General features: G+C 45.8%; 3 protein-coding genes and 1 long non-coding RNA gene across 5 annotated transcripts in view; 2 read left to right on the forward strand and 2 right to left on the reverse strand.

Annotated features, from left to right (window-relative positions):
• The first annotated feature begins 30372 nt into the window (after positions 1 to 30372).
• Positions 30373 to 76190, forward strand: LOC144159992 (luciferin 4-monooxygenase-like). The gene is made up of 11 exons (XM_077691618.1): positions 30373 to 30402; positions 33765 to 33914; positions 38236 to 38443; positions 40232 to 40338; positions 48569 to 48768; positions 51695 to 51863; positions 58066 to 58237; positions 61992 to 62092; positions 62846 to 62990; positions 67050 to 67322; positions 76005 to 76190. The coding sequence occupies exons 1-11, from the start codon at positions 30373 to 30375 to the stop codon at positions 76148 to 76150; spliced, it is 1701 nt and encodes a 566-aa protein (XP_077547744.1). The 3' UTR covers positions 76151 to 76190.
• On the reverse strand, positions 71024 to 73082 carry LOC144158991 (uncharacterized). Its single transcript, XR_013320226.1, has 2 exons — positions 72576 to 73082; positions 71024 to 71128 (listed from the first exon to the last, which is right to left on the reverse strand). It is a non-coding gene; the product is annotated as an uncharacterized LOC144158991 (long non-coding RNA).
• Positions 76191 to 92545: 16355 nt separating the features above from the next.
• LOC144158992 (luciferin 4-monooxygenase-like) lies at positions 92546 to 132711 on the forward strand. 2 transcript variants are annotated; one of them, XM_077690212.1, is made up of 11 exons: positions 92546 to 92610; positions 94104 to 94253; positions 111519 to 111726; positions 113336 to 113442; positions 116591 to 116790; positions 119053 to 119221; positions 122298 to 122469; positions 125087 to 125187; positions 127177 to 127321; positions 129305 to 129577; positions 132295 to 132711. In XM_077690212.1, exons 1-11 carry the CDS (start codon positions 92602 to 92604, stop codon positions 132426 to 132428), a joined length of 1668 nt encoding a protein of 555 aa, XP_077546338.1. In that variant the 5' UTR covers positions 92546 to 92601; the 3' UTR covers positions 132429 to 132711. The 2 variants fall into 2 exon arrangements, with proteins under 2 accessions (XP_077546338.1, XP_077546339.1); XM_077690213.1 differs by having other exon boundaries at positions 132307 to 132710.
• A 7606-nt stretch (positions 132712 to 140317) lies between these two features.
• LOC144157884 (A disintegrin and metalloproteinase with thrombospondin motifs like) overlaps positions 140318 to 144179 on the reverse strand; it is a 6197-nt gene continuing 2335 nt past the window's right edge. The window contains exons 3-5 of the mRNA XM_077688601.1: positions 141568 to 141715; positions 141131 to 141235; positions 140318 to 140471 (exon numbers count right to left, since the gene is read on the reverse strand). Of these exons, the coding sequence (XP_077544727.1) occupies positions 140400 to 140471; positions 141131 to 141235; positions 141568 to 141715 (325 nt within the window). The 3' untranslated portion in view covers positions 140318 to 140399. The remainder of the gene's footprint in view (positions 140472 to 141130; positions 141236 to 141567; positions 141716 to 144179) is intronic.

Here is a 144179-nt window from a genome sequence, read left to right on the forward strand (position 1 = left end):
ACGACGATACAGAGCTGCGTGAGGACGACGTGCTAACCACTTCACGTATTTAAAAACACAGGGGCAAAGAACTAGGTTCATCGGAAGCAAAAAATCTTTCCTCCATTTTAGTGCCTGAAATATACTGGCTAGTGTGCCGAGGGCGGGCTCCAGGCGGGCGCCGGGAGCGATGTACGCGGCCGTCTGCCGCTTGGGGCGCGGCCGTGCGGGAGTGTGCGCGTTCATCCGGCCCGAGCAGATCGCGCGGTTACCTCCGAGCTGCGTAGCAGACGGCAGCGGCAGAACTTCCCATTCCCGCTTGCGACGAAAGCGAGCGAAAGCGACGGGAATTCTGTCGCGCAACCAAAATTTGTCCCGACCATTCGACAAAAACGATCGTCGCGCGACAAAGCGACGGAATTCCTGCCGCTCTCACTCGCTTTCGTCGCAAGTGCGAACGGGCCTTTATGCGCAATCTCCGCCCCACATAAAACAAGCTCTTGCTTGTCGCCTGAGCATACGGTTGATATCTGACTACGTTACACTCTGCTTGCCAGTTTATTTAAACGATGTCACTAGGTTTGAAACGTACGCGCTCGGCGTGCAGCTTTGTAAACGCAAGCGGTTTCACATACGCACGCTATTTTGCTGCTAATAGAGTTTTAGTACAGCGTTTGTGGCCTTTGCATACGCTAAACGCTAAATTTTTGCGTCCCGCTACGTGACACCGCGATGGGAGTTTTAGTAGAGCGTCTCATCAGTTTTGCGTATCGACACACTAATGCATACGGCGCCATCTGTCAAATGTTTTCCGAAATGTCTCGCCGGCTGATCTGCTAGCGGAGTGCCGGAGTGTTTGGACATTTTACGACTATCCAAACAAGTGCAAACAAACGCTTTCCCGTCAGTGTTGAATCGTTGAATGCAACACATGGGTGCAGCTTGTCAGAACACGGGTTCTCGCTGATCGAGTGCAGCGTTGCTTTGCTCTTCGCCTTCACGTTCATCGCCGCTGATAAAGCGATCCGATCCGGCGCGTTTTGTGCACGGGTTCTGTGTCGGTTGAAAATGTCTTTTTTCACATGCCGCCGGTAGTACGAATTACAACCACCGCAAAATAACACCCGGCACCAGCGGGGCCACATCTGAGACCGCGCTTTTTGGATAAACATTGCGCGGTGCACCAAAGGGAACGAGCGCACGATTCTCCCCACGCGGCTGCGAGTTCGCCGCCGATACCAACTGCAGCCCTGCAGCTACGTACACCGCGAAAGGGCAAGGCCAGGCCGCACACATGCGGCCAGGTCATTCGTTCGCTTTTCCAGCCTGTGTCCATGGTGTCTACAGAGATGAAAAAGCCGAAAGAGCTGGCCCGTAGCAGACGGCAGTCTGTGGGAGCGCAATAGCGGAAGTACGTCACCGCTGAGGAGCGGAGCATCATGGGAGGGGAGGCCAACAGCGAAGAAACAGTTGAAAGGAGGAGGAAATACGGCGCGACGATAATTCGCGGTTTTTGATTTACGATTTCTCAGCTAATACTCATCGCTTTAACAAAATTCTTGCAGGAGGAGATTGCTAATACATTGCTTTATTTGGTTACATGTACATCCATGCATCGGCGGAAGGCATTTCAGGACCCCTTTAAGAGGCGCCACCGGAGCTTGCGTGCACTGAGCTGCCACAAAAGTGGGGACGTCCGAGGCAGCACGGCATCAAGCCAGCGAGTGTCCAAGACATTAACTAGAAAAGCCCACGAGAAAATGGCCCCTCCCTTCCTAGCCGATGCGTCTGTTCGATGCACGTCGAGTACAGGAGCAATGCGAGCAGCAACAAAGTGCCGTGCAGGAGCTTGGGAGAAAACTTGGTAGCCTTAGGAATGGGTTTTTTGCCCCAGTTGTGCTGGCCTCACCCCCCACAGTGACAGAAACAAGGACTGGCATGGCACCTGAAGGGTCACCTATGAGCTACCAGCAAGCATTCATGCCACATTTCGCCGTGGTCATCTCGCGAGCACGCAGAGGCTGGGCAACGTCGTGTTTACTAGACCGCGGCATGCAGGGGTGCGCGAATGCTTCCCTTTGTTCCATTTATATCCACAGTTTGCTATACTACACGCGCTATAAATCAACGAAGTAGTTTCATTTACTGGGATTTTCACTGTTGATGCAAAAAATGTAAAAGTACTCAAGCTGATGCGGGGGGGCCTGATGCAACTCTGGCCGTTTTCTTTCTTTTTTTTTCTGAATAAAACTTGAAAATTGTCTCAGCTACCTACATCAATGGCCACTATCATTACGTCGGAGGCATGCATGCAGCATGTGACAAACTAGAGGAGTGAGTGTGTATTTTAGTCGCAAAATATTCGACAGTAAATACATCATGGCTGAAATGACAATGGGCACCAAGTAAACTTGACGTAACAACAAACCAGTCAGCCCGGCAAATCGGGAACCAAGTGCAAAAGCTGGAATTTTCCACCGTTAGATCATCATAAAACAGTGTACGCCACTTCTGCAACGACACGCGGCTAAATGTAACGTAAAAGAAACCAACAACACACTCCCATGCCGTGCGCGCCCGCCAAAGAGGAAATTTTCAACCGCGCCGTGACGGCGTAGTGCGGCAAGAAAATTTTGTTTACAGCCCTAGACAAGATAAAGGCTCCTGAAGCGGTACCATTTAACAATTAAACGAAGCGGACGCAGAGCCACAGGGACGAGTAAAGAAACAGCCCAATTTTTGCAACATGTGGTACTGTTTTCCCGGTCGAGTGCCGCTGTCAGTCACATGAATAGGTGGCGCACGCTCAAATTCCATGTAGAATACAAAGGCTGGACCACGGAACTCCAACGCAGCTGCATTTTTCATCCGGACAGCGACTACGGAATCCCACGCTTAGCGAACCAACGACAAATATTCGCTCCCAGCGCACCGCGCCCAGCGTGTCACAAAGGTTGCTCGCGCTGGCATAGTTCACGTCAGAAAGTTCGTTCAAAAGCGTGGACCTTCTCGTACGTTTTCTCCATTTGGACCGGTATTTTCGCGGCACGAAGCAATGCTCCGGCATTGTAGTCCATCACCAAGAGCGGTCAATGCCCGCCTTCTATCTTTTGCTAATAGGTTTGGGTTTCAAACGACCGTACCAAAATGGCGGACCTAGTTACCAGAGTCGACGTGAGATGGCGGGACGCATTTTGCATAGGGTCTATTTTCTTACAGCTGGTGGATGGTTTTGAAACCGAAACTTAAGTGGTGAAGTCACTCGGTCTCCACTATACCAATTGATATTGCCTGCCATTTTTTGTTCGCGCAATCTAGCTGAAATTTTCTGGTTTGTTTTTCTTGCTTTCTTTATTTTTTGTGAATGGCGTTACCGTGCTTAGCGAAATATTATACACGTGTGTATAGTTATTCACTGTGTCATGAGAAAGGCATGTACTATTGTTGTAACAATTTGATCAGTTGTAAGCGTTTTTAAAATATTATTATTTTTTGGGGGGTATCGGCTGTATCAACTGCTTTATATTATGTTGTGAACTTGCTCGTATATATTTTGGATGTAGTTACCGTATAAACCGGATTATAGGTCGAGTGGGAATATAGGTCGACCCCCTACCCTGAGGTGGGAAAAGTTGACAAAAAAAATAATTCGGCACAGAAGCGCACATTTCGGCACATTTTCGACGCCCGTCTGTCACTGCCACTCACTATGCCTGCCGAAGTCACTCGTCCGAGCTCTCAGAGTCGTCCAAGGATGACTGCTTCGCAGTCATCTTCCATGCCATCAGGCGCGTTGCCGATGAAGCACTTCCTGAACGCTCGTGTAACCATGTCGTCGGGCAGCGACTGCCAAGAGGAGGACACCCAGCTTGACACGGTCGCAAACGGCCCGTATAGGTCTTTTTGTTGTCGCCGGCTATCCACTCATTGTACAGTTCGCGGAGCCGGTCCGCGCATGGCCTCCGAAGCGATCGTGAGCGAAGTTCCCGGACGAAGTCCGCCACAATGTTCTCCAACTCGGGGTGGACCGCTTGACGTCCACGGAACGATCAGTTTCGGGGGTTGCACGCGCACAGCTTGGCCTTTTGGCTCCGCCAGTACCGCACACTGTTCTCCGAAACGCCTAACTGGCGTTGAGCCGCCATATTCCCATTCTGCTGGGTGACTCAATCACCGTCAGCTTAAACGCCGCGGTGAACTGGCGTCAACTACCGCCACTCATCTCGGAACAGAGACGTACAGAAATGTATGCACGCACGCACAATAAACGAGTAAAAGACGAAAAACTAGAGAAAAGCGAAATCAAATAAAAGCCTGATAGTGCGAGAGAGCAGTCCGACACGAATGGCAATGGCGACGGACTGCGCTTGCAAATTGTTGCCAGACAACGATTTACATTCTGCCAATGACCGCTATATAAGACGAGGGGTGACTTTTGTGCGCATTTTTTTGGAAAAAAACTCGACCTATATTCCGGTTTATACGGTATTTTCTTGGTGTTCTTTTACTAGACAAGTTTCTTTAGTTTTTTTTCTCTTTTTTTTGTGGCAAACTTTGCTTTGTACAGATACCCAAATTGTCTATATCTTTTGCCTAAAATGTACACGCAACGTTGTTGAACTGCAGAGGGACAGAGTCCTCGTGAGGCGATTTAGCCTTGAGTCTCTGTCCCTGTAGCACACTATGTATTTTCGTTTCTTCCAATAAAGGATTGATTGATTCCAATAAAGTAATCGAAACTGATAAAGCAGAGAATATCAGCAGTGTACAATAAAACATTTTTTGTATTTTTTATTCTGATATGTAAGAGATTATTGAAAGACAATTTTTGCGTCTTCGTTTTTTCTAAACATTTCTTTAAATTTCTGTAAGGAGGATGCTTCACCCCAAAACGTCTGTGTTGTTTACTTTGTGTGATTTATACTCCTACTGTGTATGCTAGCAGACGCACCATTTTTATACGTAATATTCCTATAAAAAACTAACAAGATTGTCTGGACGTTTTGATAAAAAGGCGTAGTCAAGTCCAGAATAAGAGGCGACAAAGGGAAAGTTGTGGGACAATCGGTACACTGTGAATGCCCCAATCGAAGACCAAGTAGACGTGTATGTATCTGTCAGTACTGCAAAGCTTAGGAACTTTAAGAACAATTCTGAGGTGCCGCCCCGAGAACCTTCACTGCAATGTAATAGGATTATACCTATGCGGACCCTATCATCGGTTTTTGCGCAACTGACTTAGGTCGCCCGAGACGTCCACATGGCCTGCCCATCCTACCTTCTGGTATATATGGGGCTGTGGGAAAACAATGATGGGAAAACATGTTCAGCATATATTTTGAGTGAAGCGGGCATCGAACCTGGCCACCAAACTCTCATAGAATATTGTACCAGTGACCAGTATCGAGTGAAGAAAGGTACCCGCCAACGGGGAAGTTAGAACTCCTCCGCAAGAAAATACGCGAAGCAAAAGCCGAAAAAAGATCACCGCAGGTAAGGGGAGCCCTGGTTATGAACTTGGTGAAATTTAATGCAGCAGGACAAGATTATCTTGTTTAAACGTGGACAGAAAACTATATTTGTTTTTTCTCAAAACTTGATTTTCGACATTTTGTTCTTGCGTGAACAGTTGTAACTTTAAAATGTGTAATGATTTTTATAGAAACTGGGCTGTCTTTTCTTTTTACTGATATACTGTGCAATAAACTGGGATTTTTAAAAACCAATGGTAATTTTTATTGTAATCTCGGTTTATTTCAAGAAATGCAGACAAAAATGACAGCTTTTTGTTTTCTTTGGTATTTTAACTATAACGTGATTGGATATTATAAGATGGCAAAGATCCGAGTTACTTGCACAGCACGTTTACTGGGCTACCTCTGTACCAAACATGTTGCAGTTCCTGCAATCCATTGAATAGTTAAGAATGTTTTCGTAACGGTCAATTTATCGGTATTTTTTTGTCAGTAACAAGCATCAATCATAATATTATCACTATTTTAACTTTTAACTATCATAGAAGCGGTCCTCTCTAAGGTCCATAGAAAAAGAAGTTAGGCATCTAAATTAAATAACTTGAAAACTTTGGTGCCATAACTTAAGACGGCATTTTCCGTGGAGCAAGCGGATGCCAGCCAATATTTTGTTTAATTCGAAGTTCAATTATTTAAGAGTGGTTAGCGGTTCCCGCGGACGTCGTATTAATGGGGGTAGACCGTATCGCTGTCCGCCTGAAAAAGTAAGCACGTAACAAGCGCGTAGGAGAGACCTTCAAAACCACAGTTGTGACCGATCATGGTTCAAATCGAGGGTCAAAAACTTTATGAAGTACTGGTTTTCTTTTATGTGGTTCTGAATAATGTCAACTCGTCGGGCATCTCAAATAATTAGCAGTGGCTTAGCTCGGCTATGCCAGGACATACTTAGTGTGATCTGAGGTTCAGCTGGTTATTCTTAGCCAATACAATCCAATTTATTTCAATCCAATCCAACCAAATTCCATTCATATTCAGTTCAATGCAATCCAATCCGATTCAATCCAAACCTAAATCTCATCCAATCCACTGCTCCTCGCGATTGCGCAGCACGCCCCTGCAAGGTCCACGCGAAACGGCTCAACCACAGACAGTGTAGCTCACGCTAAAAAATTGAGTCTCCTAAACTTCTTCGCACTTGCATTGGGTGCCTCTCCCGTTATTGCATTGTGGTACTCGGAAACATAAACCAGACTATGATATTTCTCTAATATTGCAATTTGTATCTTTTCATTTTTTAACACTCCCCATTCAAAAATACACGAAGGGTGCTACAGTGTTTGGCACGTCATAGCTGCTCATCTCTCCGTGTTTGAATGCGTGCACCATTTTATATTTCGCCAAATCAATTTTGGGTAGACATTTTAAGACATCGTTTTGTTTGTACGTTGCAAATACGCGACCATAATTCAAACTGTAGCAGATAGTGCTGCGAATGTCTGTTTTCGTATTACTAAATTAGGTTGCTCCTTCAAAAAACCAACATTGCTTTACTCGTGAAATGTCTGTATCCTACGCCTTTACTACGGATCGTAAATGTTCCCCCTGATGCACATAATACCGTATTTACTCGCGGAATCATGGCATTTTTTCCGAAAAAATTCAATTCAAATTTCGGGATGGGTTCATTACGCGGGGTAAATTTTTCTCGAAACATGTTTGAACACAGAAAACGCAACCAAATTGTGGGTCAAAATTTTTGCGATTCCTCTCATGAACACAAAAAATAATAAACAAAAAAATAATAAAAACTCCCCACACCGCACCAGTCGCTTTACAACGTGACGCAGAATACAGTGTTGTCGTTAATTTCGGAACGTGCCGGAACAAGTTTGCTGTGAGGTGACAACAGTTCGACCAATAAGTGGCTGCCACTTTTGCAGTGCGGGACATCAAAACGAACATGACTGCCGACGCAGAAATATGAGTCTTGTGAGTACATTACGCGCATTTAGTGAGATTTCTTCTTCATCAATATTGAACGCATGCTTGCCGATACCGCTAATATCGGCGAGAGTCAGCCGCAACAACATAGCCATGTCCTGTTTGATAGGGAAGGAGACAGAGGTAACCATGACCATCGCCAGCTAGACTTGGCACAAGTACGACATATTGCGCGGAGAATAAAAAAAAAACGTCCTTTAACGGCAAACTGCAGGGGTGGGATCATTACGCGAGTAAATACGGTAAAATAAAACGGGGAAATCAGGTTCTTAATGAATGAAATGTGTGGAAGCACTAAAAAGTCTGTTAAAAGAAATAGGTGATTGCCAAAAATACAAGAATCCGTTTCCTAGGCTAAGATCAAAGCAAGTACACTGAAACCGAAACGGCGAGAGACTAGGTGACGTCACAATGAAGGAGGTCTACCTATGACGGTGAAGGAAACGGTAGTGGCATCGGATAGATGAAATGATAGCTGCCGCGATTCATTCCGGGGAAGTGCACCGAAAATGCGATCGCGGCGGCCGCGCAGATTCATCTGACGCGATAGGTGCCGCTAGCTTAACATAGTCCAAGCGCTTGCAACGATATCTGGCCGCCCTAGGAAGCGCCGATTCCTCCTCCTGTATTGTCACTGTAGGCGCAGGGGCCCCGCAGAAGCCTGTTTCCAGACCCGCCAATAGACGGCGCAGAGGTCTCGCAGAGCGAGTTGTTCTCCCGTCGCTCAATGGAGAATAACCCAACTCTGGGAGCCTCACGTCGCTGATGTATACGGCCGATTACTTTGCCCGAACAACATAATTTGCGTCGCGATGGCGCCTGCGCTCAAGATTAAGATTGATGATTATGATTGTGTTTAAAGGAGCCATGAAGACAAAATACAAGTTTGTTTTATTGGACAGATTTCGTGTTTTATAGTGCCCCCAGCGCTTGTCAGGATGCAAACGATGCTTTGTTCATTGCGAAATTATTCAATTCCAGTTAAAATTTTCATTCTCCCGATTGCACACGGCCGGGCTAGAGCGGCGGCGTTCGCGCGTTTGTTTACGTTACTGAACCTAGATGGCGCCACCATACCACGGCCAGCCGTTTTCTGCCTTTGGTTTGTTTTTGACGTTATTTAAACCTGGCTTGTGTTTGTTGCGAAGGGCGGGCAGAGGACCCACGCAACAAGGCTGCAGGTTTCCACGAAATCGGCGCCAATGGTGCACGTCCCTATTAGATGAAAGGGTGGCCTTCCGCGATTTACTCTCAATCTTGAGCCCTCTTGTGCGGCGGTTGGTCTTCAGACGTAGGATTCAAGTGTATCAGTGGTTTTCCGATATTCTCCTCTGCGTTTTGTTCTTGCGATGACCTCTTGGTGTCGTAGCGGGGTTGCAAAAGTTTGAATGACGAGATGCTCTAGGCCGACGGCGACGCTTTCTGCGAGATGAGCCCGGCCCGGCGGTAACAATGTCTTCATGAGCAGGCTCCACAGACGTCGCTGTTTCTGGTTCTGCACCGTCAACCATTGTTTCTTAGTGTGCCCAAAATGCTGGCGGGTAGTTGCCCGCATTCGTCCGTACAGTTTCACGACTATTCGGCACGGCTTCACTTTTGATGAAGTCTGCAACGAAGTTGTGCACCATCGCATGTGCTAGCTGCTCATTCCGTGTTTTTTCATGAGCTCGCGCTATATTCAGTTCGACAGGGGCCGGTAACGTGTCCCGAATGTCTGCTATCAACGCAAGTTTGTACTGTCCCCTGTAGCAGCCTCGTGTTGCGTTGGCTGGAACAGAAATGCGCTCGCCGTGTCGGTACAAATTACGTCCGGATCGTGGTTATCGTTGCAGTTATATCCAGAGTGGATACTAGGGGAATGCTCACAATGCCGTTCAGAGATGGTGACTGTTTAGCTAAAGTTGGCTCATGCGTGTCCGTCTTGCAAGGGGGCATCACCGGCGTCTGAGCATTGCACGGATCCAGCAAGCCACTATCTTGACCAGAGCCCTACGCCGACCACACAATACCGAACGTTGTTTTCGTGGCCCAGCGTTGACGCAGTGAAGTTGGCTGCAGCAAATATGATTGCTAACCGTTAACCTCATAGCCGATGGCCACAATAACGACGACAAATTTGTGATCACCATCACACTAGCTCACCTACCGACCTAGACGCTCCGGGAATGCCTTACAGTGCCCTACAGTTAAAAATTTAAGAGATACTCGTGACCCCAGCTTCGAACGGCAATCGCCAGCACAAAGCCAGTAGAGACGCAATGCGGTGGCTGAGTAGTAGCATATATACGGAGCGCCTTGGATAGCCATAACAGAAGTTTCCATTGTTCTATTCCTGAATACTTTCTACTGATAGTTTTATTCTGTGGTACCCGAGGAAGCGTGTGGCGTAAAACGAGTATTCAAGATAACTCAACGTTCAGTTAGTGTACGGTTCCTTTCAAGTGGGTAAAAAGGGGTGGGCGTAACGCATATTTTAAGCCTTCATTTTCCCTCGAAAAAATACGGCAGTAAGCTGTGTCCCCAAAACGTGTAAAAGCTGTTCCACGTCGCACATGCGGCTTCCATCCTGTTGAGCCCGCCGCACGTTGACCGAGCCGCAAGGGACGCAGCTGCAGCTTGACGCAAGTTGAATGCGTGTACACTGACATGGCAATAAACTGGCACATTTAGTCGTTGGCCTTCATGTTAAGTATATTTATGGCCTAAAAGGTTCTCCAAACCGTTGCTTGACGTTCGCATTCGCGGTGATCACATATTTTCTGCTCAGTCTGCAAAACTCGCCTCGTGTAGAGGATAGGGGAATGCTTGTATGGAGGATGGTTCGGGTACCAAAATTTTCACTATACTATGTTTAGGAGAGCTTCCTGCCTAGAACACCACCTTCCCAATCATGAGTTTCATTGATACGTTTTACATAAAAGTGACAAATAAATCAATTGATCAGGCACACAAAACTTACCCAGTGGCGCAAGCCACAACCTGCATGTCTCAGTAAACAATTCAGTGTAATTTAGTATATCAGAGTAGAGACACCATGTCTCCAGTAAACTTTTTTTCTCTTTCAAGTGATGCAGACAGCAGAGTGTTTAGTTTAGGTAATCAATAATGCACGTATTTCTCCACCTCTCTCTCTTCAAGCAACTAGTTATAAACTAGAAAATGTGGCTTAATATTTCGCAGAGTTTTTACTGCGGTAATTACAGCAATAACAGCACTGCAAAAATTAGCAAGAAATATCTGTTTCGAATGTGTTTGTGTCCTTAAAATTGAGAGTATATAACTCAACTGTCTTGTTCAACAAACAAAAATAGTACGAGTACTCTGAAAGAGACGTGGCTGCTGTGCGTAGAGTTCGTGCGGAAACAGGTTAGGCAGAGTGCCCTCGTTCTCTAGTGACTGCTGCGCCTTTAGGTGGGGCAGCGGGACGAGTGCGAATGACGGAGAGGCGCGTGACGAAATATCGTGTATTCTAATAATACTATAACTACAACCCCTATTCCTTTGCCTCTATTTGTGCTGGCACCGTTTTTATGACGTACAGCTGTGGTCAGTCACGCGAAGTATGCCTGTCATTAGGCCGAAGCTTAGGCGGCCAAAATGTAGCACGTAAATACTTTTAATTAATGTCAAACTCATTGCACCTCAACCTGCGTGCACTGGTTGACCATGTACGTTTGAAATCGTAACGTTAGGCCTAATATCCAACTGTTCCAGGCCCGCGTTTCCCGTCCCTTGTCGGCGCAGGTTTTTCCGCTGTTTTTAACTTAATTAAAAATTAATTCATTGAAATGAAACTATTTGTAAGCACTGTGAAATAAAACTTTGTTTGTGTTCTGCGTGTTCTTCAATGTTGACTTGCAAGAAACAGTTCGCAGTGAAAGACTGCTGCGTGAATTATGCCGTTTATTAGTGGTGGTTGTTAGCAATTCTAAAGGGGAATATACACCATCAGCGCTACTTGTAATACCTCGACCATTTCTCGCTACATGAGCGAAATATTTACTATTGCTGCTACGTTCGCTCCCTCAAGAAGTGTCAGAGGTAAAAGGTCGGTCATCATGATAGTTACCATTACAACGAAACCTGGATGTAAGTAACTAAATTGACTAAAGTTTGCAATTTTTTGTTACATCGGGGATTCGTTACGAGAAGGTTTTTAATTTAGGCTCGAGGGAATGAAGCAACAATGAAGCTGTGAAGGTGAACTCAGTGAAGGTGAACTCAGCCTTTGTTGATTTATTTCACAGCGAAAGACTACATGAGTTGCGTCTTCTGCTTTTGCACAAGCTTAGGCATACAAGGCACTCCAGAGAATGAAGGTCCCCTAACCCCGTATTAACAAACGAAACTTAAGTATCACTTTTGCCTTTTGACACCTTTCGACGACTTAATGTGGTAAAAAGCGAACCTTATGGTGCAAGGGTGCCTTTTTGCGAACATGATGCTCTTTACTGCACTCAAGTTTGTTCGGAGTGTGCTAGCTGGGATACTATACCAGGCGGCAACATTCTTCTTTCTCACCAGCGAAGGTGGCATTTAAAATTGTGCACTATTCTTGAAAAGACACAACTTTTCGTTTTCTAGCAGCAGTACTCATCGCCGACAAACTGATACCGCAGATAGAAGGGGAGACGCGAGAATTACACGCCGACAGGACGGCCTAGCAACTCATAAATAAATTCTGGAACCGAAACCGCACTAATACGTTCAAACGCACTGTAGTCTGCGGTGCGGGAAAAAAAAAACAAGTTAGTTCACACTAACGCCTAAGACTTTAATGTAGTGAAGCTGGACACAAAGTAGCGGGTTTCCTCTTTTTCGCCTCACGCCGTTGTTTAAGGGTCACCGCCGTACGAGCGACCACTGCCTGATATTCGTCCTACTCCATCGAACACGGCTCGGCGCGCACGTCACCTACCTTCGTCACGTGCACTCATCGCTGCGGCGGCGGCGTCTTCGCCTTCCTCCGCCAGGTGGCGGCACGGGTCCCGCGCGCTTCTCCGTTCCCTCTTCGCCTATCTTTCCCCGCCATCTGGCGCTGCTCCTATCAGGGCGCTTGCTGAAGGGGGTGCGGTTTGACCTCTAGCCATCAAGGTCAAAACTGGTCACCCCGCGAAGGCTGCCCGAGGTAGCGTACTGTAGCTTTCGCCACAAAAGCGGGAAGGGTAGTTACTCTTGCTAGCTGGTGTGGTTGTCACGCTACACCATAAAAAAGAGATCACTGCTACGTTAGCCCCGGGATAGTACTCGACCCTCCGTTCATCATTACCACCCTCGTCGTCATGACGAATTTCCTGTTTAGGCGGTTCCAGACGTTTTCATTGCTGATGGCTACTTACTGTAGTGCTAGTATTCGTTAAATTAGTTCATTTCTCGGGTCGAGTTTTGATTAAAAAAGCAAAAAGCTACAACTGATCAGCTCGCCAGCTTCCTTACAAAAAGGTTAACCGCAGCGACGTTTCGTTACATAGAGGTCGCAAACACATGGGCTTCAATGCGGGTGGCAATGGGAATTGTAAGACTTCGTTATATCCAGGAATTCATTATATAGAGGCTCGTTGTATCCAGGTAAAACTGTGCTACCTTTAGTCGGTGTCTTTTCTGCATATTCCAACAGAATTTTAAGAAACTTGCAATGGGAATATTAAAAAAAAAGCATGCGTCCTTGCGTTGAACGAGGACGATGGTTGAACACGAAATTTTCTCGTGACGGATAATTGGTTGGCCAATCTCACACTGCGAGTATGGGCTACTTTGGAGGCACGTACCACTTTTTGAGAATGCCCACAGCAACTCACGCGTGTGCACGCCGCAAACGCAACTTTTGGGTTTGGGGTGAACGGCGCGAATCGGTACCTGCTGCTTTGCGTTCGCTTCGACCATGTCGACACACAGCAAAGGGATACACGCCGGCTTCATAGCGCGAGGGACCTAGTTCCGATTGCGATGACGGGAAGCGTTTTGTCGGCTTTCACTTCACCCAAGGTCACTCAGGATCATCTTCAGTCAAAGTTGGCTATCCTTGAGGGCTTATTTAAGTGCAACGGCATAAGTGAGGACACTGAACTTTGGTTTTAACGACATATGTGGCAGTAATGCTTAGCGCATGACAAAATGGAAACGCTGCTGCTACACTCGTTGAGCTTTTTTTTACCACTGTGACTCAACTACATAGGAAATGAAGTTAGGATAAACGGATCCTCGTGGACAGATGTCGTCGCCCGGAAGTGCGCACATCCTTATTATATCTGCGACAAACGGTTTGACGCAGAGGAACAAGATACGAACCAGATTTATGGCAGTATTGGACGGGAACATTGCCCGCATACTTTGGGAGCCTTGCGGAAGTGTTTATTACATAGCGCATGAATGAGGGCTTTCTCTTCTGAGCAGTATTTTCAAACATGTCTACTGAAGAACTTAAATTAATTATGTTTTGCTGCAGAAGACGACAGCTTCGTAGTTATGGTTAGAAGCGGGCGAAGATGCGATGAAACCTATGGTAGTTTTAGAAATCACCCATTAAAAAAGCGTTCGAAGTTAACTGTGGCTGTCATGATGATGGTTGGAGTTTTTTGGCGCAAGGCCAGCTGGGGCAAAGAGCGCCAAACAAAAACTGTGGCTGTTACTTTTTTATGGGAAAACACTCTTGGCACTGTAAATTAAATATGACGAGTTATATCACAAAGCGTGCAGGTCGAGGCTGCTCGAGGTTGCGTTTAAGTCTAGGCAACATTTTGATGGATTTTTATTATCATGATGCACCTAGCGTGCAAGCTGTTGAAAGAAAAATAAGTGTTTTAAACCTCACAAATATGACATAAAAAGTAAAAAGCCATCTGTGCAATTTTTGCATCACTTCCTGCAGAGTTTTAATAACGTAGCCAGAGAGAAGAAATTGCGCTGATAGTCTCGTCAGAGCTTCACACCCGGAGGATCGCAAGAAGAGATGCCCGAGGTAATGGTTATGCTGCTCATTTAGGACCAACGCACGTAAATAAATTAGAATTTGCGAATTATCTCCTCTCAATAAGACAATGGGCTTTCATGCCTAGGAGTCCTAAGAAAAAGTAGCATGTGTCGTTTCCAAATTCAAGGGTATGCCTATTCAGCATCATCGTTACATCGCTGCAGAAGTCACAAGCTTAAAGGGACCCTGCAACACTTTCTTCAACGTTTTTTGAAATCCTAAATGTTTGCAGATCGTCTTCACCCAACAAACCCAGTAGTCAGATCAGGTGGTCGCAAAGTACCCCAGGCAAAAATTACTGCTCCATGCCCATCAGATAACTTGTAAACACGTTCAAAAGATTTTTTTTGCTTTCCCGGTCTTGAAGTTTTATGATGGCTCGAGTTACGTCACTACGACCATGAGGTGGCTGTTGGCTTGTTTTGTTTCAGTTGCAGCAATGAACGCTTTCGATAGCAACTTAAAAAAAGCCACAAAAACAAAGCATAAATGGAAGACGTATCTGGTGCGACGAGCAAATCGCGCAGTACAGCTCCATGCTGGCGATAACAATGGCTTTCGCAGTGGTTCAAGACGCGAAGGAAAGAGTGAAATCGCTTATCGAAAGCGTTGTAGGGTAACTTTATTTATTATAATGGGAAAAAAATGCACGTTGTAATTGTTAAAGCATGAATTTTTTATTTCGTCTGAAGAAAAATCCAAAAGCTTGCCCCTAAAACCTTCAAAAAGGTTTTTCTTGTATTGGTTTCTGGTATAATAAGTAGTATGCGCTTCAGGAATTGTACCTCAGTATTTACTCAGAAATAATATAGAATATGCCAACGCGATATCTGCAGGTGCCCGAGGAGTAGAAAATGAACAAAATGAACACAAGGAATTGTAGGAACCAGAGTAATCTTCTCTAAAGTATCATGCTGAAGATATCGCGAGATTATTGCGTATGACTTAGAAGTAAATACATAAAACCGGCCTGAATTGTCATACTTTTGAATGTGCCAACTTCAGCAATGGTGAAACCTAGGTTGCCAGGAGCGGTAGGTTGGGCCTTTAACTTTAACCCTTATGGAAGATATTACGTGAGGAGAATTTACGGTTAAAGATCAAAGTACATGCATTGGTCGAGGCTTTTCCACACAACGCGAAAGGTTTTAGGGAAGCATACGTGCCTGTTTTAGGTGATCTACTAAAGTGGGCAGTAAGAGGTCAAAGTTGGCGTGCGTAATAGTTAAACAAATTTCAATGTTTTATTAGTTTACAGGGAGTATTCGCACCAGCGCGCAGCGGCGACTATATTGTAATTCGAAATTGTATATGCGTCTGCGTGTATGCGTGGGCTCCGCGTGTATGCGTGGGTTCCGCCATATTTGCTATTTCTAATAGTGTTAAAACACTATACAGTTGGATCACGTAGACATTGTGTAAATTAATTCTCCTGAATGTAAATCAGTACGACGTAAGGAGGTTGCCTTGACCGCTCGTTGCAGGTAATATCAGTTATTATATCATTCCGGACGGAAACTAAGTCCGAGTTACGCTACTCAGCGTGGTTTACGAGCGTGTACTTATGACAATGTTCCTTGCCAATATTAAAATAAAACCGCTTTCATTGCCATTACCAGTGTCCATTTTGTTAAGCCTTTTAGTTTACAGAGAGAGAGAAAGTTTAATGAAGACCAGTGAGGTGAGCCGAGCCGTCGCTCTGGCTTGGTACAATTGATGACGAAAAAAAAGAAAAAAAAGAAAAGAAACTATAAAAATGAAATGATGTCATTTGACGCTCCCAAAATTTTCAATCACAAAACTCTGTCCAGGGGCGGTATTCTCGTAACTGTCCCTTTTGAAAACGCCCCTTTTGAGTCCCTTTCATGTTGACGTACTTCCAGTTAAGCAATGGCCGTTGGCAGTAGGTTTGTTGCGCTTGCGTTACGTCACTTACGGTTGTTTGCTTTTAGCCAATCAGGGCTCGCCAAAAGGGACACTTTTGAAAGGGACGCAAAAGGGACAAAACTCGAGAATACCGCCCCAGTTCTCTGCTATAAAGAAACTCCAAGAGAGCTTTGAGTGCATCTGCAACCTGACTGGGACCCGACCAAGGACCCAAAACAGCCTTCAGTTCAAGTCCCGCACTAAGTTGCCTGCACAAAGATAATAAGAGTTTCTGTCTGTGCACGGTGGACTTTGGGCCCACGCATATACCATGACGAATGTCTTCTCATGAGCCACATGTGAAACAAAAAAGTGAAGATACCTGAGGAGTTTCTAGAGGTAATGTCCAGTGTAGCCCACATTCAAGCGCAGCCTATGCAGAATGGCTTCCTCCCGCTTGCTAAGCCCAAGTTGCATTCTGAAGGTGAACTTAGGATAAATCGAGTGAAGAGGTGGGTATTGCTGTTAGGAATTACAGAAGAGCTATTCTTAACAAAGCACTTGCAAAAACACTGGCAGTACAATGCCACTAACATCATACTCAGAACATTCCTTTGGTGCCAATGTCACTGGATTGGGTTAACAAAAAAGTAAATACAGAATTTCCGAAAATTTTCAAACCACGAGTAAGTTCGAGTTACTACAGCAGGTAGTTGCAATGGGTAGCCGTATTTGGGTACTTACTGTTCGCCTATATGTGGGGACTCGTTTGGCTTTGTTTGCTATTTGATTTTCTTTTTTTGCGAAAATTTACTTTTGTACTGTGATAGCCAAAAAAGTATTTGTATTATTATTTCAAAGAATGGACTCGGGCAGAGCAGGACAGAAGCGGGTGGAGGTCAGTGGGGGAGGCCTTCGTCCTTCGGTGGACCTAAATAGGCTGTTGTTGTTGTTGATGATGATGATGCCACACAGGTGCGAATTCCCAAAATATTCTTATTTGTGCTGGTACAAGGCGTTACATGGTTCGTGCATTTCCCAGCTTTCTTGTGTACCACGTTTTCTGGTCTACTGAAATTTTGGACGTTTATGCGGGAGGGCATTGCGTGAGACATGGATTGTTTATTTCGCACTTTACGGTTTAATTTTTTATTTTTGTTTCTTCGTTGATGACTTCTGTCTACATTTCGGCAGATGCATGACCTTAAGCACTTGTTACTTATCGGCGGCTTTGGTAAAATGAAGATTCCTTATGCCTTTGCCGTCTTTACAATCGCTGCCGCTGCTGCTACTGCTGCTGAAGTCGGCTCAGACCTAGGCTCCTTTAAACACTGCTAGATATTAGTCATCATTACGTGTCTTGGCACCCCGCGTCGTGGTTGCAGCGTTGTAAAGGTGCTGCGCACCTGGCAGTGAGCCCTGTAATTCGTTGATGCTAGACAAAAGAGAGGCAGAGCATATTTTTGGTGCCCGTGGCGGTGACGCATGCCGTGAATCAGTCAAGAATGGGGACGTGGGCATTGCTCTGGGCACTCTTTACTCTAGGCCGGTAGCAATGCGAGCGCAGGTTAAATTTCCTCGGCCTGCTCTTACTTCAGCACACACAAAGGACTGTGATCCCTGGCAACGGCAAGAGTGATGAGAAGACGACGCAACTGTTTTTAAAGAGAAGCTTTCTTTGACTTTTCTTCCTGCTTTTACGGCACTGCTGCAACCGCTGTCGTGGTCTAAGTCCTACCATGGTATTTCAGCACAGTTGATGGCACTCACCTTTGCAGCTACCTAGAGTTCTTGTATATTGCGTAGAGCCAGAGTAGCGTGCCTGATTGACACGTTCCGCGGGTTCGCTTTACGGCAGGAAACCCTGTTTTCAGTGCCGCGCACGAGGCCCCGTTTTCAGTTAGTTCTGCTCATGTCAGCGGCGGTGGTTGCAGTGACTGCTGCAACGGCGGCCGCTTAGCTGATGAGCAGATGACTATCCCCGCAGGCCCGGTGCCAAAAATCTGCCGGCACACCCATGCGCCGACTCCTCCTCTCCGCTGCCACTTGCTGACTCCTCCTCTCCGCTGACTCCTCCTCTCTGCTGCCACGCCCAGAGGCTGGTGGAACGCCGAAATCAAGGAGGCTATAGAGAGGCGTCTAGCGAATTCAGGCAGGCCCAGAAGGCAGGGTGGTAGCAAGAAGTGGTGGACATAAAAAGGGTGAATATGGGCAAAGAAAAGCTGAAGTGCACCTGTTGGTGCGGGCCAAGATAAAGGGTGACAGCAAGCGATGGGTGGAGCAAATGCGAAGGAAGGGTAGATACTCGCCGACAAAGTTTTGAAACTATGTGCAGGCATTAGGGAAACGCACGGGACATACAGAAGGTGGTACTATAGAAAACTAAGCGGGGCAGATGCTCAAGGGAGAGCAGGCTTTGGCATACCTTGATGAAATTATCAAGGAAAAATTTCCCAGGGTTGGTAGAGCAGCCCCGCAGCGCCACACCGATGGCACGACGGGGAGGCCGAAAGGTATGGAGATAGGCTGGGGCAAGATCAAAGGGGGAAAAGCGGAGGGAAAGGTCCCTAAAAATACCGCAGTGGGCATGAATGGGTAGCGATGGCGTTGATCAACCAGTTAGGACCAAAGAGCAAGGGAAGGGTTCTACAAGCCACCAATCCAGGGAAATAAAAGAAGACAACACCGGACACGTGGCGTCGTAGCAGGATGAGCATAATCTATAAGGGCAAATAAGACAAGACTAAACCCAGCTCGTATTGGCCAGTCATCGGCACGTCCGTGGTGTTCGTGTTGGGAATGCAGCAGGGAAATTTCAACTAGAGCAGTCGTTAGAACAGAGTAGTGGGCTAGGGGACGTTCAAAATGGGTTCCTAAGGACAGAAGCCTAGATGACAACCCATTTTTAGCAAGCCAATGTATAGAGTTGGCGGAGATGCAAAATCGACCTTTTTGGTTAGATTGTCAAGACAAGAAAGCGGCGTCTGACAGCGTAGACAGGGAGCATCTATGAAAGATCCTGTAGGACAAGGAAGTGGTGGGGGCATAATTTCTTAACTTACTCTGGGAGCTATATGGGAATGCTAGCTGCAAATATTGTAAGAGCTGGTAAAATACAATAGACCGGTATACACCTACAAGGTTTTGAAACAAGGATGTCCTGTTTCTCCACTGCTGTTCATGGTTTACATGACGGGTTTACAAAGGAAGCTAGATGGCAGTAGGCAGGGATTCGATTTATCCTACTTTAAGAACGGACAGGTCAGGGAGCAGCGAATCCCAGGATTAATGTATGCAGACGACACATTGTTGAAGGCGGATGACCGGATAGGTATGCAGGCCCTGATGGATATATGCGAAGACGAAGCAACGCACCTTGGTCAATCCTTTAGCAGATAAAACTCAGGCATCGTGGATTTCAACGAAGACACGGACACAATTCGGTATCACTTCAATAAGCAGAAATACCACAGGTAAAGCAGTACAAATATTTAGGGTACGGCTTAGTGGCGGAGCAAATTACACGCAAGCGCATGAGGCCACCGTTAAAGCAAAAGGAAGATGGAACGCGGCTATCACACAACACAGAGCACTATTGGGCTACAACAAATACGAGGTGGCAAGAAGAGTCTGGAAGGGTGTCATGGTCCCAGGAGTGGCCCTCGGAAATTCCGTTATATGCATCAAGTCACATACCCCAGTGGGCTTGGGGGTAAATAAGAGGGCGGGAGGCAGGTATAACCCTAGGGGCCCATATAAAAACTGCTAATGTAACGGTACACGGGAATATGGGCTGGTTGTCCTTTGAGGCAAGGGAGGCGCAAAGCAAGATCGAATTTGAAGAGAGGCTACGTAACATGGAGGAGGAAAAATGGGCCGCGAGAGTGTTTAGGTACCTGTATAAAAGGGGCATGGACACGCAGTGGAGACAGAGGACTAGACAGCTGACCAAGTGGTACGAAAATTTGGTAGGAGAAGGTGGGGTATACACAACAGTTAAAAAGTACGTAAAAACAGCAGAGACGACGAACTGTGTAAAGAGAATGGAAGGGAAAAAACCCTGGACACTTATAGAACAGAGAAACTTGAAATCGGGAAGGAAGGTGTCTATGGTAATACGCGAGGAAGTGCATTACTCTTTAAAGCACGGGCGGGGTGTCTGAGAAACTGGGCATACACGGCTACCTACAGGCAACAGAACTAAACTGTGTATGCTGTGTCAGGGATAGCAAAACCGTACAACATATTGTCATAGGCTGCACAGAGAGACGATGGCGGCAAGACGATGGGGAAGCGACGTTGGAGGAGGCTTTGGGATTTGGTGTGAGGGAGGCCTCAACTTAAGGGCCATAGCGGTGACGGTCGAAGAGGTGGCTGGAGTGGTGGTGGAAGAAAAGTAGCGAAGAGAGTGAGATGTAGGCAGAGAAATATACCGAATTACAATTTAGAACAGAAGGTGGGGGAGGTAAACAGGTGTGCACGGGCAGGAACGGGGGAGCGATGTGACTTTCAAACCAGGGGGGAGAGGCCAACCCGCTAGGTTAGTTAAGTGTAGGCAAATAAGTAGAATAATACAGTAAGTCGGGTGGTGATAACCGACCTCCCGATACCAAGGGAGGGCCTCTAATCATCATCATTTACGCATCTCGCATTAGGTATGATTAAGTTGTTGCTTCCAGGAAAAAAATGGTCGGACTTATTTCCGCGGACGCTGATGGTTACGTAAGCTTTCTGCGAAGCAAGCATGGAGACGTGGACCTCTGTATGGCCTCCTCTTATATATGTATGGCGCCAACGCGTGCGCAAACTAGACCTACTCAGTCCACGCTTCTTTTAGTACGTGCCCTGCGTGGTCAACCTGGTTATAACACCTACGAACAGACGACATCTTTTCGTTACCCGGACTCTTAACTCCGCCTACACAAAACCAGCAAACCGGTGCTTACACGCCTTCACGGAAGATGTGTACGACGTGCGCTTTTTCAGATGTGACCATTCCCACTTTTTACGGCCCGCGATGCGGACTGTTGGTGTCATTGACCACCTCTTCACAAAGGGATTGCGACCGTGAACTTTATTAGTTACAACTTACATCTCGCATTTTTCCGCGCAATGCATTCGCTTTACATTTATACCTACCAGCGCGTGGGATCCGCCAGGTTTTTCATTTGTCTATACAGGAGTTTCTAATCTTTTTTGTGATCGAGGGAAAGTTCCGCAAAAATATTTTTGATCCGTTTGTCTGTTCTGTATTTTGATGGTTTTTTTGTATTCTTTTGTTTTAACGATTTGTTCGAGCAATCTTCTACGAGTCCACTAATATACAAAAAAGTATGTCACTTCGCCAAATTCTCATTTTCGTACAGATTCATGGTTGGAGCATTTGCACACTTTTGGCGCACTTCGGTTAGTTGAATGGGGTGATGGTATTAGTGGCTAGTCATCAGGACACGCGTTTCAGAAATGATACTGGCGCTTGAAAAGTACGTAGAAGACGAAGACCAGCACTCATGGATACGTTGTTAACAGCGCAACATAAGACGGAAGACTAAGGGCAGTAAGGATATGTCGTGTGGTAGATGCCCATAACTATGTTCAATCAACTAGCCCCACATCAAACCTTATCAATAGAGGACGAGTGGGCCGTTATCGAGGTAGGCCGTTAGATGGACAATCAGAATTCGATAATAAACTCAACCCTAAAGACGCAAAATGCCTAACAAGCACCAGTTCGGCGAGGATGAGAAAAATTGCCACAGTTTCCAGTTTAGTTTAAAGATAGGCCTGTGATAGATAAAACATGGCACGCGGTACGGCGCACTCGACGCGGATACGTTGGCCAGTCCCTGTTGCCAGCGACTTTTGGTAAATCGGCATTGGAATGCCACGTTGCACAGTCGAGGCAGACGATTCAATGCGCGGTTGACGCACGGATAGTAGGCACGACCGGCATTGCAGCCTGGCTAGTTCCCTGGGCGCCCTCACGACGGCCTCGGGAGACCACGGCTGCCATTACATCTTGCAGGCAGGCAGACTGCAACGCAGCCTTCTTGCAGGCAGCCTTCCGAACCCTGGCTCCTTGGATTCCACCCAACTTCGTCACCAGTCACGATCCCATATTCCTCTTCTTCCCCCGTCCCTTTTATGCCTCGGGCTATTTTCCGGTTCACTTGTGGCGAGATCTTGCATATATGTTATGCGAGATCTTGCAGATCTTGCATAGTTCAAGTATGCTCAGAAGAACCCGATTTAAGTACCCATAGCACCAAGCTTTCCACTCTCGCCGCTGACTCTAACCAAGCTGCAGGAGTCAACAGATACTTCGGGCCGCTCTGCTGGGTCCGGCGCCAAATACCTGTGAACCTGGGCCGAGCAGATGTCAATGCGCGTACTACGACGCCTAGCAGAGTATTACGTAACCTGAGAGAAGCACATACCCGAGTACGTTTATATTATAGCACTTCATTTGCAGATTTTTAGTTTTAGGCTTTTCTTCTAGCAATGTAATGGTGTTCTGCAGCCAAACAGCCTGTGACTTTTTTTAACAAAATAATATTGCCCGCTTGCATTGGACGGGTGATTTTGGATCTTCTATGAAGATGAGAGCAATATTACTGCCATTAATTTGCTAAAAAGATGCGTACGAGGCATATATTCTTCCGCTGCGCAAGAGAAAATAAACTTAAAGATTGTAGTTACAAAAAAGAAAAGACCCTGCATTTTCGGGGACATAGCTTCCTTCCGCTGGAGCTTAAGTCCTGTTAACGTAACCGTGAATGCCACAGGCGGGTTTATAAGCAAGCAAAATGTCATATCTTGTTATGGTGTAACCGCGTCGTATTCCTGCGCCCGCTTCTCGTCACGGCGCATTAATGATCAAAAAAACACCCGGTCATTCGCAGTCGTGCACGTCATCTTCATCTCTTATTTTTCGCGCAATCTGCACAACTGAACAAGCTTCCTTCGCGTTGTGCACTTGTGAAGCTGACAGCTCGAGCAATGCGACTCTCCCTACCTGAGGTCTAGGAGGTATACCCCCTACTACAACACTTCCTGTGTACTGGGACACTATACATGGCTTTTAGGAATAAAGCCTACAAACATTCAAACAAATACGGCGAACAGTGTTATAATTTTAGGCAATTTTATAACCCCAATTCCCGAAAGATGGAAAGTTCACAAACAATTACTTACTTCATTGCAGGACATGAAAACTGAGACCTGAGAGTCGGGAGTTGAGCATTAAGAGAGCTGAAAATAAGTTACATGTTCGGGTCCAAAATAGCGATGACGAATTTATCTGAAATCTTGATTGATTGATTGATTGATTGATTGATTGATTGATTGTGGGGTTCAACGCACCGGCGCAACGCAGGCGATGAGGCGCGCCGAAGTGGAGGGCTCCGGATTAATTTTGACCACCTAGGGATCTTTGACGTGCGCCAAAATCGCGTACACACGGGCGTTTTTGCTTTTCGCCTCCACCAGAATAGCGGCCGCCGAGACCGGGAATCGAACCCGCGACCTCGTGCTCAGCGGCGCAACGCCTTAGCCACTGAGACACCGCGGCGGGTACTTATCTGAAATCTGATGTTCGACAAAATCTCGTCTGGTCGGATAAAAGATTCATAGATGAAGAAACTGGTGACGCCCAACAACCGAGATTACAAACAGCCTCTAGATATCTGCACCTCTTTATGACACCATAATGCAGTGCAAGTGCTGTCTCCGTTCAAGGTCCTCATAACAAACTTCCAAATTTACAGCCTCCAAAAAGTTTGGCCTCTCTTTGAGAACCCGTTTTGAATTGATTTATTGAAAAAAAAATGCACATCCAACAACGATATTAACATTCCAATGGCGCTTTTGGTTGTCATTTTACAGTCAAATCTCGGTACGACGAACACCACATTAACGAACTTTTCAGATTAACGAGCACTTAAGAAATCCCACGCCGACTGCTTATAGTTTTAATGTAAAATTTATTTCACTGTTACGTACTTCAGAATAGCGAACTTTTCCAAATAACGATCGTTTTATTTCCTTCCGTGCCATGTTAACAACGCCTCAGTACTACGAACTCATATTTTCAAGGCCGGAGATTCTTAGGTTTCCGTTAAACAATCGCGGCAACCGGAGTCGTATGCTAGCAGACGACATGGCAAAGCGCAGCGCAGAAGAGGACGTCTTGCAACTTGCTCTGCGGAATGCGCGAGCCGATGCAAGAGAGAGGAAAAATAAGGTGGGGAGAAGGGAAAAAAATGAAGCATGAGTGGCCTCCTCCGTCCAGAAAGCCGCGGCCCCACCTCGAGTTTTTCTACGTTCCGCTGCTGCTCAGGTTGCTTGCTGGACATCAGCGGAGCTAACCACAGAGGGCAATCTTCAGAGCTTGAGCGTTCAGGATGAAGAAGGCAGCGAGAACGGCATGAACGACGATGCCTCTGAGGGTGCCGCGGTAGCACTCGAAGACTGCGACCAGCACGTGAAGACTGCGGATGTGCTGGACAGCGCACTAAAATCGCACATTTCCGGGGAAAACCGCGCGGCCACGGAGTCAGTCCACAGGAATATGGAAGAGTTGGAGTCCTTCGTGCTAAGACGCTTGTGCTGCACGCACCAGCAGAAAACTGCCAACTACTTTAAATAAACGTAACTTTGTTTCATGATCACTTGTGCATTTTTCTGAAACATTATTTCAAGGATGCGCAGCTCTACAGGTAGGTCGTTTTAGGCAATTAAATGTTTATTGTTGTCTTGGAATTTTGTGATTTTCGCTAAAACGACCTTTCAGAATAACGACAAATTTTCCGCGGTCCCCTGAAGTTCCTTATATGGGAATTTCACTGTACAGGTTGAAACATGAAAGTTGAGTCATATACGGGACACCTCAGTCGACAAGCACTCACAGTAGAATTTCCGCAGATCGCTTCAGAAATGAAACGACAACCCAGATTTCACAATGAAATATGGCGGAGCCTGAGTTGAGAGCTGGGGATTGCACGCCAGGTAACTTCAGATCTTTCAAGCAGACACGATACGGCCGATGTCACATAAAATGGCAGCTGCCAAAAGAGAAACATTTAGACACAATAATTACCTAAAACAGAATAAAGGCAGGCGGAGTAATTTGGAGAATTTTTTTCTATTGAGGCCTCTACCTAATATTGCGGGTGGCCCGGACACAATCTCGTTGGTCTCGTCGGAGCGTTAAAACCTCAAAGAGTGCGAGAAAGATGTCCCAGGTACAAATCTTCAGTTCTTCTTCTATATCTCGTGTTTATTATTAGGCTTGTTTTTTTTACGAAAGCAACTCCGAAAGCAACGCAGCCAATTGGACGAGTGTAGACTTTAAAAGTAGGTTGCACAAGAACGCGCAGACTTCGATCTGTGTAATGTATATACGTCTGACGGATCTCTTATGCAGTCGCAAACTGAATATAATACTTTAAACGGGTTTGAGTTTAAGGGCTTAATGAGGTGTTTTCTTTGATCATTAAGACCTTACAAATAGGTTGTCCAAAAATGTGCAGGCTTCGATAGGTGTAATGTATTTACTTCTGTCGGATCTCTTATGGATTGGCAAACTGGATGTAGTACATTTAATGGGTTTAAATTTAAATGAGAAACAGGCAATAATCACATAGCTTCCATCGACTGCAATATTAAAGTGCTGGTTATCAAAGATTAGGATTTAGTGTGTTCGTTTGGAAAAATACAAGACGTCCATCCACAAAAAAAAATATATTACTTCGGAACTAAAAATACCCGAGAAAATAGATGGGCTGTAACCCTTACGAGCGCAATGAAATGTGCAAGACATGATGAAGGAAGACTAAGCATAGAATGTTAGGGTATTGCTACGGATTTCAAAAACATCGTTTGCATACCGCCTTTCAGCGGAATAACGTACAACGGATGCACCCCAAAAAATGCTTGTTGTGGACAAGCCACACCGCCGCGCGGTGGCTTCAAGAAAGTAGAATATTCGGGTAACTGTCAATTTTCGCACGTGTCCAACACCTCTACAAATGCACAATTTTAGTATTCAACGATAGGATTTTTATATTAGGTACGCTTACGTAACTTTTGCATTATGTACCAGGCAATCTGTATAAAGAGGATAAATGTGATCGGGATGCGAGAATCGCATTCCTAATTATGGGGTTTAACTCGCCGAAGCTACACCCGGGATGTGAGGCGTGCCCTAAGGAAGGCCCGGGGCCATTTTCGGCTACCTATGAATAATTAACGCGCGCCCAAATCTTGACACACCGAGGATTTCGCTTGTCGCTTCCGTTCGAGCAGCAGCCACCGTGGCCCGGGTCAAAGTCGCGTCCTTAGGATCATCATCCCAATGCCTTAAACACTAAGCCAATACGGCCGGAAAAAACTGATGTGCGAATTATTGGAAACCTGTTAACATGTATGACCCACAACATACCACTTACCCGTCTCTCGGAATTCACGCCGAGAGCGCGATGGTCCACCGGTTGTTACTTTGCCTAACTACGTGGCAACAACAAGTCTAAATATTTGTCTTTATTTTAATTATGATATACTGTAAACAAAACCACTAATACTCTAGGCAAAAAATCAGTGTCTTTCTTAAGAGAAAGGTGTTAAAACGAGAAGCGTTCGTTTATGCAGCCCGTGTCAAAGTCCAAATTCTACTTCCAAACCGCTAAAGCGCAAAGCCAAAGCCCAGCCAAAGCTCAAAGCCCACGCCCAACCCTACACCACCGAAGGCCAAGGGGAAAATGAGACCTGCTTAGAGAATGCATTTTATCAGGGCCCGTGCATACTGACAAGTTATATTTTCGCGTTACGAGAGGTTCGTTAGGTGTGCAAAGACATTGTTACGTTATGTGATATATGTTTCATGTACCCTTTCTGAAACCCCTGTTGTAAAGTTGCCTTTCCTGCAGTGTGCTTCAGTCGGTCGTCAACGCCATCAACGAGGCGTACAGAACATTGTTTTAAAAAGGCCGAGTGTACTGGACCAGCTTCTATGCGTTGTGAATGCGAAAGCATGAATTTCCAGCTAAACGTCTGAGACGTCTTTTTTGTCTCGTGCTGTCGAAGGGCTTTGCAATTTTGCCGCTGAAGAGGCTTTTGTTACCCAAACGCTCCAACACTTCTGCGTGGTTTAGATCTGCCTCCTGTGCGTCCCACCGCGGCGGCTCGTTCTCGCTGCCCTGTAATGCCAAAGTGAACGGCGGTGACGAATATTGTTGCTTGGTCTTTCACTCCTTTCGTCTTTGGTATACTGGCCGGGACAGCCACTGTCGCTGCTGTGAAAAGTGTCGTAATGGTACTGTTTTTCGATTAGGGACGCCGATGCCGGAGGCCATCTTTTTATCTGAAGCTCGGTGCACGGAATGCCTCGTCATATGTGCTCGCATGTGATGATACCACCGCCCTTTCTGGGGCATCATTCGCACCTTCCTCACCGCTGTTCGAGATTCGAAATGCAGATAAGTTCACTTCCTTCAAGCCGTGGACGAACGCGGCAGCTACACAGTCACCAGCGCTTCACAGCTTTTTTTTTTTTTTGTCAGTGATTCAGGGGGCTGGTTTTCCCGTTCAACAGGCTCTGTCGGGTTCTGGCCTTAAAAATAGCCCGACGAAAACATTCATTCTGCAATAGGACAAATTTTTACTCGTAAAAAAAAGAAGGTTGAAGGTATTCCGCTTTCTCCCTTCATTTCTTTTTTTTTTCGGCACATTGCTCGTCTCTTCTGAAATATGCGTCCCACGTAATTCAGACCACAGCGTCAAATCCTCCCGGGTAGTGCTGGCCGTTCGGGAAAACGCTGAATTTATCTTCATGGCAGCGACTAGAAAATGAAGCGAGGTCATTCGTGAGGTCATTTAATTTTTTTGGTTTATCGAAGCGGCGTCGCAGTGTCGGACTCGCAGCTGCCGCTCGCCCAACTTTCACGCCGCGAGTGGCGATAAACCCGGTTAAACGGCGCATCGCTTAGTGGCACATTCGAATCGCCTCTTCCTGGAGCTTCAGTTTGGAGCTTGGTGTATTTTAAATGCAGAGCATTTCTTTAACTCACGATGTCACCCGGCGTTGGCATGCCTCGGCGTCCACAACAGCCGTTCCAGGTGCGCCCTCTCCCCCACTCCTCCTCTCCCGCATCACGCCACCCTCCTCGCTCTCAACAACAGGTCCGCACCCCTCCCCCTACACTATATAAAAAAATAATACTTACCGGCGCCTGGTTTCGATCCCACGACACTGCGGGCGGGACGCAAGGTACATGGTGCTCTACCCACTGCGCCACAAAGCCGACACAGAATGGAAGGCTACGAAAGCACCTTATATCCTTGTCTCATTCAAACTACGTCAAGAAGCTGCTGATACAACGCATTCACTACCTGTGGGCGGAACGCGAGGAACATGGTGCTCTTCCCACTGCACCACAAAACCGACACAGAATTAATGGCTACGAACGCGCCTTATATCCTTGACTCATTCAAACTACGTCAAGAAGCTGCTGATACAACGCATTCACTACCACCAACTCCCCAAACACTAAACGTTAACGCAATACACCCACCCCCTAGCGACGCATTTACTCGAGTCCCCCTCGCGGGGAGATGGGCCCTTTTAGTGGGGGACTTTAACTGTGTTCTCGATCCCCAACAAGATGTGTGCGGTCCTGGACAGGGTAAACCTTATGTCGGCGCGCGGGCACTAAAGGATCTTGTAAGCCAGTTCCAACTCCGCGATGCGTGGGTGCAGCTGCATGGTGAAAGGTTTGCTGCCACGTGGGAAAGGGGACGATCGGGCAGCCGGTTGGATAAGTTCTACTTCCCGCCGGAGCTCAGCCATTATCTTGAGTGCTGTGACGTTCTCTCTTTTTTGAAATAATGAGCAGAATAAAACATGCAGGTGAACATGCTTATACAGGTTTCGAAGTGTTTATGTTGTTTATATGTTCAATACTACCCAGAGCAATGGAAAAAAAAACGATATTTGCTTCTTTTAGAACGCGAGCGTTTGGAGCTCGCTCCTGTGGTCTCGCGGCGCCGTCGTCTCTCGATGTGAGCGATCGAACGAAGAGGACACCGAAGTTAGGCGAGACAGGGCGAGCAAGAACGGAGAAGAAAAGTATGGCGAAAGTGTGAGGGGGAGGACAATATGCCGTGGCCGCGCAAGACATGTGCGGATAACTGGGAATCGGCGTCTAGTGGCGGTCGACAAAGAAGAAGAAAAAACCGGCGTCCATAAAAGTAAGCGTCCCATTCTCTGTAGTTCACAAAGGCACAAGAGAGGAGCACGCGCTGCGTGCTCCGCGCACACATATCGGTCCTTCGTCGTCCTCATTGTTATGCGGCACACCCGAACCACGTGACATACGGGCATTAGGTTCAAACACGATTTACAACAACATGCTCGGCGATGACGACGTGGGGCGAGACAACGCCAGAGTATAGCGCGCCGTAGAAGGTGATCACGCGATCGCTTCCTGAGACGCAGAAGCTATGCACCCTGAGCGAGAAGACTGCAGTTCTTCCTGCGCTCAACCTTGGTGTTAGGGGTACCGGAATCGTCATGCAATTTTTTCACTGCAAAGAAGTACATGTGTAACCTAACCGGCCTTCTTTCCGGAGAAGCCGTTTTAGTCGGTGCTTCTCCTGCGGGGCTCCTCGTCGCATCTTTCACAAGCAGCACAATATCTCTTTCACAAGTAGCGCAATTGGTTGCCAAAGGCTGTAGCGCCGTTATCTGATGATTTCGGAGAATCTATTGAAGCTGTCAGGGGCAGAAAAAGACCGAAAGCTACCGCCGTTGCCGCCTCAAATTCCACCTCACCGTGTAGCTGCGAATCCCTCCCGGTTGAAGATCAATTCGCGTGAATAGGGCTACGGCGTGATCCCGTAATTCTTATTCGGATGGAAAGACTTTGCGAGGGACATTTTGCCGGGTGTATTTCACTTCTAGGTGCGTGCACATGACCGGTTGCCAGTTCATGCGTGCACGAGTAGAAGGAGGCAGGCGTGCACGCACGGGTGGAAGGAGGAAAGAGTGCACGCACAGCTGGTCTTCATGCCGCTACTGGAGGCATGCCCGTGGTGCTGGTGGACGATTTAAGCGTGAGAGTCTCATGGTTCAATGCACCCTGTCTGCTGTCCCCTTTAATCATCTGTCGCCGTTTCCGTCATGGTTGGAGCGTTACACAGCCAGAAAGATGCCTACGACGGGGAAGGGAAACGGGCAGCCTAATTTTTGTCCGCTAGAATAAAGCACGAGGCCTTCCATGTTTTAACTCGCTATGGGGCGGACATATGTTTTTTCTCTTGGAAGAAGAAGAGGGGGAATTGAAGAAGCGTCGGCCCGAACAGAAACACGAATGGGCACGAAAGCAAAGGAAAGCCGCTGCTACCGCAAGTTCCAGCTAGCCCTCCCGCAAGGAGAGGAGCTTGGCCCACTGAGCGAGGGCCCGTGCTTCAGTAAACTCGGGAGCTGCCGCTTGCCCGAATGTTTGGCACGCCAAAGCCAATAAATTAGGACAGCCTGCAGGTTCTGCCGGGGCGCCAAGTCATGGCGCAGCACAGAGGCAAGATAAAAAAATCCTCCCGAACCACTGTTACGCAAGACGAGCTTTCCGGACGTTAAGTAAAGTGCAAAGGTGCGTACCGGTATCACCCGAGTATAATCGGCTGAAGAAGAAAGACACAAAGAAGAACAAGAAGAAGAAGGGAAAATAAGAACCAGAAGAAGAAACTTGGTCTTCACAAATCCAATCAGAACTGTGCAAGTGCAGGGTCGATTGAGTTGATTCAGCAAATTAAAACCACTTTTTGACATTTTGTGGCGGATAATAGCCCATCCCGGGGGGTGAAAAATCGTGCCACCCTCTCCTGGCTAGGCTACAAAACAACCTTACGGTGGTACGTTTGGTCTTGTCCTCTTTAGACCGGTAACTTATGGGTACCGACGTCTTCATGGTCTCGTTCTAATTCCCGCGATTTTTTTAGAGGACGTGCTGTTGTCATTTCCTTCTTCCGTTCGTTGGTCCAATTGTTGCTGGAGGCCTGAGGAGAATTTGGCACACTCCACGGCCTTGTCTGCCGTGTCTACACCTACACTGCTCTTGTCTGCAAAGAGAGCTTGAACGATGGCGAGCTGGGCCGCTGGCATCGGCCCCGTGAAGTTGAGACAGAAATGTTGCGGGGGGCAAGGGGGGGTGCGGGAAGGGGTGGCGTGGAGTGTGGAGTGATATAGACGCTCCACGACACCTCTGTTACGCTAGCTGCGCCATTCTAGAAAACGAAAGAAGCCGAAAGGCTCTGCGGCTACGCCGTTCTGCTGCTGAGCCCGATAACGCGGGTTCGATTCTGGCCTTGGGGGCTGCTTTTCTGATCAAGCGGAAGAGCGAAAACGCCCAGGTGTCTAGATTAGGCTCACGTTAAACATTCACAGGTGGTCCAAATTAATGCGGAACTCTCCACTACGGCACGCCTCATAGTTAAACTGTAGTTTCGGCGCGTTAAACCCTGATCACAATAAATCCTTTTTCTTTAAATGGTCAACCTGTGCGGTGATTACGTATTGGTTTTACTAATTCCGGCATTTTGCTTTAAATGGGCTGCCTGCACGCCAAATTATGCATTCTTTGGAAACTTGCATCAGCATGTTGCTATTTACAAATGAGGCGATGGGAAGATGAGGGTGTACGTTTTAAATTAGATCAACCACGCAGCTGTAAGCCCATAGGGTTCGTGCCCTTTCTGTGGTGCAAAGGACATTGTTTTTCGATGGAAATTTTGACAGCCTTCTTCCTGTTTTTCGCACAGACTATCTTCGATAAGCGTGTTTTCTCTTCATTTCGTGCCCCTGGCTAGAAAGTGCGTTTTATGTAGGAAATCTTTTCTTTGTAACCGGCGCTATCCGTAGTCTCAATAGGCCCTTCCTTACGTGAAAATATCCTGGAGTCACCAATTCACCGATCCCTACTGCTTCCTCTCTAGGTCTCCGCAATGCCGAGTCTGTGGCTTCTGTGGTTCACCTGGGGCTAATCATCAATAGCTCACCAGATGAGACGTGCGCTTTTGACACTGCTGGAATTTCGAACTTTGTGTAGACACTCGTTCTTGAATAAATGATTCCAGTTTCATTATCGTGATCGTTCCTTGCAGCATACAGGTGCTCATGTGCGCACTCATTGCGACAAATCAGATATACTCATTACAGGTCTTTCGTAATAAACAAAAATGTAGGGTTATTAGACCATGTCGCTAGTCGGGCACAGCCAATACGAGCCGTGCTGAAATTTCTTCACACAGCCGGTTTGCACTAATTGGCGACAGTTTTCATAATCTACAAGTTTTCAGGTAGCGACGGCATTCACATTCCAGTTTTTCATAACGTCCTCATTCCTTATTAGTGATATCGAGTTATCCCCAATCGATTACCAATTACGAATGTAGCCTAGTCTTTTCGGACTGGTGAAAGTATTACTGTACCCCAAGAATTGTTTCAAAAATCATTTACCCGGGCAGAAATGGAACCTCCAAGACAGCGACTAAGAACTACGGGATAGGTGCCGTAACGCCATTATATGTGGTCATCATGCGAGATGGCTCGACCGTCGTCGTTTGTCAATTTATTTTTGCAAACTGGAATAAAGAAAACAACAATTGATATCTATAAAGTGAAGTGGAGCCCATGTCTTACCAGCGAAATGCGTGGTTTCCCGTTAGGCATTCGTTGGAACGAGAGCTTCGGAGGATGGATGATAGAGTCATGGCGGCAGGGCCACCGCGTAGACTCTGAATGGAAGAAAGTGGGCAGGCCTAGTCGGACGGTTTCCGCAGAACAAGAATCTGGAAGAGCCGGCATGGATTTATGGTAGAAAACGGTTCAAGGAACGCTACAAGCGCGAACAGATAAAGTTGGCAGCGCCCGCCCTGGTCAGTTTCTTTTGGCCCCGCCCCTAGCGCTGTTTTCCACCGTGTTCTCAGGGTCCCATTACAACAGTGAAAATGTGTATGCGTCGAGCACATTTGTCGCTGTTACACAATTTGGCCAGCCGTTTGTTGCCCGCAGTACAGTATACTCCGTCCTTTGTAGGGTTGTAGCTACAATGTAGTTCCCCCACCGTTAGCGGCTGACGCCACTGGCATTCCAGCCCTGAAAGACGCTTATTTAACCACCACACCCTCCCAATCGTCTAGTAGAGCTTCCCAATGTCCGACAAGAACATAATATTCAGTATAGCTACTTAGAAGCTCGATCCTGCTCATTTAATCCTCCTCATCTGCCGGGTTGAAAAGGGGGCCATCCTTTGCTTTGGGCACGAACTTTCTGGAAAGAGTGTTTTCCTAGTCACACTTTGAAAATATTGTCGTTCCTTCCACTCCAGCATCATTGTGTTCCGGAGAGTTGTGGTTCGCGAACCAAGCTGATCTCTAAAGGCCTAAGTTAATAGAGAACGCATATCTCGTTTCCGCAGGAGAACGGAGTTGCCCAAGACATGGCCGAGGATGTGGTCATTGAGGACCTGGTGCTAAAGTCTACCGTGCAAGACCTGCCTATCCCGAACGTGGACTTCGCCGCTTTCGTGAGAACACGGTTAAGGGAGCGCCCAGACGCCACTGCACTAGTACGTAACTTCAAGTTGATGTTTGTGAAATGAGTATGGAAACAGTACGAATGATATGTTTGAACATGATTAAGTGAAGCAGAAAATTTGCGCTGCTGTTAAAATGATTCATAGGAGCATTTTATAATTTTTACAAGGCAAGCTTCCAAGCCGTGATACTCACAACCAACAATATTGACGCTGATGGATGTTTGACTACTTCAGAGATGGAAAGCAGAAGCGTTATCGCGATGAAGCATTTCATTTTGACATGAACGCGAGGCCGAACACTCCTCTGAAAGAGGAAGGATAAACTGCTAGACTACTCTCCAATTTCGCCACATGTGCTGTTCATGCAACCTTAAGGCAGCAAAACAATGCCTCCATTAATTAAAAATTACGCAATGATACGTTTGAAAGAGCAAACAAGCCAAAAACTGAGGCCATAACTATTATCAGTATATATACATGGTTAATTTTTTCGGAGGAAAGGCCTTTGAGTGTGTGGTTAATGGGAAAGTGTTTGTACTTTTCCGTATTTTTGGGGACGTACGTGATGGTGACAGAATGCTCTTTTTCTGCATTTTTATGTACTTTTTCATGCAACTTTTGTCCAGAATGTGTTATCTGGGGCTGCCGTCTAAAATTAATAAAAAACATGGAAAGCCTAAATGGCTTCCAAATTCAAGCGTAGAGTTGTGTACCTGGGAAGCCGCGTTCACGTGATATTGGCGTTTATTAATGTTTAGGAAGTCGCGTGTGAAAATGTGCCCCTGGGCTCGATTTCTGTCACTATTACTGACGGTAGTTGTCTCCTCCATTGGTTGATCCCGTTAGTGGGCACGTTAGCAGTCCTAAGGCCATTCAAAACTCTGTGCTCAGTACCCGTGAATACGAAACAAGGATCACCGTTTATGGACCGGAACGTGACCTCAAGAGCCTTATTTTCGCGAAGTTGTGCTGCTTCAACCGGGTTCATGCCCCTGTATTTATTGCAATGAATTAAACGGGGCCTACTTGCGTGCACCCCTCTAGTACATATACCAGTTATTCTATCTACGTACCTACGCTGAAGAAACAAAGTTTTAATGTCTGATGTTCTTGGATTCAGCTTGACACACATAAAATGTAGTATTAGTGTATCGCCAGTAGAAGCCATAGTGCCATCGTATTCAAACAGATAAGCAGACTTAGGACATATTGAAATCGGCGCAAGTAGTATACTCTTTTTCATTTGACTCCCGTAGCCTTGCCTCCGTGGGTTCGATTCCCGTTCCTGCAGTAGGTTCGTGGCGAAAGCTCTAAGTGCGACATTCTAGGAAAAATCGCCGTTTTTGTTGTCGCGCGATAAAGGAAAGGGCCGCTGCTCTAAAATGTAAATAAATGAAAAACATGCATGTGATGCGACAGGATTTAAACCAGAGTCAGTACAGTAACAGCGCAGTGTTTTACACCCTTCTGTATCATTTGTTCCTGTATTTTATAAAACGCTATCACTCAAAGCTTCAAAATCCCAGCCTATCTGCAGTGGGAATGCGTTCACTGACACACATTTTAAAAGTCAAGCAGACACACGCAGGCCTCGAGAAGATGCAACCAGTCCGGTCGTTGAGATTATGTCGCGTAGACACTATACACAAACGAACTTTTTTCGGGAAAAATTTACCTAATTTTTCGAGCTTTTTCTCCTCATTGGGCTCAATGATGCTACACTTCCACAAGCTAAACAGTTCGATGGATACAAAAAGGTCACAGGACGCGAAACAAAGTTTTGTCACTGGCAAGAATCGAATACCATAGTGGTTCATGTCTATATCCTTTTCAATAGTCTCCTTCGGAACATAAAAAAACACTCCATCCCAACACAAAAAAACAGTGAGCAGTAGTATAAGGTTGGTAACACAACTGACAGTTCAAAGAGAAAAAAACAAATACCCTATTGAGTCATGTTTTAACTGACAACGTATATGCGTGCAATATAATAACTAAGCTTATTGCAACCGCTTGGGTGCACATTCACTTGACTTGCTGCAGTACAATATTTTCTAAAACCCTTAGCTATGGTTGGCGATAAATGGCCTCTGTAAATAGACTTTCGAGTGAAACACACGTGATTTTCTTTCTAGAGCGACCGTGAAAAACGTGCAGTTAAGATCATGAATGAAATTCTCAGCAACCTTTTCAAAAGAGCCCCGAGGTGATGTACGATTTCCGGAGTCTGTAGGGACAAATAAATATGGCAAATGAGCAGCCAATTTATGCTGAATCGAAATTTTTTAGAAAATGATGATGCGCCATTTAAAAAAAACAAGAAAAGCGAGACGACCCGGTGTACAAACAAATGCACGATTCCGAGACCGCCAGACTTTAGCAGGAGGAAAGGGTTATTGCTTCGCATAGGCTCCCACTTCGGCCACCATACGAAGGTGAGGAACAATCCGTGCAATGATCGAACCTTACTTCGCCCGCACCTAAGCACCTGCATAACGTAAACAACTTGGGAAAGAAGAAATACATTTCACAGGACTGTCCCCGCAAAAATGCAAAAATAGACAGCTGCCACTGCATCAATTTCTGCGTTGTACGCTTCACAACGGTAAGCGCGGAAGACCAATGACGACCGCAAATTCGAATCTGATGTAGAAGAAGGCCTAGGTACTGTTGTGTCTGAACATTCCATGGTATACCTCCAAACTGACGCGTTTGCATACCCCCCACGAGCCCTCCCAAAATCTTTTTGATATTTCAGAGCTCACCTGAACTCCACGTACATCGCAAAACCGCTGTGCCAGCGTCATGGCCTCTAAACGACATTTCTTCTCCGAACAAGAAAGTTCCAGGTCATCTGCATAGACTAAAACTTTGACAACATAGCTTGCCAGAGAGAAACCATAAATGACACTGCTGTGGAGAGTACTAATGCACAGCGAATCAAGGTACAAACATAATAAAAAGAGTAATAATAGGCAACCTTGCTGTATGGATGATCTGTACGAAATAGGTCTACAGAGTTCATGGTTTATGATAAAGCTGGCCGTACAGCTTATATACCCTTGAGATGTACTTTTATACGAAGCTTCTCTAATTCCATCTGACTACAGAACAGTGAACAGGACAAGGTGGTTACCCCTGTCAAATGGGTCAATTTGGGCCATTTTGAGGTAATTTGAGCTGGGTCAATTCAAAAAAGCGTAGCCCGGACAGCACCGTTGAATACGCGCTATAGTATTAAGTTACAAACACGAATGTTGGTCCGAATGCTCACGATTGAATTCCATTAGCCTGCTGGTGCGAACCTATCAGAATTGTTAATCCGGTCTTTATAATGCGTGCCAGTACCTTAAAGAAACAGGTTGCGATCCACGTTACACAAGGATATCACCCTGTAACCATCCACGCTTTTAAAATTTTCGGCGTTGTCACTAAGCGGAATTAGCACCGTATAACCCGGGTAACATGTAGGGGGACAACGTCGAATTCATATGCCTAGGTAATTATTTCACGTAAGGTAGGTGCAAGTACGTTCAATAATCTTTCGTAGAACACGGAAGTGAGGTCATCAGTTCCAGGGTACTTATAAATTCAAGGTTTGCACTGGAAGCCTTAACTTCTTCGAGTGTAATTCTTCCTTCTACAACAGCCCGCTCATTCTCACCGAGCATAGGGAAGACTTAAGGGATAAGATAAAATCAAGTGTACTGCGGGTACCCACGTTGCACCGACGGGGCGAGAATAAAACAAGAGGAGAAACGAGGCTTCCTAGCGCGGCCAGATAATTTCACAAGCGCTCGTGATAGGTTAAGCTAGCGGCATCTGCCGCGGGTGAAAAGACTTCGCAGCCACCGGATGCAATCGGCATTTCATTATGCAGACAGGGGATGAATTGCGGCCGCTGTCATTTCGTGCGTTGGGTGCCGCTACCCTCTCCTTTACCGGCGCAGCGACGAAGCTTTGCAGTACGCCTTGGTTTTCATTGTGACATTATCGAGTCGCCCTCCCCCACTTACCGCAATGGGCTGTTTCGCCTCCTATATATTCTTTCTCCGTGGTTTCCCCGCAATTTGTAGATTGACGTTTTGCAATGTTCTCCCCAACAGCCATTCGGTTAGAACAAATGCGCTTGCCCCTGTAGGCGGCGAGCGCTTGTATGGGGAAAGAAAGATGTTTGCACAAGAACAACAAGGACAAATTACGGAGTTATTATTGTTTGTAAAAACTGCAACGCAGTTGTGCCCGCTATGGCTGAGCTGTAATTAGAACTGCAATGGTGTGTGATAAAAATACGTTACTAATTGAAATACTTGGTCAACTTCTTTTCCTTGCCTTCTGCATATCGCCGCAGATTGAAGCCGTTACAGGTCAGCACTACACCTATGGCGAGGTTGAAAGTATCTGCGAGTCTGTTGCGGCAGGCTTGCAGGATTTAGGCATGCAGCCGGGGGACACGGTGTGCTTCGTCTCGCCGAACACTGCAGACCTAATGATCGCTTTCATTGCAACGAGCTTCGCAGGAGCCACAATCACTTGCGTTAAGACAATCTTCAACGAAAGTAAGTTGAAGTTTATTTATTGCAGTAGTCTCGGAAAAACAGTAACGGTGGGGTCTTCCGGGTTGGGAAAAAAACGTCATAAGAAGAGCGTGTTAATTGTTTGCATTCGAATGGGGCGCCGAACGAGAAACGTTTGCGGTAGCTGAATTATGCTCTTTCATTTATCTATCACTCAGGGGCAAAGGTGAAGAAGTACATTCTTGGAATATGCGTTTCTTCCTACCATACCTGAGCAGAACGCCAATCTTAAGTACTGGCATCCTAGAACATGTGGGCCTTGACATACGCATCTTCCCTACTACGATGCCGCATTATACCTTGATAACAGACTATATAGGATGATCAAACTGCGGCACGGTTGCACTCGTCCTAGTGTCTTCTTTCTTTGTGTCATCGTTTTTGAACAATTTTCATAGCTTTTCAAACTACCATTAGAACTTTAAAAAAGTAAGGTCGAAAATGTGTCCGAAAACACAATTATTAGCGTGCCGAATTCCCATATAGTGGCCTACATTTGTCAGAATGGAGCACCTGGATGACTTTTAAAGTACCCTACAACTGATGTGTAAGTAAGAACTTTTAGCTACTTTAATCCTGCTGTGCACAAGTATGTGCATGCAATCAAGAAAATATTCAAAATTTCTGCAGTTTTAGATGCTGTGCTAAAGAAGAGTTATAAGGACTTCTTTTTTTCCTTCATCAACACTCTGAGCATCATCATCCTCCAGAACAAAAATAGCCTACATAAATTCAGTGCAGGACGAAGTCCTCTTCCCTTGACTTCAAACTGCTCCTGTCATTTGCTGCAAGGGAACATTCTTTCCACCCGAATTTTGTTATTTCCTCCCTCCATATTAAGTAGTGGCTGTCCTCATAAGCAATAAATTCTTAAAATATTGTAGCATTTGTTAAGGAACCATGCCACACTATGTGAATTCATTTGCCCCGCGATGACTGCTCTCACTGACGTCGCATCTATTCGGAAGGAAATTGCTAAAATTATCACGAAGAACCAACGGGTGACTATGTTAAACAAAATTTCTCCTTCAACTTTTCTTTAAACGGAGATAAGTTATGTACCACCTTGAGTCTCTGTAGAAGTAACGAAAGGGTGTCTATGTTAAACAAAATATTCTCTTCAACTCTTCTTTAAACACATATAACGTATGTACCGCCGTGAGTCACTGCATAGCGGATTTTATAACGTCAAGCACTTCATTCTAAAGACCAGTGGGAGCACGGAACGGAGAAAGCGAATTACATTTTAAAAAATGAAAAAAAGATTCTGTGCAAGTTTAAGAAGCCTAAGCAATAGCAGTAGTCAGGTCAAGCCGATTTCAAGGTGATTTTACACCTGGTACTGATGTGTGTTTAGTATGCCCCCAGTTCAAGGCTATTTTAAACTTTTTCTCTGCTCGCTAAAAGTTCCTATTACTCGAACAAAAGCGCAAACTGGTAACTGGAACGCTGCCCATCGTACAACTTACCGTCACAGCGGACGTGATTAATCGGCTGGGAGAGTACTGTTAGAAAAACAGTACCTATCACTGATTTTGTCGGGAAATATATACGTAATTTAGGAGAATGAACATCAAACATCCAGTATACTTTGAGTTTGTGCAAAATCTCTGAAAGAGTGTTAAGCATGTATTCACTGTGCCAACGATTGATTTTCACTCACAATTTCAATTTGAGACTCCACTACAATAGATAGCTTATTGTATAGTGGTTGAAGTTAGGAAGTGCTTTTTGTACCTGCCCTCCATAATTTCTCTACCCGTTTTTCAGGGGAAGCAGAGCGAGTGCTAAACATGACGAAGCCCACGCTTGTGTACTGTGATGCTGCAAGCGCGGCTATGGTCAAGAATGCGTGCAGCGATGTGCCGTCGGTGAAGGTAGGGGAAACAGTTGCAGTGTAGCCCGACCTTATACAACATCGTTCATGGGTGATATATATATATATATATATATATATATATATATATATATATATATATATATATATATATATATATATATATATATATATATATATATATATATATATATATATATATATATATCAATATAAGCAGTAGATGAAACTTCTCGAGGAGCCAGAAGGAAATATTTGAGAAAGTTGTTGACTCCCGATTGAAAACAAAAACTGGTTTACTGACGTTTCGACTGGAGGATAAGCCTTCATCTGAGTAACAAACAACCTAAAAGCACGCATGCTTATTTAGGCGCAGGAGGTGTGCTATAGTGCACCCTTGTTAGAACATAAGTTGGCGGGTCGAGGCGAGGAAACAGGGAAAGTGCGGGCACTGTACATGTGCGTACAATCTTTCGTGACGTTGTGCTCCTCACAATCTCTCCACAGCCAAAAAAGAAAGAAAAGAACAAACAAAAGCAACGTTTCTTAGTAACAGGGGTGCGGTACCGCGGGCTACAAACTCTTTTCTAAAAAGCTTGACAATAACCAACTCATTCCATTGTAAAATGACATGGTGGGAAGCTGGTGAAAAACAGACGCTCCACGTATGAATTCCAGGAATATACGAATGAAACAGCGAGCGTCTCAACACACGAAATGAAAAGTGAGCAGCCTCACAAGAACAACACATACCGAACGGAGGCCGCCGGTGACGCATCCATTTCTGGAAATACCAATGACTGGCGGCGTGGGGAATGTCAGGGCAGTTCACAAGTTCACAGAAGTCCTAGGGACGCACGCGCCAGCAACGCAACCAATTAAACAAATATGTACTTGTAGTAGCTAGGTACGTCCTGCGTAAGTTGCCATAAAAGCGGTAACCACTAAGGGCCAAGAAGTTTCCGTGTATACGGAAACTTCTTGCGTACCTTGTATACCTAGGGGAAATACACTAAGCCCTGGACGATAGGGAAACTGAAAGCGGAAACCTCAGGAGACACGGTTCTGAGGGCGACAGCTACCAAGCACCTCCATCGACCCAGGCGTGCGATACGACAAACTTGACATGTAAAGAAAGCGACGACGACGTGGTGACACGCGGTCCGACGACGCCGACAACCAAAGAAAGCGCCGATGTCGTCGTCAGTGCCCGACTACATCTCTTTGTTGACGGGCGCAAAGTGATCGTTTCCCTGGACACCGGTGCTGTCTTTTCTATAAGCAGTCAACTTCTCGCAGCCGGTTTAAAACATTAAAACCCCATGAACGGCATCTCACGTTCATTCCGCTGGTGGTCATCTAATGGAGCCATATTGAAGATGCTCTGCCAGAGTTCGTATCGACGCTTCGAATTTTCTTGCCTCATTTGTCATTTTGCCAAAGTGTTGCAAATACGTCCTCATAGGCATGGACTTTCTGTGTGAACACAAAACAGTAATAGACTCCGGGAGCATTCTGTCACCTTTTCTATCAGCTGTTTGCATTCAGTTCGCAAAAAATGACCGATATTCGGCGTTCCGCGTTATGGATGACGATGTTAATTGGCCCGCACGATCATATGCCCTTGTATATGTCAGGTGTGACTCTTCACGCCGTGAGGATGGCATAGCATAGCCGAACAGTGCTCTCTTCCTAATCCTTGGCGTTGGCATTGCTGGTGGTATTGTGCACCTAAATGATGGTTGCACCGAGAGCTTACTGGCAAACTTTGGAAATAAGAGTCAGTAAACCGGAAAGATACCGCCGTGGCAAGCGCTGAGAATATCACTGACGACGCAGGATGTGTCGTGTTGCACACACAGGCATCACACACTGAGCGCCCTCCGCCCCCCCCCCCCCCCCTCAAAATTTGTCCAGATCTAGCACCCGGAAAACATCAAGGGCTCCTGCAGTTCTTGCTCGAATTTCATAATTGCTTTTCTTTGACGACGACGATTCACCAGACAGCGCTAACAAAGCAGCGCATCATTACCGATGACAACAAAAACCCATTCGTCCAAATTCTTATCGTGTCTCCCGAAAAGACCGCGATGCCATACATCAGCAAGTGCGACAAATGTTCGAGGACGATGTTAACCAGATATCCCGAAGCCCGTGGTCATCACGAGTGATCGTAGTGAGGAAGAAAGATGGCACTCTAGGCTTTTGGATTGACTACTGAAAGCTAAACAATGTAACGAAAACGGATGTGTATCCGCTCCCGCGCATTGACGACTCTCTGGACAGACTGCGCAATGCGCGGTACGTTTCGCCGATGGACCTAAGAAGTGGTTATTGGCAGATAGAAGTCGATGAGCGGGATCGTGCAAAAACTGCCTTTGTGATACCGGATGGACCTTATGAGTTTTATGTTCTCCCCTCTGGATTGTGTTCTGCTCCCGCAATGTTTCAGCGGACGTCGTTTTCACCATCTTGAAATAGCAAACGTGTTTAGTCTACCTCGAAGGCGTTGTCGTGTTTTCCAAAACATCGAACACTTGAACCGACTGACATTTGTCCATCATGCCATTCATTCCGCTGGAATCTCCCTGAAGCCTGAAGAAAAGCCATTTCGGCTGTTTTGAGCTCCAATTCCAGAGCCACGTTGTTAGCCGTCAAGAAGTCTGACCTGATCCCGACAAAACTGCAGCCGTCGTTGACTTCCCTGTTCTTGCAGATAAGAAGTCCGTGCATCGCTTGTTTTGCCTGTGTACCTGCTACTGAAGTTTTATACTGGTTATACCGGTATTATCGTACACTGCTGCCCCACTGACTGAACTAAGACGAAAGGACTCGAGTTTTGTCTGGGCCGAATAGCAGGCTGCCTTCGACGAGCTCAAGCAACGCCTACAAGCTTACCTGTGCTTGCGGATTTTGATAATGATGCAAAGACGGTGGTCCACGCAGGCAAGCAAACGTCGGAATCGGAACGATTCTTGTACAACGGCAAGACTGCCCCGAAAGAATTCTTACTTTCGCGAGCAGGGCCCTTTCCCGCGCGGAGTCCAACTAGTCCGCCACTGAAAAAGAATGTGTTGCTGTTGTGTGGGCTGTAATGAAGTTCCGCCCGAACCTGTATGGCCTTCCATTTCAGGTCACAAGCGACCACCACGCACTCTGCTGGGTTACAAGCCTTAGGAATCCATCGGGACTCCTTGCATGCTTGACTTACTGCTCCAAGAGTTTGACACGATTATTGTATCCAAGTCTGGGCAATTACATTCGGAACTGTACTGTCTTTCTCTGGCACCAGTGGAAGCAGCGGACACGAGCTGTGAGGACGATGTCATGCTCGTCGGAGCCGTAGACATCGTAGCAATGTCCGAGAAGCAGCGGCAAGACCCCGAACTGCGCCCATTGATTGACTATCTGGGAGTACACACATCAGTCGTGCCAAAAGATTTCGCAATAAGCTTGCCGTCGTTTCGTTACGCCGCCGCCTTCTATACAAGAGGAACTTCGCCTCTTGCTGCAAGGAATACCTTTTGGTAATGCCCACAAGTCTCCGCGACGAATTACTTCAGTAGAACCCCGCTGTTACGCTCCTCACTGTGGCGTTTTCCTGGCTGTTACGTTGTTTGCCATCGGTCCCGGCATAGGTCCCACAGAATATAATGTATTGCAAACCCCGCTGTAACGTCGAAAGTGTGGGCCCGTTCCCGGATCATGCCTCAGAAACAGACACTCCGAAGCCGCTTGGGCAGCGCCATTTTGATTTTTGGTGAGTCTTCGCCAGGCTTTGTTACTGAACTGGCTACAAGAAGCCGCAAGCGAGTTGGAGAGGCCTGTACTAGATGGCAATCCATCAAAAGTGCCATCGCCATCGTTACTCTGTTTACAACAGAAGTTTCACTACGGAACGTCGGAAGTGCGGGATGTTAGCGCCGCCGCAATGTTGTAACGATGCCGTGCTGTGTTTTTAGATTCGGTTAGTCTGCAAAGAGCGCGGCCTTCCAGTACCCTGCCGCGGGCCGGTGCTGCCGCGGACCAGGCGTTGGCGCTGTGGGTAGCGCTGATATTTTAGGGGCCTTAGTTGAGATCGGCCTCGGTGTGTCGTCTGCTGCTCCTTCCTTGCTCCTCTCTGGGCCTTCAACCCCACCCGTACCGTCAATTGTGCGAGTCTTGTCGCAAAAAGGCCCATTATTTTGTCAGGACGCAACACCACCTTTGGGTGGTTTTCTGCATGACTTTGGCGTCTTTGTTTCGACAGGTGCTCAGGAATGTTAGGGGGAATACGGGGCACCGCGCTTTCCCTCCGGGTTCACCTGCCCCGCTGAATCCTTCGTTTCACCGTGCACAATATGTTCGCAACACTTGACTATGTCCGAAGGCTCGCTATGAATGTCACAGCCGTATGTTTGTGACGTAACATTGGATCTTCCCCGCGGAATCGCGCTTTCCCACGTCTTCAATCTGTCAGGTTCCTACGGCACCTTGAATGAATGCCGTGGCATAGACTTTGCCGCTGCCGAAGCAACCCCGAGTGGCAGCCCGGCGGGCAGCGCCTCAACAAACCACACCGACACTTAACAGATCCACCAAATTGTGAATGCATGATGACAGCGCAGAGTTAATACGTTAACACAAACGTGATGGCAACAATGCAGCTCTAGATACGGGTTGAGTTAACGAAGCCAGGTAGACACTGGCCCATTTTCGTGGCTTTCCTCACTCTTACGCTTTACCGGCGGTTACGTTTTCTTTTCCGGGTACGCTGAAAGACGTATTAACGGGGTTCCACTGTACTGGTCTTCCATGAGGATCCAAATTCTGGACACCTTCGCTGCACCCGCACATTAGCCAGCCAGATTAGGACTAAAGTATTACCAGCCAAAGCTCTGTGTACGGACGTGTCGCTACTGCCGGGGTCAAAAAAGCCCCTGGCCGCAACCCCCGCTTGCAACATCCCCTTCAGATTTCAGTCGCCCCATTCGAGCAGGTTGGCATGGAGCTGTTAGGTTCTCTTCCGCCTTCGTCATCTGGAAACCGATGGATAATTTCCGCAACTTACTACTTCAACCGCTATGCCGAGCTGAGAGCTATACCTCGAGCGATGGGTGTAGAGGTGGCGCACTTCTTCCGCGAGAATATGGTCCTGCGACATGCTGCTCCATCCATGGTTATCACTGATAAGGGAACAACATTCATGGTCAAACTTTTCCAAACAGTTTTGAAGCTCAGCGGCACTTTTCACTTTAGAACTACTGAGTACCATCCGCCAATGAATGGACTGACTGAGTGGATGTACAGAATAATCGCCGATATGCTGTGCACGTTCTAGACGTCGAGCACAAGACATGGGACACCATTTTGCCGTATGTAACGTTCGCAGACAACACGGCACGACAGTATACGACGTCAATAACTCCATTTCGTATTCTCTACGGTCGTGATGCCACAATGCTGTACGCGATGTTGCCCCACGTTGAGAATGAGGATGACTGTTGTGTTGAAGGCTTCACGCAGCGCGCTTAAGAGGCAAGGCATCTGTGCTCGCATCAGGAACCAGCAGATCTGCGACGCAAGTTCCTACAATCTGTGCCACGGGCACGTGGAATTACAGCAAGGGGAGGAAGTTTGTGTATGGACACCCCTCAGACGCTGCGGGCTCTCAGAAAAGTTGTCGAGAAGGTACTTCGGACCTTACAAAGATTTGAGAAAACTAGCGACGTTGCGTACACGGTCGTACCATCCAACCATGTTTTGCCGGCATGTCGCCACCTGCAACCAGAAGCGGTTCATGTAGTTCGTATGAAGCCTTATTATACAAAGTAACGTTCTGTAGTTACTCTCAAGGTACCTAGCACAAAGTACCTTGAGCATATCAAAGCTTCTGATGCTTTCACGCATCGGGACGATGCGCGTTCGGGAGGTTGGCTAATGTCACGGTATCGCTTATTGCACTCTCCCGGTTACGAATAACAAACCAATAAAAGGATGCCTAGCGGAGCACAGCGCCAAAGCAACCACGGCATGTGCTGAAGAAGCGGCGAACGAGATAGAACTCGGTGGCAGCGGCGCTAGGGCGTTCGTTTTTTGTGAGGCGCAAGTTCGCCTTTATTAAATCTTGTATTTGTCCTTTTACCGGCGTTATCATGTTCTTGAGTTTGTGCCTTGCTACAGTATGTAAGTTTGGGCAAAAACAATTATTCCGAGACAGTTCTGATTCGTGTCGTATGAAAGATACACAGGCTAGAATGGTTGTGCCAAATATAACGATTAGACAAGTTGAGATTAGCACGTGCTCGTGATACTTGTGATATTGACGTGACACTTGCAGTTCGATAATATATGACATAAAATCGAGCAGAGCGATTCTCAATAGATTTTATTTATGCACGAGAACCTTTGTATGACGATCCCAAATAGATTACGCATTTTCATGTTTTGGGTGCAGCAATATTTTGTTATAACTCCACGGGTAAGCATTGTACACCATTATGTCACAGGTTCTTTTTCAGGATATAGCTGCACTGCAGTATGTAAAGATAACACAATCCTTTTTTATGCAAGAAATTAGTTCAAAAAAATCTAAGTCGTATCAATGAAACTATGGTATGATGTTTGTAAGCGCTTCCTCAAAGGCGCTACAAGGTACTAAATATTTGTGTGTTACCCACCGCGCATTTAAAATCAGCATCAATAGATTGTGGGTTTTCTGTGCCGTTTTTTTTTATTTTTGTTTGTTGTTTGGGTATGGGTCCGTTGGGTTTTTCAAAGATTGAAAACACCACAGGCGGGGCAAGGGGAAAAGCAAGAAAAAAGCTGCTTGCCTTAGCAACGGCAATATATCCACACACCGAAGAGGCTGCTATGTTTACAAAAAACGTGAATGAGACATTGAAAGCAGCGGAACGGCATTTTGCGGAGGACTGCATTATGAATGTTTGCTATACGACTGACCACTGGGAACCTTTACTTCGCAACCGAAGTTCGAAAGAGGACCCATGACGGGGTATAAATGGTGTACATAGCGCGGATGAACTAGGTAAACTGTTGGAGGTAGCAAAACAACTTCCGACGTCCTGAAAATTGTACAAGACACTTTGCTTAAAAGCTAGCGAAATATTGCTAGGAAAGTTTCAGAGCAATAAAGGCTCCATAACGTTGTAAAAAGAGCAAAATTATTTTATTGTGCCAAAGAGCACAACCATTGCCTCCTTACCGGTCTTCTATCTCTTGTATATAAGGTCCGTAGAATGGTAATCATTACGTCGCTAACTGGCACCAAAGATGTACAGCTACCGAGAGCAGAGTCTACATTTAGAAAAGGCTGCTCTAAAATCAATCGTACCGATGCTGCGAACAAAGTAATAAACTCTTGTCGGAGTTTAGTAAACCACTACATTTAGAATATGTATTCTACATTATACACATCGCCTCCTCAATGACCGCGCTTACAGATCAGAAATAAATAATATACAGCATTAGCTTTGGAGACAACGAGAAATCCACCGGGCTAGTGTTCACAAGAGGGCAAGGTTTCCTAACTTGTAGGGCCCCTTTCACTTAGACACGACCTCTGTTTAATTCCTTACAGCATGCTTTGTGGGGCTACTTAGCAAGCTTGTGTCGGAAAAATTCTAACTACCAACTAATATATAACAGTTAATGCCCTTGAGATGTTGCGACAATATTTTGTTGAGAGTTAAACTAGGTGAATAGGGTCAAAGAATGCTTCACGAAGTATGCAGGTCTCTGTTGGAAAGGGACATAAATAGGCGGTTCAAAACTGGCGATGAATATAGCCCTCAGCTGCCCAGTTAAATCTCGCTGTTTTTGATTTCCCCGAAATTGAATTTATTCTCAATTTTTTTCTATACTACCGCGGAAATGAGTTGAAACGATATCTTTGTTCGTCTAAACGTCTCCATTGAGTTTTTTTTTAATATTGACGATCAAGGAATGCGAGTGTGACGTGATATTTGCGTGAATACTAAAAAAGTGGAAGTAATTACGATAAAACAAAAGCAGGCATCGCGTTACCATTCCGGCGTATATTTGTTGCATAATATAGGCTATGCGATCTGTACTGAGTGCTAATAAATTCACTATTAGGTATAAGGTGGTTGCAGATATAGGTCGTGAGGTTACACAAAGATCTTAGGTAACTCTTATATCCTGTAGAACCTATAACTGGTACAGGTTGTGTACAAGAGTACGGTATCGATCAATATAATACGTGCTGCTCTTAATATTGGTAAAGAAGCCTAGAATCGCATTTCCTGCAGGTGATGGTGACGACCGGCGATTTCGACGGCATGGTGAATTTCTACAAGCTCAAGGAGACACCACGTAGCAAGTACAAGATACCTCCCCCTGCTGGCCCCCAGGATACATTCACCGTGTTTATGTCCAGTGGTACGACCGGCCTCCCGAAAGCAGCTTTGATAACCCATCACAACTTCATCGCCGCGCTTCTTACTTTCGGGTACGGATGGTCGTATTGGTACTAGTGCCGTCGACGTTTCTAACAATACTCATTTGGTGTTCTGTGTTGCGGCCGTGCCATGTGGGGGGTGTGGGGTTCGTTTTTTCGTAATGACTTATTTAGGCACTATGATGAAAGAGTTCGACCAAATATATTCCCTTATTTACTAGCAGTGGATTTATATAGCCCAATACTGAGCTTATACTTTATTATTTGTTGGATGCGCTACTTTACTGAAATTTGTTTCAAGCATTGATCGAAACACATGGTAATCAGAGTGCCCTTATTGTGACAAGATGTTTCCACTTGCCCCTGGTAAAGCGAGTCTTTGTAGTTTCACTATCAGCTCACGGTCCCCAAAAGCGGGATATGTTCAGCCTTGTTCAAGCGCAGCATCACGGAAACGCATAGTAGTAATTCTGAGAATTTAGGCATCCAGAAAAACACTCAATTCAATTCAGTTTATTTCCACATCAAGGATGTTTGGAGATACAGACAAAACGCCATACAAAGGCTTGACAAAGGTCCGTGCCCCCTACATGGCACACAGTGGAGAGTAACAGGAGGCAGTGTACATATATTGGCAACAAAGCAAATTACATGTTTTTCGTGTACAGAAGACAAGCGACACTTTTGTAAAACAAAAAAAACGATAACAAAGAACAGGGACCGTAGTATAGTGACTAGATCAGGGAAAGGATTTTCGACGCACCAGGAAGTCAGTAAAGCAAACCATAATGCGTGACGCTAAGAATAATAGTTAATCCGGCATTACAGCAAAATATAAATGTCATTGATAACAAAGGAGAAACAGAATACAATGGAAAAAACAAAATAAACAGGAGGTCTATGAGACCACTATAAAAACGCGTTACGCATTTCTTTAAAAGAGAGTGTAAAAATATCAGTTCCATGTACACAATAAAGTCGATTGAGCATTGAAGGGAGGCAAAATTTCAGCATTTGCTTTCCATAATTTGTGCGGCACGTGTCAACTTGTCATTGCTCAGGACTGCGGGTTGGACAAGAAGTGACGTTTTTTCGTATTTTCGCAGTTTTGTAGTTTTCGTAATTCTAAAACTCCAGTACTCTTGAGATGTATTTGGAGTAAAAATATATAAGATTGTCATTTTCAGCTGTGACTTTATAAGGTACCATGATGAGTACGTAAGTCCACAATTACGGTACAGTATCGTAAGTAATCTGAAAGTGTTATTGCACGCTTTCAGCTATGTAGTACGCTACTCTACATGCGTGCGCCCGTTTAAAAAGTGCTTCAGCCGTGTACATCAAGCATAGCGACACAAAAATTAAATATTCATGGCGCCTTTTACCAGGGTGTAAAAGAATTCTCAGCTGAACAACAGCGCATTCAGAAATACTTGAAATAAGAACAGAGCCTAACTTCCGTACTTCAGACAACACTCGTTCCCGAGTAAATTACCACCGTCAACGCGTCCACGTTACCATTTCTTAAACTTTTACATTCGTATCTTGCTGCCCCTATGAAACTGCGCAAAACTTCGTCAACCAGACAAAATACTTGGTTGCCTGAATAGTATGCTTTAAACATCAATGGCGTAAAAATTATTCTCAGGCTAGTTCAAAACCGAGGCCTCAAAATATTTGGATTATTACAAGCAGGAGTCATGCGCTTGATATTACTAACTTCATGTAAGTTGTAATATTTGTACATTCATCTGACAGCAGGAAGATAACAAAGGGCTAATATATTGCTCCTAGCTCATCATTGGTTTTTCTGCTAAATAACTGCTCTTAAATGTTACGCGGGAGTATAAAAACCGCGCGAAAGGCGGATGTCGTTTGCGTAATACGGCCACATCTCTAAAAACTGCGAGATATAATCTTCCAGTGCGCTCTAGAGCAGTTTTAGGGTAGAAAACCACTGAATTCAGATTTTTGTCAGCCACCTTCGTGACAAACTATTGTGTTCTAAACACTTGAGTGTCGCACCAAAAAAGTCTCAGGATTAGCCGATAAAGGCAAAATACTAATCCACGCCATTACGACAACAATATTTTATTGAAAAGTTGTAATGGAGCATCGGCTCAGCTGCTTTGCAATATATGATTAGTGCCACCCTTACAGCAAGATAAAAAAATATATGCAGTCAAAGCGGTTGTTTTCCTACTGTTTTGTGTACACTTCTGTAGCTTTTGAAGACGTTTAACGCTATCTTTAAAAATATAAATCTGAAATCGAGATTTCGGAACGTGGATGTACCAAATAAGAGTCGGTTACTTATAATTACGAGGTACGCATTTTTTTTCTAAGTTTATACTCACACTTCCGCATTCCCGCGCAGTTCAGCCTAATTCTTATCCCCTTAATACTGGATAGTTCGAACCTGCACTTTTTAGCGAATTGAGTACCATCGTCTGCATCCACCGGCAATCGCACATATATGGTTATAAAAACATTGTGCTAAGGCGTCGTAGAAGTACCTTTTGTTGGTACCATTTTCTATGGGAATTCTAAAACTAATCTTTGTTCCAGTCGTTGGTTTTTTGTATACTTTGATTAATTTTTTTTACATGACGCTCTTTCGTGTTCGAATCTTATGGTTTTGTATTAGACCGGAACTCTTTTAATTGAGTATTGTTCATGTCGAAAATATTAAAAAAGTAGATTGTCTACAGTGTGGAAAGGCGAGTGACAGCGCGTGTTCACATCCGCGCCCCCGTTTAGAATCGCTTTTTGTATTGTTCTTGTTATTCGTTCTCCGTTCACGCTTGTGTGAATGTAAAGAAATTTAATGTGCTGGGAGGAAAATTCAACTAACCTGGGCTGTCAGCGCTGTGGTTTTACGAAAACAAATTGGAGGTTCACTGGCCATTGCGTAGTTGCTTTTAATGTCAACATACAGTTGGGTTATCAAGCTTTGTTGGCAATCATACCTTTACAGGTATAAGAACCCAGCAATGAAGAAAGGTAACGTGTGCCTGATCTACTTGCCGGTGATGCACGCCGCTCCTTTCTGGGTCTGTTTTTCGATGTTCACTCATCACGTGAAGATCGTCATACTCGCTGCCATGGACCTCGCAGCAGTCCTACCGCCCATTGAGAAGTACAAGGTGAGGGAGAACCCAGTAATGCAGCTGGTTGAAAAATACCTTGAAACAAACATGTTATTGGAAAAAGCGGCCCATATTTTGATTCCTGAAGAGAAGTTTTTCGCGGTTACTACATTGGGACACTGGGACTGCGCTGACGTTTCCTATTTCGTTTTTGTAGTGAATGCAAAAATGAGCTAGCTTCAATTTAGACCACCAAGCACTTATTCCGTGGGATTAGGGGTTGAGAGAACACTACATCTACGGGTATCATCTTCCCTACAGAAAGAACTTTTTAGTGAGGTAAAAAAGAACCTGATAAGACACTGCCGTGTATTAGAAGTTTGAACTGCACGTGATTACGGCGCCGCAATTGTATCGATTTCCAAAAAAGATAGATACCATTGTAACATCGCAGCTAGCTTTATTTTATGCGGAGGGTTTTAATATCTGTCACAATTCTTGGCTTACAGGATTTATTCACATGCTGACGGAAAGTATTCTTCAGATGTCTATCAGGAACCTTCCACAGTGAATTAATTTTAACTTCGGCAGTCTAGACAAGATAACATCGTTCGGCGCTTTGCTATTAACAAAACGAATTTAACGCTGTGGTATGAGCTGCGAGTGGTCGACGTAGGCACACGAAGAGATTGTATGAGAAGGAGTATGTGCATGGAGGCCAATATAAAATCGGGGCCCTTTGATGAGTGATGGCTTTATGATGTGACGATGGTCGCTTGTAGGTTGCCGTCACATTTAGGTTCACAGACGCTAGATTGTTGCGTAAACTTGGCTGACTGCTGTTACAAGGTTTGTGCGGTTGTTAAAAGTTAAACCGGAGCACAAGCCACAATAACCCTGCATCTTTTACTTCCCAAATGCTTTGTAAATCACGGAAAGTCGTCTGAAGAGTCAAAGTCATTCCAAACCACCGACAGCAGCCAATGTCACGAGATACTTTAATGCAACCTTAACGAAAGAAAGAGCATGGTAAATAAATAATCGAAGAAATGATCTCACATAAAGCAAAATGATCATTACCACGGTCCAGAGTAAATACAATTGCGCAACTACACTCGTACAGGAGTGATGGTGAAAAAGTACGAACATAGTAAAGCAAGTTTTAGAAGCTAGCGAATATGATTGGTCATGCCCTTGGCTACCGGTTCAAAGAAGTAGAAGTTATCCTAGTCAGGAATAGATGGCAAAAATGGCATTGTGGGCACGCAATTGAACCACTGTACAGGTTTTTGTATATCTGTACTTTATGTACTGCGATGGGGTCTAAAGCACCATTTTGGGGGTAGTAGTGAAGAGTAGTCAAGCAACAAGTACGCCTTGGAAGAGAATGCAAGAATGCAAGGGAATGCGATGCGAGCAAAGAGAAAAGTGCTAGATGCAGCAAAAACCGTCACCAGCCTGTACCAGCCCATTCATTAGGACTCAGAGTACCAAAAACACCTGCTCTTACGACGAAGAGAGTTCCCTAAAAGAGTGGACAGGACTACGACCGACCCGCCCATTAGACGGAGAAAACTGTTTCGGTTTATACATTATGTTCATGCTTTGAGTTTTGTTTGCTAAGCAGCCTTACGTATAGTGCTGACTTTTATTAGTGGAATGTGCCTGAAATTTTTGTGTCTTCTGCTCACGATTCCGGGTTTTTCTCACGAAAGTTATGTAATAAATTCGCAGTAATATTCGTGATCAGGTATATGCCATATGAGAGTACCTAGGTTTTCATTCAGTCATAAACTGCAAGCTAATTTGCACAGTTCTCACATTGTTTGAGCGTATTTGTTGAAGGACAGGATGGCACAGGCAGCAACCCAAAGGAAGCTGAGTGGCATTTTCGCTGAGATTCTGTGGGAGATGTCACGAATGCAATCCTGCTGTCGCGTTCCTATCTTTCTGTTAGAGGAATAAAAGGAGGAATTCCCGTGTCCCATAATTTGGTGTGGAGCATAACGATACCAAGGTAATTCGTATTTGTTTAGGTTTGCAATGCGTGTCGCTCCAAAGCTACGGGCTATCTTGGTCGGCAAACTCATAAATGAAATCCAACTTACGAGGAAAAGAGTGATAGTTGTTTTCTCCCGGCCAACATGCTTGCACTTATCAGCTAGCGAATGGCTTTATGATTAAAAAATCCAATTCTTTTTTTACTAAGCCCGAATGGCTTATGAAGCCTGCGTTTTTTTCTGTTTATATTATGCCAGAGTTCAATCCTATTTGAAGCACTCGAAATTCACGTTCGTTGTCAGTTACAGGAATTGTAATTATTTCTTGAAATATTTTCTCTGGGTAGAAAAAGCGGTCTAAAAAAGTTTCGTTGTGGCATTTGTGATTATTTCTGCCAAATACAACATATTGAAAAGTGTGAAGCTAGCCACGGCCGGAACCCTAGAATCCGCTTCGTATCGTAGTTTCTAAGCAGCCTATATAGATTATATCACCTACTACGTCAGAGGTTAGAGCTATTATGCTGACTTGTTTTCTGAACAGCAGGTTTGAACATTACAAGACATAATCACTTAGCCCCCTCGAATACCGCAGTCCTCATAGACACCTCTCCAATGAAGAGAAAGAATGTTATTAGACTAGCCTACCATCGTGTTCATACTTCAGAAGAAGTGTAGCCAGACACTGTACAGATATGTCATTTTTTCCCTTGAAAACTACCTTGCACTTCCAGGTTATAAAGGGGAGCGCCTACAGAGTTAAAATGTAATTTTTGATGTGTTTAGCTTTATTGTCTATCTCAAGTGTAATGGGGTATATTTCGGTTGGAAACAGGTGATCGGATTATTCTGGCTTAGAAATTCAAACAATGGCAAGAGTTACCAACAAGCGGAAATTTTTGCCTGCACGCTTTAAGTGACCAGTGTCCAGCGTGACCATGGTCGAAGCTTCCTTTTTTTCTAGTGTATAACCCCTTTGCGTAACGATTGAGGCACAGTGGAGGGTGGGAGCAGCATGGCTGTGCGTCCGCAGGATATTGGGCTTAATGCCATGCTTTTATTTCTGTCATCATCGACGGGTGCCATCACCTCATTGGGCAATGAGTAGTACGTTGCTTAGTTCGTCGTAAGGCATATTTCGGAGGGTACCTAATGTTGTGCCTAAACTCTAGATGTTACACCAGACATTACGCAAAAGTTGTAGACGCCGGCATTCAGTACCTATTGGAATAACTCCTAGTTGTGCTCAAGGTATCTCAAGCGGCGAGGAACAGTTGACGTTGTAAGCTCTATAAAAAGCTGGCGTTTGGGATAAGCTCCGTAGCTCCCACTGCTCCCCTACGATTGCAGCTGTAAATGGTGAAAAGATACAAGTGCACGCAGTTGCACAAACACGTATAAGGTTGCTCTACAGCGTTTTGAGGATGATTGTCTTTCTCGGTCTACTTAAAAGCAAGAATTGTGGTATATGTTTCTGTATGTCTGCCTGTTTCTCTGTATGTCCCTTCATTCAGCCGCCTGTCCAGAGTTAAAAATATTCCTTTAAGGAGAAGTTTACATAAGCCAAACTTTTCCTAACTACCAAATCAGGAATCCCACTTTTTATCGACATTATTCAGGAAAAAATAACCACTACACATATTTGCGATGAAACATTAATACCCAAAAGGTATTTCCTGTGTTCTTTCAATTAAAAGACTTGGCTGATTGGCTTTTGCTGTAGCAAATAAAAAATATGCGTTATAAAAATATTTCCTCCCAGAAACGCAAAAACAGCATGAGACGTGTTTGGACCTGCTGACGGCGTTCCATGTTATACAGTAACGAAAGGTTCCACTGCATGGCACGCGAGCAGTGCAAGGCATGAATATTGAATTTACTTCAGTGATCCTCTTCTGTGTTTCAAGTTGGAAGAGCGAAGCGGGAGAGGAAAAAGCGTGAGAGGTTTGCGCGGGGCAAAAGAGAGGCATTTACGTTGCATGAGCGGCAGAGGACTATATTCTTCCTACGAGATCACCTGCGAAGTCAGCAGATAGGCGGTCATTTTATAAACACTACTGTGTGCTGCAAGAAATGTTGCCACCGACACCGGTTGGGTTGAAGAAAGGAAACAAAGCCCTCTAATCACTGAATTAGTTACAAGACACCTACGAGGAGTATTGACCACAAGAAATATGTTGCTTTGCTTTGAATCCGTTTGTCCTATTTTCTTACCTAGTAAAACTATTACGCACAAAGGGTAGGCGATACCCGCTGTGTAGAATCAAAAAATATGAAAGCGAAAATACATGGCGCTTTCGCACAATATCGCGGAATTGGTGCAGCCGAAAGTTTTTCTCATTCAGTTGAAGAAGTTATAAACCACTCGACACCGTTCAGCAGAACCTGCGTCAACACATGTTACGTCACTTTTTATTGCGTACTAAACCTACGGCGTTGTCTAATACGAATACTTCTCAGGTAAAACAATAGGATTGTTTCAGTGCCTCAGACACGGAGCCGCTAAGATAGATGCGCTCTTGTAGCTGACTCGAGGAGTGTGCGTGTATGTCTATGGTTGATAATTATAACCACAATAACCTGGTCGTAAGAGACTAAAGTGTCATTCACACGACACCACGCTGTCGAGTTAAGGACCATTACAAACCGGGCTGCCATATCTTTACAGCGGTATTTGTACTTCCTGCAGCTGCAGTAAGCCCATAGATTTAATACGTTGTGTACGTGCCATACCCTGTTATGCATGAATTACCTTCTTTCGCACTTACAACACCTTACGAATATTTAACCAATGCCTTTTGATATGCAACAGTGCGCGTACCAATGCTAACGAGTACATAGGAGGTTACCCTCCTTGTGAAGAAAAAGCGACTGCTGGATCCGTTCCAAAATTGCATTCCAGACGTTTCCGCTAAGGTCGTCGTCGCAACCAAGTTTGTAGCCTATTAAAAGATTGCGACCAAACGAGGTTGAGGATTAGTAAATACAAGCCATGCCTCTGAAGCTGCATGTTCCACTGCGTGATTATTCCAAGGTAACGAACGAGCGCCTCAAGTTTAGGGGTGAAACTGCAGGTAGCATGCGATTTTGTTCGCAGGAAGTATCAGGAATATTTGACGCATGGTTGTGACCTTACCTGAGATGTACCGAATATTTTTTCCTATAAAAAATCAGTGAAAGCCACCCTGTGATTGCTGAAGCAGACCACCTTTAATGAAAGGAAAACTAATTGTCCGTGCTCCATTGCAAGATGAACAAAATACTTCTCTACCGGTTAGAAAAAAACTCCGCTACACAAGGCCTTTCACTATCAAATTACCCAAAGTCTTGGTTAAGCAACGCATGGGCAAAAGCTGGGTTTAGTGTTTTGTAATACATGAAGCTTACATCATAGATATGAATTGTAAAAGCCAAAGCGCCTTCCAAGCGATAAATGTTCATACCTTCCCGGTAAATCGTTCGACACTTTTGCGCTGGAATGACTAAAGCATCAAGTTTGGGATGCCGCAAAGTCGTATCCGTCCGTAAGCAAAGTGAAAAGTGTGTTTCTCATCCCTAAAATCTATTTTTTGCTTTTAACTGTTTTTAAACAGAACAACAAAGTGGTTATATTTCCGGTTCCTCTGACAAACGTTTGAAGTGTTTTGTCTTGATAAGGGAAAAGAAGTGCTCGGAATTGTTCTATAAAATTAAAGTGAGGTATGTTTTATTACCAGCTGTATTCTTACTAAAAATAATATCACGTAACTGAATACAGAATAATTGCTACGGTAATAACAAGCTCATTACTACGAACGCAACAATGAAAAAAAGTTTAATAGAAAAATAAAGCGGCATTTATAAGGAAGCGTTACATAGCTCACGAGTCCTTACCCTCCCTAACCATTGTTTAAAAATGATGATTTTGCGACACACTGAACATTGTTGGCTTTGTATATATATTTTAATTAAATGTGTGCACGTGGCGCAGTGACTGTGATGAGGGGCCCCAAATGTAACTGTTTAAATTTATAGGTGACTATTTTGTAAGCAGTTTGGGCACGACCAGCAAATACGTTTCCAGTTTTATTTGTGCATGTTTGTTCAAGGCCGCAAGCCTATAGTTGGTAAGGGAACTGACCGCACATTTTATTTATCTTCACAACAGGTCTGAGGCTTAAGATCAACTAAACCGTAAAGTGCATCAGCAACCATCATAAAAGTTTGATATACTACTTTGGCTTTGCAAACTTGCCCCAAATGTTTATATCCTCTTTTAGGTGACAACTTTAATTCTGTACCCCACGCACGGTGTACACATTGTACAAAAAGGGCTGCCACCGGCTCTGGACCTCAGCAGCTTGCGAAATATCTTTATTGCCGGAAGTTCAATCCCATCCCAAATCATGAGAGGTCTTGCAAAGCTGTTTTCTGGCTGCATTATTCACCACGGTAAGAAATAGAACGCGGTTGGATGCATTAAACAGCTAACAAATTGCTCGAATATGGGTGAAAGAAACCCGCGTTTTAACCACTTGTGTGCTATCAATAGATGCTACTTCCAGATATTGTTTGTTGAAACTTTTCAAATGCGATATCTACTTGAACCTTTTACTTCTCACTGTTTCATCGAATGAGCCTTCACACAACGTCTCCTTTCAGGTTCTGTATCAAAGCACCGACAAAGGGCGTTAGTAGTGTCTTTGCACTGCAATAAATCTATTCTTCAATATCCTATATGTCCTTTGAAAAGATATCTCTTTTCATATCTCTTTTAATGCATTTTCGTTAAGAGATAAAACTGTCTTTAGGAATATCGGCGCAAGCTCGGTCTTTGTAAGCTTGATTTCCGCATTCAGATTCATGAGAAAAACCGCGCAAGAAACCCAGGGACAAAAGAAGAGGGGACGACGCACAGTGCTGAACTCATACTGAAAGTTTATTAGAAAGAAAACAAGTATTTATAGACAAGAGCATACTATCGTGTGAACAGATAACACGGGGAATGCATGTGATCAACCGCAGTTGGGGGTATGGGTGGGTATAGGGTGGGTATGTGACGGTGTTCCGCAGCCACAAAGTGACAGATTCTGTCAGCGGACAAGAAATTGAAATTCCTTGTCAAGTAATGACGCAGAAGGTGCGCTAACACACTTACCCTCGTTCCTTCTCATTTTTAAGGCCTCTATTATCTCTATGCCGTGCTGAGTTTTATGTTTGGCTGCTACTTTTGCATCCTTAAAGACAGGAAAACAACCTCTACACTTTTTGCTGTGCTGTGCAATGTGTGAACGTATAGGCTTTATCAGTCGAATGTAAACGAATCGGCCCGCTTGCCCAATATCAACTTGACCGCAGATAGAAGGAATCACATACACCGCACCAACACTACAAGGCCCAAAACTCGACACACGGTTTACTTCACAGCTTCCACATGTAGCAATATCTGCCAAACTCCTATCTACAGCGCCACATACGTTTCCTAATTTATTTGGCGCCAAGATGCCTTAACATTCGACTAATTGAGCATAGACATTCTTTAAAGGGTTTCGCCTATTCACACATTGCACAGCACCTCAAAAAGTGTAGAAGTTATTTCTACATCTTTAAGGATACAAATGTAGTAGAAAAAAAAGCCAAGTTGCCAAGCACGTCATAAATAATAGAGGCCTTCCATACCAGAAGCAAGGAGGGCAAGTGCGTTAGTGCTTCTTCTGTGTCACTAGTCGACAAGGAATTTAAATTTGGTATCCGCTACCAGAATCTGTCACTTCTTGGATGCGGAACATCGTCACATACCACACTGTTTAAGGATGTCAACTGCGGTTGATCACCTGCATTCCCCGTGTTATCTGTTCACCCGATAGTAAGGTTTGGTGTATAAATACCTGTTTTCTTTCTAATAAACTTTTGGTAGAGAGTTCAGCACTGTGCGTCGTCCCCTCTCCTTTTGGCCGTTTTTCTTGCGCTGTTTGTCATCATAAATCTAATATGTACCAAGTAGCGCATCTAGCCATTTTATTGATTTCCGAAAATGCTTTTTGTACAGTGAAGCATGGCCATCAACAGCGGAAGTATCATTTGAGAAAACTGCTCTAGGTCTCGTGTTATCAAAGTTATACGGGAAAAATTATCCGACAATTTCTCAATAGGGCGATTCAGCCATTAGCCTGGGGTTCATTTACCTGTCATACATAGTTATTTCACATTGAAGTTGTTGCAAACATTACTGCAATACTGTTTGCAGTGTATGCAAGGCCATTTACGAAGGAAGAACGGTTACAGAAAACAGCTGGAACTTTCGCTTTATCAGAACTATCCGGAAACAAATTATGTAAAAATTGGGTAATAAGACGACTCCAACCTTACGCCAAAACAAATCCGAAGCTAAACGAAATCTCTGTAAAAACAACGCCCAGCTCTGGTGTTTAAGATTTCCCACTGGGTGGAGATGTGTTTAGTTTTTGTTTAGGTAGAGTACTTTCAGAGCAGTATATATTTTGTCGGGTATTTGTAAATGTCACCATGACATATTTTGCACAAAATTGTTCCTGTGACTGATCCTCTATAAGAGTTTAAACATCATACTTTTTAATGACACAAATGGTCTTTTCTCCTTCGAGGAAATATTATACAAAAGGACACAAAATACAATTGCACAGTTTTGATAATGTAACGAGCGTGCTGTGGCAAGTTCGTTTATAGTAATAGCGAGATGCACCGATTAACTGACAAGAATAAAGGGCCTCTTGCTGTCCTCCCTTTTTTGGGGTTCAATGTGTGGTGCACTGGTATTGTGATATTGCTTTTGCAAAATGGAAGGGTGAAATCCAAATATTTCATGAGATAGAAGCACAAGCGCCGCTTTGAAAGTGGTGTTTGCGGTAGCGCAATTCATAAAAAAATCAATGGTACATCATGCCGCAGTAGGCGTCGACCTCATACATGCAGTTGCAAGAGCCAGTGGAAGATGCCACTGGCCTCCTAAACGTTTGGTATAAATTAACCGCAAATTGACGCTAACAATTGCCTTCGAATAAGCAACGCGACTTACCATCTTCCGGATTCAGCCTTTGCATTTGACTGAAAACACCTGTGATATCGATTTCAATAAAAATCTTACGCGCAGTATCAAACTGTCCCTAAATGGGTGTTGCAGACAAAACACAATTTTGGTTCATTCCAAATATTGCCTTGTTGGAATCAGCTTACGCCAATTTTTGACGTAAACTTCGCTTATACAAGCTACATTATTAGGACAAAAAGGAATGGCTATGCGACTCACTAGCTCATTTCCCGTACTACAACCTATGACGTAATATGCAGAGCTGTGCGATTGGCTGCGGCCGGCAAATGCAAACGAAAGTTAGGCGAGGCCTATGAGCCTGCAGAACGAGGTATTTTCGCTTAAATAAATTTTATATCTTTTATAGCAGTAAGAATGGTGGGGTAACCAATGGAAGTTCCGAAAGCACATGAAAACATAAAAGTACCAGTGCGCATTGATGTTGGTACCGCCCGCACTATGCTTGTTATAGCTGCACAGCAGTCCGGCGCTTTGGGGTTGTCTCCCACGACACTGGCGCTGATTAGCGTAAGCGACAATGTCTTATCTGATACTGTTTCTCGAGCATACGCAACATTTCACGAAACGATTACTTCCAGCCATAACAAAACAATTCTGGTCAAATAGATTCAGAAACAAGGCGAGAGCGTACAACGGTCATGCGCTTCATGGTGGCGCCACCTTGGGGAATTGACGGTAAACAAGACGTTCCCATTCTGCTGTCGATGGAATGGCGTACTAACACTCGCGTGAAGACCTGTCCTTGTTGCGTCATCGCAAAAGTCACGAAGCACACAATTTGGCGTAAGATCAAAATATTAACCTTAAATGTCTAACTTCTTAGTGAGTAACGCATTGTTTGCTCCCGGACAAGCGCTTGGGGCACTTCAAAACACCAAATCTTTCGAATAAAACAAACTTGCATTTTGTGTTCATGGCATCTTATTTAGAGTAGACGTTTTATCGCTGTCGTTAACACGGTTGTTTTACCGCATCCGTCGTTTTCGCCATCAAAAATACCTATATGTCTTTCTTTTCAAATTCAATCCAATTCGTGCTTGTAGACATTATGCATGAACCGGCATTATTGTTTTCCACATACTGTAAGTGGTCACCTAAGTTTTTTTTACCAAATTGCAGGTTACGGCCTGAGCGAGGTTTCCTGCGCTTGCGCTTACACCAGAGGGATGTGCCACGACTTTAAAACCGCAGGAACGCCCGAGCCTTACGTCAGCATTAAGGTAAAGTACCATTTCATTTGTTAACACAGCTGTGGTGACTCGAATCAAATTCGTGGATTCTGCTAAATGAATTTATTTTTGTTTCACAACATACAAAACACTCCTGTTTTCATCCAGAAGAGCACCTACCCTCTATCGTTATTGTCAGAGCTTGAATCTCAAGTGTATTGTGCACATACAGTTTTACGAGCGAGCGGCGATAAATCCTGCTGGTGCATACCTAAACCCAAATCATTGCTACAGCATCAAGGTACAATACTTGGTGCGCTCCATGATACAACTATACCTATGCTCTACGTTAACATGGAATTTTCTGGTGCCCCCAAAAACGCCTCACGGTGTTTTAATCCTGCTACCATGACGAAATATTCAAAGTACATGAGATCAGTTTAGCCAGAAACGTCACCGCGCTTACTCGGCGGGAAAGTTCTACTGCTGTATTTTGTTCACTCTTCCTGCAGAAGCACTTTCTCTGCTGCTGATATAAAACCGCGAATTCTTGCAATGCAACCTTAAAACTTCTCAGTTCCTAAAGCGAAAGTTGTCAGAACAGCCGCAAGACATTTTGTAATGAACATAAAGTAATTTTAAGCTTTGTGGAATGCTCATATGCAATGGCTAAATGACTATTAATGGAGTAAAGTAGCGAAATTCTGATTCCGCAAAGCCAACTTGTGGAAAATAATAAAGCGAAATATAAAATTTCAAACAGGTATTCTCATTGGGTGTGTTGATTTTTCCTTGGTTTGACAGGTAGTAGATCTAGACACGAGAAAGAAGCTTGGACCAGGGCAGTGTGGAGAGCTCTGTATCAAAGGTCCAGTTTGTTTCAAAGGCTACCTTGACAACCCCGAGGCAACGGCAGAAATATACGACGAAGAAGGTTACATCAAGTCGGGTCAGTACATTTTTTCATTAGCGGTGTTTTGTTGTTTGCCATTTTAATATAAACCAGATGAGTTGTGATTGGCGGCATCGTCTTGACTTTGTAATTACAACGACAATTTTCTGAGATGTGTATTCATAATCCTTTCGCAAAAATCTAGTAAGGGTGTTTCTTTGCCAAATGAGCCCACATCCCTCTAAAATGAAATCAGACGTGGTAAACTACACTGCGAAATAGTACTCCTTCTTCGGAGTAAATCATGTACCCAAAGTTAATCTAGGTCTTCAGTGTGCTGGAAAAGATACTATAATTTTGCATGGTGGAAACGGTCGCAGTTATAGGGCCCCACGGCCCGCCTGAAGGACTTCTGCTAGATTGGAAAAAGCCGACTTTATTCAGCAGTTATTCGAATAAATTAGCATGCTGCTTCTCTTTAAAAAAAGCAACCAAATTTACACGTTTAAATTATCTATGTGTCACACACGAAAATAAAATGATGTTTGTCTTGTAAATCCTATACAATGCACCAGTGCAATTATTTGTTTTAAAAAACAAAGTAAATGTTTTAGTACAAAAATACTAACCTCTGCGAATCTTTCACTGTAACCATCAGTCACCATGGTTTATTGTGCCTATAAAACGTATCTTGAACAAAGAAAGCCACTCTTCCGGCAAGCTTGGAAATGCTACACGAGTCAGAGTTGAAATGGTTTAGAGGTCACTGACCAAAGTCAAAATATACAAATGACGTTTGGGGAGCACTACGGCTCCCTTGTTCACACTCCCTTGTACGGGTCCCTTGTTCGCTAGAGTGTGAACAAGGGAGCCGTAGTGCTCCCGAAACGTCATTTGTATATTTTGACTTTGGTCAGTGACCTCTAAACCATTAAAAGCATGTTTCCTAACCATACGGTATGCCGTCAAACCCTCGACTACATCGAGTCATAGTTGGTGCGCTTACCACGAGATTGCCGCACTGTTTAAAAATTCTATCACAGAAGATAAACGCGTTTTCTTCTACAACACTGTGCCGTCTCTTTTGTGTATGAATATTAAAATGTTTGAAAAACCATCAAGGGCTCTGAATGTAACACTGTATCATTAACTGATGTAGATGGTACTTTTGTTCCGCGTGAAGAATGGTGTTATGTACTGAATGATGTGTTTTCTAAATCGTTTTCGAATAACCTGTTACCTTGCACTTTACCTGAACTTGTTAAGATGAACTTCTCGAAATGGATCCCGTGATTATTGATTATGAAGGTGTCATGAAGCTGATGCGTAATTTGAAAATGTTTTCTTCGGGAATAGATGGTATTAATTTAGTTCTTGGAAAATGCTGAAGTGTACTCATCTATATTTATGAGCAATATTTTTCCCAGTCTCTTTTGTCGCGTTCTTTTCCAAAGGATTTTAAAAACGAAACGTGGTTCCATTGTTTAAATCTGACGACATGCATTCCCCTTTAAATTTCAGCCCTATTTATATTAGTGTGCCATGCAAGATTCGGGAGAATATACTCCACGCTTTATAAATTTCTTGAACCGAATTCGCTCTTTTCACCCAGTCAGCACGGCTTTCGTCAATCATTTTCTTGTGATACTTAGCTTATTTCTTTTACACATGACATTTGTACCGCGTTAGCTAATGGATTCCACATTGACACCATCTTCTAAGACTTTTCCAAAGCATTTGATCTTGTTGCCCGCCAATTACTTTGTCATAAAGTAAGTTCCCTCAACGTTGACTGTGATATTATCTTGTGCATTGGAAACACTTTATCCAATCGAACCCAATTTTTCTCTGCTAACAATTTCGGCTCAGCACTTAGTCCTGCCACCTCCGGGGTTCCGCAAGGTTCCGTTCTCGGAGCTTTGCTTTTTTTTATTTATATTAAGGACTTGCCTAACTCCGTAACATCCTCAATAAGGTGACTCCCAGATGATTGAGTCGTTTACCGTTTAATATCATCAGGATATAACACTCTAACATACCAGTCTGATCTAGATATAATTTTTACCTGGTGTGATACTTGAAAGATGCGTATCAACAGTCAAAAGTGCAAACTATTTAGAATTTCCCGCAGTACTGCTAAGCTTAACTTACACAACTATCACATTATGAACTCTGTACTCAAAGAGGTCACTTCTTATAAATACTTCGGCGTCTGCAAAACATCCAACCTTTCCTGGAAAACTCACATTAACCATATCACTCACAAAGCCAACCGCACGGTTGGCTGCCTTCGTCGCAATATTTCAATGGAGCCAGCTATCGTAAAGCTGCTTATTTGGAAAACACTAGTATGTCCTTAGTGTGAATATGCTTCTTCTGTCTGGGACGCTGGAGTAGACTATCTAACAAATGCAACAGAATCTGCACAAAATCGCAGTGCACGTTTACTGCTCCCGGACAGCGAGTGTTACATCTATAAAGGCAACTTTAAACCTCTCTCTCCTCTCGCACTTTAGGAAACTAGCACGATCAGCGCTACCGCACAAATTTTAATATTACAATCCGGAGTTGTGAAGTCAACTATTATCTGCACCTTCGCATATATCACCTCGCACGGATCACTGCCATAAATTTTCGTTCGAGAGTGCCGCTCGAATTTATTTTTTTACTCATTCATTACAATAACCACCTATGAATGCAAATACCTCTACGCCTCAATTACTAGCATAACCGAGTTGCCTGCCTTTACATGCTATACAACAACATTTCGGTTACTCCGCATTTTTCTTTTTGTTTTTTCGATTTTCCTGTTTTCGATATTCGTTCCTGTATTTGTGTTAGGTATTCACTCCACTCGCTTCTGTAACGACTTTGGGCCTTGAAGGTGCAATAAATAAAATTAAATGAGATAAAATTTCTTGCAACGAACGCGGGTATTCATGCACTAATGCATCTCGCTCACATTCTGCTGCCGGTCTAAGATCGTATAAAAAAACGCACCCATCGCTAAAGCAGACTTCAGGATACAGTGCGTAGAATTGTTCAAACTTTAAATAAATATTTATTACAATAATGCCTACACGTTTTACCATTGGAGTTTACACCTCTTCACAAGAACATCAAGAACAAAGAATGTCCCTTATAATTGTAGACAGCCATAATGAAAACATTAAAAGGCCACATGAACTGATGTCGGCTTCTCCTAAATTATTTGACCCTGCATTCACAGCAAATCCTTGATAAAACTATCCGCTATATGTGTATTCAATTACAATGCTTCCCTGACTGAAATGAACCCGCAACGTTTTTTTTTAACTTTTTATGTCTTACTACTTTCAGAACGTGTTCAACCAGCGCATTCATTATTCCAGATAGGCGGTGAGAAAGAATCTGATACCAAAAGGTTCCCCCTGCGTCCAATAGATTACACATAAATGTGGCTAAAACTTTTCTCTCTACGTTTGTCCTAGAATTATTTTCCGGCGTCAGGCTTTGTCAGTCGGTGGATATTGGGCGGTTTTATTTAACTTGTAACAATAAACGAATACGATAGTCACTTCTAAGAAAGCCAAAGCAAAATGAAAGCAGAAAATGGGTGGTGTATCGGCTCTACAACCAAATCACGCAGTTCCGCTCAGTGCTGTAGATACCTGCAACATCCTCAGTGCGTCCATGTTAGAGAAAATAGCGGAGAGCTTTTCTCGGCAGCGTTGGAGAGTGTATATAAAGGATCTTAGGTTCAACAAGAATAAGAACCTCAGAATAGTTCATTGTAATACTGTTCCACAGTGCCCCTAGTTTTAGCGTATTAGAGAAGCTCTGGGAATCTAAAACATCTTTAATCACGCTGCCTTAGTAAATAAATGATGCATCTTAAACGCTCACAGAAACAGGACAAGCAGCAGGATGGTATTGAGTGGGTGGTTTCTAAGGTCCCCAGGGACTACAGACGATGAAGCGTTGTCCGCGTCATTTTATTGCTGCCAGGATTCAGTTGTCATAGGCACCGGGGTTCTACAAAGGTGCTCAAACAGTAACCATTTTTAATGCAATCTATTCGAATACGAGGGGTGCTTTCTTGTTTTCGAGTTCATCCAAAGCCTAGTTCTTTTCTAGGTGACACGGGCTACTACTCAGCACGTGGCGAGGTGTACGTATTGGACAGAATCAAGGACTTCGTCAAGTGCATGGACCTTCAGGTGGCACCAGCGGAACTGGAGGAACTGCTTCAGGACCACGCCGACGTCGCGCAGGCTGCCGTCGTAGGCGTCCCTCATAGCGTTTGCGGAGAGGCGCCTAGGGCTTTCATTGTGCTGAAGGGTAAGGCCCGACCAAGAACGCCCCAGGAAGAGGAGGCCAAGCAGCTAGAATTTGTGAAATACATCGAAAGTAAGTGACCATTCCCAGTTGGTTCAGATTGCTGCGCGGTGAAGTGGGCACTCCGTAACCTAAACTTTTGTGGGTGTAAAGTCAAGGATTGGATCGGTGCCCTTGCGGCCGCCGGTGACATACCGAGGTCACCGAGGTCGTCAATCAAATGAGGAGTAAGTAAAGTACATTTTCAATCTATCAAAAGAATTGCGCAGATTATTATTGAGGAAGGCTGCTGGGTGATCCTCTAACCCCCTAACCATTTTTGGTATTTTATTCAGTGACGTAAGTCGGTAAGGGGTGATCACAAGCCACAGCAATGGTTGCTGCGGCTTGAGGGCGCATATTAGGCACCTAACCAGGCTGCCGGATCATCACCTTGCTAGTCTACCATCTACACGCCCCATGCGTCTTTCGCAAAGGTTGTAGCTTCCAACTTCACCAGCATACCATCCAACTACACGCCTGCGCTGAGGCCGCCACTCCCACTTTGGTGTACGACGCAGCCTCGAGCATGCCTCAGTATCCCAGGCTTAACAAAGAAGCAAGATTTTCCAACGGTGGCAGTACAGCAGTTAAGTCTCATTTATTTACACGAGAGATACAGTGACTGCACCCATATTTACACCGATGGCTCCGTAACAACATCTAGTTCTGCCGGCGCCGTCGTTATACCACGAATGTCCATGTCCACAGAATTCAAAATAGCCCACCTTACCACTTCCACGGCTGCAGAACTTACCGCCATTCGTTGTGCCCTTCATACAATTGAACAAACTTCATGCCGAAGATGGGCGCTCTTCTGCGACTCAAAACCTGCACTTCAATCGCTCCAGTCAGCCCTGTGACGTGGACCTCATGAACAGCTGCTGGCCGAGATAAGACTACTGTACGACCGTGCCACCCAAGCGGGTCATGACATTGCCTTTCAGTGGCTTCCCAGTCATTGCGGCATTGTCGGAAACGAAAGTGCGGACGCTGCCGCACGCTTGGCACACCAAAAAACGGAGACCATATCTATACCGTTATCCAGGACGGACGCCGCTAGGACTCTCCAAAAACTTGCTCGGGAGACCACGCTATCGAAATGGAGTACCCAAGAGTTCACGAGCGCTCGTATCCATACCCTGGACCCCCATCTTCAGCGCCCCCTCCCATTAGGCCTCCCATGATCTGATGCAACCATTATTTGTCGCCTCTGGCTTGGAGTCGCATTCACAAATGCTTACGCCTATTTGATTGGAATGGCAGCCAGTGAGGCGTGCGAAGTCTGTGACACACCAGAGACCATACGACATGTCCTCTGCGATTGCCCACGGTTTTCATCCGAACGCAGCCAGCTCTCTGCGACTCTACGAAGTTAGACTCTCGGCGCCCGTTCTCTGAGGAGACAATCCTGGGCCACTGGCCTTCTCCGTCATCTGCGGACAAGGCGACAAAAGCGCTCCTGTGTTTCCTCAAAGCGACGGAATTGCCCAAAAGACTGTAGCGCAACACTACCCTCTAAGAACTGTCGTGAACTTTCTTGTCTATAGTGTCGTACCGCTGGGCACACCACTCCACGCTCTGTCCGTACCTTTCCCCTTCTTTTTCTATTTTCCTCTTTTTTCTCATTGTTCCCCTTTCCCCAGTGCAGGATAGCATACTAGGCCGTAGCCTGGTTACCATTCCTGCTTTTCCTTTACTTTTCTTTCTCTCTCTCTCTCATTCAGTGGCCCATGCTGAACGTTGCCGACTTGTGCGAATAGGGAGCGGGAACAGTTGGTCTCGTGGTAGTAAAAGGTGTGCAAAACGACGTTGTTACAGATTAAGATTGAGCGACATCTTTTCAGTCTGGTGTAGTCCCGTTACACCAGGCGTCCAGGATAATTATGAGTTTTCCAAGCGTTGTTTTTTCTCGCCCAATTTTTATTTTACTGCAATGGCTGTTTCTTCGGAAACCAAAATATTGTACTGTGCGCACACACAGCGTGGATAGGGTTTTTGTAATTAGTAAGACGAAAAATGGCACTGTGCTTTACCGAGATACTTCTTGTCGGGGCGACACACAAGCGGCCTTAAAATTGACTGGAGTCGACGTTTTTTAGGGCTCGGAGAATAGATGTTATAGAAATAGAAGCCAAACAAAACAGAAGAAATTATACGTCGGTCAAAGCACAAACAATATTTAGTGGTATGTCGCTCTGTGAAGAAGTGTACCAAAATGGTAGTTGTACCACGTGTGCCTTCAATGTAGCATATTCATTGAAATACAATATGCTGCTAAGGCAGCCGATGCAGTTATATCCCCACCAGCTCCCCATAAAGAATCACAAACGAAGATTTCCTAGCGAAACAAAGGCTACCATACTCTACTGGCTCCGTTACAGAAACGAGACATCTGTCGTACACTCTAAGAACTCGAGGAGTGCTGGGCACTCTGTCTAGGAGTAAAAACTTTTGTCCCATATTTCACTCCCTTTGGAAGCATTGGGCGACTCTTCCGAGGAGTAGCGCGTGGCGGCCGAACGAGAGGCGAAACACTCCCCGTGGGATTTACTTGCTGCTTTCGAAGCGGAGTACTTGAACCTTGTGAGGGAATTGCAATGCCATCTCCAAGGCAGCGTTCCGTCACTCCCTTTAGGCGTAAATAAGCTCTATTGGCGGCGGCGTTCCCGGATACTGCAGACGGGTACTACTACTCTCTCTTGGAAAGCATCTCGTTACGCCTCAAGAGCGTTCTGCTATTCCCCGCGAGGCAGCGTGCTTTCGCTCCGCCTGCTACTAGACCCCCCCCCCCCTCCCCCACGATGGTACTATAGGCAGTTACAAGCAAACAAGACAGGACAAGCTATTTTGAAACATGGAAAAGAAGAAAAAACAAGCTCAGACTTTATTTTTCGAAATACCACAGTAATCGGTTCATTCTGCAATTTAACACAAAATGAAATTTATTGGGAATTAAAATATCACGGCATAAAAACGGTTCCTACTCCACATGCACACAGGAGACGTAGCGCCTATTTAGGATACATCCAAGAAAAATATACAAATAAAAATGCAGCATAGCAATTGAAAACACTGAAATACAAACATTAAATTATGACGATAAAAATGACATTAACATCCACAAATAAAAAGGTACTGGCATTAGCACGAAAAGCGTCAGTAGAAATACAGCAGTGGTAGAATAGTTAACAGGATTAACATAAAACAAAATGGCCTTAGTACATCAGTGAGTGCTTCACATGGACTGGAAAAGCCAGCTCTTATTTAGCACACAAAAAATATTTACAAATAAATTTTGCGAAAGAAAAATCTGGGACTAAAACAATTCAGCGTGGATTACTATTAACGCATTACAAGGTGCAATCAACACAAAGATACAAAGCCATTGACACGGCAACTTTGCAACAGATATATTTTTGTGGTACAATAGGAAACTGCAGGAAACATTCCCACTGGGTTTTTTAGGCGGGTGGTTCTCAAATGAGGATGCGCTAGTAAGATTTAAAAAGGCATAACTTGGTATTAAAAACAAACACGTTCGAGCTGACTGCTTCATAATGTTGGTGGCGGCCTTCAGAACAGTACCGACCAGGGCACCGTGCTTGAGCCAAAGTAACGTCTACAGAAGCAAGAAGGTGCGCTTCGCCTTTGAAGCCTATTACACAATGAACGGCCAAAACACAGACAGCAGCAATGGGAACCCATCCACGATGTCGAAGGGTGTGAGGAGAAGTGTCTTGAATGCGACGGCCACTGCTGCTGACGCCTCGGGGATCTCTCCCTCTCTCTCTCAAAAAAAAAAAAATCTTCGGGCAAGTAGCGTCTTCCCGTGGTTCCTACATAGACAGAAAGAGGGGGACAGCAAAGATAAGTTCTACAATGAAAAAAATATTAACGAGTTTGACAACGTTAAATGAAGTTTATTGGGTGATAGATTAGTTTTTGCGCCAAGAGCACGCACTGAACCCGTATGGGAATGCCATACTGCTTGGCGCAGTAACCAGTCTAGATGCGGATGTGGTGACCTTGGATGCCACCACGCTCATTGTACCACTTGGCCAATGTCATGTCAGACAGCGCGCCCTTCAGCTGTCTGCCTACGCACTGCGCCCCAAACCCATTAGTGTTTACGTGTCCGTAGCTTCAACTGTTTACCCCGCTATCGTTCCCGGTATAAAAACATTGCACAAAATTTAAGGAAACATAACTCTTTTTGTAAGGTTATAATCCCTGAATAATTTGCATTGGATTTTGTCCTCAGCCGACTGCAACGTAGGGCCAATTATACGTTCACAAGACTAGCGTGGAAAAGTTTCTATGGGTCATATAGCTACTGTTTTCTTCATTCTCGAGTACGCTCCGTTGCATGCACGCTGCAGATCGCAACATTTGATGAGAACCAATAGGCTCGTTATTGAACGATGAGAATGCTCGAGCGATGGCGACAACCGACGCGAAAAAAGTAATGTAATGGGTACAACAAACAGTGTGGGCGACAGCGACAAACGAAAAAAAGTAATGCATTGCTGCCAATGCCCTTCGTCGTCGTTGCTGCCGCTCGCTTGTGGGCTGCTTCTGTCCGGGAATAAACCCGCGACGGCGACGGCCCGTCGCCTGCCGCTGTCGCCGCCGTCAGCGGCCTGTGTAAAAAATTTTCGCTTGTCTGTGTCGCACACAATACCTGTTTGCCGTACACACTGAGTGAGGTTTCTCGCGTCGCTCATCGCCTTAGATGCATGTAATTACCCCTTAACAGTGCGGTGAGTAAGCCCCGAAAAGTCCCATTTCCGTCCATCCTGCCCTCAAGCAAAACGTAAAAAAACTTGTCTGAACAGCATTTCAGACTGCTGCTGTACGCGCGGCGGTCACTAAAATTATTGTAATTTAGTGACTACCACGCGCTAGACGCGCTCCTATCACTCAGCCTATTGTACGCAATTCTTTGGAGCCGCGCAGGTAGCCACAGCTACTGCACGGCCGCTCTAACCCTAGCCGCCGAGCTAACAGTACAGCGTAGCGCTGCGACTACTCGCGCGACCATGCTTCCTACCTGCGAAAACATTCCGCAAGGATACCAACACTTCACGAATCAAAGGGATTGAAACGGTTCAAGAATCGACGCTGTTTGCACACGGGTACAAAAGCCGCCCTTCAAAACTAAGCAACGGTCAAAATCAGTCACGAAAACGTTAGGACTAACCGCTTCCGCGGACCGAAGTACCGAGAGTAACTCTGCTTCGTTAAATACACAAGACAAGAATACGAGGTTAACTAATGGCTTACCTCTACTTCCCGCCAGCGTTTCTTCGTCCGGTAGATAAATCCAAGGTCGTAATAACTGCGAAAGATCCCAAGCTCAAGGCGCGAAGCCTGCGACGGCCACGGATACAGTCCGGCCATAGTGCGCGCATCGCTACACAGTGCGCATAGTTCCGAAATCGGCCTCAGCGCTGTCGCCGCTGTGATGTTCGTCCGAAAGAAAAACTAGTACCACGTACGCACGCACGAATGAACGAATATACGACTTGCTCGCGTGTGCATGATGTCGCGCTGACGCACAAGCGGCCAGCAGTTAGCCAACACGCGTCGTATACTGTGTCGAAGCAAGTATGACGATAAGGGCAGGTCCAACTTCTCATGTTGCACGAAGCGTCTGCTTGAAAGCCCACTTCGTTCGTAGCACATTGACATCACGGTCTGGCGCGGCCTGTAAGTCCCGTCCGGCCTTGGCGGGTTCACCGCCTGTGTAAGTTTTTGCAGAACACGCGCACTTCGTGGCTCGCTGAAGGTGCCTTTCTCACGCTTGCTCGGGCGGTTCGCGTTACCTGATCCCCCGGATGTATGACGCGTTACGTATCGTTATCCACGCCTGCGCCGCCGCGGGGGGGGGGGGGGGGGGGGGGGGGGTCATCATTTCTCTTTGCTTAACAAAGGCGCTTGAGTTCCAGCAACCGATCGGTGTGTACGCTTTTATCGTCGCTCGTCAGCCGACGAGATAGTTTTCACCGTAGAGGGTGTATTTGAGATGCCCTCGCAGTGGTATCGCCTGTTCCTCACACTCCGATCTTGCAGATAGGCCCATATTGCTGTTAATACCAGTTATGTATTCGGATTTCCTTTATTTAATCTAATAAAAGCTATCGTATGTACATGCCTATCTCGGCGACACTAGCCACGGTTGTTGGGTCGGGTTCGTGTTGCGCTTGCAGCTTGAGCTATCAGAAGAGCGCGGACTTCACTTCTTGCAACACCATTTTTCTCAATCGATCTCAGATTTACAATCCGTTTTTTTTAGCTCGACTAGGCGCGGGACAAGCGTACGTCTATCAAACTCTTTCAAAGCGACCGTCTGCAGCGGTCCGTAGATTACTTCCTTCGGTTTGCCGCCTGCCGCCACTGAACGCTGCGAGCAATCGTTACACGAATTCATATTCTTGCACGTTTAGAATGCGCGACAGAAGTAATCGGGCGCTTTTTACACAACCGCTTTATATAATATATTCGTATGCAAATAAAATATCGCTGATGAGTTGGTGTGCGCAGATGGCAGGAGTGCATCTCCATGCTTACTCTTGCACTGGACAAGAATGAAATTGCAATTCTACTCTTCGTACTGGAGATGGGAGATGATGCGCAGGTTTACTCTTCACTGGTGCGGGAGCAGAACTGGGGCTGCACTCCGCCGCGCACGAGAAGAGTACGCGGTCAGTTTTGCTCTCCTCCTCATGGGGAGCGAGCATTGCATCCAACTCCCCGCAGCTTTCGAGGGGAGTCCACCAACGCTTGCAAGAGTACAATGACGGTTGGACTCTTCAACTGCTCCCCCGATTTCTTAGAGTGTAGAAGGCGCCTCTACCGGACAAGAACGGCAGGGATAATTATCAGAGGGCTGAGTATTTTCTGAGAATTCATATACTCTGTGTACATTCTTCGTATATGAGATACAGCCCGAAATACTTTTTCGTAGCATTTGCCAACGTTTTCTTTACATGCAGCAATAACGTAGAACAAAAACACGACTTCAATCAAGCAAAATGTTGTAATTTACTAGTATGCAGTTCACGAAAAGCTGGGGCATTTTAGTGTAGAAAGAAAAAAACGAAAGGAACAGAGTGAAACTTTTATTTTGAAGTTTCAAGTACTAGTGCTAAATTGCCTGCCCCAACGGGGAATTTGAGGCCGTGGTGTCTGGTGGGCGGTCTTGATGTAGCGGTAGCTGGTGCGTGGCTGGCATGTCCTGCGTACGGGCAACTTGGACGCCTACCTGCATTCTCGGAGGTGAAGAGGCGGAGCAACTAATTGTTCCAATGAAGGCAGAAAAAGGCGCTCTGGCAAGAAATGGAAAACGGTGGCCGTGACGTCTTTAGCAATCGCGCAGGACCACAGTGCGTGCTTACTATAGGGGTTCCCTCCGCAGATCCCGCATTTTCGTCGGCGCAGCTGACATTTATGGGTAGCGGTATCAGGTGCAAAAAGGGCTGAGGTTTGCGCTTGTGGGTACACTATGAGCGGCTAGCTAAGACATTACCCAGTATATCTTCGCGTGTGTGAGCTGCGGTGGCCAATGACCACCGCAATGTTCGGTGCACGGGCCAAGCTTGTCTACTTCCAGCACCTTTTCTTTTGATCTCACCATCAATGTTCGTTTAAGCTTGTTCTTTTAAACTATAGTTCTAAGACTTTACTAGGGAATGGAGTTCAGAGGACATTTGTAGCTGGAGATTTCAAAAACATTGCAGTGATCTAGCAACACACCTGGCAACCTGGCTTCAACAAAACCTGGATTGCTTTGCTCATCGCTTAATAATCAAGGGAATCATTGACGTCAGCGAACCACTTGTAATTGATTGATAATACTGCGAATAAGCGCACTACGGAAACCACTTCTATTCGTTTGATAAAATTGCCAATCACTACACTATTCTCAGAGGGACCTCGCTTACCGGGTTTCGTGTTTCTGGGTTCTCGCTGTTTTCAGATGCCTAATATTTTTATTTTCCCCCGTCAAGTGTTTGCCAGCTCCTTGGGCCTCTATCTGGCCCCCGCTGTTGGTGGATAGTAACCTTTCTAAAACCTCCCACTCCTCCCTTCCCTGGGTGCGGTTCGAAACGTAAAATGCGGGGGCTTTCTATGCCAAGTCAGCTCGTTTCGACTCTTCCGACTGTGCTACAAAACCACCCCTTCTAGCTTTGGATAACAATGCTTCGGAAGGAACCGAACCGGCGCCACGAACGTAAGCACAAGATGGTACCATTTCGCAGTATCATGAAGGAAATGACCTGCTGTGCTTGAACGACGAAGAGTCTTCTTCCTAACCGTTTCTCGCTCTCTCAGATGCACTTTCGCGTGTCGCACACGCGCCTTGGCTTCTGATTCATTGCGCACAATATTTATTCGCTGTTCATGACAAATGTTTTGAATGAACGTGAGTTGTGAGGTATATTTTGAGCAGCATCCTCTATTCGAACCACAATCAACGCGGGAAAAATAGTGGGCACGAAGAAATGGCGTTGGATGTATTTCATGTGACATAACTGTCTCTAGTAAGACCAGTGTTTTGTGTACACTGAAGAGAAGACGATCACTTGCCCTTTTGTGCAGAGCGTAAGTTTATGTTACGTTATAATCGATCCGTTTCGTTAACTCATCTACAAACTGTCGAACTTTGTCGCATGGTACGTTGGCTAACATGAGAAATTCATTTTTTGCCAGATCTTGTTGCAGTGCACAAGCGACTTCACGGTGGCGTGGAGTTCGTGGACGTCATACCACAAACTCCCACAGGAAAACCCAACCGCCGTCAGCTGAAGGAAGACTTTCGTCAGAAAGCAGGAGCCGAAGCTCCCAAGGAGAAATAGCTCCGCCGCAAGACATGTTAATTAACTGAAACGGAGAACAGCCGTCCTGTTCCGGGTACTGTACGAGTGGTGGGAACATAATCCATGTGTTAAAATAAATGGAAACGCTTTTCTTGGGAAAATGGACCTAAATCAGAATGTATGTTGCCTTTGTAACTTATTTATTGATTTGCAGTTGAATCTACCATCGTAGGTTTCACTAAAGACCATGTAGGACGGTATCGGCGCATAATCAAACAAATATTTTCTTGCACAACAAACTTCCTGTTTTTATGCTTTCCACCATTTTCTTTTTGTCCACACAGGTCCGGCGGGAATTGCTAAATTCGACGCTTGGACAAGCCACCGTTGCGCGCCTAAACTGAAAAGGCTCTAAGATAAATTGAAACAGCTTTACAATTTAGTCTTTTTTCAATTTAAAATAACCATGATACATTGCACAATACACACCATTTAGCAATAAAACTGAATGTGTTCGTTCTAGAAAAGAAACTATTGGCTTCGCAACGTTTTTGCCACAAAGTTCGGTCATATACCTCCTACGTTCAACAGAAGGTTTGAGTAAACGTTCTTGGCTTAGGCTGTTACTTTGGCAGTGCTGGCCAATGTTTACGCACATTCCTGAGCTAGAGCGAACTCTGGAATTAATAGGGGGCCAGTGTCGACCGACAAACTTGAAATATTGCAAATTCAATTCACTGTTCAAATGGCTTTTGTCACGATGACAAAAACCAAGAAACAAGGTCTGCGCATTTATCTTCTTAATAAATCCAAACTCTTCGCAGCTTATGCTGTCTGTTTCGAGACGGTGAACACGTCTTTGGGCTAAATTTTTAAGAAACAAACGTCTTTCATACACTAGAGCGTGACTAAAAATTGAGGGAGGCAATAGTTTTGGCCCCGCCGAGTGAGGCGTGGTTGTAAATATAGGCATCTGAAAAAATAACATCAATGACGATTAAAACTGTTTGGTCAATAAGTACAGCAAAAAGGCATGATTGACGGAGCAGAAAATTCACAGAAATATGAATGTAGTCCACCGGATAATTCGAAGTAGCATAATTGAAATTTTCAAGCTAATTCGAAACGATGTTCTGGTACCGGCAATTTTACATGCAATTAAAAAGAAGACGTTGCTCGTTATTTCGGAGTTAGGGTACATTTAATCGCGTAATTTGAAGGTACTTAAGAAATAAGCATTGAGGTGGTGGTCACTTCTTGATAAAATTCAAAATTTTCGAGCGCCAAAACACCGCCGTGCCGCGCACTATGTCGGCGCCATGGCAACTTTGGCAGCGCACAGTCGATAAAGCAGCAGGTCAGTTAAGACTCGCGCTATCGTACGCATCCTCTCCCTTTCAGGTCGCCAACCTTCTTTGTTCAGCACAGCTCCGTGTGTGCAGTTTCCGTAGTGGCGGCTTCAGGTTCCGAAGTCAGCGATAAATCTGAACTTTCATGGTAGGTCGTGTTATAGACTGCAATGGGCGACGATAGTCGAGATTCTGAACAAAATCAAGAAGCGATATGTGTTGCGATTTAATGGCTCTGCTGTTATGACGTTTTTTGTGATGGTACTGCGGTTATTGTGTTTGAAAAGTCTTTCTTAGGCTAATTATTAAACAGGAAAATTTTAGTCTGTCCGTCTGCCTGTTTGTCTGTGCCTCCATTAAGGCGCCCGGCTAGGGTTAATCTCAAGGTTGAATAAGACGGTTATATACCCAGAGCCCTTTCTAAACATCTAAGTCCGGTGGCAATGCCCATATTTGTCAAAATGTTTGAGACAAAACAAAACATTGCGGATATCTGAGGCAAAACATCAAAACATCGGTGATATTTGCAATGTTCCTTTACGGGAAAACGACATGGATGCTTCGTTGTTGCGATAGCAAATGAAGTACTATCCATTGGAGAAGTGCAAACCGTGGGGCACTGCCATTAGAGAGTTTGAGCTGACCGTTTCTGTTGCGCTGCTGAGCACGAGGTCGCGGTTTCGACTCCCGGCCACGGCGGCCGCTTTTCTGATGGAGGCGAAAAGCAAAAACGCCCGTGTGTACGAGACTTCGGCGCACGATAAAGATCCCCAGGTGGTCAAAATTAATCCGGAGCCCTCCACTACGGCGCGCCTCATCGCCTGCGTTGCGTCGGCGCGTTAAACCCCACAATCAATCAAATCAATCAATCTGACCGTTTCTGGCGGTCCTCTCTGCTCCAATAGCAAGCGGGAGCGTCATTGCGCATGCGTGGCACGCTAGCGCTCTACCTGCGATACCGGAGCGGGACCCCGCTCCGCTAATCGGGGCCTCTTCGCGGTCCGTCGCGGCAGCTTGCGCTACCGGGCGGAATTTTAACATGGCTTCCCTCGCGATGCGAGCGCGCTACGACGAACTTCGTTTCTTCAAGTTGAAACACGACCGACGAAGCCGCGAAAGCGCTTCCAAATAGACATGCACCTCAAAGATCTTTCGAACGGAAGCGAAAAATGTCGACCGAAAGCTGGGCTGCTTCTATAAGCGCCGAGAAAGACAGCCTTGGCTTGGCTATTCCAAAGTTTATCGGCTTGTTTATTGTTATTTAGAAAAATTATACCATGTCAGCGACTACATTATACAAAAAAAGGTTAAATGAGGCCAAGAAACCAGGTATTTTGCTTTGTTTTGGCGACCAAATACAAATTCTTGTTTTCTTTAGGATGAAGTTATGGTTTACAGGCGCACACGGAACGACCAGTCACGAGAATCATTCCCCGTCGAGGGAGATACGGTTATCGCTTAGCTAAAAGCCTTTCTGCCGCTGACGCTCCGGTTGTGCTTAGCGGGCCGTCGGGAGTATAGCGGATCGTCGAAAACGGTCAGCTAAAACTCTCTATTGATAGATAGTGGGCCTCCTCGATTATCAGTCCCGGATCGTCCGCGGACTGCCCAAGACACGATCCGGCGCTCGATTTTCCCATGCATTCCTATGGGGCTCCCAGTCCGAACGCAGTCCTCGGACTGCCCGCGGACCGTCCAGGACTGGTAAATCGAGGAGGCCCAGTGTTGCCTATTCTGCACTGACGTCACCATTGCGTTGCGATCACGATGAAGTGCGCATCTTTTGTTACGCCGCGGCAGCAGTTATCGCCGCTTCTCTCCCTCGTTCCCCTTCCTCTCTTACGTTGGAACTAGATATAAGCGAGGTTGCCTTTGACAATAAATCGACGTTCTGCTCTCTTGCTCTCAGCGCTCGCGTCTGTTTGCCCTCTGTCCAAGTTTTTCGCGCTGTTTCCTACGCTGTCATGTGTACCCAACTAGCCCAATGTCAAGCTTTAGCTGGCGTGAGCTCTGTTCTTCGGCGCGCCTTTCGACGCCACATGGGATCCTACAGATAGTATGGGGGTCGTTCTCTTTGTAGTGCCTGGATGGTCCAGAAAATTGTATGTGGTGGCGCCTTCAGGCAGTGGTCGTGGTTGCGCAACTCCATGAGTGTCCTAACGCCACTGCCAGGTGGCGCCACCAGACTCGCCGACCCACTCCCTGGGTGTTCGCTTCGCCGTTCCTATCTGCAACCCCGTTTGGAACGATTCTCAATCACGTCTTTTAACGCGGCCTAAAGAACGTCAAATACTCAAGTAGGCCTCGTACTTCAGCGTATACACACCCATGTTTCCATGGTTGGCAATGAGTCAGACGACGAGGAATGTGATGGGGGCACTCGCGGTGCCCGTGATGCCAGCTCGAATGTGCAGCATCATCGTTCCTTACACCTAGGCGTCACCGGAGACCTCAAGGCGTGTACTTCGGCGCATAATTCGTACATGCGCACAGCCAGTGACCCTTTCGTGCCAGACGGTACATTCATGATTCACAAAGAATTCTTCTTTGAAAACTATATTTCTATACAGTAATGCACGTGAGCCAAACGTGCAATGTCCTGGAGTTACCGACCCATGGCATGACAGCGGAGCGAAGGCCGTAAAAATGACACCTCAAACAAACCTTCGTTGCCACGTCGGAAATTTTAGGGGACGAGCATCACGGGTGGCGGGAGAAAGACGATGACTTATGTAGCAGGGGCAGCTAAATTCTTTCGACGACATTTTTAGCGAAGCAAGAAGATACGCGGCCATTTTTTGTTTATTTGGAAGTTCAATTATATGTGAGTTGTTTGCGGTTCCCGCGGACCTTGTATTAATGGGATTCCACCGTATATCTTTCCACCTGAATAAGTAAGCATAGAACAAGTGTGTGGGAGTGGCCTTCCAAACCGTAGTTGTGACCGATCATGGCACAAATCTAGAGTCAACAAGCTTTCAGAAGGATTTGCCTTCTTTTAAGTGATTCGCAATAATGTCAACTCGTGGGGCATCTCGAAAATCATTCGAGTCACCTGACCTTCTTCGCATTTGCATCGGATGCTTCACTTGTTATTGTTTTGTGGTAACTCAGAAAAATAAACTAGACTATTCTATTTTTATCATTGTGCAAGTTGTACCCTTCAGTTTTATTCACGCTTTCCATTTAAAAATAAACGAAAGGCGCTACAATATTTGGCACGTCATTGCCGTGTTTGAAAGGAAGGCGCCGTTTTGTAAACCGTCAATCGACATTAGTAGGCATTTTAGGACACCATTTTGTTCGTACATTGCAAATACGCTAGTAAAATTCAAACTTTAGTTGAATGTGGTGCGAGTGTCTCTTTTCGTACACACTAAACTAGGTTCCTCTTCCAACAAACCAAAATTGCTTCACTCGTGAAAGTTCTGGGTCCTACGCAGTTACTTCGTGCGCTAAATGCTCCCGCGCATTGCACATAATAAAAAATAGAAAATGAGGTTCTTTAATGAATGAAATGTACCGAAGCACTGGAAAGTCCGGTGAACCTGAATAAAAATTTCCCAAAAATACAAGAACCCCGTTCATTTCATTTCAATTATGAGTTCCTTAAGGACCAGAAGGCATTGCATAAGGGGAGCAAATACATATAGGGAAGACAACAAAAAAGACAGAAAAAAAAGAAAAATAGTGACTGACATGCATCAGTCAGCACAACTAACACAAACAACAAAGCAAAAAAAGGCAGATCAGAGAAAACTAATACCAAATTATCAAATACACATGTTCAGTTATAAGAAAAAAAGCACAAAAAATAAAAGACAAGCAAGAGCAATTTTGCAGGTTGCAACTCGAAAGGATCTATATTATGAATCAGCATTGATGTTCGGAGTGGTGATAATGGTCGTCCAATTTTTTTCGAAACGATGCGCGGTCAGTGCATGATACTATATTGTCGTGTAGCGAATTCCAAAGGGTTATTGCTATAGGAAAGAATGAACTTGTGAATGCCGATGTTCGACCGGGTAAGTGTGCAATTGGCTGGGTGGGATTTAGGCGCGCTGACGGGTGGTGGGATGGTTTTAATAATTCATGCCTGGATTTTGGATGATAGTAGGCCCCATGAAGGAGACATAAACTTGCGATATGACGGCGCCATACAAGTGGCGGAAGGGAAATAGTCTGATTTTAAGATGTGACGCTGGTACCGGAGGAGTATTGAGAGGTGATAAAGCGAGTTGCACGATTTTGTATGGATTCTAGGTTAGTGGTCAAATATTCTTGGGATGGATGCCAGATTGATGACGCCGACTTATTTAGGATACGACCATAGCGAGTACGCTGGAGGCCAAAAAGCAGAACCTAAGAGCATCAAACGATAACTAAGCATTACACAAAACGAATTATAGGCAGAATTGCCGCTAAATTCGAAGCAATCTTTTGTGCAAGTGAATTGCCCTCGATTACTTTGTAGGAATCCGCAGAAGAACATTTATTGAGGATTACATAGAAGAGATAGTGTAGTGCGCACCTTTATAGGCTCGCTTATAAGCGTGTGCGTGTGTAACGCTGTCTCTATTCTGGATTGTCTTTAGGAGTTCTTCGTACTCATGGGATTTAATAGCAGAAACGAGTGTTGAAAACCTTGGATACAAGGACAGCAACAGGCAGAGATTGACCCCTCTAAGCGACTGAGTCGGGTTCGTCTTCCGCGAACGAGCCAGTGGAGACCCGATATAACAATTGTTGGGCCAAAGCTCCCGGCACTAATTGGCTGGTCTTGGAGACGCGCCGACAGCTGGGCTGAAAAGACGACTCGGTGCAACGGCCCGCAACAACGTACACCTACACACCCGGAAACGGTGCCAAAGAGTCCCTCCGCTTTCCCCTCCGCGGCGGATTGGCTGACGCAACCCATTCGCGCCCACTCCACGAATACAAGCGGCAGTCAGCGAACGGTCCGTAATGTAGGCATTTGAACAGCTCGCGGCGGCAACGGACACCCCGGGGATATAAAAACAGCCCGGTAGCGGCAATCGGCGGGCGGGATTTGACGGGCGCACCACGTTGAGGAGTTCCCTCGCCTTGTGGGAGCCATGTAATGCTCGTGTTACCCTTGTGCGTATTGTATATACATGCTGCTTTAATTCATTGTCGGCTGGTCAGCTTCGTCGCTCGGCTATGTGCCGCGTTGGTAGCGGGCTGAGCAAGGCAACTTTCACGTGAAAGAGAACGAGTTTCAAGTGGTGAAACCAGACTTGAGCGAGGAGCGAGTTGTGATGCTGCCTTGGCCCTCCCATTGACTTCCGTTTTGTTCCTTCGTGAACAGCTTTTAGCTTAGCAGGTATATGGGGGCAAAATAATTCCCTTATTAGCTGCGTCCCGCTGCGTGGTTATTCTTCTGTCCTTGACCTTCGAGGAAGCACGTTCCGCTGTAGGGCGGACTAATTGGCCAGCTTATAGGAAGAGATACACAGTAGCGACTTGTGGATTTTTGTACCGAGCCTTGGCATCAAAAACAGCCAAATCCTAGCGATGTAACGTTTTTCACAAGTAACGCCGTTCCTGCCGTTCCTTCATAAACCTAAGGAGTTACCGTTACAGTTCCACCGGCCCTTAATGGAACGGTGGCGTTCCTCCGTTCCTCCAAAAAGGAACTAGTTCCAGGAACGCCGTTCCTTGGAACGCCGTTCCGTACAACACTGAAGAAGGCCTACGCGATCCAAAGTCGGGATGACATGCCTTGAGAAGCCGAGACAGAACGAAGTTGGGGGCAGTAATGACAAGCACCCCACACGTCCACCCCTATGTTCCGCGGTCAGGATAAGTCATATTGCGATGAGATGGGGTGAAGCGATCTGTTTAAAAGAAGCGCGGTCATCACAGCACTTAGCCAAGTCATCCACCACCGACACAGCTTCATCGCCTTCGTCTTTTCCTTGCCGTTACGAGTAAAATGAGGGTTTGCAAACAATGGCAGAGGAGCGTTCTGAATGGATGCTTGCATGGCTAAGGCGTGTGGCAATATGCGGTCGTGCTACGGCACTGTTTTCTTAGTTACATCAGAAATATACAGGGTGATCAAAGCTACGTCGACAGGTGTTCTGTAATTAGGCACTTAGATGTACGTAAAGACCACATGTTCAGTGAGGTTATGCGCCCTGGGGAACGCAAAATAAGGTGGTAATTATTGACGTCGGTGGCCACATTTAACTAAAATTGAATAACTAACCTTATAGTGGCTGCAGTAAGCAGGTATGTTTGTATTCAAAAGTTCGACGTAAACGTGTTTCTACGTAGTTTTACTTGGCAGAATTCTTCTAGCGCATCCGTACTCCGAGATATTGAACTGCGAAGTTTAACTGCCGTTCGCATGATTACGCATGCAAGATAGTGAGGTGCGGCGCAAAGCTCCCCCCTTTTGTGACGTGCGTGCTGTGTAGATTTGCTTAGTTTGACAATAGGGTGGAGGCATAGGCAAAATGGATATCTGGCACCCTTTCAGTCTTGGATGGCGTTATCGCAATCTTCAGTGCTCAAAACCACTGTCGGGGCACAGAACAAAGGGGAGGAGCTTTGTGACGCTGTCCACTGTTTAGAATGCGTAATCATGCAAACGACAATAAAACTTCGCAGTTCGATATCTCAGAGTATACGAATGCGCTAGAAGAATTCTGTCAAATGAAACCACGGGGAAACACAATTGCGTCAAACTTTTCAATAGAGATATGTAGCCTTAGTGCAGCCCTTAAAAAGCTTATTATACAACTTGAGTTATTTAAGCCACCGACATCAATAATTACAAGCTTATTCTATGCACCCCCCCGGGGCGTGCAATCTCACGGTAGAGGGGATATTCACATGAAGCTAAGCGCCTAATTTAAAAAAAACTGTCCTCTTAGTTTTGATCACCCTGTATAGGCGATGCATATTTCTGTCGTATTCGATAGCTCTCTTCTTCTTGTAAGTATAATATTCTGAAAAAACAGTGGATCGGTCATGCGAAGCCGAAATGACTTCCGGAAAACGTTTACTCACATTGGTACACCGATCTTTCTTTTTATGTATAAAAAATAATTTACGGAAGGCTTGCAGTGCCAACAGCCAAATATCGCGTGGAAGCAAGAGATATTGCCGGGAAGAAAGTTTGGTATCTTTTAGTGCGCGGCACTTTGGCGTCCTCTACAGTTGTTTGGCGGTGGCGACGGTGTCGTAACCGAGTGAGCAAAGGCATGAAGAAAACGGCTTAGGAAAGCGTGGCGAAAGTGTGAGGGGGAAGACGTCGAGGTCGAACAGCAATCCAGCACGTCTGCGTGCTCCACCACCTCCTTCAGCGTCCTCCTTGCTGCGTGGCCCATACGAACCCCGGGACATTTGCTCAAACGCAATTTACACAGGACATGTTCGGCGACGGGGACGCGTTGCGACAGTACGGCATTGTAGCGAGCACCACCGTGCTTTCACTTACCACGCGGTCAGTGAAAGCATGGCGTGACATGCGCCGTGACCGAAACGACTGGAATTCGCCCTAAGCACAAGTTTTGCATCAGGAAGTATAGTAATCGTCAGTAATGATTTCGTGAGCGGGATGCAGCTCCTCACCTTCTTGATCATAAAGCGTTGTGGAATATCTTACTGAAGGCATAAGCAACTTGTTGCGTACGAACCAGTTCGGTTGACTGAATGATTAATTCATTTTAATGTTTAACCTACTGAATCTACACATGTGACATGTGTCGTGCTGTAGTTGGGGGGTTCGAATTAATTTCAACCACGTGGAGATGTTTACTTGCCTCGAACCTTCGTCCTTAGGCTGAGTTGCCCAACGCTTAGCCACTGAGCCACTGCGGCAGGTATCTCTGCTATTTAATAACGGCTCTACCGCTTAAGAATTTGCTGGTACGCCGGGGCTTAGTCCTAAGGAGTCGCTTTGAGGTGCTATGACGTTCCCCTCTAGACACATATTCGAGTAGAATTAGCACAGTAAGTACTCTGCTCTTAGGTTGACGAGCTGCCATTACATTTCAATGGGTAGAGTTAGGACTAACTTCATAAGTTTACGCCTTACGTCAGCGCCACTTTTGTCAGAAGTTCGAAGCCTTGTTGGAATATCTGTGTAATCATACCCTCGCTGGTCATGCACCGTCGCAGAAAGAATGGTTTATAATGTTGGTGCCTGTCATCGTACCGCGCTGAGACAACGTCATTCCTACTGACATTTCAGCGGCAGGCAGCGGCAAGCATTGCCGCCAGATACGGGGTCAATGACAGCGCATTTTGTGCTATCTGATTAGTGGACTCGCTGCGTTTGACGCCAACGTATGGGGGTCAGAGAGGCACGAGAGTTTGCATTTATACACTTACTGGTGAGCCCTGGCTCAAAACCATAACGAGCGCTGGTAAATCGTTTTTGTAAGCCTCTCACGCTGCAACCGTTGTAGTGGTGCTTCCGAGGTTGTCGGAATAAGAGACTGCTGCATCTTGTACGACCGAATTTTTTCTACAGCATTCACTGCGGTAATTCACTGTTTTACTGCAGAGAAAACTCGGGGATTTATTCATCAAGCCCAGAAAACAGGCGCAGTTTTTCTGAAGTACGCTGTTGCGCTCTCCATTTCTTGCTTATTAACTGAAACACCCATGATGAACCGTCACTTCTTACAAGGTTTTTGAGGATCAACGTTATTCCTAATAATATATTTTTGGAGGCCAATTTCTCTTTGCATGATCCGCTTTGTTTTGAGACACCATTCTCCTGTCCAACACCATTCCCAACACAAATCCTTTCTTGCAACCCAAAGCTGATGACAACTCGTCCAACAACATATTTCCTGGCAGATGCGTATCACCATGCACTGACGTCATGAGTTGGCTTGTATGTATTGTAAGGAGACAGGACGCTTCTCTCAGGGAGGCAGCAGAGCGAACGGTTCCGTCCTTTACTTTCCAGATCGCGATTCCACAGCCAAGCGACTTGTGATGATGATTATGTACAAATTGATTATTGTAATTGTTATGGACAGGTGAGAGGTTGGCAACACCGGTGGACGGTGGACGTATACGGTGTGGGGCAGTTCACAGGTGCACACGTAAGCGCTCACAATATTCTTAATAGTGTCCCGCTAATCCTTGTTTTAGCGTGTGAGTAGTTTTGAGCGGCAAACCAAATTTTCTGGCAAATGAATGGTGATCAGTCGCACAGGAACGTAAGTCGAATAAAGGGCAATTCGGGCTCCTTTTCCTTTCCCCTTCTCGAGGCCGTGCGTGGTAGACATAGTTTTGCTTCTCTTGTCGTCTATGTATATCCGGCAATCTGCGGCAAATTTTTCTTGGTCGATGCCTCTCAGTGGACGGTTTCCTCACCTTGTTCAGAGAAATAGGAAATGTCCTGTATAACGTGTATGGCGATATTCTCAAGACGACAGCGCTGAGACGCCATAATGTCTCCAGTTCCGGCCTTTATTGTGTCATTCAAGTGGCTTGAAATGAAACACGCTCATGGCCAACTAACAACAGCAAGACTAACAGTCTTTCGTTTCAAACGAGCTTCAAGGTGTCTTCTCATGATGTCGATACCGACGGTGGCTTTTTTTCGCTCTCATTCAGCCGTGTAGGTGAACACAACGGCCCATTCAACAACGGCTGCCCGCTAGCCTTTTAACCAGTGTACTGCGTTTAATGCGGCATCGACAGATATATTACTTGCTCTATTCTGTATTAAATGCTCACCATTGACTGCAATTTCCACCCCAACAACGGTCGCTCACAATTATCCTTTTTTCCAATATACTTCGCCGGAAAGACAGCACCATTTTTTAAGTTTCTGAGTGATTCCTCATTACTTCATTATGCTTGTTTGTACGCACTTTTTTTGCCTCAGCTTGGAGTTGACAGTCAACTTTTGAATTATGCTCTGGGTATGCTGATGACGCTATTGTTCAAACTTTTATGACACGTATTAATCTTGTACAATGTCCAAACTAATTTGTATATGAAGTGTTTTTTCGTACTAACCAGGTTACTTTATTCAGTAATGTATAATTGTCGCCGCTTTCATATGTAACGATGTTTGATATCTTTTCATGGGACGTCCCCCGGACAGTTCTCTGGAACTTCGAGAACTCTTCCTGTGTTGCGTTTGAACAATAAAAAATAATCAAACAATAAACTGTTACGGTGCAAAGATGTTTTGTTATATAAATTGTCGAGAACTAGTGAGTTGAAGCAGGCGGACCACTCGAGGTTCCGAAAGTTCGAGCGTGCACCGACGTCTCGTCCTCGTCTCGGTTATATGCCCGCGGAAACACATATTACCTGTATTAGATTAATTGGCAGAACCGTGAAGCAGTCTTTGCCACTGGTTTCCAACCGTTTGCGACAATCGATGCATGGTTTGGTGCGTGACAATACCTTGTTGCCCGGCAGTAGGCGTAGACGTGACAACAGCAGCTCTGCTGTGCATGTACTGCTCAGTTCCGCCTTCTGCTCGTTTTTGTGAAGATATCTTCGTTTTCCTCGCCGACCATCTGAAAAACCAACCGAAGTGCTCCCTTATGCTCTCGAAATGCGCTGAAAACAGCTTCTCGCCATAAAATCCAGGTCCCACCGTATGTTCGTTGCAGGCGGAAGTGCTCAGTGTCAATGCCATTCCAGCGCGCTTGTTCATTTCCCAAACACAGCGGTTGTTACGTTCAAGGTCGGTGTGAGAGACCCTGCACTTCTTTGGCCGAAGATGTGCAACGGAGTAGGAGGATCGAAACAAGGAAGCTAAGCGGATATGGTATGCATGCCGTAGCAGCGGGATATCTGGTGAGTATTACTAACCACAAGTCCCACTACGGATAAACTACGCAATCGAGTGCCAAATATCAGAAAAACTTTATAACCACCTTTATGCACATTATCTACATTTTCCCATGAATAATGCCTCGGTGACTTTGCTGTATGAAATGTACGAAACACTTAGCACGCCGTGCAGAGAACCGCAAGGACTTGTTCTCCATGATTCCTTGTACCTGAGAAAAAGATGCTATTCCTCAAATGTTTTAGGGGCGAAGCTCCCAAAGCCATGGGTCTGTCCATCCCTTGTGTCTCGTGGTACGTGACCGCCGCATGCTTTCGGAGATGTCGCAAAGTGGGCCGCGTTGCACGCGCAAGAACCGGCTGCAACCAGCAGCGCAAACTCGGCACCGGGAGTGCGGGCTTGTCTGTGTTCGCCAACGGAGGCGCGAGCGCACGTGCACTGCGAGGGGGAGATCACGCAAGAGATCACGCCACGAATGCAGGCAGTCGTTCTCGGAGATCGAACGAGACGCAAGGATCTTTGCTCGTTTCCTCTCGTCTTGTTCGGGCACAAGTTCGCCCTAAATAAAAGTTCTTTCTTCACCGTTGTGTCCCATCCTACGTGACAAATTGTGGTGGAGGTGCGGAGTAGTCCTCGATGGCGCGGGGTCTTTCACCAGGTCTGGGCCTGGGAGCATTGACTCCGAAAATAAAAGTTGATTTGTACAATGTACGCACACAGTCTTACGTCTTTCTTAATGATGTAATGGGCGAACTTTCACGGGAAAGTTACGGTTACCGATGATCTCCCCCTCTCGAGCTTCGCCCCACTTATCATCATTCATTCCGTGGATATGGCGTGATTTTTTTTCTGTAACTGCCTATGTTTTGTGTTAAATCTCCCCAAGCTCACACACTCATACGCAGTACAACGAAATAGAATCGTGAGCGCAAAAAACGCATTAAATGAGTTTTGTAAGCTAAATAAATGAAAACTAAGTTAGTATTCCGAGAAAACCGAATGCTTTCTGGCAATAGCTTTTTAAAGATTTGCTGAACGTTCCTCAAGGCTATCTCACATGAAGTTCGGCAATATAACTTACACGAATGCATAGCTGTGGACTGAGTGATACAACTTAAGAATGTTTGTACTAGGCTCGACAGTGATATGAACCCTCAGCCGGTAACACAAAAGCCCGTATAGGGCAAGTATAATTACAAAAATATCATAAATTTCACCCAAATGTTTTGCATTGTGTCCGCAAGGCGAGAGAAGCCTGCTTCAGGAAAAATGTCGGAATTGGGAATTTGGAATTGCTTTGTTGAAATTGTTACCCAGTTTAGGGGAGCAGAGTAAGTAAACCAGGAAAGATAATCACGAAGTGAACCGCAATTCAACCTTTACAGCGGAATTTCTGAAATTTTCATCGCAATTTCAAGAAAATTCTAGAGTCACCTAGCATACTCGGTTCACTTTGACAAAATATAATTGTCTGGACACATTTTGTTCTCCTCAAAGTTGCAGTCTTTGCTAGAGTCCAAAATACGGGTAACCGAACCGACCACTTCAGGAATAAAATTCTTCCATACACTACCAAAATGATGAGGCGCCTTTTACCCCCTTGAATTAAGAAACAACCCTCTGCAGCTCTCCAGCAAAGGCCGACAAGTTAGATCTAGAGAATGCATTTCATCCTTCAGGGTGGAATTGTGTTTCAAACACGCACAGAGACACACATTGGTATTTTGTGCGTGGTAATTACCGAAGTCAAAATAAAAGACTGAGAATGGTCGTACGCGCAAAAGTGACGCTTTGCTGGGTCACACCGCCTGTTCGTGATCTCAAACAGTAACATAGTTACGGAGAAAGACACGAAAAAACCATGTCGATAAAAATCTGGCGGCCGTTCGGTAATTGGGGTGTAATGCTTTAGCACTCAGTACAGAACAAGTCCAGCTGAGCTGTCTTCGTATCTTTTTTTCTCACTGGCTTTCTCAATTGTGTAATGCAGACGGCAGACAGTCACTGCCATAAGAGACGTAGTCACAATAATTTGTTCCTCTATAGTGGCTATTTGGCGACCACCAAGCCCTAATTACCGTGACCGTCATTGTACATCGTACACCTTGTGTTTGCTTAGAGAAAACGCAGACAGGCACATTCGCCTCACGAACGCTTCGCTAGTGTTACTGTACCGTCAGCTGCCTTAACTTTTCTTACGAGCTCGACCTCCAGAAGTACTCTCGGTTTTTGGGCTAAGCATTCCCAGCTAAGAATAAAAGCACCTCATAATGAACTGGTTGATAGCCGCTCAAGAGAAAAAACTGGCGAAGCTTGCGCTAATTCGCGCTAGGCTTGAATCAATGAAGGTGCAGGATTTATTTCTACATGAGCGCTGAAGGACACATCGCCACGCAAATATTACAGGTTTGAAATTGTTTATTTCGGTCTTCTGTCTTCGCTTTGCACTGTTCAAGTACCAGTAATCGTCATATGCAAAGATATCATCGTGTTCCTTATGCCAAGCATTGCATGGGCGGTAGTGCTTGACGACAACTGTGGCGCAGAAGCGGCGCGTACGTGCACGATGCATGCCCGGCATTCCTAAAGTCACGTCGAGGTTCCCTGGAGAAGTTGTTGCGCAGCTGTGCCATTGTTAATTGCTAGGAAACGCGAAGTGCTCCTCTGGGTCTTCGCCAGTTTCTCTGTTAAAGCCACTGCGCGAGCCGGGCACGCTCTTCAGATGCCGCTCGGCACACGCTTACGCACGCTCGGCACTTTCTTGGTATTTTTAACGTGATATGGTCACACAGTACGGAGAGCTAAAACCGCGCCCCTCTTACAAAGACAAAACACTTTTCAGTGATAAAGGAGGAAAAGGGGCGATAAAAAGGGGGCAAACCGCAAGTAGACACTTTAAAGTCATATTACGTTCTTGTGTACTGCGCTTGAGTTCACAAAGACACTATGATGAACCCAATAACTGTAGCACAGTTTATAACAATTTTCTAAAATGGACTGAGGGCACCATAAACATTGTCCAGTTTCTGAATTCTGACTAAGCGTTCCTCAAAAGGACAAAGTGAAGAAGGGGTCACCGTTTCGGTATAAAATAATTTGGAGGAGACCATTTTATAAATCAATGTGCATACTTCCTTTGAGTAGCAATGTGTAACTGTGATCTCTTTGAAAAAGTTCTTGCAAATTATTAGGGAGAGCATGGGAACCGAGCAGCTGATGTTGACCGTTAAAAACTTAGGGCACGTCCATATTATTTGATAGAGGTTAGTTCCCCAGCGCGACTGACAAAAGGAACAGTTGGGGGAGTGTCGACATGTGGATAGACCATTTATGTATTTTAACGGATTGCACCAGCGTAGGCCTAAATGGGCTTTCTAAAGCACAGCTTCCTGTTTTAGGCATTGTGTCAAGGACCTCGCAAGGTCCGTGCCGATATCTGGCGATGTCCGTGCGCAAGGGACGTTATGTGCGCACTGCATTGTACGCCATCTATCGAGAGCGGTGCACACTGTAGTACCATCCGCGCTATCTGCGGAGAGCACCGGTAACTGCACCAGCAAAGAGCGCGAATTTCAAAGGGCAGAAAACGCAAAAATAAAGAAAAAAACTCAACTATCTAACAATGATTCGCGGAAAAAGACGCCGTGAACGATGCCGAGGGTGCGAAGTACTGGGACGCGAATTGTCTTTTGTGTGGCGCTTGTCATGTACAGTGCATTTACTGCACCTCAAAATCATTTAAAACTCAGTGTGCATCAATCAGCACGCACATACGATGACGCTCATCACACAAGCAATACACAACTTGCGTCCAAGTGCTTCGCACGCTCGGCATCGTTCACGGCATGGAGATGTCTGATTTTTTTACACCAGCTGACGGAAGGAAATCAAAATTACCCATAAAGCATCTTTCATTTTTTTATTTTTATTGGAATGTTGTTTTCGTCAGTCAGCCTGGTATTTTTCACAGCATTTCCGCGTTACTCTGTCAGGAGTATGATGCGATAAAAATTTCAACCATAACACAAGCCGCGACCGCTCTTTTGAAACCTCGTACTAGAACGAGTCAACTAGTACGAGGTTTCAAAAGAGCGGTGGCGGCTTGTGTTAAGGTTGAAATTTTTATCGCATCACACTCGTGACAGAGTATAGCGGTACTGCTGTGAAAAATACCAGGCCGACTGACCAAAACAAAATTCCAAAGGAAATGAAAAAACGAAAGATGCTCCATGGGTAATTTTGATTCCCTTGTGGCAGCTGGTATAAAAACAATGCCCAAAACAGGAAGCTGTGCTCATACCCTCATTACGGTTCTAAACTGCAAGGACTGCCAAAAAATGCCACAGGTAACCATGCTTTCTTGCGGCGTTAGCGCAAGTAGACGCTAAAAGCTTATTTCCTAAGCTATTGCAGCATTGTTAAACCCGAGTTATATTACGGGGTTAGTTCAAGTAAACCTACAAAGTTTATTTGCTCACCTTTTAAGACTATGTTATTCGGGATATACAAAAGGCGATCGGCTTTGTTGGGTTTAAAATATTGTGTTTGATACACGTTCAATTCTGTAACGTAAAGTTGTACGCAATGGGGATCACTTTCTCGGCTGTTTGTAATTTAAGAGGCTGTTTCTACTTTCCAAAAGTGCCAGTTTTCCTTCAGTACAGACCTAAAAGAACGCGCTTATTCTTGCCGGACTGAAACATAATATATTTTTTCACGTTATTTCATGCACAGAGTTTTTGTTGAAGAATATTCATGTGCGTGTAAAAATAAGTAACGGATCTCCCATAATATTTAATAAAATTTTTATAAGACTAATAAAGAAAAGCAGCCCAATTCGGGCCACGTTAGCTGTCTTTTCTAATATAAACTATGAAGACATGACTACTGCAATATGTTAAATGCACGACATTATTACCGCTTCATATTCAAGCCCACAGCCGTCTGGAGACATATTTTCTGTGGTAAAGCGTAACATTTTAAGAAAGAATTAACGAGAGTGGTATACACCAGCGATCATTTATAAAGTGCCTCCGGGATGTTTAGAGTGCTAAACGTGCTCAGTGAACCCATAGGTTGAGCTCAATGGCACCCAAATGAGATACGAATTATTGTACGAAGTTAACAACAGGCGGTTCATGAAAGATAAGAGAAAATAATAATATTCTTTTTGCAAGTGTTTCAAAGTATGATCACTGGGTTGAGTGGACGCTCTTTTATAATTTGCTACTACTTCGTCGTACGTGTACGTATTTGAGAGCAGGCATGCATGTTTTGTAGGCGTTATTTTCCCCAATTGTTTATCAAACGAAGGGCGCCATAAGCGAGATTCCGGCGAGACTAAATAAATTGTTACATCTTAAGTTAACAGATCGAAAGTAGGCATACGTGATCCAGTATTGTAGCGTTTAGCTTGCGATGGTAAAGTGTAATTCAATGTCTCAGTGTTGATCTGTTTCTTATCCAAAGAAGTGTTTTCAAAATAGTGTAGTACGTACTTCTACCTACCGTAATTGTTCCAGCGTAAACAATTTTTCTACTGTTCAGTTTGAGTAACACCATTTTTTTTTTTGGGGGGGGGGGGGGCATTTGAAGAACAACACTAATAAAATACACATACTGTCGGACATATAAACAGCGCTGTTTTCACTTCCTAACTAGACTTTAGTCAAAGTGGTCGGGAACGCAAAAATGAAAATCTGTTTGCTCCAGGAAACAGTTGTCCTGGAGGAAGAGAAGATGGTGCTTAGGATTGATAGCGGTTTCGGTTTTACATACCTGAAAATGACATCCAGGAGTGAAAAGAGAAATATTTTAGATTTAATACTTCGTCCCACAGAAGAACGAAAATTCCCAGTGCATGGCCGAGGATGTGGTGATTGAAGACATGGTGCTGAAGTCTAGCGTACAAGAGTTGCCTATCCCGAAGATGGATTTCGCTACATTTTTGAGAACAAGGTTGAGGGAACATCCTGACGCCACGGCGCTGGTAAGTACCTGAAGATTGTGTGAAATTGCGTGTGCCGTAAATATCCCGCTCATTTTGTAAAACTATATAGGAAATATGAAATTCGGGTTCACGGTCAAATAAACAAAAACCTTTATGGCACTTCCTAATACAACAATATTCCGAAACATCGAAATTACAAACCGAAAGATGAGGCTGATTGAAATGTTATTTTAGTTCAAAAGCAGAAGCTTATTATTCCAGGCGGAAATCCGGGGTCTGGGGTAGACACAATGATGATGATTGTAGGTTTTAACGCACCGACGCAACGCAAGCAACGAGGCGCGCCGTATTGGAGGGCTCCGGATTAATTTTGGCCACCTGGAGATCTTTAACGTGCGCCGAAATCTCGTAGACAAGGAGGGGGGGCGTTTCTGCTTTTCGCCTCCATCAGAAAAGCGGCCGCCGCGGCCGAGAGTCGAACCCGCGACCCCATGCTCAGCAGCGGAACGCCTTCGCCACTGAGCCACCGAGGCGGGTGGAGCAGACACAATCGCCGACACACGAACCAGGAAGTTGTCTATGGTTAAAAAAATATAATTCGCTCAATAATGCTTTAAACCACGTCGAATTCCTTAAATACGATTTTCTCAACAAAATATCTAATTCAATTTAAACAAAAATAGGGTAAATTGTACAGTGGGTGCGATTCGATCCATGGTACTCCGGAATGTGACTCCCATACGGAACGCCTGTACCCACACACCTTTTTTTGGTTCCTATTGTATTTACACTAGACAAGTCAATAGTAGTGAAATACTATCGGTTAAACTGATTAAAAAGTTTAAAATAAACATGTAACGTATGCATCATTGCGAGGACAAGTAGCCGTTTCGTATCAGTGAATTAGTACTCTGCGTGAAATATTTCCTTGCGGTGAGGACAAGAAAGGTAGTGTTGCATACCACCATCATCGACCTCGAAAATGAATTCAGGTGCAATAGACCTGGTGAGATCATACCTCGCACGGTTCTACCTACGTACACAATGGAATCCTATACTTTCCAGAAAAACGACCGGGTCTTTCTTATAGGTACCCTGCAACTCATCCCAGAACTTATTTAAAGGCCATTGTGTAAATAGTGTACATAAATTGGTCACCATTTTTAATCACGTTTCGTATTATCTTTCCCTTGCCGTCGCGTAACATCTTTGGGGGAATGTGTGGGGTCACCCCCAACCTGGTACTAGCTTCGCCACGCCTCGAACCAGGAGCAGTCATGGAGGGTATGCGGGCCGTGTCGCACAGCCTGCGCCCCACCATGGCCTAAACTCTACCACGTCCACCGGCCGAAGAACTAAGCGCGTGACCGCCCCATTAAGACCAGTCGTGAGTAGGTGAGACGAGACAGAAGGTGCCGTGCCCTTAGCCTCCTCTCCCGATGTGCTTCGAACTGCCGCAGAGAGTCAGTGTAGCGGGATCAGGCATCACCAGTGGTGTGGTGGGGTCCGGTTTCTGGGCATCACATCACTCAATCTCATCGCACTCGTCACTGTGTTGCGGCTATGGCCAGGATGCTTGCATTCGGCCAGGCATAATGTCATGAGAAGACAAAGAGGGTAGTACAACACACCGCTGTGCTCTCAATCATTGACGGCGAAGATGTGTGGGCGCACAGAAGCTACGGGCTCTATGTTGGCCGCCACCAAATATTGTAAATAGATCGCTCATCATGTCTAGTCACTGTTCGTCCCACGTTTTGCTTTCCGGCACGTAACAGCTTTTACAGAGATAAAATAAAATAGGGGGTTTAAGGCCACATCTGCGCCGAAAGGGAAGACGGTAGGCAGCGAAGCAGAAGCACTGGCAAGCAGGCAGAACATGCCTCGCTCCCCGTGCTTGCCTTCCTTCATTTCTCACTCGTAGCATCGTGCCGCATACCGGAAAGGCATTGCAAAAGAGAAACCGTCATGTGACCTGCGCTAATAGGTTTTCACTATACCAGAACTACAGCACTACCCGTCTGCATGAAAGCCATCGTCCTCACGCTTTACCGACGGGTAACAAAACGGACGACAGAAAAAACAACAGCTTTGCTTAACACCACAGTTGTCCGAGGTGGAGTTCGAAGCGTGATAAGGCTTCATTCGTGCAACAACCGACAACCTCAGCTCCGGTAGTCGCCGTGGCGACCGAACTGTTGTCGCCATGGTGAGTGCCGTACCTTGTCCGTGTGATCTCGGCGACGAACCTCGGTCTACACAAACACACGTTCTCCTAGACGGCCGTTAAGTTCTGTGTGCCGGACGTTATACTGCCACGTACGATGGGCTTGTTGGTATTGAATACGCTGACATGCTATCTGGTGTGAGACTCCTGCACGCAGAATGATTTCTTCAGCCCTAAAAGTGCCATTGGCGCACTCTTTAGGAAGGAACTTTGTTCCGAGCATTGTGATGACATCCTATGGTAGACTAAAGAGAAAGGGGAAAGTGCGTACATTCTTCTGCCGCGGTTTTGTAAGCGAACGTCACATATGGAATTATATCCTCCCCGTTATGATGGTCTACATCAACGTACATTGAAAGCATATCTGCTATTGTCCTGTTTAACCGTTCGTTTATCCATTACCCTGGGGGTGATGCACGGTATTTTTAAAGCAACTGGTGCAGCCGACTTTCTGGACTTCATCAAGCGATTGGGCAGTGAAGGCAGTTCCTCTGTCACTTAAGACTACCGTCAGGGTACCATGGCAAAGTACTATGCTTTCAACAAAGAACTTCGCCGCATCTGTAGCAGCGCCCCGGGAAATAGCTTTCGTCACCTGATTGATAGCCCATCAAGTAACCAGTATAAAAATGGTCCACTTGTTACCAGAGGAGGACAGGGTAAAAAGACCGCAAAGTCCCCTGCCTACTTGCCGAAAGGGTACTTTTGGTGAATCTACTGGCTGCAGAAATCCCGCTGGCTTTGGCGGTGGTGTCTTGCCCCTCTTGCAGCCACAACATGTTTTAACGTACCGTTTCACGCTTTGGGTCAGCTTCAGCCAGTAATACTTGAGGTGTATACGTGTCGAGGTGTGGGAGAAGCCGAGATGACAGGAGGGCGGCTCGTTCTGACAAGCGCGAAGCATCTCCTCACGGAGTGTCTTAGGAGCAACAACTAGGTGCGTCGTCCCCGTGGGACCACAATTCACAAAATTCACAATGTTCACAACACAAAAGGATGCACGGCTTCGTGACCAAATTTCACGTAACAGGGAGTTCTGGCCTTCCAATTACTCGATTTGGGGACGAACCTGAACATCATCCCGCTGTTCTTGAGCCACAGCTACTGGGCTTAGGGAACCCAAAAAGACCCCATTGTGGTCTGCATCGGTTGAGCCCCGAGCAACAGGGACGTGTGACATACAGTCAGTTTTGCAGTGCTTACCGCCTGACTTGTACATTATTGTGACGTCTAACTCCTGGAATCTGAAGCTCCAGCAGGCCAGAGGCCATGAGGTATCTTTCAGATTCACCAGCAAAGATAAGGAGTGATGATCTGTTGCCACTCTTAAAAGCTGGAATTTGGTGACCACCCACTCGACTACTGAGCTTTCTTTTTCTGCTGTTGAGCAGTTGAGTTTGGCTCGTGAGAGCATTCAGCTGGCGCATGATTTTTCACGCTCGGCACCATCTTGATACTGTAAAGCACATCTCCCAGGTTGATATTGGTTGTATACGTGTGTGTTTCCCATTCTGTGTCTTCTTTTAGTGTTTTGTGTTCTGTAAGGCGTGTTTTGTAACCGATTTTTGAGCTCGTCAAGCGCTGCGCACTCTTTCGGGCCCCCACTAAACGTATGTCATTTCTGGCCAAGCGGGTTAAAGGCTCCGCTATTTTAGAAAAAATTTCTCCAAAAAGCGTCGATATTCTGAAAAAAAAACCCTAAAGCGGCGCATAGCTTTTTTGCCATTTGGAATGACAAATGCGACTACGCCCGTTCGGGATCAGGGCGTATGCTTCCCCAGGGACAATGTGACCTAGAAATGTCGGTTATTCATATCTGAAGTGGCACTTCTATGGTTTCAGAGAAGGCTGCTCAAAGCGGGTGCCTTCCGGAGTTGCTTGATGTCCAGATAAGTGCTTTTCGAACCTTTTTGGAAAACACCACAATGTCGTCTAGGTAAACAAGGCACGCCTGACATTCTAGGCCGGATAAAACAGCGTCCACCATTCGCGGGAACGTGGCAGGAGCGGTGTACAATCCGAATAGGAGGATTTTAAACTCGTAGAGCCCATCTGGACTAATAAACGTGTTTTTTTGCGGTGCCATTCATCTGCGAGTATCCACTGCGTAAGTCAACCGATAAGGGGAACCAAGCACGGCGGCGGTGATCTAAGGGGCGGTAGATACGGGGGAGAGGATACATGTCTTTTTTGTCACCTTGTGGAGTTTTCGGTAGCTCATAAAGAAACAAAGAGCATCGTTTTTCTTTTCCACGATGACTACAGGTGGCGCCAATGGCCTGGTTGGCCGTAGTATGACAATGTCTGTGGACATGTATTTTACCTGACGACGAATAGCATCCTGTACCTTTGCCGAAGTTCTGTACGGGCGGTAGTATAAAAGCCGCTGGTGTTAGTATGTTTTGATGCCTTGCTTTGCCGTTGTTACTCTGCGGTACTTTTGATAATGTAGCAAAGCAATCGCTAAAAGTGTCCATAATCTCTAGAAACTACGGGTGTTTTGCGCTGTCAGGTTGGGGTTCTCGTCAACCTTGGTAGTTTTTCGAGATAACTTAATGTGAGTCATTCGGCTATACTGTACATTTTGGAGCCTCCGCTGATTTCTTCGAAGTAGGCGACGGCTGTATTGGGTGGCAGATGCTGATCTTCTGCGCTGAAATTTCTCAAGAAAATTTCCCATGAGGTCAACCAGGCCGTGGGCGGCACGAATGTGCCGAGCGAGCAGTAGACAAACGTTTCGTTCCAGGATGCCACACGTTGCCGGGGGTGGCTTGCATTCAATGGTCGCAAACATGCTGCCTTGAGGCGGCAGCGTCCGTTCTCTTTTTAGAGTCGGATTTCCGGTCTTCGCTGAGAATTCTTGTCCTATAATGTCTGTGGAGCGTAAAGGGGGCGACCAGCTCTCGTGCGTTTATTACTGCCCCGCACTAACGAAAGAAGTCCAGGCAGAGTATAAGTTGCTTTGAACAGTCATGCAGTACAAGGAAGCAACTGGGAAAAGTCCAACCACGAATCTCATTCCTCATGGTACGCCTGTCAATAAGCATAGCGAGGTGACCGCCCGCAGCATGGATTGAAGAGAGAGAGAGAGAGAGAGAGAGAGAGAGAGAGAGAGAGAGAGAAGTGATTGGATGGAAGAAAGGAAAGGAAAGTGCACTGGGGATATTATTGAGCTCAGTAGGGAGCTCACCTGCATACAACCCAGTGCGGTGGGGAGGGGAAGAGGGGATAAAAGACTTGGGAGGAGGCTAGGGGTGGAATAGAAAAGGTGTGAAAGAGAAAGACAGGAAGAAAGGAGAGAGAGAGAGAGAGAAAGAGAGAAGAAAAAAAAAGAAAAGAGGGGGGGGGGGGCATTACATAAGCGACAGCGGCACAGTGTTGCAACCTTCCGAAACTTCGCTGAATCGGCGCTTGTGTGTTCAAGAGTGGTTACCGGATGGTTATCGCCGAATACTGAAATATCGGCGCAAGTTATTTTGTTTTCTTCAAAGTTCACATGTGGGTCGGGTGTGCTTGCAGAGTTCGTGTCCTCGGCAAAGGCTCTTCAATTTGATACGGAGTGGCCTCACCTCCGCAGGTTGCTGTCTTCCGTCGCCAAGATGTGGGGTAGGGGAAATTTTCCCAGTCTGACCAGCATTAAGAGAATCGCTGGGCCAGGAGTACAGTCGGAGTGAGGAAGACTTGCGTTGGTTTACAACTCGCGGAGTTTAGGAAAGCTTGTTGGCAGACAGGTACTCCTCAATTTCCAGTGGTCCTTCGCAATAGCACGGTCGCGCCACATCCGGTGAAAACGATTGAGCCCTGTTCGGCAAAAAAGGCACTGGCGGAGTACATGACCTGCTTCCCCACAATGGGAGCAGAGGGGCGGTTGTCCAATATGCGCCAAAAAAGCGCTTTTACTTTCAGGCGTCTTGGTTCGTAACAGGTCGCAGGGTTCAAAACCTGCTTAAATGGCTTTGGGGAGGAGGCGGAAAGACAGGTGCCACAGGAGCAGGAGTGCGCAGCACATCATTATAAGTTGTTAATGGGCGTCCAGGTGCCGGAGTATGCAGCACATACGTGTAGGCTGAAACGGGCCGCTCGACGTCAAGTGTGGGCGGTTCCACTGCTCAGCGAACTTCATCATGGATGATATCGACGATGGTAACAACGGTTGGCCGGTGCTCCCCTCCTCGTAGTAGCTGCAGGTCTTCACGGAGAATGTTACGCACAATTTCCCCGAGAGCTTTTACGTCGCAGAAAGGCGATCCCCAAGCGGCAACATTCACATTAACAGTGCTGCGTAGGGCGTGGCTACAACAAGCGCTTTATTGTGAATGCCTCTTGTACCGATTTCGGCTACCGTCGTAGGGGCTCCGAACAAGTCCGGCGGAAAGCTGTTCCTTGACACAACGCATTAGGTAGTGCACCTTCCCTGCTTCACTTATTCTGGGGTCAGCAGGCCTAAATAAGAGCAACATGTCTTCCAAAAAATGGCCACGACCTCGTCTGGCTGCCGAACACTGGACTGAACAGCACCCTGCGCATTCTCATTGCGCTCGTCACTGCTGTGTGTCACTAGCAACTGATGCCAAAACTTTTATAGCTTGCCAACGAGTACACATGATTTTCGAACCATGTTCGAGCGCATTCTTGGAGCGAGACGTTGACGTGCGGAGCTTGCTCTTGTCGTCCCATTCGTTAAATATGTCTGCATGATCGAAATGGTCCAGCCAGTCCTCCATGTCCCCAAATTTGTCTCTGTGAAGTAACCGTGGTGTGCGTGGTACGTGAAAACACCCGCAAGGTGTAGCCGCAGCACTGGGTCGGTTGTGGTTGTCATCACGGCCATTGTTGGTGTTAAAAGCAGGGCGAACTCTGGTTCAAGGCCTTGCAGGTGGTGGCTGGTTTTGTGGACGGGGGCTGTGTCCACTCCGCTCGATTTGAAGGCGATTATTCCTTCGAGGTCAAAGTGCATGCGCTGGTACCTCTGACCTCCACAAAATGTCACCGGTAAAATGAAATGAAAACGTTTAATGCATATTTACACCGGCAGAGAACACAGTAGACAGCGATGCAGCAGCCACGGCAAGCAGGCAGAACGCGTCTCGCTCTTCGTCTTGCGTTCGTTATTGTCGTACTTGTTACCCGTGGCTAATATACGAAGGGGCATTGCAACAGGGAAGCCACCCTGTGACTTGCGCTAGTAGGTTTCCACGATACCAGAACTGCGGTAATATCATTTAGGTAGTTACATAGAGTGGAAAATTTCAATAGGAGATGAAAGAATGTACAGTGTCGGGGCCTTTAGTCGAAGTCTCCGTTAGGGTGGCCGGCGGACTTCGCCCTTCCGCAAGCAATGGCTGAGTGTCCACGAAAAAGCAGGTCAGCTCACATTCCCACTACTCCCGTGATCGGTTGGGGATGGAGAAAAGATGTTGGTTTCACTTGAATTATGAGACAACGTGACATAGTTTGGCTGGGGCTTGGCAATGAACAAAGAGAGGGGTTATAGAGCGTGTACTGAATGTCGCGTACGCCTGTTGGATGTGAGTAGCTGTTTGTTAAGAGGTATTTCAGGAATATCTCTTCTGGTTTTGTGGCCTTATCGCTGACTGCAGGGTATAGTTGTCTTGTCGGTCGAGAGAGAGAGAGAGAGAGAGAGATAGTGTTGGGTGATATTAGCGTGTGTGAGTAGTGATTGCCCTGTCCGCTCCGACTCTTTTTGCTGTGCCCGGTGGGCGAGATCTCGGACCCAGATGTGAGCAGTCTGGTTACTGCTAATACCAAATCAGCCGGAGTCAAGCTGACAGTTAGGTGCTGTTTCAGGGGTCGTTGGAGTAGAACCCTGAGCGCTTGCTTTGGAATTCTACAGACGTGGTAAGCTCGGGAGCAGGCTTGACAATAGGTAGTAATTACGTTCGCCTTTTTGCGAGAGACGGAAATGGCAAAGTCTTGAAGGTTGGAGCAAAGTATGAGCTTATTGGAACCAGTCGAACACGAGCCCGAGGTGGCACGTAGCCCCGGACAGGAGCCATTAGGGGTCCCGGCTAACACAGCGCCTTCAAGGAACGTGCAAGCCGCGTCGTGTTTTAGCCACTCCATGTGGCTACTACCTACAAAAATCAGTTCCACCATCGACAGTTTTGTTAGATACTTTATTGAAAAACAAACTGCTTGATTGAGTTCACCATCTTCTATTGCGTAGAATTTTGAGCTGCGGCAGTTTTTTTTTTTTTTTGAAGACGAGACGATAACAGAACGCAACGCTTTTGGGCAGTAGAGGTTCTAAAAAAGTTAGCAGCAAAGTGTCATTTGCCTTCCTTAAAAACAGAAGGCGGTTAGCAGGATGGTGAACATTAACTGGAGGTAAACCAAACCCAGTCTCCTTAACCGGCCAAAACAGACAGGCTCTACTTGAACACTCGCACACTAATGACCAAATGCAAATGGCAAAAGCGGTCTATTCGCTGTACGTGAATAAGGGAACGAAGAAAGACTTGCAGCATCTACCACAGCTTTGCCAAAATAAAGAATAAAACTGTTTGCCATGCTTAAATACACCGACCCTGACAGAAACACAAAGTTGTCTGTTCTTAACACCTTGCTGTATCGGATTCTCGGTGCTCGTACGAGCCCGCACAGCCGTTACTTACAGTTCGTCATACCACCAGGACTACGTTGGTCTGCATGCCATAACGACCTTCAACGCAGTACGGTAGGCCTAATGTCATATTTTGAGCTTTGACACGATGAACCGGCACCCACTTGAAACGCGAAGCAGCAGGTATTGATTCACGCCGCAGACGCCAACTACAAACGTTAGGCCTACGGAGTGCATACGAGAATGTTGCTGCGGTTATTCCACAAAAGTCTTGCATACTCGCAGCATTGAATTTCCGAGACAAGGAATGCGTCAGGGCAAAGCTTCGCTTTTAACCCATCCTTAGGCGGAGGGGTGCACACGTATTACTGCAAACGAGCACACCTCTACCGAGCCAAGTAGCTTTTCGTGTTTGCGCCTGTAGAATACTTACAGGCTACTACTGGCTACACAGGCAAACATACTGGGCTACTAGTTGCTGATGGCTACACCCCTCGCTACACAAACTACTGGCATCGCCAGGGATCGAACCTCGGCCCGCATAGAGAAGAGGAGCGACAACCTGCCGTCTTACCGACTACGCTACGGCCAGTCGTGGAGAGTGGAGATTCAAACGTGGTTTGGATTCAGCGTTTCGGAAGGGTGGAGGGCGCTCTTTGGCGGGGAGGCATTAAACAAGAATTAGGGACTGGACTGGACTGGACTGGAAAGGACTTTATTCACATCGATCCTGCAGTGGGCGGGGGTTTGTTATGACCCTCGTCCCGACGTGGCCGGTCGTCGCATCTTCTTCGCTACCCTAATAGGCGCAGGCCCCTTTACGGAGTCCGTGCTTTTCGAGTGCAGTGAAGACCTGCTGGATGGCCCACTCTTGCTTCGTCTTGTCTCTTGATTCGATGGCTTCCTGTAGTTGTGCCGGGTAATCTTCGAAGCTGGCGCCTTCTGGGTCGGTGGCGCAGTCCCACATAATGTGCCACCGGTTGGCCGGCCCCTTTTCGCATACCTCGCATAGGCTGCTTGTGTACTCCTCTGGGTACATGTGGTGTAGTGCCGCCGGCGACGTGACCGACGCCGTCTGTAGCTGTCTGAGAATCGTCGCCTCTTCGCGGCTCAGGGCCCGATGGGGCGGGGGATATTCTCTTCTGGACAGTCGCGCGTTTTTTAATACTTCACCGTAACCTCGGGCCCTATCTTTGGTCTCTGTCCACCATTCCCACTCGGGGCGGCTTTCCACTCTGGGGGCGCGGTGTGTTAGTGCGCGCGCCTCCCTGTGGGCCGTCTCGTTGTGGTTCGGTGCGTGCGACGAGCATTCACCCGCGTGCGCCGGAATCCACCTGACTTCCACTCGCCGGCCTTCTCGGGTACCCGAATTCTTGATGATCTTGATTGCTTTGCTGCTTACGCGTCCGTTCGCCAGGTTTCGGACGGCTTCTTGGGAGTCACTCAATATTGTGTCGCAGTCGGTTTCGGTCATTGCCAGAGCTATGGCGATTTCCTCGGCCTCCGTGGCGTTCTCGCACCTTGCGCTCGCTGCCGTGGCTATTCTTCCTGTTCTTGCATTGATCGTGACCGCGACGTATCTGCCTTTGCCGTAGTCCGCCGCGTCGACGTATCTCGTTCTCGGGTCGTCGCCGTGTTGTTCGACGATGTACTTGGCCCTCGCTCTTCTCCTTTCTCGGTTGTATTCTGGGTGTACATTCGTCGGTATGGGGCTCACGCGTATGTTTGCGCGCGTATCTGGGTCGAGTTCTTGCAGTTGTCTTCCCATGGCTCGGTGTCCTTGGCCCAGTGTCTCAAGAATGGTTCTGCCTGTCTTGGTTGACGATAGCCGCTCTCGCTGCGCCTCCAGTTGCGCCTCGATGAGCTCATCGACCGTGTTGTGGGTGCCTAGTTGCAGGAGTCTTCTTGTACTCGTTGACTCGCTCAAACCCAGCGCTCGCTTGTGCATCCTCCGTATCATGACGTCGATTTTGGCCTTTTCAGTCTGTGTCCACTGGTGGTACGCGACCGTGTAGGCGACGTGGCTTATTGCGAAGGACTGCACCAGTCTCGACAACGCCTCCTCACGCATGCCCGTATTCTTGGTGGACACTCGCTGTAGCAGTCGCATCGTGCTGGCCGTCTTGGTTGCCAGCTTTCTCATGAGGTTTTCCTTGTTGCCTTTGCCGTTGATGAACATGCCCAGCACCCTGATCTCCTGCACTTCTGGGATTCGTTGGCCCGTCTTTGTGATTATTTCTAGGCGGTCACATTCCCTCGGGGGCGGTGTTTGTTTGCCCGGCTTGCGGGGGGAGTACGTCAGGAGCTCTGACTTGGCCGGTGAGCACTCTAAGCCCGTCCCTTCCAAGCTGTTCTCGATGGCCGTGATCGCCTTCTGAATTCTTCTTTCGATGCCCGCGTCCGTACCACCGGCCGTCCATAGGGTAATATCGTCTGCATAGACGGTGTGTCGGACGCCCTTGACTTCCGCCACTGCTTTGGCTACGCGGATCATTACGATGTTGAAAAGTAGCGGCGAGATTACCGACCCCTGGGGGGTTCCCACGCCGCTCGCGTCCTGTTCTGGTATTACAATTTCTCCCGCCCGGAGCTCGATCTTGCGGCCCGTCAGGAAGTCTTCTATGTACTTGTAGCTGCGCTCTCCCATATTGAGCCTCGAAACTTGCGCCAGTATGGCCGAGTGTTTTACTCGGTCAAAGGCGCTTTGTATGTCCAGTCCCAGTATCACTTTAGTGTCTCTGGTTTCGTTTTCGATGATTTCCTGTTTCAGCTGCAGCATGGCATCTTGGGTGCTTAAGCCTCTTCGGAATCCAATCATTGAGTCCGGGTACAGCCCCTCTTCTTCTAAATAATCCTGCCACCTGTTCGCCAGCACGTGCTCGAAGACTTTCCCCACGCACGATGTCAACGATATGGGTCGCAGGTTTTCGATGCTCGGTGGTTTGCCCGGTTTCGGGATGAGCACCGTTCTAGCCGTTTTCCACTGCATCGGTAGTTTGCCGCTCTGCCAGCACTTGTTGTAGTATTTCATCAGTGCTTCTATCGATGAGTCGTCGAGATTCCTCAGGGCCTTGTTAGAGATCCCGTCTGGACCCGCCGCCGATCTGCTGTTCAGCTCTCGTATGGCTTGCGTTACTTCCGGCGTCGTGATCTCTCTGTCCAGTTTTTCATTCGGGGCTCCTGCGTATCCCGGGTGTTTCTCGGTCTCCGTTTGCGGCATGTACTTGGTTTTGAGCTTCTTGATCAGCTCTTCCTTGCCTAGGGACTTTTCAGCTTCGTGCATGACTTGGGCCATGCGGTTCTGCTGATACGACTTAGTTTTTGTTTCGTCTAGTAGGTGTCTGATCAGGGACCAGGCTTTGCTCTGGTGCAGGCTGCCGTCGATGCGGTTGCATACTTCGTCCCATTGCTGCCTGCATAGCAGCGCACTGTGCTTCTCGATGGACCGGTTCAGCTCGGTTACCTTCTTGCGTAGTTTGCGGTTCCACCGCTGCTTTTTCCAGCGCTCCTTGATTGATTTCCTTGCGTCGATTAGGTGCGCCAAGCGACTGTCCACGCACGGGACGCTCTCGTTCGTCGCTATCTTTTTGGTCGCCTCTTGTATCCCCTTCCTTAGCTCGGTCGTCCAAGCTTCGATGTCTTCGATGTCCGTCTGTCCCGGGCCGTTTCTTCTCTGCAGACGGAAGGCGTCCCAGTCGGTCCATTTGTGTTCGATTGTGCGTCCCCCTTCGTTCTTCAGCTCGATCTCCAGTATGTAGTGGTCGCTCCCCAGGTCTTCCCTGGTGTTGCGCCACGTGACTTCCCCTACGTTTTTGACGAAAGTCAGGTCCGGTGTGGAGTCCCGCTGGGTCGACGTCGGGGCCGTTCTCGTAGGCTGTTTGTGGTTCGTGATTAGGGTGTACCCTTGCTCCGTTGCCTCGTGCATTAGGTCTCTGCCCTTGGCCGTGTCTCTGCTGTAGCCCCACGCCTGGTGCGGTGCGTTGAAATCGCCTCCCACCACCATCGGTGCGGCTCCTCTGGCCAAGTTGTTCGTCGCTCTCAGAATGATCTTGAACTTTTGGCAGTAGTCCTTTGGGTTGCTGTAGACGTTCGTTATGTAGAGTCCCCGCTTACAACCTTTTCCCGGGGCGATTTCGATGCAGACGAGTTCGCACTTGGTTTTTTTACTCAGTTTTTTTTCTATTGCGGTCAGGCCCTTTCGTACGAAGATGCAGACGCCTCGTCGACCGGTCGTGTCGGCGTGTGCTCTGTACCCCGTTAGTTTCGGGTCCTGCACCACTGTCTCCTGCAGCATGATGATGTCCGGCTTTTTTGGCGAGCTCCGAATGTGTTGCTGCAGCGCCGCCTTCTTGTTTCCGAAGCTTTGACAATTCCATTGCCAGATGATAAACGGCTCGGTTTCCAGCTTTCCTGTGCGTTGTCTTGGCATTGTTATTATTGCATCGTGGGTTGCTGCACCTGTTCTTGGATGTAGGGATGATTGGCGAACTGCGCCGCGAATATCGGGTTGCGTATCATTATCTTCTGCGTCTGTTCGACGATCTCAAAGCGCTCGCACAGGTTCCTGTGGGACGCCGTCAGGGTGGAGAGCATCTCTTCCAGCCTTGCGAAGCGCTGTTCCGTTGCCGTCGCCAGGTTTTTGACTGTGGTCGTTAGGTTGCCCACCGTGGCCGTTAAGTCGCCCACCGTGGTCGTCAGCTTTTCGATTTGGGCGTCGTAATTCTTCTTGGTCGACGGTCTCGCTCGTTTCTTTGGCGCCTCTTCGTCTTCATCCTCATCTTTCGCAATTTCCATCGCCGTGTCGTTCTTTGGCTGCTCCTCTTGCTGATGTTGCTTTTGCTGCTGTTGTTGTCGCGGTTGTACCTGCTTCTGCTGGGCCGGTTGCTTTTGCTGCTGTAGCTGTTGCGTTTGTGGCGCGCTCGTCTGGTCCGCTTTGTTTTCTTGAAGCTCTTCTCCTTGGTGGTATCTCTGTTGTTGCTGCTGTTGTTGTATTAGCGCTTGCATGCTCCGGAGTTTCTTCTCCATATCTGCGAGCTTCCTTGACATAGTCTCGTTGGCCGCTCTCAGCTGTTCGCAGCATTGGTTGCCTCTCTTGTGCCCGTTCCCGCTGGCGGCGTCGGCCCAGCTCACGCCTTCCCACGGTTGTTGCTGCTGCTCGCTGCCGCGCAGGTGCCTCGTTTGTGAAGTCCCTCTTTGTGACGCACTCCGGGACGCGGGACGCCGGCGCGATGCACTTCGCGAGGCGCTGCGCGACGCGTGGCACGATCCGTTCACCCCACGTGACGTCACGTCGCCCAGCCGAGGGAAGGAGTCCGGCGATGGCACGCGCTGTCTCTCAGCGTTTCGGCGCTCCCATCTTCGTCTTCTCACCACGAAAGGAATTTTAAATTTTGCCTTGCAGACCTTATCTCCGGTGGGGTGACCTTCGCCGCACAGTTTACATTTGGGAACGCACTTGTGTCCATCGTTGGGGTTGCTCACTCCGCATGACAGGCACACTTTCGCGTTGGGTGTTGGGCACACGTCGCCCCGATGGCCGACCCTGCCACAGCACCTACACACCTCAATCTGTTTTCTGTACAAGCTGCACTGGTATAACGTCGATCCGTATCTCACGTATCTTGGAACCTTTTCGCTCTCGAAGGCGACGATGACCGTCATAGACGTTCCAATGCGCTTGGCTCCCACTGCCGTCGGGTTGTGCTTGGTTAGAATCTGCTCTAATATTTCGGCCTCGCTGTCTTCCGTTGGTATCCCTTTTATTACTCCCTTCACCGTGCCGTGGGCGGCAGTTCCGTATGCGTTGATTTCATACTTGTTTCCCTGCACTTCGATCTCGCGGATTCGGACGTATTTTTCTGCGCGTTCTCTGCTCGGAGTGCTGAGCACCATGATGTTTTGCTGGTAGTTGGGGCACGCCATGTCTTCGGCTCGCTCCTGCCTATCTATGCCCGCGGCCGCCATGATGGCTGCCGCGACGCATGCGGCTCCTCTTCTCGCGATGTCTAGCCCGCCGCGGGGCCTCAGTACAATCTTAAAGTCTTCCGCTGGCATATTCGGCATGCGGGCGGCCCGAATGGCCTCCTTTCTTGCACTAGTGCCTCTCGAAGCCTTGTTATTACGCTCGGTTTTATCGGCGTTGTCGATCGGCTCACCTTGGGCAACTTGCTCCTCCGGGTCCTGCTGCTGCCTCTTCTTCCTGTCGTGGCCGCCGATGTATAGCCAGCCGGCCGAGCTCTTGAAGTCATCTGGCGATATATCCTCCCCTTCGACTTGCACGCACATTCGGTTCGATGGCCCGTCTTCGGATGACGTCGCCGCCATGTCTTCCTCCATCATGCTCGGCGAGAACGCCGACTGTTGGCTTAGCGAAGCGCTAGTGCGTTAGGCTTAGCTTCGCCATGCCGGCGTCGAAAATGTCACTTTCGATAACTCGGCGAAAAACGCACCTTTTTGTTGAAATCCGGTGTCGGTCGGTAGTTCTCGACTTCGCGAAAGCACTAGTAGCAATATCTTAGTGGTTGAGACTATTGGCACTACTTAATTGGGCATAAATTACGGAGCCGATGTAAGCACGTTCGCACTCCTTGGCGACCGCAGCGCCCTCCCCACAAGAATTAGGGGAAGCCGTGAGAAAGATGACGCCAAAGACCCGCATGTCCCCCCCCCCCCCTCTCACCCTTCGAAAGACGCTAAAAGTGGCCGCCAGAAACGCCGCGTTCCAAACTGCGCAGTAAGGCGCCGACAGGTGCGACATTAAAGCAAGAAAAAAAAAAGAACAGAACTACCACCCGCGCTGTTTGGGCAGGGGGCGCGCGGGCACTGCGAAGGTGGGAAATTTGAATTGCGCGCTAAAAACCTCCGTTCAATTCATCAAGAGAGGAGTGAGACAGGGAGGCGAAGAGTGTGATGGGTGGTAGCCGTGAGCGGATGCCACCAGTGTGAATTCAAATGACGCCGCATGGGTAATTGCTGTGGGTGTCGTTTACAGCTTCGCAGTCCGACCACCTTAAAAACGTGAATTGGCGCCAATTTTTATAATGCAATAAAAATAATTTGTTATAGCTAAGTATCAGCGCACGCTCTTTTAGTATTGATGACCACGCCAGTTCTTTTCACTTTGTCGAAACCCGCTCCAAGGGACTATTACACTATTCTATGACAAGGTGTTATTACCTGGAGCAATAAAAATGCACCACAAATTCACTATCCGCTGTCGTGTTAGTGTATCCCTTAAATAGCGCTGTTTCTATTTTGTTTAGCTGCGTTGCGATACTTTTTGTGTGTGTTTCGAAACAAGAGGGTACGTTTGCAAATGTTTCCGTGATTTTAGTCATGTTCGAATGTTCATGTTTGCTTATAAGCGCAACTAGACACTAATCGCTACCGTTTCACTCTTCAAAGGTTTGAACGCGAACAAGAATTGAAATATTTTAGGGCCATGCAATGCCACGTACAGGATTTATTGAGGACGCACGTTTTGAGGTCAATACGTGCATATGTTGCTTCCTAATATGGTTTAAGACAGAATTCACTGGTGTTTAACGTCAGGGAATTTTCAACGTGTGGTCGCGCACACGCAGACACGTAGCGAGGGGAAGAAAACGAGTTCGATGTCCTTCAAGCAATATTTACCAGAACGAGACCCTTATCATTGCGTTTCCACGTTGTCGTTTGCCCTGTTCTATATACTGACCATTTCATATATAGAGTCCTCGCCAAGCGGCGCTTGAATCAAAGCAGAGTTTTAGACACTAATCACGTGGCTCACTGGCTAAGGCGTTGCGCTGATGAGCATGAAGTCGCGGGTTCGATTCCCGGCCGTGGCGGCCGCTTTTCTGATGGAGGCGAAAAGCAAAAATGCCCGTGTGTACGACACTTCGGCGCACGTTATCCCGAGGCAGTCCAAAATAATCCGGAGCCCTCCACTACGGCGCGCCTCATCGCCTGCGTTGCGTCGGCGCGTTAAACTCAATAATCAATCAATCAATCAAGACCCTAATAACAAACATGCCAGAGAGAGGAATGAAATCTCGCGGATGTGTTCCAAGACAGATCAATGTGAGAAGGAACCGGCGTACAACGCACTGACCCCACTGTAAGGCGTCTGCGTTTTTAATGTAACCACCAAGTGCCTCGCGCTGTCAAAAGTAAAAACGCGACGACATGCATTCTACCCTGTGTTGTTCACAGGCTCACGGGCTGCCAAATTTTTCCACAAAGTGCTAGTCGGCACACATGTGTTCCAACATATGTCTTCCGTATTTCGTGACCGAGGTACATAAACGAACGCTGCAATCTAACAGAGCGTTTTTTCAGTAATAACTAGTGCGATGAATCATTTAATTTTCGTTTTTCGAAACACAAAAGATAATTTGTTTTGAGATGTCTACCTGAGCTGAGCCAGAGTTTTTATATGATTGTGCATCACAAATGTACGGACAAGACGAAAATGATTTAATGCCTAATTCTTGCCTTCTGCTCACGGCCACAGATTGATGGAGCCACAGGCCAGCGGTACACATATGGTGAAGTTGAAACTATCTGCGAGTCCGTAGCCGCAGGGTTTCAGGAATTAGGCTTGGAGACAGGCGACACGGTGTGCTTCGTTTCATCAAACAGTGTAGACCTCACATTTGCCTTCATTGCAACCAGCTTCGCAGGAGGGATAATCGCTTGTGTTAAAACAATCTTCAACAAAAGTGAGTACAAGGGGCCCTGTTGTTGCCGTAGCATTTTAATGGCCAGAACTGCGGAACTTTACTTGTTGCTCGATTCACACCTCGTAACAAGCATTTCTTGCTTGCTTTGCGCTAGAATTCGCGCACTCCTGAACCACATTTCGCTTTGAAAACAGGTTTTTTTCTCAGATTATTGGCTTTGAGGCATACGCTGACATTTTTTGATGCTATGCTACACCAAAAGGTTTTTCACAATGCTTGAAAATACCATTTGTGTCATTACCTAGTGAAGAAGCGTTCGCTCCAACAAAGTTGTATATAAATAGATAGTTCCTTCAAACTGCAGTGATATTGTGTCCGCGGAATAATTAACCAAATTGGCAAATATGCAGTGCACTTCAGTTTTCCAATCTATCACCTGGGAAATTTTTTGGTGAGCATCTTTTCGTAGCCCCAAAAATACATGCTTCTTATAGTTGCGCATCGCTCCGAGTTTCAAAGTAGCTTCAAATTCAAATGCTCTAAAACGTTTCCCAAATTTATTTCTCATGTGCATCTATAACTGGGGAAAGTAAAAATTTACGTAATCCATAGACACAGTTATGTAATCTTCTCCAAGGTGCCTTTAGGATTTTTTCGTTTTTTTTTTTGCGCCTGATGTACGTGGGAGCAGCATTCATTACCTTTGCGTAATGTCCCTAGAGTTTATTATTCTAAATGTTGCAACCAATGCTTAAAAAATGTGCTGACTGAGTGCAACGCCTAAATTTTAACGGCCGTTCTCACTGTGGTACTGGCCGTTTACACGTAGACGACAACACCTCTTTACTCAGTTCGCTTGCACTCATTCCCAATAAAATTGGCCTGGTCGCAATGGAGTCACACAATGTGTACATTAGAATAAAATAACTTCAGTCCTTTCATAAATGGAGGACGGAGCTAACTTGCTCAACCTATAGTTGCGGGTACATTATGCATTTTTCTACCGAGGCCATTTTGTTTTACAGTTCTCTAGTAATATGTTGCCTGGATACACGTGTAACGTCAGAAAGTAGGGAGACATATCCTACGTATCGGACAGCTGCTCTCCAAATAACCTCAGGGACGTTCCGCCAATTTTCGATGCTGTTTTCGCTATAGGCTACCGTCTTCTCTATATGTCTGGTGTGTTCTCAATAAATCAGCGTTCAAAATTTTCAGACGTCATAAGTTGTGGAATAACAAACAGTTTGGTGTGCACGTACAGTTTTTTTTCTGTTAAATAGTCTCACGAACATGCTTGTTGCCTACCTAATAACTTTGAAGTGCGCCGTGCCACGTCGTGTTATGAATCGGCTTAGATGGTAATCAAACAAAAAAATACCTGGGACAATTTTTGGTAGAGACATTTCCGTAATCTAGCACAACAAAATTTGCACATATCCTCTAAATTGTTTTGTTTAACCTAACCACGTTTGCAGGAGGGGTTTCTAATCTCTGCTTTGTTCAGTTAGGTAGAAACGGTTGGGTTTTTTTTATTACACTCTGAATTTAGGGCTCTAAAACAATTGCTTGTTTTTTGCTGGTCCATGTTGATGTAGGAAAGTGATATTTACACATTCGCTATCCCTATTCTCTGCCACTCACTCAGGAGAAGCAGAGCGAGTCCTGGGCATGACAAAGCCCACACTTATTTTCTGTGATGTGTCAAGTGCGGCTACCATTAGGCTGGCCAGCGACGGCATAACGTCTGTAAAGGTACGTGAAAAACCTTCTGTGCTCTTTGCTAGCTTGCCCTTATTCCAAGGTGGTTTTGGAGTTTGGAGTAAAGTTATGCATCTGTATATATATATATATATATATATATATATATATATATATATATAGCAGAACAGAGAGATACGGGACGAGGGACTCGGTAAAGATACATATCAAGGTTGCAGTCGTCATTGCCATGCCAGTGCTATTCGGCTTTTTTTCGAAATATTTAATAGGGCCGAATGACGTGTGCTTGTCACGTTTCTTTTTTGATTCATTGATAAATAACCGAAAATATAAGTCGAGAAAAAATCCGCCGTTTTCCGGGAGCGGGACTCGAACCCACATCTCCGCATAACCGGTGCGGTGCGTTAGCCATTACGCTATCCCCACAGCGGCTTCTCTCTCGACTTTAAAGCGGGGGTTTATATTTACAAGAGCTCTGAGGCCGGTCAACTAGCGCCGCCCCTCGACTACCGCGGGAGACGTAGAACGTCTTCTTTCCCAGCGGCCGCCACGTAGAACGTGGTCGGAGGTCGGGGTTAGCAATTGGCATATCCGAACTGCTGGAGCCAGTGCCTCGTAATGCATGTAGCAGAACAGAGAGATACGGGACGAGGGACTCGGTAAAGATACATATCAAGGTTGCAGTCGTCATTGCCAGTGCTATTCGGCTTTTTTTCGAAATATTTAATAGGGCCGAATGACGTGTGCTTGTCACGTTTCTTTTTTGATTCATTGATAAATAACCGAAAATATAAGTCGAGAAAAAATCCGCCATTTTCCGGGAGCGGGACTCGAACCCACATCTCCGCATAACCGGTGCGGTGCGTTAGCCATTACGCTATCCCCACAGCGGCTTCTCTCTCGACTTTAAAGCGGGGGTTTATATTTACAAGAGCTCTGAGGCCGGTCAACTAGCGCCGCCCCTCGACTACCGCGGGAGACGTAGAACGTCTTCTTTCCCAGCGGCCGCCACGTAGAACGTGGTCGGAGGTCGGGGTTAGCAATTGGCATATCCGAACTGCTGGAGCCAGTGCCTCGTAATGCATGTAGCAGAACAGAGAGATACGGGACGAGGGACTCGGTAAAGATACATATCAAGGTTGCAGTCGTCATTGCCAGTGCTATTCGGCTTTTTTTCGAAATATTTAATAGGGCCGAATGACGTGTGCTTGTCACGTTTCTTTTTTGATTCATTGATAAATAACCGAAAATATAAGTCGAGAAAAAATCCGCCGTTTTCCGGGAGCGGGACTCGAACCCACATCTCCGCATAACCGGTGCGGTGCGTTAGCCATTACGCTATCCCCACAGCGGCTTCTCTCTCGACTTTAAAGCGGGGGTTTATATTTACAAGAGCTCTGAGGCCGGTCAACTAGCGCCGCCCCTCGACTACCGCGGGAGACGTAGAACGTCTTCTTTCCCAGCGGCCGCCACGTAGAACGTGGTCGGAGGTCGGGGTTAGCAATTGGCATATCCGAACTGCTGGAGCCAGTGCCCCGACCTCCGACCACGTTCTACGTGGCGGCCGCTGGGAAAGAAGACGTTCTACGTCTCCCGCGGTAGTCGAGGGGTGGCGCTAGTTGACCGGCCTCAGAGCTCTTGTAAATATAAACCCCCGCTTTAAAGTCGAGAGAGAAGCCGCTGTGGGGATAGCGTAATGGCTAACGCACCGCACCGGTTATGCGGAGATGTGGGTTCGAGTCCCGCTCCCGGAAAACGGCGGATTTTTTCTCGACTTATATTTTCGGTTATTTATCAATGAATCAAAAAAGAAACGTGACAAGCACACGTCATTCGGCCCTATTAAATATTTCGAAAAAAAGCCGAATAGCACTGGCAATGACGACTGCAACCTTGATATATATATATATATATATATATATATATATATATATATATATATATATATATATATATATATATATATATATATAGCGAACCAGAATTGGAAATAAGGGCTTCTTGAATGAAGACAGAGGTTAGGGTGGCAGTAAATAAAGCCAAGGAAAGCAAAGAAGAAAATGGGGTAAGTCATTTATTATCCTTAAAATAGGTGTAGATTTTTGATAGAAAGAAAAACAGTGGGAGACACCATGCCCGCCGGGTGGGATAAATCCAACCAATTTCTGTTTCTGTGCTCTTTCGGGCTGTTTCTGTGGTTTTAAGGAGTTGTTATAGAGATTATTTTGGCCTGGTGTTGACAAACACAGCTAATCCAAATTACCCTGTAGCTGCGCAAGGCGTTATGCGGTATCGTAACCTGTCCACGGGTAATGAATAACCGTGCCTCGGTTACGAGTTCCTAGTCCCGTGGCACGTCGTAAGTCTCAACGTTGAGGACACGTAATGTTAATCGTAGATATAGGGAAAGCAATATACACGCTTAGACATATCTACAGATAACGGAGATAGCAAGCGGCACTACTTAGCTCCCAAAGGTTACAGGTTTACATACCTAGAAAAGAAACGTTGCTCACGCTAACTCATATCATCAGAGAAAGCCACGGCGCCAACGTAGGTTTTACTCACTTGCTCCTAGCCCACTATAATAAAGACACAAGGCAATGTTTGTGATCTTAGCAATGCAGTTGTGATCTACAGGAATACCGAACTACTAATTCAGAATACTAAAAAGTGTGGCTAAATAAAAACCAGCGCTGCTATTACTGTTCAGGTATAGGTTTATGTTACTATTACAGTCCAGAAAATATGGTCGTGTAAATACCTGCAAGCCGATCAATTTTTTGTGCACGTCAGGTGTCGGTGATGTCAAGTATCGGTCATTGTGCCTCATCTAATTTCTCTGAGGAATATTTTCCCGTTAATTTGGGCAACTGATGTCCCTGAATATGACAGCGCCAAGCATCGGGACCCTCCGCCTGTGTGTCTGATCTATCAGCTTTTTTAGCGCCGCCATTCAAGCACCCAGGCGCCTTGCCTAACCCATGAAGCGGCACACCTAATACATAAGTTTACCAATGGCCTAAAGGGCGCTTCGGTGCCTATAAGAAGTCAACCATATGAATTGGGCGCATAAGAATTAAGATGACAGATTTACAATGGGCGAAAATAGGCAATGCGATTCATATCGAATAAATGTTTCTTTGATTCGTGATGAATTCGCAACCACGTATGCTTGCAGGCGCTGGTGACAACGGGTTATTACGACGGCATGGTGGATTTCGCCAAGGTCAAGGAAACACCCCGAAGCAAGTACAGACGACCAGCTTGTCCCAGCCCCCACGATGTTTTCACCGTCTTTATGTCCAGCGGTACAACAGGTCTCCCAAAAGCGGCTCTTATAACCCATTACAATTTCATAGCTTCGCTCGTGTGTGGTGGGTGAGTAAAGGTCGGTTTGTTTCTATTTGAAAGAATTATTAAAGTTTGCAATACTCAGCCGGTGATTCGTGTTGAGGGCAGAAAGCTGCGGGACGAAGAGTTCAAACTCCGTCGCTGTCAAATTTCGATGCGCGGCAAAAACTTTTGACAAAACGTATTCCCGACATTATTAGTTCTGATTGAATAGACCAGTAGGCCCAGTTTTCATTTCTAATTCATTCATTGGTTCCGCAGATTTACGAAACTCAGTGGCAAGCACTTAAAATCAGGGTAGTTCATGTGCCATTGCTCAAGCGAAAGTTATTCGCACTTTGGATAGAAATGCAAATTTAATTTTATGCCTTGCACGTGACCGCCGCCAAGAAAAGAAGTTTTAGCCGCACCGAAATTGAAAACCTGAAGTTCCCATAGTGAATGTTTCGCAGTGTTTGCGACAATGCTTCACACCTCACAATATGCTAGCTGGATTTAGAGGTAATATATATACGTTGGATATGTATCCACAGTGGGCAATTCACTCTATTTCAGCATCCCGCTGGGCATTTCAGAGTCATTTAAATATATTCGGACCTCAATTTAACTGCATTTTTTTCAGCTTCCGATTAAGGTTATTTAAGCACCAAGGTACTATAACAATAGTGTGAATAAAATTAGAATTGTTATCCCCTTGTCAAATAGATCTAAAATTATACTCGACAAGGCAGACTAAGTAGCCCTGCCGAATGGCACTACGCCACTCAATAGTGACCCCGACAAATGCCGTTGAGTGTGCTTTTCTCCTCTCAACCCCGTGCACTACAGCGCAGGACACCACAGCCACAGACAGGGTATGTCAGCTCAAGAGCAGTGAAGAGCACATATTTTTGTTTATTTGGTCTTCTTTCGGACGATATTACACGCCTGCTTAAAAAAACTAGTAGAATGTTGCTGGCTCGCGCGACCAGTATGTATGGCTGAGTTTTAGCAGAGTGGAGGCGAGGAACAGGACAAGCGGATGTCCTGGATGCTTACCAACGTCCTCTTTAGGACGACTAAAATCAGAATAATTGCCGCTCGTTAAGCGAATCGTAGGAGTATAAGAAGCGCTAAATACCGAACAGGACGACCACAGGCCCGCCGATCAGTATTGAAAAGTGGTTGAGGTGGAGCTGGTAGGATCGTCTATACCACGAAAAAAACAGGAACTCCTCGGCGCAAGGAACGAAGTAGCGTCATGCACTTAGGTCGTACAGAGGTACAAGCTACGAAAAGAAACATCTGTAAGGTAGGCTGACAAAGCCAGCCGCAGAAGAGGTTGTCCGCGAAAAGCAGCACGTAGAAGATAGCGTAATCATTGCAGCGGTCTCTGGCATGGCTGGGTGAGGCGTAGCCGTAATGAAACCGATGGGAGCTAAAGACAAGTCAACATTCTTTGGCTTTTCATGCTAGACATTCCTGGCACGCATGGTGAAAGCGGGGGGAGGGCAGCTGGCACTGGTGAGTCAAAGTAAAAACCCCGACTGTTGCCGTGTCTATTAGCGATATCTCCAGGAAAACGAGCAGGCTGGGTGAGAAGACAGTGAAAGGTGTATAGATTTGCGAGCGGCGGCCCTGAACGGTTTCATTGGAATCTCCATTTTGTCAAAGGTGACCAAAGAGTGTTCGTGCATCCAGAGGTCAGTGCTGGTTCTGAACATCGAGACTCTGACGCGCATTCGGAAACGAGGGTTTCAAAAGTTCCAGGTGGAAACTGGCCGCATTTGATAGAAGCAAATATTTCAAGGTTATGGTATTCTTTTCAACGCTATAGTAGAAAAGAATGTACGTTCTGCTTAAAGGTGAGAGGAGAGAGCGGCTTTTAAAAGGCCTTTGAAAGCTAACGAAAGCGAATTAACTGACAAATTGGAGGGCTTCTTGGACCCACTTTAAATTTTTTGTTGGAATGAACTGCATATTCAAGGTGTTATAACATGATCATATTGCCCTGGTTGAGAACGTATAAAGGAAGATAGCACAATCGAGGAGGAGGAATACATACCACCCGCCCATCGTTCGCAACATTCCTGCTATAACTTCTATAATTTTCTTTCTTCCATAGCTCACGTTTAAGCAGACAATAAATTTGCTGTGATGTAGAATAATTTTACCCGTAATTTTTAGCCTTTTTCGACGAAAGTGTTTTCGGGCTGTCTTCATGTCTTTGTACCCGCAAAAGTATCGTGTTGCTCGCTCGCGATTGCAACTTCGAATTAACCAGTTCTGTTGCTAAACACTCATTTGCAGGTACAAAAACCCAGGAATAACAAAGGGTGGTGTGTGGCTCGTCTACTTGCCTGTTATGCACGGCTCCCCATTTTGGGTTTGTTTTATGGCAATCACTCACTTTGTGGAGGCCGTAATTCTCGCACCTATAGACCTGCAATCAGTTCTACCGTTCATACCAAAGTACAAGGTAAGAGCAATCACAATTAGAGTGAAGGGTGTAACCAATGCGTTACTTTGTAAAAAAACATTGGTCGCCATTCTGCACTACGAAAGTGGATGCCCAGAGAAGCTGTTGTAAACCACGACAAATGTCGATGGAGGAGGGCATAAAATGTTTCTGGTCCTCTCGGCGGGCTTGTCGCTGGCGGTCGGTATTGCCACTAGATAAAGGAAGATAGTACCGGCACTCTTTTCTCCTAATGTCCCGTGCCGCCGCCATGATCCTTGGCCAGTTCGCATTAAGTGGCATTTTTACACTGCGACGGTTCGTGGGCGCCGCCATTTTGTTGTTTATGCGTTTGAGTCGGTCAACTCTAGCAGGCTTAGCTTTTCCTCCCGGCTCTATTGCTGCGAGCGTCTGACGTCGTTCCGAATGCCAATCAAAGATAACTCGTGGAACAGCTTTTCAGCCGAAGACGTGTGTCCAAAATGAGGCAAATGCTGGGTGCTGCGTAGCCGGACGCATGCTCTAGGCGTCTTGGGCACCCGCCGCGGTGGCTCAGTGGCTAAGGCGTTCCGCTGCTGAGCACGAGGTCGCGGGTTCGATTCCCGGCCGCGGCGGCCGCTTTTCTGATGGAGGCGAAAAGCAAAAACGCCCGTGTGTACGAGATTTCGGCGCACGTTAAAGATCCCCAGGTGGTCAAAATTAATCCGGAGCCCTCGACTACGGCGCGCCTCATCGCCTGCGTTGCGTCGGCGCGTTAAACCCTACCATGAATCAATAGGCGTCTTGGGCAAGCACTGCTCTATTTAGGGACACTAGCTCAGCCTAGCCTTCAAAGATAATCTGCGAACACAACCTTTACCAGGAACATACTGGAGGGCGGGGGTTCATTGTTCACAAGTTCTTTATCACAATGACGCGGTTTGGATGCTTGTTGTCTTGTATTCAGTAAACGAATTCTGAGCAGTATGTTGTGTTCGTGATTAGCCTGACGCATTCACACGGCGTTTTAGATTTTGGCGAATCAGCTGTATCTGCGCGCAAAGGTCTCTTTTGCCCACGGCGACGAAACCGTTGGTTGGTAAAGGTATACAACTTTGTTGTAAGAAGCCCCTCTTATATTTTGATGCTTTGGGTCAGCCCTATTGGAAAGGTAACATATACCTCTAAACAAATTGCAGAACTTTCTACTTCTAGAGAGCCTAAAAGCGTATGACGATAATAATTACTAGGTTTTGCACTCAAAATGACGGTAGATCAGAATTTGTATTTATTTGCAAAAGCATGAAGACATCGCCACACGTATGCGCAAGAAAGCCACAGTTAGTGCAAATTTCTGCTCTGTTGTGCGTTCCGGCTTTGCAACAGTGACGAACTACTACGCCGAAAATGAAACCAATGAGGCGGAGGTGACGTCTGGTGTAGGAGGTGTAATTTCAAATATTGAGAACAAAAGTTTTGCTTGGCGCCCACCAAAAGTCGGAAATGACACGATGCACCAGAACAATTAGTGTCCGTACTCCTATTCATTGCCAAAAGGAACATGATAAGGCCCCCACGCAACACACATATTATGACGCTCATCCAGAGCACCGATGCCTATGGCAAAATACCGGAACCATTCATTCAAAACAAAATTCAGGCTGGCCACACACTGAGAATATGTTGGTTGGCCAATGCCAGAAGGCCGCTCGAACTTCTTATCGGTGGCAATAATTGAAGTCGGGCTAACGTAGCTGCCTTTAGCTCTTGTGTTTTGAATACCTGTTGTCAAGTTGCCACCTTACCAAATCCTCCAGCTCATGTCTCTTTTTCTGCACAGCGTGACTGCACACCTGCTTGCAGCAAACTTGCTTGAATATTTTGGCAAAAACGATACCTCCGTGAATAAATATGCACTGCCACAGTGTGCAGAAGATTTTGCTCTTTTTGCTGAATTTAGGGGGCAAAACTTAAAACTGTATGGTTAGCGTCAGCTCATCGTCTGAAGAAGATGAAGAGTGCCATTCGGTTAACTGAATTTGTGCAAAGTGGTTGATGTATAGGCAGGACTGCTTCGTGAGCCGCCACGCGACTGAAGGCTTCAGTAAATGCATTTACATATACTGTAATCGATTCTCCTTATTATCGAATATCGATTTACTGTAATTGATAATATGAACCGATTTGCCATCGATTAATATTGCCGTTTTTCTGATAGAAACCGTACAACAGTACAGCATATTTCCCCGTGAATTGGAATTTTTGTCGGTGGTTCGCAAACGACAGCACTGGAGTCTCTGCGAGGAAGACGGCAGTCACAATCGCGCAGGCTTCCCTCATATATTTTACGTGCTGACTGTCTGTTCGCGTTTGAGCCTATCGTACGCTACCATATTACCCTAGGCAAATCTTGCAAAAAATGTACCCAGCTCTGCGAGATTCGTAGCCTATGTATCAAATTGTGCCCTGTATTATACTGTCGCGTCATATGATAAAGTGATTATGGTGAAAATACTAAGAAAATAGTGAATGAAATGTGCTACCAAAATTTAAGAGAACGCGAGCAGTTTTGTTCGCACTACTTGGGAAATATTTGAAGGTTTTATTTTATATAAATGGCACAGCAATCTTAACAAAGGCGCCCTAATGTCACAGCTTGGTTGAAAAAAAATTTTGTCTTTTATGGCACGAACGCCTACTCAATAAAGTGCTACTTTACAAGTACCAGGACTCCTCCCTTACTGAAATATAAAATTCTCCCGCTTGTCACTCAGAGCATACGAGCGGCGGCACGTTGTTTCGTAGACTTCATGGAGGTCACACAAGACACTCAGGCGCGTTAAACGTTATATTGAAAAACTTAAAGGCTCTCTCTGTGTCATAAACTTTAGCAGCCCAAGAAACATTTTCTAGTTTAAAGACAATTTAAACAATCTCAAGCTGAGTGTTGGGAGAGGGAAGGGGCTTTGTAAACCAACAATGTGCGTTGGGTAATTTTGAAGCCCTGTGTTAAAATAAGCAGTAAAGCACTGAGGAAGTATCTTAACCATCGCCTAAAGCAATGTTATTATTTGGTTTGGTTTTGGAAACTTACCGTGATTTTTTCAACCTCTTTTAGGTGACACACCTAGTGCTATACCCCACGCATGCAATACATCTGGTACAAAAAGGACTGCCACCCACTTTGGACATTAGCAGCTTGGGGAATGTGTTCATTGCAGGAAGTGCGATCCCGCCGCAAATTATGAGAGGTATTGCCGAAATATTCTCGGAATGTCTTATTCACCAAGGTAAGGGTTCCAAAGCCATTTGACACATTGTAGGGTGTATAAATCCCATACATTAAGTACTTTCTTCTGGCTTTCCCTTCAGCCGGCTTTAACGAACCACACTCTGCGTAGCACACCTTTTTGTAGTGGGCGTTAGTGGTTAGCTGTGTGTTTTTAGTGGCATGAGCGTGGGCTTGAAACCATGCCATATCCTGAAATCCTTGTCAAAGATGACAACTCTTCACGCTATGTTACCGGAAACTGTTTTTCGACTGTTACAACACTTGTAATATCCTTTCCTGAAGTTCTTAAAACTACGATGGCAGGGCTTTGCAGTATATTGGCACGCAATAAAATAAAAGTAGCCAGTTTTTAACCCAACGCAACCTCCTGAATTCGTGTGGCGACATTGCACCTGCGCTCCTCCATACACCGTAACAGATGTTTGCGGGCTAGGTCAGCTGGTTATCATTTGCACAAATGCCGTAACATTTTGTCTCGTCAGACTGTGGTCCAATTCTGTGTTGTCTTATTAAAATCTTGTTAGCATCACGACGGCCCAATACATTAAATTTTCCCAGAACAGCCGCTTTACTAGGGCTGTCTCGCTGGTATGTAATAGTAAAGCTAGAACTACAGGTCGGAACCCCAGCTCATAGCAGCAGGACTCGTAGAAGCAATAAAAATATTTGTTGCATTACGTTAAAGTGGAAATTCGTGGTATATATACCACTGTGAGAGCCAGTGGTAGGGGTCCCTAGTGGCTACAAGGTTACCCAATAAGTTATACCAAAACGAAAGTACTGATTCTACTAAAAAGCAAAATCATTTTCCACATTTTAAACTGCGAATGTCGAACCAGTCATGAAATAGTTTTCACTAGAATAAATTCAGGGGGTACCTGGCACAGCGTATTTGTCGAATTGCGGAAGCAAACCATTTCATTTAAAGCTAGGCTGTCCCTTATGTCTATTAGAGGTCTTTCGCCATTTTTTCAAATTCTGTTACGACAATGTCTTCGTCACGAGAAAAAAAGTGTGTGTTGCGTTTCCGTAGTTTCTTCGCCGAGCTGCTTTGCTGAAAAATTTTGACAAACCCTCTAGTTAACCGTAAATGTATAGTATCAGTGCAGACATCCTTTGGTACGTTTGCAATTAGAATGCTCTTTATAGACCTTAAGTCGTCCAGTCGAGCATTGTTCCCTTTTATTAGGTTTGTCCTAATCATGTTCGCTTTGCATCATTTTCATCTGTTTGTATTGTTCTTTTAAGAGCGGAACACTTTAAATGAGCCATGAAGAGAAAATACAAGTTCGTTTAATTTGAAAGAACTAGGATTCAGTATCTCACTCAGCTCCATTACAGCCACAAAAGATGTTTTTTAACGAAAAAAAAGCAAGAAGTATTCAAAAACTTTCGAATTTTGCGCCACAGTGACGTGTTATGAGCAAGAATGACGTCATACGGGCCAACAATAAAACATAATTTTTAGTGTGTTAACGGCACGTTAGCATTCGGTCAAATGGAACTACAGGCCCCCCTTTACAGACGTCCAGTCAAGTGTCGTCGCGACAGGTCAATTAGGCGGCCGCCAATCGCACAAACCAGGTTCCGTGACGTCATAGAAAAGTTGCGGAAAATTGGCTAGGGATTCGCGACTGCTTCACGCGTTTTCTTTAATATCTTTGTTATTTGTTCGACGAATGCGATGATATTGGTATCATTGTCATCGGGACTAAGCAGTCTTTCTAATAAACACAACTTATATTTTGTCTTCGTGGCTCCTTTAAAGGCCCGGATTGTCGTCGCAGCTCGTCCGTGGTCACAGAATCGTACGTAACGAGAAACATAACGCATAACGCACCCGAACCGAGGCTTCGAAAAGATCACCATTTCGCCTGGTCGGTATCTAACCTGAGTCCCCCGCGTTACAAGACGATGGGAAGTCAACTGGGCCCCACTGGCACACATTCGTCGTATGCAAAGTATTGGGGTGATCCCTGCGCTGTGCCGTAGCCACGGAGGTGGCCGTTGGTAGCCCGCAAATAAGTACACAATACCATAACATACGAAGGAAATCATTTTTACGCATTTATTACCCAAAATAATGAAAATTGAGTCAAGTTAATCGTGATAGCCATTTCCAGGGGCTGCGGCAGCATTTCTTGACCACGTCGCTACCAACGCCAGTCTGATACTGAAACAAATCAAGAGAGGGCGCCAGAGCCCTTGTGAAAGATAACTGCTCCGCGTTTGACAGATTTCGTGTTGAGTGGGACGGCTCTAATTTTGTTAGTACATTGGTGCATAACGGTGGATCGGCGGCTTCTGTAATGAAGATGCCCAAATTACTCGTGTAGGCCTCCATACACGTCTTTACACAAGTTAATCTGTTGAAGGCAACAACGCATTGCGAGTTTACCCGTTCTCTTGGCAAAATCAGGGCTTGGAGATGGTGCGAGGGTTGCGCGTTAAAACTGTATTGTGTATCATCGTGGTTCGAATCCCCAACGCAGATAAATTTGTTTTTTGTATTCTGTGCGCGTATCTTCACGTGGCGTTTATAAATCAATTCTAGGCGAAGTACTTCGAAATCATGCTCCTTCTCCCACTTTGTGTGTTCCTCAAACATATCGCAGGTTACGGACTCAGCGAGGTTTGCTCCGCCATTGCGTACACGCGAGGAATGTGCCACGACTTCAAAACTACTGGAACGCCCATACCATGCGTGAGCATCAAGGTGAGGTATCCCTCCACTTTACACAAGCTGTTTTAGAGCCTCGAAGCAAATCCTTGGATGGCATCATTCCGAATATTTCGTGCGATCTATTGTAAAACAATCTGACAGCATCCTGCTTAACCTTCGAAAGCAAACATTTCTTTTGATTTTCTCCCAGGTTTTGATGCGGCGCAATGTGTCTCTGTGGCCTGCTGTGCTCCGCTGTGTTTAACTTACAGTAGATAACTCTAGCTGGCCTCCTCGTATCGCTGCCGCGGGGTCCAGAAATCGCCTCTCGCGGGGAGGAAGTGTGGGGCGGTCACTAGGTGTAGTTGCACGCGATAATGCTGACCTCCATGCGCACGGGCGAGCCGTCGGGCAAGAGAAGCGACTCCCGAGAAGGTGCCTTAGGGAACTCCAGTTGCTGCGTGTACCGCGTTGTATGTGCTTTGAATGGGTAGCCTCTTGTCCAAGGAGATTGAAACTGGCAGTAATTCCCCCGGGAGAAAAAGAAATATTCGAAGAACGCCTACCAAAGTCGTTACATTTAAATAACATCACCCTAGAAATAAACACACTCGGAGAGTTTCGCAATCTCATATAATTATAGGCGCTTCGATTTAAGCAGCCACGAAGCATCAATTCAAAACACAGACCCAGTTTTTCATGTTTTTCAGCTAGACTAATATATAGTAATGGGTGCATTCCGACAGCCACAGCTGTGAAGTGAGTTACGTACGATTGCGTATTTCTAACCGGCGCAAAATATTACTCAAAACTTCGTATTGGATAAACAATAAATATTGCAAATGCGTCGTAATTGTCAACGCACTGGCAACTGTTCACACTTTCTTAATTGTTACTACATTTAGTGCGCAAGGTAGATTCACCAGCGTTTTTGGTACACGAAATATGTCAGCAAGTATCGGCATTCATGCGTATGCGTAACGCGAACTGAGTCTCTGCTGGAATGACACGTTTTTTCCTGGCGGCCTTATAATCCAGGTAGAGGTTTGTTAGCTTGTTGGCAACGTAAATTAATCTTGCCCCGCAACCAGCACTGCATGTTGCTTTTATTTAAGTATGTGTAAAAAATTCACTCATCGCCACGAAGTGAATCATGACGAGTTGGCGAAGCATTAGGGATCGTTCTTACCGTAAATAACCCGTGGCATTGCCCACTCGCGCATCTAAATGAGTGACAACGCCTGTGTACAGTATATACCATTCCAATCCAATCGAATTTGATAAAATTCAATTTAATCCGATTCATTTCAATCCAATCCAATCCAAATACAATTCAATCCAATCCAATCCAAAGCTCCTCGCGCATGCGCAACACCGTGTACACGGACGCCAAGCTCCGGACAAAGCGAGGTCCTAAGGTGCTTCGCCCTTAAAATAAACTACCACACACGGTAACAGAGACATACCGAGAGACGCGTCCAGAAAATAGGGACGGCAATCACTAGATGGAACGAATAAATCAGGAAAATTGCTGATCCCTGAAACAGGCCTTCCTCCTGCAGTGCACTGAAGTAGGCTGTTGACGGTAAGGATGATGTTGACATCTGTGTAGGCGATGAACACCGTGCAGCTAACTACTTTCAGTGAGGTTTTTTGTGCAATTTTAGTGCAATGTCCTCTCTCTTCTTGAACTAGAAAAGTGCGAGTTTTCCCCACGGAAGTTGTTAAATTTAATTAAGAACAAACTCATTACAAACAAGCGTGCTCAGACAGCTTCGTGTTTCATTCCCATTATAGGTGCTTCGATTTAGGCAGTCATGGAGCCTTGATCAAAAACAAAGGGCCGATTTTTAATGTAAGGGTTCAGTAGTTGAGCTAAACAAATACGTAGTAATTGTAGCTGATAGACGGCCACAGCTGCAAAGTGAATGAAGTACAATTGCGTATTGCTAATACGCGCAAAATATTAGGCAAAGTATTGTATTGCGAAAACAAGAAATGTATACTTATTTGATGTGCTAACTTCTTGATCGAATACGGCAGGTATTGGATGTTGTCACAAGAAAAAAGCTTGGACCAGGAAAGTGTGGTGAGATATGTATCAAAGGTCCCACATGCTTCAAAGGCTACCTTGACAACCCCGATGCAACAGCAGAAATATATGACGATGAGGGTTACGTAAAGTCAGGTCAGTACTCTATTTTTACGACGTATTTCTTGTTATCGTTCCCTCAAAGATTGAATCAGTTGTGTAATAGGTGGCCGCAGTATTTTGTTTGCATTTAGGTCAAACGTAGACAACTTTCTGCATTTGGTATTTTAAAATGATTAAAAATTGCTTCTGGTTCTAATGTTGAGGCGCGTGTTCACGCATTCACCTAAACTGAATTATTATATTTTAATATTTTTTTAAAGAAATGTGTTGCCCATTACGATACTCGCTAATCCAACGTTCTAGCAAAGCGCGAACTGCAGAGTCTTCTCGGCGACGGCGCGCACCTGCTGCATCGGCGGTGCACACATCTCGATTCTGACTACTGCCGCGCTGAGCCTTTGCTACCTCGGTCCGTTCGGCAGCAGCGGTAGCAAACGAATTGATCGCGTCATCGGCGAACGCACCACAGTGCTGCCAATCTGGTGGTATCTCGCACCGTGCCGCCACCGCCACGTTAGATGTCTCGCCCGGTACCCACGCATACCTTCCTATCTCACATACCTTCGCCCTACCCTTCTCCGCTTTCCTGCTTGCCTTATCTTCGGTGTCCTCTTCGTTCGCTCGGTTACAACGAGGCCGACGGCGAGAAACGACGCGAAGCTACAGGACTGGGCGCTTAAAGGAGTACTGACACGAAATTTCTCGCTTTCAGTTTTTATTCTGTAAATAATGCCTATTGGCCCAGTAATTACGAAAATCGAACCGAAAGCCGTCAACCGCCAACACAGAATTAATTACAGCACGTTTATTGCAACCAGTTTTAAATTTGGTCGCCGCGCGGGAGAATGGCCGTTCGAAGGCCAGCCTGCAAGCGGGCCTGCCTTACGTCACAGTCTCACCCGTGACGTCAGGGACGTTCGCCGCGTCGTCTGCTACGATTGCACATGGTCCGCACTCGCCCGCGCAGTCGACATGTCGTCTGAATCGTCAGACTCGGATGAGTCGCTGCCACCCGAAAGACAGAGCAACTTTTTTTGGCCAGGCGATTAGGCCGGCGTTGTCTTCGCCGTCGTCCGTTTTTTAATATCACTGCGGCTCGAACCGGTGGAGACCGTGATAGCAACAGCTTGTCGCCACTCTTATAATCAATCTGATCGCGAAAAAGAAGCTCCACATGCGAGAAAGTAGATGTTAGTGTGGTGAAAAATGGTGCTAGGGGTTGTTATCGGCGCTGAATTTTAAAGCGGCGTTCAGATATTTGCCGCGATGGTAAGCCTACGCTGACCGGCAGCGGAGGTTCGGTGCTCCGACTCAGCACTGCCGGCACCGCGGTGCGGCGAGCGGCCGAAAGATGGCGCCACCTGCCCGCTAGAATCAAAACAGCCCACGGCAGATGTCTTGGTCACCGGTCACTGAAACGGAAATTATCGCCAAAATAAAGCTCAGTATGTGAAAAAGGGGATGATAGTGTGGTGAAAAGTTGTGTAAGGGATGGTCATTCGCAGTTGTACAGACACCGGCGATCAAATATTCGCAATGATACTAAGCCTGAAATTCCCAACACCCAAGCTGACGCAAGGAACGCCGAGCCCGCTGGCTTGGGCGACAGTTGTTGCGGCCGCCGCCGCGCACGAACTCAGTCCACGATTAGCGCTGCATGTCGTCGCGTGGAAAATAATGCATCTTGGCGTCGTCGTCGATTTGCTCGGACAGGCTTCCAAGGGCAGTACTTCGCATTCCGCGAGCTTGCCATAGCACAACTTGGTCGAGGTCGGCGACGCGCTCCGCCGCGTCGCCGCGGTGCGCGTCGACATCGCGCACCGTGCGGTGCCGGCACCGCGCAGTTTTCAGCACCAGTGCAAGGGAACACCATGCGCCGGCCACGAACTAAAGAGCAAAGGCGTCGAACACGAAAAGTGCGCAAAGTTTACAAGCAGCCCTTATTGCGTACAAAATAGTACAAAGTTAAATTATATATGCTGTATTGCTGTTCAGTGTAAGCACACTTTTTTCTAGGCGACACGGGCTATTACTCAGCGTGTGGAGAGTTGTACGTCTTGGACAGAATCAAAGACTTGGTAAAGTGCATGGACCTACAAGTGGCCCCAGCGGAACTGGAGGAACTACTTCAGGACCACGCAGACGTTGCGCAGGCTGCTGTCGTAGGCGTACCTCACAGCACCCTCGGAGAGGCAGCCAGGGCATTTGTTGTCCTCAAGACTGAGGCCCGACCGAAAACCACCCAGGAAGAGGAGTCCAAGCAGCAAGAATTGGTGAAATATATTGAGAGTAAGCTTACTTTTACCAATAAGGTTCAATCACTTTGCAGAAAGGCGGGTAAATTCAAGGCGGTTTAAACTCGTTACGGTGGGAGGTTTTGTAGTCGTGGGCCTTGCGTGTGCCTCTGTGGTCGTTAGGGGCGTTACCGATGCTGGAACACCTCAAATGAAAAGAGGAGTAGCAAAAACGCCGTTGTGATTTGAAGAAAAATCTTTGTTGTTGATTGTCGCGAATGGCTTCTGGTGAGACCCGGCCGGAAACTTTACCTTTAACTTACTCAGTTGCAACTGTACCTTGTTAAACTGTACCAAGTTAAAATTTCCTTCGATAAATAAACCTCGAGCTCACATTAACGTTATAAACGACATAAGAAAGTGTGAGCGCTATTCTTTGCATAAGATTGTCTTTTCTGAATACCTGCCCGAGAAGTTATTAGATTGTTTGCCCCTTCATTCAAGCCCCAGGACAACATACGGGTGAAGGAATGTTTGAACAAGGAGTACGCAAGGCGAAACCGTGTCATAATAGTAAAACTGCTGACAGCTCATATCGTTCGTACAAATTGCTGGTAAGAAAATCTCACTGTGGACATTAAAGAGAAAATGTTAGTACAAAGCCCACTGTACCATTTTTCTCTTATTTAGAATACACGTTGGCAAAAGTGAAATACGTCGGCCAAAATTGCTCAACAAAAATAGTAAGTGCCAGCGAAGGGTGCAAGAGAAGGTTGATCGAGCGAAAATAAATCGAAACAGGCATTTCTTCAATGGCTTAATCATAGGAATACTGACCCATCAAGGTAACAAGCTGGATTAACATAGGTAATTACAAGAGGTTGTTTCGAAATAGGTGCTGAATATTTGTCTCTCCACAACAATTCGAACGAACGATGCAGGTAGACGGACAAGCTTCTTTAAGAGTTGCGTGCCAGACATATCGCGTCGTTTTTTATTGTAGGTGAGTTTTCTCTAGTGGACGTCTTTCCAGCTGAGCGGGCTTTCGTTTAACCTTAGCTCTCTTTTTTTCTGAACCTTATTGATCGTCCCACTAGTAAAATCTAGAAGTCCAGCGACATTATTTCTTGCAAAAATACCAATGGCACGATGTTCCACGCATTCAGTTGTTTTCGTGGTATCGCACTGGTGCCGAAAAATAAACGACGCCCGAATTTGTTATTTCGCAAATATAATAGAGCCGACATAATATATTTCATGACATCGGCCTAAAAAAAACCCGAACAATCTAGCAAAAACGATTGCTAAGGTTTTATGAAGGTTAAGGAAAACAAATTCTGCGACGAAATTTATTGAACTGGACTTTTCGAACAGATTTTGAACACTCAGAATGCAGGAATATAGCAAGAATATTTCTTAAGGTAAACCTCCGATTCAGGGAGAATAAGTAGCACAGATTACTTTACATAGGGACTGAAAGTAGGAAACGGGACGATTGACGTGAGAGTGGCTGACGCCAAACAACAAACTCTGGCGTTAGTTTCAAAGCACTTGATAAGACTATGCTTAAAATGAGGATTACTCGCGAGCGATGCAGCAGCTGCCGATTTGCCCTTGTTGTAATACTTTCTTGCTAATTTTGACTTTAATAACAAGATAAACCACACTCAGCCATCGAAAGCGCTATATTTTCCCAGTTTGGTTTAATTTCAACCTTAGCAAGTGTGTTCCTGAGTCTGAGTAGGATAAACCCTAGAAAGCAGCTTCTCCGGTAGCGGTCCTTGTATTATCTACCGCAAAGTTCACGTTGGAGTCACGCAAACCATCATAGAACGGGCAACTAACTGTCTCTGATTTTGTGGGTTTCGGTCTAGGGAAAATTATAATGAGGTGATTCGGATGTCCGTAGCCGGTTTAACTTAAAGTCGAAGTTCTTTATTCCAGTCAATTACAATGGCTGAGGGGGCTGGAAAAAACAGATATGTAGCAGACATTTGCTGCAAACGTGTTTCTTGGTATGTTTCCTCGACATGTTGCTGCTAAGGTGGGATTACACAGGGGTATCTTCACTGTATTGTTTGTTTTTCAATCTTGTACAGCGGAAAAACTGGACGAATATTTTTTATGAAATTTGCCACAGAGCTTACTAGTGGCTCACTTGTTATTCCACCATTTCAATGGTATCTTTTTAGCAATAAATAAATTTCCACGTTGTTAAGAAAGAAGTTTCAGTTTTTTATTTGTTCTCATTCTCACTGAAAGTACACAGTGTGGGTAAAGGGCTTTCTACTTTGCATCTGTTTTACCCCGTGCATTTTCTACAAGTCATGTCTACAACTGTTCCAGTGTCGTGTCTCTTTTTCCCTTAAATGCTACCAAGTGGTGTTTGAACCAGGACCAGTTCGATAAATTTTATATGTTTTTTTCTAAGCAAATTTGATACAATCACTTTGTTGATTTTTATTAAATATTACTTTACGAATGGTCCTGGCAGCTTCATAGGCAAGCTCTTGTCATTTTTACACAAATGTGCAGTGAAGCTTCGTATGCGTCGCAACGATTAACGGGGAGTGCAAGATACCTATATGCTGAAAAGATATTTTAGATCTTGAATGCTGCTCCAGGAATGCATGGAAATTGTTCACAACTAATGTCTGCATATCATTATATTTACGATTAGCTACTTCAGTGTCGTCAATTTTTTTTTGTTCACACCTCTCGATGCACGAACTGAGCTGCACCGCACCTTTACGGCACTTCTAATGGGTTCAGTTTTCTTTCCAGATCTGGTTACAATGCACAAGCGGCTGCATGGTGGTGTGGAGTTTGTGGACGTCATCCCGCAAACGCCAACAGGAAAACCCAACCGCCGCCATCTGAGGGAAGCCTTTCTTGAGAAAGCGTGAGCCGAAGCTTACGCGAAGAAATGCTACTGCTGCAATACGTGGATTTACGAGGCACGGAATACAGCTCACCGCTTCACAATACCGGGAATCGTGGAATGGATACACTACCTGTGGCCGTATCTTCGTAATCTGATGACTGAAGCAAAAAAACAATGTCGGGGCTTCCACCAGCAAAAGTTACGCATTGTACAGGACTTCTGTTTGTTTGTCTTCATTGGACATGAAAAACCTTTATTGTGGACAATTTCACTTTATGTACCGGTATATAATTCATAATATTTTCCTTTCAAATGAATATTTGTGTTATTACTTTTTCAGATACAGATGTTTTCTCTTTTTTGTCTGATTCGTAGTCTTGTTGCCTCTGACGCCAACAATGACCTCGGTGACTGAAGTAGCGAGTTCAAAGCCCGTGCTGCACAGATGTTTCAACAGCTGTTATGAACACTGGCAAGTCCTTCCGGTAGGGCTCCTGCACTGTGAGAGCTGCCGTACTCCTTTGAAATTCCTTCCGAAATAACTTCCTTAGGCCTGCCTGACGAGCAGCGGACCTCCAGTGCCTCGAGATGGAGCCACGCACGCCACGGCACTAGACCACAGCCGCGAATTATCTGAGCCATCAGCAACATTTTGCAGGTGGTTCTTGTCTTGCCAAAACGTCAATTTGTTTTTGACTTGGTCAGTGACCTGTGTGTCTTGGTTTGTAGGTGGTTCCGGAGAGTTTTTAAAGGTAATCAGGAACCCATGATCAGGCTAATTCACCAGTGTTCCGTTTGGTTATGAGGCCGGGCACCTGGAGGTCACACGGGCTAGTTTAATTAGACCATGATAGCATAGGAGCCTTCTTTTTCCCCCCCAATAAGAGAACCAAAGTTTCACGGTGCTTAGTGGAAGATACCTGATAATTGCCCTTCCGGCATGAGCACCTTCAAGTCGCCTGCGGCTCGTGATTAACTCTTGTGACGGCAGAAAGCAGATTGCAGGAAACTGACTTTTCGTAAGGAACCTCTCGTTAGTGGCTCCTTGAGTAATTAAAATTTATATTCTCAGTCATTTCCCTCTCGACGGTTTTTTAGTGAGCTCAGGGAAGTCAGGCGTTTGAATTTTATCTTAGAAAACCTGATCATCCACCAAGTCACCCACACACGGTTCCTTTCCTCAACTACAGACAGTATTGGCGACAGGTACTGAAAACAACTGTTTCGTTGTTTTTTATTTCCCGCGTGAATAATCTACACACAAACGCCCGATCTCAGTTTAAGAAGCACCGGTTATCTATGCGTGGGCTGAACTTTGTGCTCGTTCTGATAATGACTCTCTGTCAGCTGCTCTTCAATTTTTCTTCAGACTCACGATATGAACGCTGTGAATTGGTTGGAGCGAACGTCTCAGGGTTGGTTGTTTGTTCCGGCGTTTACGCAGGGCATGTTTAATTGGGCGGTATAGGTCGATTCAGATGTGACCATGCTGGAGTGATTTGAAGCCCGTCTAGATGGTGTAGAATGCGATGTGTTGGTAGCGGGCCGGTTTGTGACCGCCACATTTGAAGTTTCAGCGGGGTCGAATTTCGATAGCCTAGGGTAGCCTTGTTCTTTGGTATCTGATGTTTCATATGTACTGTCTTGGGGTGTGGTGCATTTTTGGCTGTTTTTTAGTACGGAAGCGTGCACAGGGTTTCGCAATGCCAGGGATCATTGAGAGAATGTGGTGTTAAGGCGTGGACTTCCTGATTCACCTCAACATCTTCGTGTCTAGTCACCTAAATCCCACACATGGCTTTACACAAACAGTTCTAATCATGAAGCTATGTTGGAAGTTAAGTAGCACAATGAAAGCAGGAGGACGTGATCAGGCTACCTCAATGCCCCTTGGGTTTCACTGCACAGCGTTACGTCATTGCTGTGCCTATATAAATAATTATGAATAAAATCATTCAAGAAAGTGTTATATATACACAGACGCTCTCAGCGTAATCACAGCAGTACACTACAAAAATGCAGCTCAACCCTTAAAGGCCAACTGCACTCAAATTTTCGACAACGTAAAAATAATGTCACCTAACAGTTCATATAAAAAGGGTGCGAAATGCAAAATACTGCGCTTCAAACATCAACGCGTGCGATGCAAACGGCTCGCGACATTCGCGTTTTCGGAACCGAAACTGAATAGAAAAGGCGGCCATAGCGGCGGCCGGACGTGACGTACGTGAGGGAACGGAAGCGACCGCGCCAGAGCCGGCGGCCGCTCAGAGCCGCCTTCAAATGCGCGTGGTAGCGCCACGTTTCGCTTTTTTATTTCCACAGAAGAACTTCCACTAACGTTTGCCCATGATAATGGAGTTGGGCGCAATTCCGGCATCCCGTTGCTATCAATCGAGATGAAGCAGACCGCCCGACAGTAATTTTTTCCATCATAATAACTGCCGGAATAACAATTTTCGGCATCGCAAGTAAAAAATGGACCCTGATTTACAAAGCTGTTTGCTCGTATACGATATCGAAAAGCAGCTTTTATTATAGCCGACCCCTCGGCTACCACGTCGCCCTCTCTGAAGGGAACAAATCGCACGCGGGCGGAGATAAATCACTACTTCTAGTATACATTACATGCAAACAGCTTCGTGAATATCGACCCAGTATTTTTTTTTTCCTGTGTGCACATCGATAATCGAATTATAAAAGGGATCTGGAACTATAAGCCCGTCTCCAGAGCTAAATGACGCACTAAAGCAAGAAAACACTTCCTATCTACCGCTGTTTTCTACTTTAACCAGAGACAGGTACTGTTGAAAACGTTTTACTTTCAAATAAACTAAATTTAACGCTCAAAGTAAATACTTCACTTGGGAATCGAACAAAAATATAATCTATTGTTTAGGAGAGGAGCAGTTTAGTTTTCGCACTTCCCAAATACGACGTCCAATATTTGTGCGGGTGTATTTGTTACTACGAGTAAGGCTGATTTTGGTTCACTTAGCTAGGGAGACAAAATTCGCACAAATGTTTATAGCCGCCTGTACAACAACTCTATTTGGGCCGTAAAACTTTTGGAAATGTCTAAAGGATAGAGGTGGCGTTGGGCTAGCCCAAATGAGGCCAATATTGGACGCGGAAGTGCAAGTGGTCAATAATTTATAATATATCGTTTTTTTTGTGGTAAATGCAATAGGAATGACAAATGTAAGGCAAGTGCTCCTTTCGCGCTATTTTTTTCTTTGAGTAAAAATATTATTTTCAAGTAAAAAGAGTTTTGCTAACTACAACACGTTCGCAAGCGCCTGAATAGGTTTAGGCTTCTAATCATATTTTTTTTTCTTGCATTGAGAAAAATGGGGGATATTACTGCCTATGCGGTTAGTTTAAACATTTGATGGCGACGCCGGTACAGCGCGCTGGTGTAACAGAGAAACCCCGGGCAAACGTATCCCTGCGCCCGACGGAGCGCCCTGCAAGTCGCCGGAGAAGCGCGAGCTTCACGGGACAGGTTCCCCAACCTCCGTCACAGGCCGCTCGGAACTTGTTACGGCGACTCTCCGCCAGGTGCAAACGTCGTCTGCTCGGATGTACTTTGAGCGGCGGTACCTAGCGCTCCGTGTGATTACGAAGCTAAGGATTTCGCCGTGGTGATTTTAAGAGCTTTATACTACTTATTTGGACAAAAAAAATTTTGAGTGCAGTTGGCCTTTAATAGGAGACATAGTACCCCACTGAGTACCCGCTAAACGCAAGGACAGGAGCTGTGTTTCTATTCATGTTGGAGAAGCTCAGTTAGAGTTAGATAAGCTTCTCAGAGTTAGAGAAGCTCAGAGTAAAATATGCTTTGAGATGAGGTTGAGGGCAATGGATCAACGAAGGTGGGCAGCTAAGGTATTTAGGTACCTATATTTGAAAAGCGTGGACACGCAGTGGTTAAGAAAGACTAGAAGGCTAACGATGAAATACGGAAAGAACAGTGGGGAATCCAAAACAGCCAAGGTAACCAAAAAAGAGGCAAGGCAGATTGAAACGAATAAATGGAGGGAAAAAATGGAAGCTAAAACGTCGTTAGAGATGTACAGGGCTGAGAAGATGAACATCAGAAAGGAAAATTTCTACGATAATTCCCAGGGCAGTGCTTTGCTTTTTGAGGCTAGAGCAGGTTGCCTACGAACTAAGAGTTTTGTGGGGAAGTATGCACAAAATGATGGGGTATGCGTGGTCTGCGGAAAAGAAACAGAAACTATGCGGCACATCGTGTTAGAATGTGAGGGTATCCATCCAAATCTACATGAAAGGAATATTGGGCTTTCAGAAGCCCTAGGATTTAAGGGTATCACAGAGGAAGTTAACTTCAAGGCTGTCGAGGGGACGAAAAGGAGATTAGAATGCTGGTGGACGAAAAGCAGAGAGGGGAATATTGCCTAGGACAGTTACCACCTGTAACAGGAAAAAAAAGTATTTTGTGCCTATTAAGCTTTTTGTGCCTGCCCTAAGCAGCGCTAGTATTGAACCAAAAGTGTAAAACATAGGTATATTAGTCCTTTTTGGTCAGATGACATGTCATCACCCCGATACAAAGGGGAAACCAATAGAAATAATAATCATCATCATCATGGAATCGATGAAACTGAGAGAGCGGATGCATGTGCCGCACAGGCCGGCTACGGAACTTTAAACAAGTAGACATTCCTCACAGCGACTATATGAATTATATAAGGAGTAAACTAACAGAATGAGGGGGCCCTCATCTGATAAAAAAACCCGCAGCAAACGTCGCATAGTTAAGCCCAGTATATCACAGTCGGAATTAAGCAGATTTAAAAACACCTCAAAAACTATTTTGTGTCTTTGGATGGGGCATACGCATACACACACGATAAACCGACATGTACAGAAGGTGACCAAAATCTAACAGTAAACCACATTTTACTCTCGTGTGCAAAATTTGAGCTCCTCAGAAAAAACATTTTCGGCGATTGTACAACAAACAAATTTCATTTATTCCCTTTACTTCTAGGATACAGCGCTCGTTTTCAAACTTCCTCCGTTTTCGTCTCTTTTAAAAACGCCATACTCCTAAACGAGCTGTAATATCTTGTTTCCCATTACCCCAATACCCCCCCCCCCAAAAAAAAAATACCCCAATAGCAGCCAAGTGGACACTGAAGTTTGTTTTGTTACATCGAATTGTGGCGGGTCAGTTTTCATAATTTCGACGGGTCGTTTTTCATTGTCTGGTAATCTTCAGCTAATATATACCTGTGCACCTAGATCAATGTGGCAACATATTATCTAAATTGAGGGGTGTTAGGATTTTTTCCTATTTACAAGAGGCCTTTCTCTTGGGAGCGCTCATCAGCCCAACAAACTTCCTGGATTATAAGGCAGACTACGCCCGGTTGAAGGGTCTCTTCTTGAGCACCAGGAAAGCCCGTGGGATACCAAAGGGTACGGACATCAGCATAGATGGTATGTTGTAGCCAGGGGATAGCCTTTATGATGAGAGAAATAAAGCCCTTGACCAAGATGCAGAGAGTATGGCTTCGGGAGGTACACCTGCGGTACGCTTGTGGTGGTTTCTGACGTGGTGTTGTACTGTTATTTAGACGAGCGTGTTAGGGATAAAATCTGCAAGGCACTCAGGGGTTTTGAAAGTTGTTTCAAATTTTTGTCGCAGGTACGGGCTTATCTTAAAGGCTTTATTTATATTACCACATGTATGGTATAGGTGTGGGCGGTGCTTTTTACTTTCGCCGTGCAGTAGTTGATGCCTAACATCGTGTCTTGAGCTGGCGCGTGTCGCCTGAGTTTATATATAAGAGAACTGGTCTTGCTTTGCACTCCATTTTTGCGGGCGTCAACTAAAATTTATAAGTACTCCTTCGCAGGAGGTAGGCAAAACAGGGCCTTAATTCTTCTTTTTGGCAGTATCATGTGCCTTGCTTGGAAACAACAATTACAAGCGCAGTTTTTAATCAATGGGAATCTGGTGCTTCGATGGGTTGGTTTAAATAATGCAGTGTTTATGAGTTTTCTGGAAGGTGTAGCTGCATTCTAAGCGTGATTCGTTAGTTCAGGGATTTGGTATTCTCTTGGATGCTTTGCAGACTATTAAATATACTGTATATCGCTTATCGATGTCCACGTCGAATTTTTGGATGACTCTTGTCTTTGAGTGCTCAATATTAGCTTTGTGCTCTTGTGTTTGTGTAGTCTAACGTTGCCCTCCCGCTATTGTAATCTACAATAGCGACCAGGTAATTATGTTTGGGATTTTTTAACTTTTTATCCAATCTAACAATCGGCTATCCCTGCCGCGTTTTCCATACAAATTCATTAGAGTCAGGGGCGTCACCGGCCTCGTGGGTTCAAACGTGCGACCATCGGTTTTTGACTGTTAGTGTTCCCTTAACAGATGTCGATCGGATGGCCGGGATGACGTTTCGGTGCAAACTTATGGTCTGTAGAGTGAAATGTTTGGCGCATGGGATGCTATAACCACTGCGAATGGCGTATCCTGCTTTGGTGTGAGAACTGTGAGGTTTCTTTGAATAGCATACTTTCAAGATCTTGCACGGCGTTATTACATTTTCAGTCGCGGCCGTTCCACTGCCGCGGTAGTAGGTTCACGGTAGGCTTTTCGTACGGGGTTAGAGTCAATGCTGCTGGTTTCAGGTGTATTGAGGTTTAGTTAAGGCCCTTCGTTGATGGTATATTTTCCGCAGACAGTCGTTTGGCTGTCAGGCTGGTAAGAAGTGTAGTGTTTAGCACCCAGAATTATAAGACAAGCAAGCTGTGATGTGCGAATCACTAACTTGACCAATCAAATCAAACGTTTTTGTTTTGCAATAAAAAACGGCAGCCATCGCCTGGTATTTCCAATACTTCTTGGTGACCTGTTCATACTTGACTGAAATATCGGTGGATTGTTTCCGCGAAAATCTACAATAGAATACCTGCTCTACCATTTTTGCGTACTTCATTACCTTTTTAGCTTATTATGAAACATGTAGACAAACAATAAAATATCCACCATTGCTCTGCACATCTTAAAAAGCCAGGCAGATGCAGACATGACGGAAACGCACATAAAAGAGTGTACCATAATTTTGGCACAGTAGCACCCACTCAAGAAACTCTGACAGTCTTTTTCGAGAAGGTGTCCCCGCATCTTACGTTTTTCCGTATTTTAAAATTCATGCCGCGACATACGTAGAGATTTTACTGAAAAGTGTTAGCCCCTGGAACAGTGTTGCAGCTGGTTGCTCCTTTTGATCGAAGCTATTTTCTATGCAAGTACCGGTTTTTCCTTCAGATGTTTATTGTTAGTACAAGGCTTTGTGTGCCTTTCTTTTTTGTGCTTACATCTTTTATTTCTTCGGAACCAAATATTACGTGCTAACGTGGCGAGCTCACCAGCAGTCGTTATTCACTTTTCTGCATAATTGCCAAGATATCTCAGACCGCTGTCAGTAGGCAGGTTTCGCACTGTGTACGCGATTTGAAGTCCTTAAAATAAGTCCATCCATTCTTATATTTTAGTGGTGACTTGTGACCAACCCGCTATCAGCCTCAGTTCAGCACTCAGGAAAGCAATGTGCATCGCCAAGTTGACCGGCCAGCGGCGGGTCATCGAACACTGTGTTTTGATGGGCATCCTAGGCAGCTTAGGCCTTGTGATATTCCCAGTTTTGTGAGAGTACCGTCTATGTTGTTTCTTACGCGACGCAAAACTTTGGAGTAATGATAATACAGCGATAGAAAGTTGCAGAATGCCATGTCAGCGCGGCCGGCGAGAAATTCTCCTAAACAGAGTATAAGTGTACAATGCTGCCCAAAACATTTTGTTTCCAGTTAATTTGTGTAGCTAGGTAAGAAGCGAAAAGATCGCTGATGTACATGAAACAAATAATTTACTACTGCGGTTAATGCATCATCCGTGCATGTGTTCGCACAATAGAATGCTTCATTGTCTGTACGAACATGCACTAGTTTAGACCTTTTCACAGTCTTTCCACATTGGCTTGTAGCTGGAGCATGGAACGCAGTGGCCGTACATACAAATCTGAAAATGAAAAAAGCAGCCACATCTGAGAAGTACTGTGGCAAACTTTTACAGCAAAGCTTTGGCTTCTAAATAATTTTATGTATAATGCAGCAGCAGAAACAAGGTGAAATTTTTGAGGAACCAATAATATTGGTTATAACAGTCTTCTTTATTGCTTGTTATACTAATTTTTATTATGGTATATACTAACTGTGGCTCATGCTAATTTTTGGCACCTTCATATTTTTATTTTTTGTACTTCTCTTTTGCACTTGTTTCTTTCAGAAATGTAACACGGATAAAGCAGTGACCACTAAAAAGTCTGGTTCCGGCAGAGTTTTTTGCTTCAATTTTGCGACAGTATTTGTAATAAGTGCCAGTGTATGGGGCAAAACAGCAACCGTTTATTTATGCAAGCTCCAATGAGGTGCTGTGGATCGCAAATGAAAAGTAACTACGATTTTATGCTACGGTATCTGTTTCCTTGGCAGAAAATATAATTATTAGTTGTTTCTAAAAGTAACAATACCGTCCAATGTAATCTTTGCGAAGCCAGTTGTTGTCTTCATGACACTGGTAAATAGAACACGGAGGGCGAAGTGAACACAAAGACGTACTTGTTTAAGAATTGACACTTAAAATAGTGGCGAGCTCAAATATATGCACAATGTATTCACCTTTTTTTTACCACATCGAAATCCGTATGGCGCCGGATAATGCAGGCCAGGATAACCACTCCAAAATCCGCCATGGTAACAATGCACTATGCAGTTCTCCAATTCCTGAAGCAAATATAAATGGCGCAACAATACACCAAGGCCGTGGATAATATCATTTATGCGTATCATGTAGGCGGCAGTTTCTTTTCGTTTTTGTAAATTACAAGAGCATCATACAAAACATGTAAACCATTTGATTTCTTTCACCGATGTTCACTTTTCTATTGTTACTATTTGTGTCAAAACGAGACCATTCCGTAAACTGTTTTAGCCTTTAAAAGTTAGATGTTCGGGTAGCACTAGAACGCATGCGCAACGGTTCAGGTTAAGCCTGGATACCCGACGGCAAAAGCATGCTGTAAGTAAAGGCTTCTTAAAGTAGGTACTAGGCTTACCGAGTAGTAATGATTTGCTCCTTCAGTGGCCTTACAGAAGTCATCAGTGTTGAAATCTGGTGGTGCCAGGTGCTTTTGTACTTCTAGGAAGTCTTGCACAGGGTTTCGTACGCAAATGCAATTAAAGTATACGTAGTCATTCATGCCCCTGTATTTTATGCATTGAAAGAGAGACCGTTACAACCGCATAAAAATATTTTCCGCTACTTGCTGTGTTAGCATATCTGTTCTCCCTCGTGTAGATAAGCGCTGTTCTGTGGAATCTTGTCTTAGATGTAACACTATCTTTGTTAAAGCGTTACTTTACTGATAAGCTGCCATGTCATAATATTAAAGAAGCCATGAAGACAAAATACAAGTTGGGTTTGTTAGAAAGACTGCTTAGTGCCGATAACAATGATACCAATATCATCGCAATCTTCGAAAAAATAACGGAGATATTAAAGAAAACGTGTGAAGCAGTCGCGACCCCCTAGCCAATTTCCCGCAACTTTTCTATGACATCACGGAACCTTGTTTGTGCGATTGGCGGCCGCCTAACTGACCTGTCGCGACGACACATGACTGGACGTCTGTAATGGGGCCTCTAGTTCCATTTGACCACATCACTTGAATACTAACGTGCAGTTAACGTACTGAAAATTATGTTTTATTGTTGGCCCGTATGACGTCATTATTGCTCATAACACGTCACTGTTGCTGCAAAATTTGATAGTTTTTCAATACTTCTTGCTTTTTTTGTTAAAAAACTATTTTTGGGGCTGTAATGTAGCTGAGTGAGATACTGAATCTTCGCTGTTTCAAATTACACTAAGCTGTATTTTCTCTTCATGGCTCCTTTAAATTAGGAGTAGAGGTACGCCAGAGGTGTGTTTCAGATCAATTCGCGAAAAAGAGATGTGACCAATATACGTACATATACATGACCAATATACATGTGAGCAATATGCATGAGCATCTGAACGAGGACTGCCTACGGAGGTACTGTTAGTAAATTTCAGGGCAGTGGATGTACAGTCGTCTCTATGCATATGCCGATTTCGCGACGCCGGCCTGTGACAGACAGCTGGCGCTTATATTCGGACCGAATGTACCCCACTTAGATCGTGTTCAAAGCAGTTACACTCTCGTAAATGCACCACATTTCGAACAGAGCGACTTCTCCGCATAAAATGTATTTGGAGCGCATACAAGCAAAAAAATCAGTCCCGAACGCGCCGCAAAAGCAACGGCGACAGTGGTGCCCGGGCTGGAGACGCACGCGACTGCTTTCGAAACGGGCCGCTAGGAAGATTTCAGTGGCGCCCCTACAGGCAGTGCTCGAGGCGTATACGGATGCAGAAGACTATCCACCCATAAATGCCAAGGTGGCAGTGGTAGCCGACTGTAGGGGTGAGGTGATAACCTCAGCCACCGTACGCTCTGGGAACAGCACGGAAGAGGAAGAGTGTGCAATAGCCCTCGCCGTCAGCACTCGCCCTTCACGAAAGCCAATAAATATTATATCCGACCCGAAACAGGCATGCCAAAATTATGCGCAAGGACGTATCTCCCCTACCACCCATTAGATCCTGCAGCGAAACCGACACATTCCACCAGTCTGTCTGATCTGGATACCTGGGCATACGTGTATCCCTAACAATGAACGCATTCATGCGAGAGCCCGAGGCCTCACCCTCCCGGCGTCAGCTAAAGAGCAACCCAAACCGGAGAAAACAGAAAGCCTCCCACTGACGTACGAACATATACTACAACATTAAAGACTCTCCCGTAGGACACTTCCTCCGGCACACGCACAACTCACCCATGAGGAAGCCGCTGCATGCCGCCAGCGGCTAACACACTCAACTAACACATTTCCTAGACTCTCGCTCCGGCACACATTCTACCCTACCATCTACCCAAACAGATGCCCATCCTGCGCAGGACATTCAAACTTGTATTACTCTACATCGGAATGCATCAAGCCATCTACCCAATCACCTATATCCAGCCCCTCCCCCTCCATACGGGAAGCCGCTCTTTCCAGCTCAGCCTTGGACGACCAGCGCGGACTCATTAAACGGGCAATAAAAAAATTGCAGCAGCAAATGTGGCACTGGACTAAGGGCGCCACCCTCTGAGAGCTAAATAATCTGACTTTGTAATAAAGTCTCTAATACTACAACTACTTGCACTGCGGAAATAGTGCTCGCCGTTCTTTTGTTTTACTCTTTATGCTAAACACTTTGACCGATGTTGATTCCTTACTTCCTAAGTGAACTTCCGTAACTCTTCTTCTGCACTTAACTGACCTCATATGTTCTTGAAGCGTGGCGGTCGCGCACGCATATGCAGTTGCTTGCTCCAGGGAAACGATTTAGTCGTTGAAGCAATCGGCCGACGCGTCGTAAGTCAAAATACGAATCGCATTAGAGCTAGTGATGAGCTTTATAGGCTTCATAGACCTCGCCATTGTTAGGCTCTATAAACTAACAATCCAGAGCGGTATGTATTATGGAACGAATGTTGTCAGGACGCAGTATTCCCTTCTGCATCGAGTCCTCTGTGACCCGTTGGTGGGCCGGTTTTGTCAGCGTATTCGGTCGGCGAGCCACTAACGTTGCACTACG

This window comes from Haemaphysalis longicornis, unplaced genomic scaffold (assembly GCF_048455015.1).
Source record: "Haemaphysalis longicornis isolate Haplotype H1 unplaced genomic scaffold, Haemaphysalis longicornis Haplotype H1 scaffold_10, whole genome shotgun sequence".
Classification (NCBI taxonomy): domain Eukaryota; kingdom Metazoa; phylum Arthropoda; class Arachnida; order Ixodida; family Ixodidae; genus Haemaphysalis; species Haemaphysalis longicornis.

What these genes read in the sequence shown, in the direction of transcription:
- LOC144159992 (XM_077691618.1), top strand. Translation starts at nt 30,373, where the DNA reads ATGCCCGTGGTGCTGGTGGACGATTTAAGC. An exon ending in GCCGCGCTTCTTACTTTCGG is followed by an intron (nt 48,769 to 51,694) that starts GTACGGATGGTC and finishes ATACCTTTACAG; the next exon opens with GTATAAGAACCCAGCAATGA. An exon ending in AGCCTTACGTCAGCATTAAG is followed by an intron (nt 62,093 to 62,845) that starts GTAAAGTACCAT and finishes TTGGTTTGACAG; the next exon opens with GTAGTAGATCTAGACACGAG.
- LOC144158992 (XM_077690212.1), top strand. An exon ending in ACGGCATAACGTCTGTAAAG is followed by an intron (nt 113,443 to 116,590) that starts GTACGTGAAAAA and finishes GTATGCTTGCAG; the next exon opens with GCGCTGGTGACAACGGGTTA. An exon ending in TACCATGCGTGAGCATCAAG is followed by an intron (nt 125,188 to 127,176) that starts GTGAGGTATCCC and finishes CGAATACGGCAG; the next exon opens with GTATTGGATGTTGTCACAAG.